This window comes from Eumetopias jubatus, unplaced genomic scaffold (genome assembly GCF_037043125.1).
Source record: "Eumetopias jubatus isolate StellerSeaLion01/CBP00866 unplaced genomic scaffold, mEumJub1_p1.0 scaffold_17, whole genome shotgun sequence".
Lineage (NCBI taxonomy): Eukaryota > Metazoa > Chordata > Mammalia > Carnivora > Otariidae > Eumetopias > Eumetopias jubatus.
The window spans coordinates 69305408-69449586 of NW_028274823.1; the positions used below are offsets into that span (position 1 = coordinate 69305408).

General features: G+C 38.4%; 2 protein-coding genes and 3 pseudogenes across 3 annotated transcripts; 2 read left to right on the forward strand and 3 right to left on the reverse strand.

Moving 5' to 3' along the window:
• Positions 1–10590: 10590 nt before the first annotated feature.
• On the reverse strand, positions 10591–27958 carry CISD1 (CDGSH iron sulfur domain 1). 2 transcript variants are annotated; one of them, XM_028123993.2, is made up of 3 exons: positions 27728–27958; positions 20651–20856; positions 10591–12720 (listed from the first exon to the last, which is right to left on the reverse strand). In XM_028123993.2, exons 1-3 carry the CDS (start codon positions 27750–27752, stop codon positions 12631–12633), a joined length of 321 nt encoding a protein of 106 aa, XP_027979794.1. In that variant the 5' UTR covers positions 27753–27958; the 3' UTR covers positions 10591–12630. The 2 variants fall into 2 exon arrangements, with proteins under 2 accessions (XP_027979794.1, XP_087875992.1); XM_088019866.1 differs by lacking the exon at positions 27728–27958 and adding an exon at positions 21798–21852.
• Positions 27959–29068: 1110 nt separating this feature from the next.
• On the forward strand, positions 29069–79523 carry IPMK (inositol polyphosphate multikinase). Its single transcript, XM_028123995.2, has 6 exons — positions 29069–29594; positions 45910–45995; positions 50441–50537; positions 58953–59125; positions 70177–70258; positions 71972–79523. The coding sequence occupies exons 1-6, from the start codon at positions 29405–29407 to the stop codon at positions 72592–72594; spliced, it is 1251 nt and encodes a 416-aa protein (XP_027979796.1). The 5' UTR covers positions 29069–29404; the 3' UTR covers positions 72595–79523.
• Positions 79524–118708: 39185 nt separating this feature from the next.
• Positions 118709–140611, forward strand: LOC114224761 (dual specificity protein phosphatase 18-like; annotated as a pseudogene).
• Positions 140612–142021: 1410 nt separating this feature from the next.
• LOC114224781 (5S ribosomal RNA) lies at positions 142022–142140 on the reverse strand (annotated as a pseudogene).
• Positions 142141–143676: 1536 nt separating this feature from the next.
• Positions 143677–143795, reverse strand: LOC114224787 (5S ribosomal RNA; annotated as a pseudogene).
• Positions 143796–144179: the final 384 nt, after the last annotated feature.

A 144179-nucleotide genomic window follows, 5' to 3' on the forward strand; every position in this document is an offset into this window, starting at 1 on the left:
TGAGTCCCCTATGTTTACTCTCATGTTCTATAATTCTCTCCTTTGCTCAGGTTCATTATTTTCCATAATTCTATCTTCTATATCATTTATTCGTTCCTCTGCTTCTTCCATGCTTGTGGTCATTGCATCCAGTCTGTTTTGAATCTCAGTTATTACATCTTTCATTTGGGCCTGATTGTTTTTTTAACTCTTTTGTCTCCACAGTAAGGGTCTCCCTGATGTCTTCCATGCTTTTCTTAATCCCAGTGAGTATCCTTACGATGGTTGCTTTAAATTCTCCATCAGGCATAAAATTATATCTGTTTTGATTAGATCTCTGGCTGTGACCTTTTCTTACTCTTTTTGGATGAATTCCTCTGTCTTTGCATTTTGTCTAGATCTCTGTCTTCTTCTGTGTGTTGGAGAAGCTTGTTATGTTTCCTACTCTGGAAAGTAATGGCTTTGTGAAGAAGATGTCATATAATGTCCAGGGCCTGGCGTTTCAGGGAGTGTCTCTGGTGTGTGCTGTGTTTTGGCTGCCAAATCCCTCAGATCAGTCATCTGCAGAGGTTCTCCTTTCCTGCAGAAGGCAGTGTTTGGACCTTGGCTAGAGTGTGGTGAGTTTTAACTAAGTGTGCTCTGTTTGCTTGTTAAATGAAACCTGATGCTACTTCCACTAGAACCGAAGCCTTGCAGAACTCTATGGTTGGTAGACATGATGTATGTAGGGGTTTGTGCTGGTCTCCTGGGGAATGATCCTGCTATGCTGGTCCTTAGACACACTTGCCTGAGAAAAGCAGTATTAGGAGAGCACAGGGGCAGTTGGGACTTGGTGTAAGCAGGTTAGGCAGCCAGTATTGGTGCTGTGCTATTTATTGAATTGGGTTTATGCTGAGTGGCGGGGAAGGAAATGGTACAAGTCAGCTCCTTTGTCCCCAGAAAGGGGACCTCGTGCTTACTGCTTTCAGGGAAGCACTCTCAGAGGAACAAATAATTTCCCCTTGTGTGTCCCAAGTATTTTTTGATCACTGTTTTCATGCTGTCTCTGGGTTGCTTGTCTGCCTGGAGCAGCACAGTGCACTTTGGGGTCCATCCCAGCCAAGCCTGCTGACTTTCATAAACCCAGGCTTTAGGGACGTGGTGTAGTCAAGGTCTTGTGCTGGTCTTCTGGTGGACAGTCTTGCCACACTTGGACTGATGCAGGTTTGACCAAGAAGGGGAGTGGCACCAGGATGTAGGAGTGTGTGATATGGAGCAAAGCAGGCTAAACAACCAGTGGCCAGGTTAGCTGCCCTTAGCAGGTGTTTTTGTGCCCATGCTGAGGGACAAGGGAGGGAAATGGCACCCTCTGGCTCTTTTGTTCCAGGAGAGTGTACTTTGTGACTGGCACATCTCACAGATGGGCTCCAAGAAGAGCTAATAGTCTCTCCCCTCATGTCTTAGGCTATTTTCAGATAGTGCCATCTGCCCCAGGGTTGCTTGTGTGCCTTCTCTCCAGGAGCAGGACAGTATCCTCAGGGCTCTATCCCAGCCAAGCCCTTGACCTCTAAATCTCCAGTCTTTGAGCCGAGGTGGTAGCAAAAATTCACGAAATCAGCCCCTCTTGATTTCCCAGCTAGTGGCGTTGGGGGAGTGTTTTCTTTGTGCATATCCCTGTGCATTCTACTCTCTTACCTTTCTCTGTGACCAGGACCTCCATCCCCTCCACAGCACCCGAGATCCGTTTCTCCCCCAAACCGTGTCTCCGCACTTCCTACCTTCTTTGATGCGGCCTCTTTTCTCCCTCTACTTGTGCAGTTTGTTTTGTCAGTCCTCAGGTCAATTTCTTGGATATTCAGAATGATTTGATAGTTATTCTAGCTGTGTTCGAGAGAGGAGGCAAGTCTAGGGTCCTCCTACTATGCCACCATCTTAGCTACCCCCTGCCAATCACACATTTCTTAACTGAAATAAGTTTATTTAATATAAAAATGTTAAATGAGAGAGTTAATGCCCTACCAAAAAAAAAAAAAAAAAGCAGCTGTTCCTCGCATCTGAAAATGTGGTTCCCTGTTACCAAATTATTCAAATGAAGCAGAAATCCATCTTATTATATAAAATCTTCTGATTTTTCAGTGTTAGCTTGAAGAAACAAACAAAAACTACCTGTTGTTCTTTTGGCTGTGGGTCTACCAGCATTCAGTCTTTGTGTTAGTAGGTACTGGGGACAACCAAGATATTTCCCTTATTGTCTCCTCCCTCCAGCATTAACCAATGGTTCCTACAGTTCAGTTCCCCCTACTCTTCTCCCTTCATCCTTAGCCACTGATAATGCCACTTATGACTTACCTGGACTGTGAACTCCTTAAGAGCATCCCTTCTTATTACATCCCCTCTCCACTTCCCCCGTCTACCAGTTTCTGGTACTTAATGGTGTCATGCATTTATTTGTTGATTCATATACTCAGTCAACAAATATTAGATACCAGAGAAACAGAAAAGACTTTATAGCCTAAATGAAAAGGTTTATAGTAAGTATAATAAGGACTTGGACAAAAAATAAGCATAGTCCTGTGGGCTGCAAAGAAGGGGCATCTAATCCTAAATGAAGGGGTAGAGATTCACACACACCACCCTGCCCGAGGAGGCAATATCTGAAATAATTCTTTGATTCTTGAAGAAACTAGGTTTATCCAGAAAAAAGAAAAAAGGTGTGGGGAGGCATTCCAAGAAGAGAAAGCAGTTTGGTATGGGAGCTGAATGAGACTGGAATAGCTGATTCCAGAGCATTGGTGGGAATGATGAATGATGGTGCGGGAGTGTAGTCCGAGTTGGTCAAGAAGACCTACATTGAATAAGTTCATGTGAGACCAGCACACAATGCAAACTAATGCCTCTATTTTTCCAAACAGATTTTCTCCCCCAGTCTGTAATTTCTCTCTTCTAGTTCTTTGATTGGGAAAATCTCACTTATCCTTCATGTATCAGTTCAAATTTCAGTTTTTCTGGAAAGATGGTCTCGACCTTCCTCTAACCCTCATGAACAGAATTTGAATTGATTGAACCATTGTACTTTGCACAGACTTATATTTTAGCTCTAATTATTTTGTTTTACATTTATTCTTAGTTTTTCAGCTAGGCTGGAATCATTTTATATTTTTAAAGTTACTGTTTTTAAGTTCATCTTGGTATCCAAAGCATCTGTAATATATTTTATATTTGTTCCTTGAATGAATAGATCGTCATCAGCTTCTCAGAGGAAATAGCATTTTAGGTGGATGTTGAGAATAAGTAACATTAGACACACTAAACACACACAAGTGAGGGAGGGCATATCATGCAAATGGAATAGGAGCAAAGACATTTCTTTTTTCTTTTTAAAGATTTTATTTATTTATTTTAGAGAGAGAGAGCATGAGTTGGGGGAAGAGCAGAGGGAGAGGGACAAGCAGACTCTGAGCTGAGCAGTGAGCCTGACCCAGGGCTTGATACCATGATCCTGAAATCATGACCTGAGCTGAAATCAAGAGTTGGATGCTCAACCAACTGAGCCACCCAGGTGCCCCAGGAGCAAAGATATTTCTTATTAAATCATTTGGGTTGAAATGACTGCCCAAGTGATTAGTGAGGATAAATTTTTATGGCATTTGCCTAAAAGGAAGGCTGTCATGAAATTCCATTTCACACTGAATTCTTCCACTGCTTTGACCTATGTTCATATATTTCTGAATAGGTGAATGTATTTATTTATGCTAGTGCAGTTGAACAGACAACTATGACAGGTCTTTCTTTCCTGTGTATATTCTAATACCCAGGTCATGTTTGACTTTCTCCATGTAGCCTTTTCCAATTATTGAAACCCTAGGGGTTCCTTTATCTCTTCCGAATCCCTCTGGACTTTCTGCTGCTACATGTTCCAATACAAATTATAATGCCTGAAGCCATGATTACTTCTTTTGTAATTGCATACTTTATACTTTGATTTATGTCTATAAAATGACTTTCTTTGGCATGTGGTTGATATTGTAAGACATCATATTTACCACATATATGAGTATAGAAAGATATAGTCAGAAAGAAAGAGTCAACTGCAGTAGTTGACTCTTCATTTTACCCTCTCACAGAATTATGAATATACGGAATCCTTACCAAGAAGGGAAAAAAGAATCTCAAACTCTTCAGAAAAATTAGATTGTTAGAGAAATGTTCACTCAAGAAATATATTATAAACGTTTCCTATTGTTTAAAATATATTTGAAGGCAATGGGAGATTATAAATTTTATTTGATATTACACATGAAGTTTCTTAGAGCTTTTTTCTGTGCCTACTAGGATAAAGAACAGTCGCCTGAGATCGCCTGCTTGCTTTGATCTGCTTACTATCTGCAGTTTGATTCTGCCCTCAGGGTTTACATTCTCCTCTTTTTTCTTAGGACACTAATAAAAATTCAGCTGGTTGGAACAGCTTCTTTGAAATCAAATGGTACACTCCCTCTAGTCAACAGTACTGCAGTTTCCCTAATCTTGTTAACGAGAAACTTTTATAATAAAAAAGACTTTTCTCCACCCTATTGTCTTGTGATAGAAAGGCATGCCCAGGGGGTGCCTATGTTGTTAAGCGTCTGCCTTCCGCTCAGGTCATGATCCCAGGGTCCTGGGATCGAGCCCCACATCAGGTTTCCTGCTCAGTGGGAAGCGGGCTTCTCCCTCTCCCACTCCCCCTGCTTTGTGTTCCTGTTCTCATTGTCTTTCGCTGTCAAATAAATAACTAAAATCTTAATAAAAAAAAAGAAAGAAAAAGAAAGAAAAGAAAGAAAGAAAGAAGGAAGGAAGGAGAGAAAGAAAGAAAGAAAGAAAGAAAAAGAGAGAAAGAAAGAAAAAGAAAGAAAGAAAGAAAAAGAAAGAAAGAAGAAAAGAAAGAAAGAAAGAAAGAAAGAAAGAAAAGAAAGAAAGAAAGAAAGAAAGAAAGAAAGAAAGAAAGAAAGAAAGAAAGAAAGAAAAGAAAGAAAGAAAGAAAAAGAAAGAAAGGAAGAAAAGAAAGAAAGAAAAAGAAAGAAAGAAAGAAAGAAAGAAAGAAAGAAAGAAAGAAAGAAAGAAAGAAAGAAAGAAAGAAAAAGAAAGAAAGAAAGAAAGAAAGAAAGAAAAAGAAAGAAAAAGAAAGAAAGAAAGAAAGAACGAAAGAACGAACCTGCCCAGGACTCCCCCTGGTGGTCATAACCAGGGAAGTACATGGGAATCTAGAATTTTGCATTTCTCACTAGGCTTTCATTCTATGGAGTGGATACTAATAGAAGAGGCCAAAGGAAGAAAGGGGAAGGATAATATTTAGGAATGTTTGGATTACTTCTCTCAGTTTAAATTTCCAATCTCATCAATTTTGTGTGGTGTGTGTATCACTTGTTCTTTTTTAGTTTCTTGTTCTTGGTCTTTAGACCGTATCTATCAAAGGGTATATTAATCAAACCAACCTTATACTCAAACTATAGTTTTTGATCAAGAAAAAGGTTTCTTTGAATTAAAATGGTCATGGTAATGTAGTAGTAATGACTCATACAACATCTGATATGCTGTTAAACAGCTGAACAATTGACAGTAGTGAACAATTGAGCATACTTACCAGGTGTTGGGAACTATATAAAATACTTCATATGCATTTTATATGCATTCATCTTCTTGCATTTCATATGCATTAATCTTCATGACAGTGCTGTGATAGTCCTATTATCCCTGTTTTACAGGGTCTCAAATAGGTTAATTGATCAGACTAAAGTCACACAGTGGAAAAGGTAGTCTTTAGCTCTTGGCTTTATTAGGAATCTTGCAGGCTACTCACTGATGGTTAGTGAATACTAAGAATGGTTTTGGTATAAACTCGCACCTAATTTTCCTCTTTAAAATTACATTATGGAATAACAATTTAAAACATCACTATTGGTACTGAGATTATGAAACCTTTCTATTCAGATCAGGAATTTCTTCAATGACAATATAGAACAACATTGATTTAACTTCTTGGTCTCTCTGGTGACATGATCAGTGTTGAATACGTGACCTTTTAAGTTTTAGCTAAAGCAATAAGGGCCAGCCTCTTCTACCTGGGTTTAATGCTTTGTCTGCTTTCGTCTGGTTAGTCAGGGATGACAACTGGATTTTATCTTGCACATTAAAAATTAGGAAAAAAATACCGTTAATATAATCATTCCACAGGAAGTTGCACAGCTGACAGAAGTGGTAGAACCAATCAGGGCCATGTTGGATGAGAGGGTAACATGGTCTCTGGTCTTCCAGACTTGAAACTTGCTTGTCCCTCTTCCCCTTCAAACACTTACTCATTCTTCAGTTCTTACTGCCCTAACCTGGTTCTGTATTTTTGCCCCTTGTACTCCTGCAGTGTTTGTACTTATCTCCTTCACCTCATCTCTCTAATCATATTAATAATGGCCTGTTGTAATACCACCTTTCACCCCTCCTAAGAGTTGGGGGCTGATAAACTGTAAGGGCAGGGATTGTTTGAGTCTTGTTACCTACAGCTGGCAAAAAGTAGGTGCTGAGTAATTATTTGTAGAAATTGCTATAGAAAGACCTTATAATTAACAACAACTGCTTTTTCCCCCTTATGCAGAAAAACCGGGGACCATTTTAGAAAAATGTCCTGGGAATGTTACCAAAAGTATGCCAATATTCAATCATTTCTCGGTATTATTTATGTAGAAACAGCTCTGAATCTTTTTGTACTACTTTTAGCAGGGGACATGATTTTATGGTAAGGAAGCCAATACAGTTTGTATTATGTGATTAGAAGGAATTGGCTCATCAGATTGTGAAGGCTGCTGACAAGTCCCAAGATCTGCACAGTGAGTCAGCAAGCTGGAGACCTAGGAGATCCAATAGTGTAATTTCAGTCCAAAGACTGGCAGGCTTTGGAGACTCAGAAAGAGCAGATGTTTCAGTTCAAAGGCAGTCAGGCAGGAAGAATTCTTCCTCTGGGGAGGGTCAGCTTTTTTGTTCTATTCAAGTCTTCAGCTGGTTGGATGAGGCCCACTCACATTAGGGAGGACAATCTGCTTTAGTTTATCGAATTAAATGTTGATCTTATCCAAAAACACCCTCATGGAAACAATTAGATAACATTTGACCCAGTATGTGGGCAGTCTGTGGTCTGGTCAAGTTGACATATAAAACTAACCATCACAGAGGCCCACAGAAAATTATTTCTTCAAGTGGCAGAGCAGGGATTTAAATATGTCTGATTTAGAGGGCTGTTGCACCAGTGCAAAGAGGTGCTACCTCCAAAGAGGTAATAAATGCAATTAGAAAGCCTTCCAGGTTGACAAACTCCAAAGCTTTTGGTCTTTTTCATAGCAGCTTTCTCAAAAAAGCATATTTCCAAAGCAATGTCCACAGATTTTAAGTATTCCAAGTACCATAATTTTTCCCCAATTATAATGCATCATGTGCATACTGTCCTAAAACAAGCTGATTTGGGTAATAGTATTTGTTGGTTTTTATACTAGAAGTTTAGGCACAGAAGTATTGATTAGACTAAATTATAGCCAATCTTGTCAGGGTAAGATAGCTACTTAGTAAATTTTCCTAACAAGCATGTTCAAAGGTTTATAATACTGGATATAAAGGAGCAAATTTGAAAAAAAGAAAGATAACCAGAACTTGGGGGTAGAACAAGACAGAAATATTGACTTTTGGGGGATTACCATTGTATCCTTTAAAAATTACATTCAAATCTCTTACTAATGAAAACAAGTTTTTATTGAGTACCTGCTATGTGCTTGTAATTGTTTTGGGTACTGGGTATATTGTAATGATAAAATCTGAGAATTTTTCTTTCTCAGGGGTTCAAAAAAAAGTATGTAGCATGACCAAAGACTTTGGGAAACAAGATGCCAAAAGCATAAAGGTGTAACGAAGCCATAAACTGCAAACTGCTACAAGTGACCAGACTTTTGGGGGTACAAAGGTACTAGAGGAACAGGGACTTAACTCAAGTTCATACACTGGATGGCAATGTTAAATTAAATGTAATTTGTGGTTTAATATTTTTACTTCAGAGTCTACACTAGGTAGCATCCAGGGTCAGAATAGAAGCAGTAACCAGCAATGGAAAGCCAATGAATTTAAGCTTCTGTGCTAGAAGCAGCTTCCCAGTGGTTCCTAAAAGAAATAGTATTAAAAGAGAATTGGTTGCTTTAAGTGATGATCAAAATGCTCTCCATTGGAAGGGACGCAGAGGTGAAGAGATCAGGAAAAGGTTCATGTGATGGCCATGGGGCAGACTACAAGTTGGAAAGATGAAGGCTGAAGAATTTTAAAAGAATAAAATAATGGTATTAAAGTGAATACACAGCCTTCTTGTCTAGAATGAAGGAAGCCTATATCAAGAAAGTTTAGGATAAAGAAAAAGGATTTCTGTGCAGATGGAGTACATAAACGGAACTCTACCTTTCATGGTTGGGAGATTTTGAAATATAACAGATTTAGCTAAGTGTGATGGATGATAGGGCTGTAAGAGACATAATCTCTCATGTCTATCTTGAATATGGAGTTAGATCAGCCACTCGTTGCTTAACCCAATAATGAAAATGTTAGTAGGCAGTATTACCAGAAGAAATAATTTATCCCACAGTAATAACCATGTAGGCAGGTGGGCAATATCCACAATTATTTTAAACATAAGGCTGGGAATCTATAAGACTGTGTACTTACAAATGAAAACAACTTTTGAACTAGCACTCGGGAGAACCACGTTTTGTTTTTGTTTTTTTTGTTTGATTCATGTGACAGAGAGAGAGGGAGAGAGAGGGAATATGAGCAGGGGGGAGGCAGAGGGAGAGGGAGAAGCAGACTCCTCACTGAGCCAGGAGCCTGATATGGGGCTCGATCCCAGGACCCTGAGATCATGCCCTGAGCTGAAGGCAGACGCTTAACCATCTGGGCCACCCAGGTGCCCCAGGAGAACCAGGTCTTAACAGAAATTGACTTCCACTGATCTGTAAGAGAAACGCTGAAAGAAATAGAAAGAAATAGTCTATTCTCACAGATAACAGGTGCAACTGAAAGAGAAGAACATCTAGTTTATACAATGTCTAGGTGACATTCTCAGCTTGGCATTCTACCGTTCATGTTTGAGGTTGTACTGCCTTGTTATTCAGATTTTGGGGGTAATACCATATCGATACCCCTACTCGATAATCCTACTTATATTCACCAATTTGATAAAATCTTATTCCCAGTCTTTCCCCTTTGTCCTAATTCCTGGCAACTTTAGTTAACTTATGCAATTCTTTTGTTTATGAAATACTTAAGTCCACAAAAATATAGACTTTTCTCAGGAAAGGCATATACCTAATTAACAATGATCCTTTCTAAATCTGTGTGTTGTGTATTTTATTTAATGCTTTAAATACAGGATTAGGTTGGATAGCCACTACTCTTAGTTTGGATCCATTCCATGACGGTACATATTAACGGAAATAAAGATGATTTCTTATACCTTAATAACTTTGCATGAAACCTCAATACATGGTAATCATATGTGAAAAATTTCATATATACAAACTAAATATCAAAATGAATAAAACTGTATTGTTTTAATATCTTAATAAAATAGTAAGTCCCAGAACTTTACATAGGACCTTGGCTTAGTGGTTCCCAGGCTTTTAGATTTCATGGAGTAGTTAAAAAAAAAAAAGTGGGGACCAATACAGAGCTGTCAACTTTTCATTTTGCCAAGTAAGGATACTTAAAGCAACTAATACTATCAACATTTCATAAAAGGATACTTCAATACCACAAAAGTTGGAATAATCTTATAATAAAAATTAAATTCAAGCTGATTACCTATCAGTCTTTTACTTTTTTCCCTTTTGGGATGCTGAAAATTTAGGGTTGGCCTAGAATTTGCAAATAAATTGCCTAAAATGCCATTTTCTCCAACCATTTTAAATAGAGGCTGAGAGGTGAGTGGCTTTGCCTGAAATCAACTTGTGTTAAACTCAGAAAGAAAGCATAGCTTCTGACAACTAGTAGATAATACACACTCACAGAAACACAATCACTAAATATGTTGCTAATTAGGAACCTTAATCAATGTTTATCTTAAAACCAAACCAAACCCAAATCCTTCATAACTAACGAAAAATCAAATAAATCCACTTACTTTGTTGTATATACAACTGGTACCTACTATAATTTGTTAAGGAAAACAACCCCAAATCATAAATTATCATAATTATGTAACCTACATCATAAATGATATAATCTTATCTGTGAGCTTTTAATTCTCCAAAATATTTCAGTCCCAATTACATGGTCTATGGAAAATGCTTAATAAATGTCTGTTGTACTAACAGAGGAGTGTCACTTTCAATCACTGCAAAACAAGTTTCTTCCTAACATTAGAAACACTCAACCTAGCACAAAATCCTATTTTGGAAATCACTGGAACATTAATGTATAGAGAAAAAAAGATAGTGGTGGTGTGGGGGAACCCAATTTGTCTGATTTCTCAAATGAAAAAGCAATCAGATGTTTTGGGGTGCTTAAATGAGAACGGTATTTGCACACAATGATTTTTGTGTAAAAACATCACATTAATTTAACCACACCCACTTAACCTTTTTAGGTAAGTAACATGAAAGGTTTAATATCCTAAAGGAATTCTAGTTGAAGAGCATGTAACAAAATTTTAACATGACCCCGAGGATACATTTATCTATTTTGACTAACAAAATGCTACAGTAGATCTGCATTTCAATTAGGCAATCACTTCTAATTCCACCATAAACATACACATAATCTTATTCCTTTGAAAAAGTTTTGAGAATTGGCAGTAATTTCTTCCCCCCTTTCCACTAGCTATAAAAATGCATGACCAATAGTCTAATTTCAAATTCAAAATAAGAATACAGTTTAGTCTGTTAAAAGGATGTCCCTTTATCAGAAACTGGGAGTTCATGGATTCATTTTTCCTTAAAACAATTAACCTTTAAAAGCATGATGCTTCTTTTGCAGATCCACCCATACTTACTTAAAACAGAAGGCAGAGGCACAGAAAGAAATTCACCTTAAGAAACTGATAGGTAGAATCAGAGTTTGTAGTATTTTAGATTTTGTATTGAAGATGTGCCTTAAAGACACATCCAAATAAGTCACATAGGCTGCTTAAAACCAGTATACACAATTTTGGTATAAACTTTACCTACTGTAATACACAAAATTGTACATTTAAAAAATATCAGTGATCGTACATAATACAGGAATGCTGATATTTGGTTTGATTCCTGTGACTTCCATGGTTATTCTGGATTTTTGCACATAGAAACTTGTTATTCACTACTACTGAGAATTCAAGTATACTAAAAGAAATGATGTGAATATTTTTGTTACCTTTGTCAAATTGTTTTACAATTGTATATATTCTGTCTTGACTTTTCCTTCTAACCCATAAAGCCCAAAGCTCTAATCTCTCTTTAAAAATTCACATATTAACTACTCCTGTCTACTATTTTTATTGCTCCTAGTTTGTTTTCATTTTTTTAATTTAATTTCATTATGTTACGTTAGTCACCATACAATACGTCATTAGTTTTTGATGTAGTGATCCACGATTCATTACATTTTCTTTTTTTCTGAATCAGGAATGAATGCACTGTTTCTGAGTCTTTGAAGATTATATAAACAAAAATTTGTCTTCAATTTTTTGCTTTTAAGATCATACAATTTAAGAGAATGTAATTATTTTTCTCCCACAAATAGTTTCTTTAATAGAAATAGCCATGTGCCTGATTATCAAGGGTGGGAAATAAAATCTTCCTGTGCCTTTCATCTAGCTTTGTGACTACTATTTCTGTCATGGATGTATGGCTTTCTGTTCAAGAGGCTTGACATCATGTGCTCCAATTCCTTCAATGTTCCCGCTTCAAGTACTTGCCACTTCTTGGAATAGAATTCTGGAACATTACCATTTTAAGACTTTCTTCATGACTACTTTAATATCATTTTGATCCAAATTTCCAGTGTTGGTTCCTTTAATGGGTCAATTAAATACCCATGAAAATGAATAAAGAAGCTACTGTGCCCTTTTATTTTAGACCTGGCCCACTTATAATTAAGCAGAATAACATTCCAAGCTCATTTTGATTGAAAACTATGAAAACATAGAAGCTATATTCTCTCAGCATCATCACCTAGGTCCAGAAGAGAATCAAGGTCATCACAGGTTTTTCCTATATTAAGAGATTAATATAGCTTGATCACACCCAATATACTTTCTAGGTTAACTAATATTAAAAGGTGATAATTTTCTTTGAAACTTATAAGTACAACCTGCATATACAGGATTTTGAGAATAATTTAATGTTAACTTTAATGTACAACTATATCTTAATATAATTATTTTAAACATAAACGGATCCTTACAAGACCAAAATAACCCATAGGCCATGAAGTTGGTTTTTTACTTTTTCTTTTTTTTGTTTAAACAAATGTGCACCACGATGGTTCAACAAGTAAGGCAAATGCCGTGAGTATGAAAGCTGCAGTTTCCAATATACCACATCTAGAACCCAGGGGAGGTGAATTAGACAGAAGTTGTAGTCATTCTAATTAAACAATCAGATAACATCATGACAAGTTGGTTTGCAGTATCAAAACTGACTAAGTTTCCTTTCTCTTAATGATCAGAGGTCCCACGTTGTCTCCAGTCTCTTCATTGTGTTTTGTGTGAGATCCATCACAGAACGGGAACTAGGAAAAGAGAGAATGTCAATGTCTAATTGCAAAATCAGTATTAACCTGGCAGAGTGGGGGTGATGCTTAATTTACATATATAACACACATGATAACTCTTAATAAAAAGATTTTCTTCGACTACCTTATATAGGTGTTCTTAAAGAGCATATCTGAAGTATAAACAGCAAGTAGAAGGAAGAAATCAACTTGTGGATAATACACAATGATTAATTGCATTTCCATTTGTGATATTTGACTGTGGATGCTGAATATCTTTTCCATGTTTATATGCTAGTTACAGTTACATTTCCCTTCTAGTGAACCATGTCCATTTAGAGCCTAAGTCCATTTGTTTAAAATCAATTTGTGTATTATCCCTTTGTTGATCATCTTTGTAGCAATTTTTCCAAAACCTTTTTATTTTGCTAATTTTTTCATATTAGTTTCATACAAGCATGCCAGTATTTCCCTTTTTAACATTCCTCATGGAGACATTTTTCTCCTAGAGATGTGGTAAATATTTATTACTTTCCATGATTTCACATTTTAAATATTAACTGACATTTTGGGTTCAGTGGTAGAAAAAGTGACAGAAGTAAATTTCTAACAGTGCTTGTCACAGTGTGCTCCAAAGAAGTCCTAAAAGATGTTCTGATTTGGTTTCATTATGTTTTAAAAATATATCACATAATTCTCTTGATTTGTAGCATACATTATTATTTAAAAGAAGTCCTGCTATTAAAAAATGCTATTTTAACTCAAAATTTACCAGGCTGACTGAACTGTGACACTTTTCCAAATTGTTATACCTTTATTCCTAATTTTATAAAGTTCTACCTATAAAAATGCCTATTTATAGGTTTTACATTATCATATTCATCAACCTACTCTGCTGAGATAATAACCAGGTTTAAAATATGCTTCAATATTTGGTAGAGCTAGGTTTCCTTCACATTATCCTTGTTAGACTTTTCCTATTTATTCTCTACCTGCCTTTATTAAACTTTACCTATTTATTCTTCAAGATAAAGGAAAATTTTTTAATTTCTCTTGGAATTCTCATCTTCAGGTCTCATGCATACTCTGAAAACATTATTTCTGCCTTATATGTTTTATAGTTATCATAATTAGGTATATTTTCATACCTAACTACTTATGCTATATATTATCAATGGTTTTTGCAAGTATAGCCTTCCTACTGTTAAATGATAAAGATAGGAATTCTATAATGTTTTACTTGTCTCCTCAGGATTTTACATTTAGAAGGTCCAATTACTAGTAAATTATTTTTTTCTTTCTTTCTATAACTTTTATTTCTATTTCACGTCAAATGATGATAGCATCTTCATTTTATTCTTGATGTCTGAAATGTACCTAACACTCTAGAACCTAGAGACACTGTTTGGTATAAGGTACACTATTGCATTGAAGAGGCCTATTTAGAAGAGTAAAGTAACAGGAATCTTAGCCTTAAGATTAAAATTGCTTCATTACTCACAGTGAAGGCAATATAATTTTAGATACCTGAAAATAGACAATAAGGGTATAAATGTTAAACTATGACATTAGGAGTATCTAAGATTAAAATAATACTTGGTTGATGTTAAAGAAACTTAATTTTAATTTTACTATTTGTATATAATTCCAAGATACAGTAAATTAGTTAAAAATTACAGAAAAAGTCAAGGTACCAGCATATCTAATATTTCCAAGTAAAAATTCTACCTTGGGGTAGATGGCAACGTCAATGCAATGTATATAAAGCTTTCTTGCTTTCTTTTTTTTTTCTTTTTTGTCAATAACACAGTATATTCATGTTAAAAACAAGTTCTTACAACAAAAACATCAACCTAAGCTTTCAGTTTTTTCTTGGCATGGGTAAGAAAGAGGCTATAACAATCCACAAAAATCAAACTAAAATGTACCCCATATCAAAGAACAGCATATCAAGGTGACATATGTTTAATAAACAAAGATGATTTTACAGTGAGATTACAAATTTACATTGCAAAAGACTCCATTTTTTTATAAATAGCACACACAAAACATGTTACTGTATAGTTTTAAGATATAGGTTATAAAATGTATTTCTAAAATGTGAAGTAATTATAAATTAAAAAGCTTTAAATAACTTACTGAAATAGCATGTTTAACTTTTCTTCTTAAATCTCATTTTAAAAATACTAGAAAAATACATTTTTAAAAATTATTTCCCTCTATATATAGAATCAAGAGGAGAGAAATCTATAGAGAAATATACAAAGAACATCTTATAAAAGGATTAAGAAAGCCACACATTTAAAATGAGAATATACTTTTTATATGATAATCTAGGTCTGCCTAAAAACAGAAATTTGCTTGTCTCCTGTTTTAAAATAAAAAATATTTCTTTAAAAAGCAGCGAATAGTAGATCCTATTTGTTTAATAAATTTTCATAATATATAAAGCTTTTATGACTTTAAAATGTAAATGAAGCATTAAAAATCATTTTGTTCAGGCACACAGATATCTTTTAATAGTACTTTATTAATCCCAGAAATTACTGACTTAAGGCAGAATCCTCTCCCAAACTTCATGTGAAGATTAGGTATTCTTAATTATATTTATTCATTAGAGTTCTCACTTTAAGTTAATGAAAAAACCCAACTTTATTTTTTCAACAAGGACCAAGATGAGTTATTTCTATTTGGATTGGATTAGCAATTTCTTAAGACTACACTGTACATATTCATGGGATATATTTATTGAAATTAATTCATGATTCTCAATATAATATAAATGAATGAATGTCAATTACTTGGCATTAAAATTCAAAAACATAAACAATATTTGTTTTTCAGGAAGTGTCTTGTTCAATTTTTTAACTTTTCTATGCAAGAGAAAGAAAATGTGTGTATACTTTCAAATGTAATCTAGGAAGTATAGTAGTCTTTGTATTAATAATGCAATTATATGTCGAAAACAAAAATTACCCTCTTTCATTGAAGATTTTGAAATTTGTTAAATTGTCAAAGAGTTGAAATTACAAAAAAACCCATAAAGGGTATATTTAATTTAATTCATGTAGTTATCAATATTTAAAAGTAAAACCTAAAGGATCAAATAACTGATGGAAAGAAGTTTAGCTTATAAGTGACTTTAAAATCTGTTCTAACATGCCAGTGTTTGTTATTAACAAATTCTGGAGAAAAGCCTGCAAATTGAATTGGCTGAAATTTCCTGTATGTCCAGAAAATATCATGTTTGTTAACCCAATTAGTAAACCACAAATCCCACATATTTTTAAAGTTAAATAAATGCTCCTTCTTACCTCTTGTATCTGCAACAATTTAAAAAACACTATCTTCCTTCTCTAAACTTTGTATTTTTAATGAGTTTGTATTCTACTTCCCAAGGAAGTTGCATGGGGCCATTTTGACTCACTATAATAAACTGCTCTGAGAAAGTCTTGCTTTGGTTGAGAAAGAAAAGCAGTAAGATCTGACATTACCTGAGAAGATATGACATCTTATTCCATTCTTAGGTACTTGCTTTAGTAAAATGTAAGATAGAGGGTGCCTGGGTGGCTCAGTCATTGAGCATCTGCCTTCCGCTCAGGTCTTGATCCCGGGGTCCTGGGATCGAGCCCCGCATCGGGCTCCCTGCTCCGCGGGAAGCCTGCTTCTCCCTCTCCCACTCCCCCTACTTGTGTTCCCTCCCTGGCTGTGTCTCTCTTTGTCAAATAAATAAATAAAATCTTTAAAAAAATGTTAAGATAGAAGTAAAATATATTAAGAGAAATTAGGATTTTACAAGACTCTCCTTATGTGGATTGGACAAGCTATGTAAACAACATACAGAATTTTGCTTCTATGAAGAGATGGACTCCATGCACCCACCTCCAAACCATTAATAGGATGGAGACTTCTGTAACACACACACACACACCCTACAACAGAAACAAGCACACCACTAACAAAAAACCCAATTCAGATCCTGGAGTTGTAAATGAAACAAAATGATTCTACATAGTATGTTCAGTTACATTTCAACTTCAGTTGAGCTCCTGACGGTAATTAGCACGCTTTTCCTCTATTCTTATTTCTTAGTGTGTGTGCATCTTTCTACTGTCCTGTTCAAACTCTGTTCAAACTCTCTCCTGCCTCCTAGATGGCCAAAATACAACTCAGGGGAGTGGGGGTAGGGTGGCAATCTGGCAAGAAAGACTATGTTGCATACTCTTTCCTCTGAAATCAAAGTTCTCTCACTTTCTTATTTCGAAAATAAGGCTCTCCCTTCCTTCCTGAGTTTCACATTTGTGCTCCCACTCTCATTTCCTTCCACCTCTTTCAAGACAGCGCTGTCTCAAATAGTATCTTTCCCTGCAGTCACTTCTTTATTGCCTCCTTTCTTTCTCCTGTCACATATGGATAGTCCTTTTGTGAAATACTATGAAATAGGCCTGTTTCTGAAACAGCAGAGGGCATATCAATCCTGGGGGCGGGGGGAGGACGAATGAGGCATATTTGAAAATGTAATTTCTGCACACTGCTGAGAGATGATTCATTAGGCCTGGGAAAACCACTCAAAAATGTTAGACCCACACAATGGGCTACTGTGATTGTAACTTAAGAATGAATTAGAACAGAATTAAACTTTCTATCACATGTAACTTTTTTGAAAATAAGTAGAAAGGTGTTTTCATTTTGTTATATTATAAACACAACTGGTTTATATGAGGAAAAAAATTACTGAATATGAACTCAATACAGCCAAAGGTATTAATTACAAGTCTTCTGTGCACTGGCAGGTAAATGTGTGAGTTGGCACCTCTGTGATAACCTTAGGTACCTCAGGAATGTGGGGAGTTTCCAAAGTTATCTGAAGAATAAGAACATCCATTAACAAGAATAATATTCAAAGTGAACTCTTAATTGATTCATGTGGGAATAAAAAGTTCCCAAGATTCAGTGAAAATTCAGAACTGACAAATCCTAGATGCAAAGAGGATCACTAACAGCATAAAAGATAAGCTTAAAAAAAGAGAAAATGGGAAATAAAATGATTGGTCTGGCATTCCTCTCCTTAAAGTCTACCTATGGGAAATGACCATCTCTAGTTTAACCATCTGGAAACTCTAAACTGTGATGAAAAAATAATCCCAGAATGTTTTGTTGAATTATAAAGTCTAATAAACCGTTTAAACCACTAGCTTGTGTCCATTTATGATTCTTCCTGAAATACTTAAGATCTTAGTCCTTACAAGTTCCTATTTGCTTTATTGACCCTTTCTTTACCCTCTGGGAAAAACCAACCAAAGCAAACACCCTTTACTTGACCCCAAATCTATGCTTTAGAGTTCACTCAAGCAGTTTTCTTTGACTTTCCATTCACTGTCACACTTACTGAAGTTTTGACATATACTAAGACTTCTAGCATTTCTTTAGTAGTAATTCACGCTTTAACCACTTAGACACAGCTTCTCTTCTAATAATTCTGTTGAAATGACACCAAAAGGTTAACTGCCTAATTGTTTAATGCAACTCATAATATTCACCTAGCTGTCTTTGCACAAGGCAATGTTCACAGCCAAATCTTTGAAACTTTCTCCTTTCCACTGTGAAGGCATGATATTCTTAGTTTTCTTCTAACTCTGGCCCATTTCATCTTTTTGGCTCTCATTCTTTTTTCAAAATGCAAAAAATTCCCTAAGATTTCATACTTAGCCCTTGATTTTTATCTGCATCAAGGATCTGTTGTATTCTTATGTTTGAATCATCAGTTTTGCTGATTTCTATCTCCAACCCTGATGTCTCAGCCTTAGACCCACATTTCAGATTATCTGCTGGACATTTCCATTCAAATGTCACCTCAAAATTCACTTTGGAATTGAATTCCTTGTCACAGTTCTAGAAAAATCAGCTTTTCTTCTTGGAAGTCCTATTTCTGTTGGCAGCGCCATCTCTTCTAATACTACAGGTTTAGAGATTTTAATGAGTTTCAGTTTTTCTCCACCAATCTCCCTTACAAATCAGTCAGTGCATTTGGCTTATCCTTCCCTCAAAATGTTTCCTGTATCTGTTCATTTTTCTCCATTCCTAGAGCTATCACTCTGGTATAAGTATCATAACTTTATCTGGAAATTCCTGAGAAGAAGCTCCCCATGTTTGGAGGCACAGACTCCTCAAACAGGTACTGAAGACTCTCCTCAATTTGGACTTATTCCTGGGGGGATGGAAATGCAATGACCAGACTAGATTCTTCATTGATCCCACCACCTTTGCTCACATGAGTTCTTTCCTAAGGATTTTAAGAGTCCCCCAAAATTGCTAGTTTATTCAAATACCACCAAACTTTCCAGGGGCAATTTAACTCCCATGTATATCACTATGCTTTCCTAGAAAATTCTAGCCCACAGTGTAAGCTCTTTCTTTTATTTAAAGCACCTGTACTAAGTCTACTGTACATACCTATGATACCTGCTGTTTTACTATTTAACTTTTTTCATGCATATATAGACATTAAATGATTATTGACTAAAGAACTACTACCCTGACTTAGAAATTCTTGAATTTCTAAAGGTATTGTTTTGTATATTTTGGTGAGCAACAGGAGAATAAAACCTATCATGGGCATAATTTTTAAAAAACAAACCAGGTCTGGCCTACAGAATATTATTTAGGATTATTTTCTAGCAACCTCACTAGTACTTACAAATAATCCCACATATCAAATGAACAGTGTTCTTTTCAAGGTACAACTGACTATTAATTTTTGATTCACATTCATATGTTCATCAAGCAGTTTCAGATATAATGACATTATCTAAGCATTGTATCACTGGATTATATAACATCATTGTATTGGGGAAGAGAGTTAGAATACACTTTCCAGTACCTAGTATGTGACTTCTTCCTTATTTGTGATATATGATTTGTGATAATGGCTTTCCACTGTGGGAAGAGGTGGTGCCTGACATGTGCTTTCAGAAACAGATAAATCATTTTTATTGTCTATGTTCTTATGTGTTATCGCTTCTTGGCCTTTCGGCTAAGATCAAGTGTCTATTTTCTTATGTGTTATAGTGTCATCTTTAGTGAAATCCATCTTATTTAAATGCTAATAGTGGCAGTACACTCACCATATTCCTCACAATACATCATATTCAATGTATGAAGCTTTTCAAGATGACCTTAGGAAAGGATTTACCATCTTTAGGTCACTAGCTCTCATCACTGTCTAAAAGCTGCCTAAAAGCTGCAGGTATCACAGATGAGAGTTCCAAACGGAACTTGATGAAATGTAATTATCACAAAAGAAGATTTAAAAAATCCTGTTAGGTATTTAACTATAGGAGCTATAGCTTAAAGAAAGCTTAGATACAGGGTCAATATATTTACCAGATAAGAAATTTTCAAGGGGAGTTTTCCAAGTTTCTCCTGAATTTTCTAAAACTTGTCCTAGAATCGAGGAGCCTGAAAGCTCAAGAAAAGAATCTACCCTTTCTGTTCCTCTTTGTGTTTTAGGCTGCATACCCTTTCCTGGGATAGGGGAGGCAAAGATCCACTTGGGGAGGAAATCCTAAGTATAAAGGGATTTTTTTCTCTTCTTGGTCAAGAATACAGTTGCATTCACCTGAATTCAATAAGGAAATAATGGAATTTTACTGCATAGTAGCTACACATTTTAGGAAATATAATCCTGGAGAGTACATGGAAAACAGAGAAGAACAGGATGCATTGAAAAAGAAAGAAAAGGGGAGCCTGGCTGGCTCAGTCAGTGGAGCATGTGACTCTTGATCTCAGGGCTGTGAGTTTAAGCCCCATGTTGGACACAGAGATTACTTAAAAAAAAGAAGAAGAAGAGATATCTTAATAATATCTGGTGATACATGTTTGATAGAACAGTTTAAAAAGAACTGTTACATTAAAGATGGCATTAACATAAAAGACTTGTTTTCCTCACCTTTTTGGACCTCCAACAACGGCAGTACACAGCTTTATCTCCCAAATCCTCCATGTCATAAGCATGTACTATCTTGGGGTTGTCTTTCTGGATATGAAGGTTTACCATAGATTTGTTGCGATGATCTTTAACATAAAATCTTTTGTAAGCTAGATAACCAATTGCAGCTGTCCCAGCAGCAATAGTAACTGCTGCGATCCATTCAACTAGAGCAGGGAAGGAAAATAGGAATAATCATCAAAACCAAAATATACACTAATAATGTGTAAATAGTGTGTGTTTTTACTAACATGAATGTTCAGGAAATCCAGTTTTTGAGTTAAGTATTCCAACAGTCAAAAGTTCTTACTGTTAACAAAATAATCACAACACAATGGTGTAACAATTCTTGTTAAGACTTTCCCCAGCATTTACTGAGGCAATTGTGTATTTTCTATTGAATGGTGATAGCTAAATTGAGATAGAGGAAAACTTAAAAATTATTTTATAGATGGAGAAGGAAAAACAATGTTTAATAATTCTTAAAGTGTTCATAAATAGATTTAAAAGAACATGTAAGCCTGCTGATACCTATTGTTTAAAAAAAAAAAATCCGATACATAAAAAAGTTCAGATTATAAAGACTACCCCCACCCAAAAAATCAGGAGGTGATTATGGAAACAAACTGACTCATCACAGTTCATTTAAATAGTAGGTCCTTTAGTGATTTTAAAGTGTATAACCACAAACAGAATTGGTATCCGAAGAAAAAAACAAAAAAAGGACAAATAAAACAAAGCCACCCTTAATACTAAACACTCAAAGAAATATATCCAGCAGGATTCTGGGCTTCAAAGTCATTCAAAAGTTTTTGTTTTTGTTTTTTAAATTTCAAAGTGTTTTCTCATTAGAATAAAAATCAGAATGTGTTAAATCAGAATGTATTAATTTCTTATTTCATAGAAAACATGAATATAATTACAGTTATATTCTCAATAAATTCTAAATTTCCATTATCCACCAGTGGATGATGATTTGAATTCCCTACAAACTTCATTTTAAATTTAATGACATTTTTCTACTCATTTTGCTTGACTAACAGACCATCTATTTATTCTTTTCATGTAGCTTTTCAAGGAGCCCTTAGAAACCCAAGCACTTAACTACCCCAGTTCCACAGAATGTTGGAGAGAAGAAAGTTCTGCATAGTCTGGTTAGCCTCAGCCTCAGAGGAGAGTTGTCTATTCCCAGCATGGAGTGAACTGCAGGAAGAAGTTGAACAGGGGTCAGGATAAACACACTGGACTGCTTCCCAGCACTTCCTGAGTCAAATCTTCACAGTGTTTGAAATAAGTTCCCAGACTATCAAATAAAGCCCTAGAGAGATAAGTACAAAAAATACAGTCCAAGGACAAATAAAAACATATACTGAATAATTAACTGTATGGCTTATTTGCACTATTGAGTCAAATTTCTTTTTTAAGATTTTATTTATTTATTTAGGAGAGAGAGAATGAGAGAGAGAGAGAGCACATGAGAGGGGGTAGGGTCAGAGGGAGAAGCAGACTGACTCCCTGCTGGGCAGGGAGCCTGATACGTGACTTAATCCCAAGACTCCAGGATCATGACCTGAGCCGAAGGCAGCCGCTTAACCAACTGAGCCACCCAGGTGCCCCTTGAGCCAAATTTTATTGCACTAATGTGATTAATCACCCTTCCTAATAGTGCCCTACATTAAATTGGAGCTCATTCTTACAAAATTATAATTGGAAGGAACAACCATTCTCACACTTAGTTCCTTTTATCTTGGGTCTTCTCTTTTAACTCATTCCTTGGATTCTATTTTCAACCACAGTATTTTTCTCTACAAAACAGTTTATTTTCCTTCCCACAATATGTCCATTCCTCCTTGCTAAAATCCTCTAAAATAAACATTAACATTATGTCCTTCCCAGGTGCTGCATGACTGAGACAAGTTAATAAGTTATTTGACAGCTTCAAACCTTTGAACTCATTGAAGAATGTTTTTAACTACACATTTTGTGTAGATTTGTCTTGAATTTTAGTGCAGTTTCATGATATTATCCTGTAGCAATTCCAAGTAGGGCTGAAACTTTGCTCTGATTTCTAGCTTGGTTCATGATATTCCTTTTTGATGTATTATTTACGATGGAACTCCCTTGAGAAAGGACTCTGTGTCAGGAGCTATAGCAATCCACTTCTAAGCTAATGGAAAGCCACTCTGAATAGTTTATGTACCTATCGCAAAATGGGCTAACATATTGCTTTGCATAGTATATGTTCAATTATGTTTGCTAAATATTATCTTTAGTATAAACTTAAAATGAGGAAATATCTCAAAAATAAATTAACACAACAGAAACTTAACGTTAATCTTAGTTACATCCTACTTTTTAGGTGAATTATGAAGTAATCTCTAGCAGATTTGCTTTAATAGTGCCTACTTGTATCAAAAAGGCCCGAAACCCAAATAACTACTAAAATTGGTTAAGATTAATTTGTCTCACAACATAAAAAGGGAATCCTACCTGAAACTCTTGATAGGCCAAAAGAATCTTTCTTAGTCATCAAAAGAGTCTTCTATTCTCTTCTCATATTAGCCACTGAATCCATACTGTGACTTTTTTTTTTTTAAACCTTTACCTCCCTGGAATTTTTGACAGTGGAATAAATGACAGAATAACTGACACACAAAAGAGGCAAAAGTAAATGAAAGAAATGGGAACTGACTCTGGATACTACTGAAAAGTAGCTGCCCCATGGGGAATCAAAACATGCACTGTTACCCTACCCCCTAACAAAGGTCACTTATGACCCTATATAAATGTCATAGGACCATATGTGTGCTGGAAAAATGGCTTCGCATTTGCTCCAGTGGGTTTTTTTTAGAATCACAGAGCTAGACAAATTCTTAAGAATTTCCACTTTCCCCTCTTCCCAAAACCTAATTCCCTAATCTCATTAGACACAAATGTAAAAGTTCCCAGAATAAGAAATATGTTGCTGTTTTATCATTTCATTATTGCAGTCTGAATCAGTTTTTTTTTGGCAAAAAGCTGTGGATGCCATTGGCAACTCTAGGGAAAAGAAGGAAAAGGAAACTGTGTAGAGATAGGCAAGAATGATGATGGATTGAAAAGTCAACAATTAGAATAGAGAAAGAATTGAAAACCCAAGACAATAAACAAAAACAATAAAACCTAAGTAACACTTAGTTCTTGACGTGGATATATTCTATTAAGAATAAACACAATCTCAGAGGCAAAAGGAGACTTTACCAAAACCCAATTTTTAAAGACATTTCAGTTGGCACCTTTCAGACACTCTTTCATAACTGGGGTCCAGAAAAACCCTGAGCACTAGTTCTGACTCTTACGGTTTTATCCTCACTTCCCTTCTCTATAGACATTTCTCAAGGTACAGTATTCCTACAGTTAGATAAAACCCCACCCACCCTGCCCAATCTTGCTTAACAGTGCTTTCTATCTATACAAATACAATGAATAAACCAATATAAAGAAAATACAGAAAAAACATTTCTAAATAATCCTTCCCATTCTTATTCTTTCCTTGGTCTACTATTGTATAATATTGGTTTGTATAACATAATACTGATTTTCTCTCAGAATTATTCAGAGATTGAAAACAATCTCTTGTTTATAACCCATTCCTCATTCCTCAGCTTTTTTCTACTGTGGAAATTATTTTGTTTCAACTTAGACAGAAATCTCACCCTGTTTCTGTTCCGTTAGTCCCTTTTCTGTCTAAAACGGTCCTCTCCTGCCCAGTGTCAACTGCCACAGAATCAGAATGTTCTTTTCTTCTCAGGAGAGGGGGAGGGGAGCTATGTTTAAATCTTTCCCTCCCTTAGGTCTCTCCCCCAGATTGGCAGGTTGTGTCTGGTAATGTTTTTTTCTTAAGGCCTGACATACAGGGGCGCCTGGGTGGCTCAGTCGTTAAGCGTCTGCCTTTGGCTCAGGTCATGATCCCAGGGCCCTGGGATCCAGCCCCACAGTGGGCTCCCTGCTCCATAGGAAGCCTGCTTCTCCCTCTCCCACTCCCCTTGCTTGTGTCCCCTCTCTTGCTGTCTCTCTGTCAAATAAATAAATAAAATCTTAAAAAGAATAATAAAAAAAAAAGGCCTGGCATACAGGTAGTGTTCAATGTCAGCTGAGTATAAAGAAATAACAGATTACTAATTTGAATTTGCAACTCCATCTGTCCATTTTACCATCACATTGCTCTTATACCAAATGACTTATCTTTGGCCTCATCTTAATCTACTGTATCAAGTGTGGGACTTAAAACATTTGTTCAGATTAAAAAAAATTTTTTTAGGAATGCCTGGGTCACTCAGTGAGTTAAGTATCTGCCTTCAGCTCAGGTCCTGCGATGGAGCCCTGCATCAGGTTCCTTGCTCAGTGGGGAGCCTGCTTCTCCCTCTGCCTGCCACTCCCCCTGCTTGTGTGCTCACACTTTCTCTCTCTCTGACAACTAAATAAATAAAATCTTAAAAAAAAAAAAACTTTAGTATGGAACACTTCAGACATATACAGGGATTACTATAATGAACCCCCATTTACCCTCACTCAGCTCCAACAAGGATCAACTCACTGCCAATCCTGTGTTCATCTATAATTCCTAATGCCCCCCAATATTTACTTATTGTTTATAACCTAAAGGAGCAGATTCAATGAGTTTTGGAGGTATCAAGGAGCAAGACCTATAGTAAACTTCCTAAAAGTCATATACTGGGTATGAGGAGGGGTCACTGTAGATGGGGGACTCCATAGTAGTGAAAGATGCTTAATGTTAGAAACTATAATAAACTAGAATTAAATAAAAAATAAGTTCAGCATAAGTATGTTGATTATACCTCAATAAGGGAAAAAAAAAAGATTGGTATCACCCACCCAAAGGGTATCAAGAACCATCTCACTGAATAGGGTCTCTGGATTCCAATCATTTATCCTCATTGCCTCTCCCAGATTCATATCCTGGCCTGATCCCCATTAATTTTATTTATAACCCACAACCCATTATTTTTCTTCTGAATATAAACAAGAATTCTGCATGTATAGACATACCCTTTTATTTTTTATTTAACATATACTTACAAAGTGCATACTATTTTAAGCCCTTTATAATTATTAATCTACTTAGTTGAGAGACATCTCAATTCATCTTCCCCAAATTCAAAACTCAAAAATATAGATTTTTTAGTGTGGTTTAAAAATTGAGAACAATTTGAGGTCTAAACATTATAAGGTGGATTCTCAATACATTATCTGTCCCTTCCCAGCCACACTACAATGTTTGAAGAAGAAAGTAAGAAGGTCCTGGAAGAAGAGATTTACAAGAGTTTTGGACGTTTTCCCATAGTCCTCATAACAACCTTTACACTTTTAGGTGAAATAAAAAAGTAGTTACTTCTCATAACAAAGTTGAGTACTTCAAGTTTAAGCTGATAACCCTCTTCACCAAGCAATTTCCTATCCCTTAGAAAACGGCAAGCTAATGGGGAAGTCACCTTTGGACTCCCCTATGGTTAGATTAAAAACAAAAACAAAAACACACACACACACAAACTTGTCTTGATTGCAAGAAAGATTAGCCAGCAGGTAGTGCGAAGAAGTCCCAGGGTTCACCTACTTCACATTTCAATGGGCATTAAACCCTAGGTTCAAAACACACAAAATGACTCCACATTTTAAAAACACGTGTTAGAATTTTTTAGCCCATATCACAAAAATGCAAATTGTCTTCCTATAAAATTACCAGTGGCTCAAGTCATATGAGTATCTGATTTTACACAACAGTCTTATTCCTGAGAAAATACAGGTTTGGGTTTTTTAAAAAACTAAAACAAAAATTGCTCTGTATTTTAAGTGCCCCAAGGTACCTCTATTTAAAGGACTCTCAAGATGAGCATCCTTTGAAATAAGTTTTATAAATAATCACCTCCTATATATCCTTCATTAGTAACTAAAAAAGTTACCGGTAATCCCCCCAACTCTGCCAGGTAACTTTTGGCAACAGACGTGGAATTCTCCAATTTAAAGAATGGATTACAAAATTAGGTCTCATGTTAACAGGGAGCTTTTACAGAACCTGGCACTCTAGTTGCTCAATATTTACTAAATGAATCAACAGGGCTCTTTTTAATTAACTTCTGGACAATCTCTTTACTTTTACTTAACTACTGTTAACAGGTAACCAAACCAGGAGGTGTGGCGTTTTATACCTGGGCAGAGAGATTGCATGTATCACGTAGCTGGTGCACAGTATTATATTAACAGTTATACCACCACCAAGAATTGTTATAATGTGAAGCTCTACATTAATCGAATTCTAGAAAATCTCTTAATTTTAATTGGACCTGTTTCCAAACGCCAGACTAGCGCAAAGGAAGCAAGGCTGAGAAAGCGGAGAGCTCAAAGAGCTCCGTTTTCAATCCTCTCTCCTGGACCACTGCCACGGATTTCCAGATGCCAGAGGGATTAAAAAAAAAAAAAAGACAACAACAACAACAACAACAACCTGGGAAAACTGAAGATCTTGGATTGGGTTTCGTTCCTTTAAAAAAATGTGCAAAACTGAGATGTGATTAGTCACGCACTGCTTCAGAGTTGCAGGAAATTGATGGTCTGTCTCCACGGTGATTTAAACTTGAGAAGGCGGAGCAGTTCTTTTTTTTAAAACCTTTCCTCTTTTCCAAGCTCTGTGACAACACAGAGGTGTCTCAGGGGAGAACAAGAAAAAAAGCTAGCGGCGGGATCATTAGGTTTTAGGTCATGGCTAGTTAAGTAAAACGTGGTCCAGACTTGGGTAGATGCCTCCATAGCCCCCGTGCTACTTATGCCTGGAGAGATAACCAATCCATACCGACATCGCCCCCTTTACCCGTTTGGCCCAGGGAGCCGGCAGGCCAGCCCTGCGCTTGCCCTTCTACATCTCAAGGTTACAGGACTGGCGGGTTCGCAGGGCAGCGGTAACCAACAGCCCAGAGAGGATCAGAGGAAGCTGCAACCGGTGCGCAGGCCTCCAACCTCACCCGCTCCCAGGCCCCACTTCACCTCGTACGCTGGAAGTCAGACTCATGGCGCCGTCGCTTGCAAGGCGTGTGCACAGGACACTAAGCACAAAGAGGTTCTCGCGAAGGGCCGGAGTCAAGGTGCGAGAAACGTCTACGCGTACCGACTCCAGGCCGCTACGGCGCAGGCGCCGCGGCTGGCCGTAAGCACGTGTGTATTGCCACCCTAGTTGATGCTGAGCATGCGCGGAGCTGCGTCCCAGTCTAAAGTCTTGAGTCGGGATTTTGACAGCCGGAAAAGTGGGGAGGAGGAAGAGACCTAGAAAGGTAGCAACTGAGTGTGCGCAGTCGTAAGGGGCGGAGTCCTGGAGCCTGGGGCAGGGCTTTGAGAATAGATATTTTAGGCCAGATTTAAGTCTTTTCCAGGTGTGCGGGTTTCACAGGGCAAAGGACAGGTGCTGGCATAACACTTGACATAATCAGGTATCTAAGATTTTATCTACAGTTTTCTTGCTCAGTTCGGCACCTGCAAGGCCACGTCCAGTTTTCATATAAAATGCCAGTGGCAGACACACAGGTATCAATTGTGGAGTCCTATTTCAGAACCTCACCTCGCCCTCGGTGTACGTCACTTTCTTCTGCTTTTGAGCCAGTTATCTACTGAGGACCCTGGAACCGGCGCTAAGGGCTGAGTAGGAGAGAGAAACAAATGGCTCATTTCTTCAAAAAAACTGTACTCAAAAAAGATACTAAGATTATTCTCTATCTTCTACAGTCTGAAATTACTATCAGTTACAAAATATTTTATAAAAGCGGTTTAGGGGCCCGAATTTGGGGAGGGGGATTAGAATTAACTCAAAGGGTGTTTTTAAGGTGTATTTTCTAAGAAGCTGCTTGTTTTTACTCTTATTGTTTCTATGCAGGGTGGGAGTTGGAGGGACTTGATTGCAGGGTAGCTTCCCAAGCCATGCTTGGCACTACGGCCTCCCAATTCTCAACACGTGACTGATTGCTCCTCACCACTGGAAGCCCCTGGAGTCTTTGAGCCGCACCCCAGGAAGAGCTGAAACGCCCTCTGAATGAATGAAGCTACAACAGCGCTGCTGGCATTGTAAAGCCAGCTCAGGGGTGGGGGTGAGAAAGACCGCGAGTGCGCTTGCCCCATCCGGTAGCCTTCAGCTCGCGCTGGCTGCGCCAAGCTCCCGCCCCGCTGCAGGGGGTCCCGTCGGGCAGTCTCTGGGCATGCTCAGTAGCGCGGCGGCCGTGGGTCGCGCAGTCGGAAGCTCGCGGCTGCTGCGGCGGTGCAGGCGGCGCTGACGCGCCCGGCAGCTGAGGGGACTGGAGGACGGCGGGAGGGGGCGGGGGCGCAGGAGGTGGGGCCGCCGTCGCCGTCAGGGCCGCGGGGAGCGCGGGGCGCCGCCGCCGCCGCCGCTTCTCGGCTCGGTTCCGTCTCCAGGGGCTGCGCCGGCAACGGTAGCCGCAGCGGCAGAGCAGCGGGAGTCGGGAGCCGCGCTCCGCCGAGAGTTGGGTAGGGGAGCGCCCGCGCCTCAGCGGCGTCATGGGCCCCCTTCCCGGGCCTCAACGGGCACCAGCCGCGGGAACCCCCGGGCCTCCTCGCGGCCGAGCCTGAGCGACCCTCGGGTTCTCCGGCTCCCCCTCCCTCCGCCTTATTTTTTTCCTCTTCTCGCTGCGGCTACAGCTTCAGCTTCAGCTCTCCGTTATGGCAACGGAGCCGCCATCCCCCCTCCGACTCGATGCGCCCGGGCCCCCAGAAATGCGGACCCCACCGGTGAGCGAAGCCCCCGCCCAGGGCACCCCGAAGCCGGCAGGCGGCAGGCTCTGCTTCCTCAACGGCTGCGTGCCCCTTTCGCATCAGGTGGCCGGGCACATGTACGGGAAGGACAAAGTGGGTAAGTGGGGGTGGCGTGGGGCTCACGGCTCCCCTTCCGCCTCTAGGAGCCCCCGGCCGGCCGAGGCAGCTTGGCCCTCACGGGCTGGGCTGGAATCCCCACCGGTCTGCGCACAGCACCCCAGGCCTCTTCCGCTGGCCCCAGAGCCTCGCGACCCATGCAGCAGAGGCTCGAAAGGGGGGAGATTTCTAGGGTTGGGGGCGTCAGGCCAGCAGCAGGGGGTAGCGGGGAGAGGAGTGCCTAGTCTCCCCAGGAGGGTGGTTGTTGATTGGAGACTGCGTTGTTAGTGAAAAATAGGAACTTACTGGACGGGGAAGTAAATTCTCCCTTGAGCACAAGGTCTGTTTATTATAGGCGGGTAGCTATTGCACAAGGAAAGGAATGAAATGCAGATGATGCTAATCTATTGCTTCTCTTCAGTGTGCAGCTGCATAGCTGGAGGGGAAGAAAAGACAGGGCTTATTTCGCTTATTTATTTATTGGGAACGCTTGTCTTGGCTTACCCAGATCTTTCTCCCTATTCCCTTGAGAGGTGTTTTTGGTATCTCCTGGGTTTTTCAGAAGGCGTGGTTCCTGTAGTGCAGAAACTCGAATTCATGGTAGGAAATATACCCTGCTGTTATACTAGGAAGGTACACAGTTAAGACATTGGTTTATTCCTGATTATCTTTTTAAGACTGTGTCATGGCCTGTGTAACAGTTTGTGAGCCTACCACGTTCAAAGCACAATACAGTACCTATCGCAGTTGATTCTCTTGGTCATATAAAAGTTGAGTTTAGGAACCGTAATTCACCTAGTTTACTCACACTGGTTCTCCAGGCCATGATTATTACTTGCGGAACCTGATGTATGAGTATGTGAGTAGTACAGATCTTAGACTTGGAAACCACTAGATACAGTTTGGTTTATGCTAGTAAAATGATTCGGGCTTAGGGTAGTAAGATAATACTGATATTTTTAGAAGAGTAACTGAGGCCAAGTCTGGTTAAAGTGACAAGCCTGAAGTCACACCGCTACTATGTTATAACCAGGAAACCAAGGGTCCTGCCTCAGACCACTGTATTTTTCCACCGTGTATTGTTCTTGCAGATAACTCATCGAGCAAGGATTTTTCAAAATGGATGAGTATTTGTTTGAATCTGTGTATGTATGTTATTTCTCAAAGAGCAACATTTCTCACTGCTTTTATCTTTACCTACCTTTCTTTTCTCATGCTGAAAGTTAGGTGTTAATGATGATGTCATGAAGACTGTGTGCCTTTGTCCCCACTGAACTGTGAGTTCCTTTAAGTTAGAGACCAAATCTGTTTATCCTCATAGCCTTGTACAGGGGTTGGGGCTTAGTTAAATTGGGAAATGTTGAAAGAGTGAAAATTGACAGTTCTTTTAGTACACACAGGCAAGGAAACGTATGGTTCTCAAGGTGCTTAGCCTAGATGTAAGGAACCAACGTTCTTAAGATGCTTAGCATAGACACATTCTTGTGTGTGTCTCTTCTGGTAATGAAAGTTTGAGAGAGGAATGGACTTATTGTTAGTAGATTTATATTGCATACCTATTGATTTATTTTAATGAATTGTAATAATATTCCTAATAATATTTTAGAAGCCTAAATAAAATAGTTTCCCTAAGGGTCCCTAGAGATCGACTCATAAACAAAAAATCCCAGCATAAACACAATCTCAATGGTGATTGTCATTTGAGAGTGTAACCACTGCTTATCAAAGTATGTAATAGCCTATTCACAAATGTACTCTAAATGTGACTTTATACCACATTGCAACAGTGGCTGAAAGAGTTAATTTCTCACCCAAATTACCTAATTGAAGGAGTAGTTGAGATTCTAAACAAAGTCCTTAATTTTATTTATTATTGCATTCAATTTAAAATAAGTTTTTTTTTTTAATTTTGTAAGATACTCTTGACTAGGGATTGTCTTTGTATCACTACAGCACAATGCCTCAAACATATTGTGCTAGCAACCTAATACATATTTTGTTGAATTTAATTCATAGTTATTTACACAACCTAGCATATATTGTTAATGAAAGGACACCTGAATGATGATAATCTTACCTATTCATAAAATGGATAACAAGATGGTTCAGTAATTCAAAGTTCAGAAATTTATTATGTCTATCATAAATCACTAACAGTTGTAAAGTACATTATGTAGAATATACTTTGGTTTGGCTGTCAACTGAAATTCCCAGAATAAATTTTCTTAGAGACGTTGTGTGGATATTTGTTTGCTTTTTGAAATTTTTCTTAATGTCATTAAGTAAGGGTTTTTCATTTCAGATTGATATCTATCATACCTGTTTCCAAAAAGGAGTTGTTGGCTTTGTTAAATTAAAAATTGAAAACATGGAACCAATTGCACAAAGGTGCTTGAACATAAAAATAGATCTTGTTATAGTTGATTAATAAGAATATTCTGCTATGAGTGTTATATTTTGTTTTCTTCACTGGAATATTTCAGTTTTAGTTCTAAGAATACGAAGTTTGGGTTTTTTTAATTGTAAAAGTAATACATAATCTTTTAGGAAAAAAATTCAAATAGTATAATAGTACCCATCCACCTACTCTCCCTCTCCCAAAGGTAGTCACTGGTAACTATTCCTGGTGCATCTTCTCAGGTTTTTCTTTCTGGGCACATATAACAGAACTCTTAATTTTTTCTACAAATAGGTATATCAGCAACTTTTTGTTTTCATTCTATATTATGTAGTATATCCATATTTTTGTATCCATAATACACTTCATTCTTTTAAAAAACTGTTGTATTCCATAGTGTGAATCTGTCACAATTTAACTATTCCTCTAGTGGTAGATTTTTATATTTTCACTATTTTTTTGCTATTATAAATAATGTATTAAACATTTTTTTACATTATAGTATACCTTACACATTGTGCAACATTTTCTATAGGGAGGTTTCACAAAAGTGTGGTTGCTGTCAATTTAAATTCCCAAAGCTCACCAAAGTTAGCATGAAATCCTTTTTTTGTTTTATTATTCAACATGTACCATTAATTTCTTTCAAAATTCCTCAAAGTTTCAAACAAATAGTTGAAATCTGGTATGTGTTTCCTGATCTAACTGAGGATATAGAAATGAGGTCGTCTGGGTAAAAGAAGGATTTAAACTGGTGTTGTCGGGGCGCCTGGGTGGTTCAGTTGTTAAGCGTCTGCCTTTGGCTCAGGTCATGATCCCTTCTGGGATCTAGCCTCTCATCGGGCTCCCTGCTCCACGGGAGGCCTGCTTCTTCCTCTCCCACTCCCCCTGCTTGTGTTCCCTCTCTCGCTGTGTCTCTCTTTGTCAAATAAATAAATAAAATCTTTAAAAAAAAATAAACTGGTGTTGTCTATTTTGGCTTTGGTCTGTTTTATTAAATATGTTCTGAAACTAATTGACTTAAAATAATTTCAGACTTACAAAAAAGTTGCAAGGACAATACAGAGAACTTAACATTTTGTGGAATTTCTTTCTCTATGCATATTATTCATTTTGGGGGAACTATATGAGGATAGTTTGCATATATCTTGTCCCTTCACACAGTAATATGTCAGTGTGTATTTCTGTAACCATGGCACATTTATCAAATATAGGAAATTTAACAGTGATACAATGCTTTTATCTAATCTATAATCCATATTCTAATTTTGTCAGCTATTCCGATAATGGCTTTTGTCATATTTGTTTTTCTCAGTCCAGGATTTAGTTCAGGATCATTTATTGCATTTAGTTGTCATTTCTCTTAGAATCCTTAAATTTGTAACAGCTCCTCAGCCTTTATCTTCTATGACATTGTCATTTTTTAAGAGTACAGGCTATTTTATGAAATATTCTTTAATTTGGATTTCTGATGGGTTATGGTAAGATTCGGGTGATGCATTTCTGACTGGATTATCATACAAGTGTGTTCCCCTCAAGGTATCACATCTGGAGGCCTATAGTGTCCATCTGCCCATTATTAGTGATATTAATTTTGATCATCTGGTCCAGTTGTGGCCTGGCTTCTCCAGTATGTAGTTAATATTTTTCACTTCACAACTAGTAAGCTGTTTGTGGAGAGACACTTTGAGATCATGGATATATCCAGATCCTCATCACACTTCACCCCTAGATTTGGCATGTATTGATAATTTTTGCCTGAAGCAGTCTTTACTCTGAAAGTTGAAAAACTGTAATTTTTCTCCCCAGTTCTATCACTACCTCTATTTAACAGTCAGCATTCTAAGAAATAGCCCTCCCTTTACTCCTATATATTCCCTTTTTTATTAATAGTTTGGACCTGTGGATTCTTATGAAGTGTCATGACCCATTATAGAACATATTTATTTTGGTGTTCAAATTGTCCCAGATTTGGTGAGTAGGAGCACTTCCTTCTTTTCTCTCACAAGTTATTTTAGACTTATACTTTCTCTTCCCAATTCTAGAACCAGCAATTTCTCCCAGAAGCCCTGGTTCATTTTCAGTGGAAAATGGTATTTTGAAACCAAGATCTGGGTGCTAGATGTGCTCATTGCCATTGGAGTGTTATTGCTTCCTAGCCTTTTCAAAGAACATAACTGAGAAGAATGTATAAATATTTAGAAATCATAATTTCATACTGATATTTCCGATTTCATTCCAGCACCACAGAGTTCTTCCTTTCTTTTCCTTTCCTGATTCTAAATTTGTATTTCCCATCTACCTCAGTGAGAACCCTGGCTCCCAACATTGTTAATGGTTTTTTTGTGTGTGGGTTTTTTGGTTTGCTTGTTTGTTTTGCTTGTTCCTGTAATTTTCAGAATTTCTATACCCATGCTACTGCAGAGAACAAACCTAGAATAAAGAATTCAAGAGAGATTCCCTTATACTAAGGGTATGTGGTTGGGAACTCTTCAAAAGCTATTGGATTACGGTTTTTTGGGTTTGGTTTGGTTTGGTTATTTTTACCCCCTCTTCTCTAAGGTAATATTTATTTGAAAAGCAGTTGGATTCATTTGTGTTTAAATTCAGTTCCCTCCCTTCATTTTTATTTAATTATACAGAGGTGTATCAGAAGTCACTCCATTCAGCACTGGGTGTTAGGCACAAAAAATGAATCATGGAACACTACATCCAAAATTGATGTAATGTATGGTGACTAACATAACAATAAAAAATTAAAAAAAAAAGAAGTCACTCCATTCTCTGTCACTTCACCCATTTCTCAACATCCCCTGTAGGTAACCAATTTCATTGTTTTCTGATTTATCCTTGCTAAGTTACTTGTTGCAAAAATAAGCAGATCTAAATAAATTTTCATATTTTTCTTTTCTGACACAAAAAGTAGTATGCTATATATACTGTTTTGCACTTCACATTTTAAACTTATATCTTAGAAATCGATAGCTTCAATTCATAGAGTGCTTCCTTATCCTTTTTAACAGCTCAGTTGTACTCCAATGTGCATATATATACCCCAGTTTTTTCAGTTTCCTGGATTTGCTTTTGGGCTTGTATTTATTTTCATTGATTTGTTTATCATAGCAGTAATATCTCATTGTCTTAATTCAGTGAGGACTTGAATCTTGATGTATGGTAAGATAAGCATCCTGTTTTCTTTTTTGAGATGATTTCTGGTCCTTTGCATTTCCATGTAGATTTTAAATTAACTTGTAATTTTTCCCAAGAAAATTAAGATTTTTGTGTCTGCTTTGAGTCTGTAGGGTGCTTTGGTGAAAATTGATTTCTCTATAATGTGTCTTCCAATACATGAACATAGTAGATCTTTCCATTTATTTAGGCCTTCTTAAATTTCTCTTAGTCATAGTTTTCAGTGTAGAGATCTTACACAGCAATCACTAGATTTTCTCTAAGTATTTGATGCTACTGTAAATTGTACTGCCTTTTTTTAAAGAATTTTTATTTTATTTTGGAAAAATGTCAAACAAAAGTTGCAAGAATGGTATAATCAACTAATGTACACCATTCATCTAGGTTTACCTGTTGTTAATATTTTGCCATATTTGCTTTATCACTCTCTGTACTTGATAATGATTTTGCAGAACCACTTAAGATTAAATTGCAGACGGGCGCCTGGGTGGCTCAGTTGGTTGAGCGACTGCCTTCGGCTCAGGTCATGATCCTGGAGTCCCGGGATCGAGTCCCGCATTGGGCTCCCTGCTCAGCAGGGAGTCTGCTTCTCCCTCTGACCCTCTTCCCTCTCTTGCTCTCTCTCTCTCATTCTCTCTCTCTCAAATAAATAAAATCTTTAAAAAAAAAAGATTAAATTGCAGACATCATGACCCCTTTTCCTCTAAATAATTAACTCCTAAAAAGGAGAACATTTTCTTACCTAACCATGGTAAAATGATCAAATTGAGAATATTTAACATTAGGCTTTTTGTTATTTTTTTCTGTAATATCCTTCATAGCAATATCCCTCTCCCCCATCCAAGACTGCATGCTGCATTTAGTTATTAGGACTCTTTAGTTACCTGTCCTTTGGAGCAGTTTTTCATTTTTTTCTTTATATTTCATAACTATGAAATATTTGAAGAATATAAGCATGGCTTTTTTAGAATATCCTTTATATTTGTCAGATTCCTATGATTAGATTCAGATTAATGCATTTTTGGTCAGAATACTATATGAGTTATATTGTGTTCTTGAAGCATCATATCATTAAGCACAGGATGTCAGTTGCATTACTGGTTACATGACTTTGATCACTGGTTAGGTGATACCTGCCAAGTTTTCCACTGTAAAGTTTTCATTTTTCTTATTATAATTAAGTAATTTGAGAGGGATAAAGAGACTGTTTGAGACTGTTAAAATCCTGTGCCTCATCAAAGTTTTCACCCAGCATTACAAGCATCCATTGACAGTATTTAACCAACCTACTACTATGGTAGTTGCAAAATGGTAGTTCAATTCACTCTATGAATTGAAACTACTGATGTCTAACTGTCATTCCTGTTAAATTTATTAGTTGGCATTCTACCTTAGGGAACTGTAGATTTCCCTTCTCTCTCTTGCTTTCTCTCATTGTAAGGATTTTGAAGACTTCAGTCGATGGATTTTTTTAAATTTTTTATTGTTATGTTAATCACCATACATTACATCATTAGTTTTTAATATAGTGTTCCATGATTCATTGTTTGTGCGTAATACCCAGTGCTCCACACAGAACGTTCCCTCTTTAATACCCATCACCAGGCTAACCCATCCCAAGACTTCAGTCGATGGATCTTACCCATTATTGTTACTGCTTATTTTGATGCTCAGATTGTCCCAAATTTGGGCAGTGGGAGCTTCTTCATACTGGCTCCTTGGTCTTTTCAACATTTCCCATTTTTCTTTTAAAGCATTTTCTCACTTTTAGCATAAAAAGATGTTCTGTGTTTATCTTGTACTTTCTCTGTTCCAGCCCTGGAACAAGCTTATTTTTCTTCAAGAACCTGGTTCCTTTATGGATAAATGGTATTTAAAAACCAAAGTATGGGCACCAGGTTTACTCATTGCTCCTTGAGTATGGTTGCTGTTTGTCCTTTCAGCAGATTGGACTAAGAAATCTGTAATTTCAGGGATACCTGGGTGGCTCGGTTGGTTAAGCATCTGCCTTAGGCTCAGGTCATGATCTCAAGGTCCTGGGATCGAGTCCCACATCAGGCTCCCTGCTCAGCTGGGAGCCTGCTTCTCCCTCTTCCTCTGCCTGCCACTCCCCCTGCTTGTGTTCTCTCTATCTCTCTGACAAATAAATAAATAAAATCTAAAAAAAAAAAAGATACAGAATTTCATATTTTTTAAAAGTTGGGTTCATAGTTATACCTATAATTTAAACCTAATACCACAGGGTTGTTCTTTACCTTCCCCTGTTCTATATTTATATATCCCTTCTTATTGAGAATTCTGTCTTACCCAAAACATCAATATATTTACTCATATTGAAATATTTAAACCAACTTTGCATTCCTGGAATTAGTCCATATGGTCATGATAAATTATCCTGTATATATTGCTGGATTAGGTTTACTGATGTTTCATTAAATATTTTTATGACTATGTTCATTTGAGATAATTGTCTATAATTTTTAAGTCTTTGTTGGGGTTTTAAAAAATATGCTGGTTTCATAAAATTAGTGGGGAAATGTTCCCCACTTTCCTGTTTTCTGAAAAAATTTGGTAAGAGTGCTGTTAATCTTTTTCTGTAAATGTTTGATAGAATTTACTATTGAACCCATTTTGGCCTACAATTATCTCAAGATATTTAAAATTATGAATTTAGTGTTCTTTATAGACATAGGGCAACTCAGATTTTCTACTTCTTGTGTTTTAATAATTCATGTATAAAGGAATTTATTCATTTTATTTAAGTTGGATTTATTGGTATAAAGTTCATAATTGCCTTATGCCTTTAATGCTTATTATAGCATTTATAGTGATATACCATCTTTCATTTATTCTTAATAATGAATTTATGTTTTTTTCTTGATCCATCTAGCTAGAGTTTTATCAGTTTTATTGATCTCAGAATATTTTTCATGGATTTTTTTTTTTCTGGTGTCCATTCTTACTCTTTTTGTTTTTGTTTTTATTCGCTCCTGTCTTCCCACTTATTTTGGGTTAATATATTACTTTTTTCTAGCATCTTAAGTTGGAACCTTTCTTTTTTTCTTTTTTCTAATACAAGCATTTAAAACTACTCATTTTCCTGTAAGTACTAAGCAGTACTTCAGGTGCATTTCACAAATTTTGTTATGTTAGTTTTCATTATCATTTAGTTAAAACTACTTTTTAATTTCCCTTGTGAATTTTGATCCATGGATTAATTACATGTGTGTTTACTTCTCATCTATTTGGTATTTTCCCAAATATCTTGTTATTTCCATTATGGGCAGAGAATATTCAATCCTTTTAAATTTATTCAGTGCATGGTCCATTGGTAAATGTTCCATGGTAAATGTTCCATTTGTACATGAAAATATGTGTATTCTGTTAGATATAGCATTCTGTAAGTGTCAGCGTGGTTAAGTTGTTTGATACTGTTGTTTGGTTTTATGTGTCGCTACTAATGTTTTGTATGCTTGTTTTATCAATTATTGAGAGAGTGCGGGTTTGTCTACTCAGTTCTGTCAGTTTTTATTTCAGGTATTTTGCAGCTCTTATTAGGTACACACATTTAGGATTGCTGTTTCTAATGAATTGACTTATCATTACGAAATGTCCCTTTTTACATAAGATAACATTCCTTTTTCTTGAGTTCTATGTCTAATATTAACATAGTCTGATATATGGTAATATGTTAACTTTCTTATGAATGGTACTTGCTAGTCTAGTCTTTTTTCCCATCCTTTTATTTTTAACTCACCTGTGTCATTTTATATTTAAAATGTCTAGGAGTTGGTATTTTCTATTCTATTTAGAAATCCCTGGCTCTGTGTTTTTAGGTTTTTCATTAGTTTTAGAACATTTTAGACATGTCTTGTCAAGTATTTCCTCATACTCTGTCATTTAAAAATTTTTTCCCTTCATCTTTTTTAATAACTTGTTTAAATAATTGAGATTATATGGAATATGTAATCATTTTAACATATTTGAATTTCTCATATCATATATTTTTCTAATAGTAAAAGCAGTATGTTTATCATAGAAACTTCTGGAAAAAGTTACAAAAGAAGTAAAAATTACCTAGAATGTTCAAACCACAGATAGAAATTTTAACATGCATTTATTTTACATAGTTGTAATCCCACTAACTACATATTTTTTTAAATTTTTATTGTTATGTTAATCACCATATATTACATCATTTGTTTTGGTGTAGTGTTCCATGATTCATTGTTTGTTCATAACATCCAGTGCTCCATGCAGAATGTGCCCTCTTTAATACCCATCACCAGGCTAACCCATCCCCCTACCCTCCTCCCCTCTAGAAACCTCAGTTTGTTTTTCAGAGTCCATCATCTCTCCTGGTTCGTCTCCCCCTCTGACTTACTCCCCTTCATTCTTCGTCTCCTGCTATCTTCTTCTTTTTCTTTTTTCTTAAAATATGTTGCGTTACTTGTTTCAGAAGTACAGATCTGTGATTCAACAGTCTTACACAATTCACAGCGCTCACTGTAGCACATACCCTCCCCAATGTCTATCACCCAGCCACTCCATCCCTCCCACCCACAACCACTCCAGCAACCCTCAGTTTGTTCCTAAGATTAAGAATTCCTCATATCAATGAGGTCATATGATACATGTCTTTCTCTGATTGACTTATTTCGCTCAGCATAACACCCTCCAGTTCCATCCACGTCATTGCACATGGCAAGATCTCATTCCTTTTGATGGCTGCATAATATTCCATTGTGTATATATACCACCTCTTCTTTATCCATTCATCTGTCGATGGACATCTTGGCTCTTTCCACAGTTTGGCTATTGTGGACATTGCTGCTATAAACATTGGGGTGCACATACCCCTTCGGCTCCCTACATTTGTATCTTTGGGGTAAATACCCGGTAGTGCAATTGCTGGATCAAATGGTAGCTCTAATTTCAACTGTTTGAAGAACCTCCATACTGTTTTCCAGAGGGGTTGCACCAGCTTGCATCCCCACCAACAGTGTAGGAGGGTTCCCCTTTCTCCACATCCCCGCCAACATCTGTTGTTCCCTGACTTGTTAATTTTAGCCATTCTGACGGGTGTGAGGTGGTATCTCATTGAGGTTTTGATTTGGATTTCCCTGATGCCGAGCGATGTTGAGCACTTTTTCATGTGCCTGTTGGCCATTTGGATGTCTTCTTTGGAAAAATGTCTGTTCATGTCTTCCGCCCATTTCTTGGTTGGATTATTTGTTCTTTGGGTGTTGAGTTTGATAAGTTCTTTATAGATTTTGGATACTAGCCCTTTATCTGAGATGTCATTTGCAAATATTTTCTCCCATTCTGTCGATTGTCTTTTGGTTTTGTGGACTGTTTCTTTTGCTGTGCAAAAGCTTTTTATCTTGATGAAATCCGAATAGTTCATTTTTGTCCTGGCTTCCCGTGCCTTTGGTGATGTTTCTAGGAAGAAGTTACTGCGGCTGAGGTCGAAGAGGGTGCTACCTGTGTTCTCCTTTAGGATTTTGATGGACTCCTGTCTCACGTTTAGGTCTTTCAACCATTTGGAGTCTATTTTTGTGTGTGGTGTAAGGAAATGGTCCAGTGTCATTCTTCTGCATGTGGCTGTCCAATTTTCCCAACACCATTTGTTGAAGAGACTGTCTTTTTGCCATTGGACGTTCTTTCCTGCTTTGTCAAAGATAAGTTGACCATAGAGTTGAGGGTCCATTTCTGGGCTCTCGATTCTGTTCCATTGATCTATGTGTCTGTTTTTGTGCCAGTACCATACTGTCTTGATGATGACAGCTTTGTAATACAGCTGGCAGTCCGGAATTGTGATGCCGCCAGCTTTGCTTTTGTTTTTCAATATTCCTCTGGCTATTTGGGGTCTCTTCTGCTTCCATACAAATTTTAGGATTATTTGTTCCATTTCTTTGAAAAAAGTGGATGGTATTTTGATGGGGATTGCATTGAATGTGTAGATTGCTCTAGGTAGCATGGACATCTTCACAATGTTGGTTCTCCCAATCCATGAGCATGGAACGGTTTTCCATTTCTTTGTGTCTTCTTCAATTTCTTTCCTGAGTATTTTATAGTTTTCTGAGTACAGATCCTTTGCCTCTTTGGTTAAATTTATTCCTAGGTATCTTATGGTTTTGGGTGCAATTGTAAATGGGATCGACTCCTTGATTTGTCTCTCTTCTGTCTTGTTGTTGGTGTATAGGAATGCCACTGATTTCTGTGCATTGATTTTATAGCCTGCTACTTGACTGAATTCCTGTATGAGTTCTAGCAGTTTTGGGGTGGAGTCTTTTGGGTTTTCCACATACAGTATCATATCATCTGCAAAGAGTGAGAGTTTGACTTCCTCTTTGCCGATTTGGATGCCTTTGATTTCTTTTTGTTGTCTGATTGCTGTGGCTAGGACTTCTAATACTATGTTGAATAGCAGTGGTGAGAGTGGACATCCCTGCCACGTTCCTGACCTTAGGGGAAAAGCTCTCAGCTTTTCCCCATTGAGAATGATATTCACTGTAGGTTTTTCATAGATGGCTTTATGATATTGAGGTATGTACCCTCTATCCCTATACTCTGAAGAGTTTTGATCCAGAAAGGATGCTGTACTTTGTCAAATGCTTTTTCTGCATCTATTGAGAGGATCCTATGATTCTTGTTCTTTCTTTTGTTAATGTATTGTATCACGTTGATTGATTTGCGGATGTTGAACCAGCCTTGCAGCCCAGGGATAAATCCCACTTGGTCGTGGTGAATAATCCTTTTAATGTACTGTTGGATCCTATTGGCTAGTATTTTGGTGAGAATTTTTGCATCCATGTTCATCAAGGATATTGGTCTGTAATTCTCCTTTTTGATGGGATCTTTGTCTGGTTTTGGGATCAAGGTAATGGTGGCCTCATAAAAGGAATTTGGAAGTTTTCCTTCCATTTCTATTTTTTGGAACAGTTTCAGGAGAATAGGTATTAATTCTTGAAATGTCTGATAGAATTCCCCTGGGAAGCCATCTGGCCCTGGGCTTTTGTTTCTTGGGAGATTTTTGATGACTGCTTCAATTTCCTTAGTGGTTATAAGTCTATTCAGGTTTTCTATTTCTTCCTGGTTCAGTTTTGGTAGTTGATACATCTCTAGGAATGCACCCATTTCTTCCAGGTTATCTAATTTGCTGGCATAGAGTTGCTCATAATATGTTCTTATAATTGTTTGTATTTCTTTGGTGTTGGTTGTGATCTCTCCTCTTTCATTCATGATTTTGTTGATTTGGGTCATTTCTCTTTTCTTTTTGATCAGTCTGGCCAGGGGTTTATCAATCTTGTTAATTCTTTCAAAGAACCAGCTCCTAGTTTCGTTGATCTGTTCTACTGTTCTTTTGGTTTCTATTTCATTGATTTCTGCTCTGATCTTTATGATTTCTCTTCTCCTGCTGGGTTTAGGCTTTATTTGCCGTTCTTTCTCCAGCTCCTTTAGGTGTAGGGTTAGGTTGTGTATTTGAGACCTTTCTTGTTTCTTGAGAAAGGCTTGTATTGCTATATACTTTCCTCTCAGGACTGCCTTTGCTGTATCCCAAAGATTTTGAACAGTTGTGTTTTCATTTTCATTGGTTTCCATGAATTTTTTTAATTCTTCTTTAATTTCCTGGTTGACCCATTCATTCTTTAGTAGGATGCTGTTTAGCCTCCATGTATTTGAGTTCTTTCCGACTTTCCTCTTGTGATTGAGTTCTAGTTTCAAAGCATTGTAGTCTGAAAATATGCAGGGAATGATCCCAATCTTTTAGTACTGGTTGAGACCTGATTTGTGACCTAGGATGTGATCAATTCTGGAGAATGTTCCATGGGCACTAGAGAAGAATGTGTATTCTGTTGCTTTGGGATGGAATGTTCTGAATATGTCTGTGAAGTCCATTTGGTCCAGTGTGTCATTTAAAGTCTTTATTTCCTTGTTGATCTTTTGCTTAGATGATTACATAATTTTTTCATTGTGGTAAAACACACAACATTAAATTTACCATAGTAATCATTTTAAGTATACTTTGTAGTGGTGTTAACTATACAAACATTTTTGTGCAACGTATCTCTTAGAACTTTTTAATCTTGCAAAAGTGAAACTCTATATTTCTTGAACAACAAATCTCCCTCTCCCTCCCTATAGGACCTGGAAACCAGCATTGTGATTGCTGTTTCTAAGAGTTTGACTACTTTAGATACCTTATATAAGTGGAATCATGCAGTATTTGTACTTCTGTGACTGTCTCATTTCACGTAACATATGCCCTCAAGGTTCTGAATGAAGAATTTCCTTTTTTAAGGTGAAAAATACTCCATTATATGTATATACTCCATTTTTTTTTAATCTTTCATCTGTTGATGGACATTTAGGTTACTTCCACTTATTGGCTATTGTGAATAATGGCTGCAGTGAACATGAGTGTGCCTTTTATTTTTCTAGGATTCTAATAGTTATCTTAAACTGTTTGGTATTATTCCACAGATCTTAGATGCTCTCTTCTAATTTTTCCACTTTTTTTTTTCCTGTTTGTGTTTCAGTTTGGGTAATTTCTGTTGACGTGTCATCAAATTCCCTGATTCCTTCCTCTTCTATATTTTGTCTACTGATGAGCCCATAGAAAGTATGTTTTTGTCTCTTAACTCTCTTTTTCATTTCTTTTTTTAAAATTTAATTTATTTTTTTATTTATTTGAGAGAGAGAGTGAGCAAGAGAGGAGAGAGCACAAGCCAAGGGAGGGGCAGAGGGAGAGAGAAGAGCAGACTCCCCGCTGAGCAGGGAGCCTGATATGGGACTGGATCCCAGGACCCTGGGATCATGACCTGAGCTGAAGGCAGACACTTAACAGACTAAGCCACCCAGGTGCCACTCCCTTTTTCACTTCTAACATTCCATTTGACCCTTATAATTTCTATGCTAAAATTCCCCATCTTTGCTTGTATGTTATTTACTTTTTCTATTATAATCTTTAACATGTTAATTGTGGTTATTTTAAGTTCCTTTGATAATTCTGACATTTGTGTCATCTCTGAAACTTCTGTATGTTGCATCTTCTTTTGGTAGTTTTTTTTCCCTTGTAATTTTTTATTAAATTCTGGACATCACATGTGAGACTGAAGGCAAACAGTATTTATGACCAAAATGAATGCACCTCTTCTGCTAGGCAGTGAGTGTTGGTGATTGAGCCAGTCTAGTCAGGAATAGAGCCAAGTTTGAATTTTGTTGTTATACTTACTTTCTGTTACGAACTGTATGTTGTGTTGCCCCAAATTCATACACTGAAAGAACAACCTTCACTATGATTGTATTTGGAGAGGGTCTTTATGGAAGTAATTAAGATTAATGAGGGCATAAGGGTGGGCCTGATCCAAAAGAATGAGTGTCCTTATAAAAAGAGACATGAGAGAATATCTTTTCTCTCTCACTGTCTCCACCATGTGAGGACGAAATGAGAAGGCAGCTGTCTACAAGCCCGGAAGAAAACTCGCACCAGGAGCTGAATAGGCTGTCATCTTGATCTGTGACTTCTAGCCTCTAGAATTGTGAGAAAATAAATTTTTGTTGTTTAAGCCACTTGGTCTACAGTATTTTGTTATGGAAGCTAGAGCAGACTAATAACACCTTCAGTGCACCATAGGCTTGAAATTTTCCTTTTGTAATCTTTTGTTTAGAGTGGGGTTGATTTGCCAGAGGATTTTTCTCAACAGTCCTGTTTAACCCTCTGCTTTATGTCTTCCTCATGCACTCATGCTTCAGAGATAGTTTTTCTCCATGTTCATGCCTTTTCTCCAAATGTAGATTACTGTTGCTTATTACTTGGTGATGCAAGGCTGTAGGTGGTGTTTCTTGTTGTCTTGGTCCAGCTTCAATATTAGATAGGCCCTATGACCCTGAGTCTTGGGATGGGGTTTTTAGGTTTCTGTATCTTAGGTGAAAGTAGAAGTCCAGAAATTTTTTCTGACCTATTCTCTTTTCTCCTTATGATACTTATTTGAGTCCTATTGTGTTCTAACACATGATTTTGTGAAATCTCAGTATTTGAAAATTTAAGGTTTTAGCATATAAATTTGGTAATCAGTCTTCATGGTATAGGGACACAGCCAGTGCTAGTACATATGTGATGTCTTTAGGAAAAGGCTCCTTCTTTGAGTGGGCTGATGATGAGAAGTTGCCCCTTCTTGCTTCAGGCTTGGTGTCTGATTTCAGTCCCCACTTTTCCCAGTGGCTATGCATTTGAATCAGTAAAAATTTTTAGTTGCTTTCTTGTAATAAATGAGAGAAACTTACAAAAAAGTTACAAAATAGGAAGTTCATATAGTACCACCTTTAACATGTATTTTTTTTTTTCTGTTTACAAGAGTGGAATCAGTTTACACTACTGCTTTTAACTTCTTGTTTAACTATAAATTACTTTCTCCCAAAAAGACCATTACTGAAGGATTTCTATAAAATTTAGAAATACATTCTAAATTTATTAGAAAGTCTGAGAGGGCTCTAAGGGGAATAGTAGTTAGAGACAATAAAACCACACTTCAGAATTTGTTTTCTGGTGCTTTGCGTATAACAAGCACTGAAATGTAGTGGTTAAATGTTAAAATTTCTGAAATAAAAACAAACCCCTTAATTTTTATGAAAGTGGTTTATCTGTAACTTTAGGAACACGTTTAACCCTGTGATGCAAGGTATACTATTATACATTTGAAAATAGCTCATTTTTGTTCTGCAGGTATCCTGCAACATCCAGATGGCACAGTTTTGAAACAGTTACAGCCACCTCCAAGGGGTCCAAGGGAGCTGGAATTCTATAATATGGTAAGTAAGGTAAGATTTGTTTCATTGTATTCAAAGAGTTTTTCATAGTTTCTGATGAGTAGGTAAGAAATACATTTGACAGCATGTCCTGGCATATTGTTTATGTGACTGAAACAAAAGCTTTATGAAATACAATGCTTATCTTTATTGATACAGTCTAGTATTTTCCCATGTACTTCATTTTTTAAATTTTATTTATTTATTTTAGAAAGCGCGTGCTCATGAGCAGGGGGAGGGGGAAGGGCAGAGGGAGAGGATCTCTAACAGACTTCCGTGCTGAGCGAGGAGCCCAACTTGGGGCTCCATCATGACCCTGAGATCACAACCTGAGCTGAAATCAGGAGTCAGCCACCCAACTGACTGAACCATCCAAGTGCTCCTACTCTACTTCATTTTTGAAAGATCCTTATTCTGAGCTGCTAAATTGATTTCAATTAATGGATTTTGACCTACAGTTTAAAAACCCCTTAACTGAGAGCCCATTTGTATTTCTCAGAAGTGCTGAGTTTAAATAAGTGTTTTTATTTTTACTACAGGATTGTTTTAGAACCTTAAATATGCTAATGTGTACTGTGAATCTCCAAATTTGGGGAGGGGGAAGGGGCATACTTAACATCTAATTAACTCTATGACTAGGAATACTTTTTAGTACATTCACAGTGTTTTCAACCCATCAACTCTGTCTAGTTACAAAACCTTTTCGTCACACAAAAGAAAACCTTGTACCTGTTAAGCCATCCCTGGCAACCATTAATCTGCTTTCTATGGATTTACCTATTAAGGTTATTTTGTATAAATAGAGTTATACAATATGTGCCTAGCTTGTTTTGTTTGGCATAGTGTTCTTTTTTCTTTTAAAGATTTATTTACTTATTTTAGAGAGAGAGAGTATGAGCAGGAGGGGGTGAGGGTGAGGGAGAGAGAATCTCAAGCAAACTGCATGCTGAGTGTGGAGCCCGACTTGTGGCTCCGTCTCATGACCTGAGCTGAAACCAAGTCAGTTGCTTAACCAACTGCATCACCCAGGCACCCCTAGCATAATGTTTTTAAAGTTCGTCTACATTATAGTATGCATCAGTACTTTGTTCCTTTTTATGGCTGAGTAACATTCCATTTTACTTCCATACCCCATTTTGTTTATCCATTCACCTACTGATGGACATTTGGGTTGTTTTCACCTTTTGGCTTTTGTAAATAGTGTTCCTGTGTACATTCATGCATAAGTATTTGTTTGAGTACCCGTTTCCAGTTTTGGAATTGGTGGGTCATATGATAATTCTACATTAAACTTTTTGAGGAACTGACAGTGTGTCCCAGAGTGGCTTTATCATTTTATATTTTCACCAGCAATATGTGAGGTTTCCAATTTCCCCTCATCCTCACCAATACTTGTTAGGGTTTTTGTTTGTTTGTTTCTTTGTTTTTATTTTTTTAATTTTATTGTTATGTTAATCACCATACAATACATCATTAGTTCTTGATATAGTGTTCCATGATTCATTGTTTGTGCATAACACCCAGTGCTCCACGCAATACATGCCCTCCCTAAAGCCATCACCAGGCTAACCCACCCGTTCACCCCCCTCCCCTCTAAAACCCTCAATTTGTTTCTCGGAGTCCATAGTCTCTCATGGTTTGTCTCCCCCTCCGATTCCTCCCCCTTCATTTTTCCCTTCCTTCTCCTAATGTCCTCCATGCTATTCCTTGTTCCACAAATAAGTGAAACCATATAATTGACTTTTCTCTGCTTGACTTATTTCACTTAACATAATCTCTTCCAGTCCCATCCATGTTGATGCAAAAGTTGGTTATTCATCCTTTCTGATGGCTGAGTAATATTCCATTTTATATATGGGCCACATCTTTATCCATTTGTCTGTTGAAGGGCATCTCAGCTCTTTCCACAGTTTGGCTATTGTGGACATTGCTGCTATGAACATTGGGGTGCATATGGCCCTTCTTTTCACTGCATCTGTGTTTTGGGGGTAAATACCCAGTAGTGCAATTGCTGGTTCATAGGGTAGCTGTATTTTTAATTTTTTGAGGAACCTCCACACTGTTTTCCAAAGTGGCTATACCAACTTGCATTCCCACCAACGGTGTAAGAGGGTTCCCCTTTCTCCACAGCCTTGCCAACGTTTGTTGTTTCTTGCCTTGTCAGTTTTTGCCATTCTAACTGGTGGAAGGTGGTATCTCAATGTGGTTTTGATTTGAATTTCCCTGATGGCTAATGATGATGAACATTTTTTCATGTGTCTGTTAGCCATTTGTATGTCTTCTTTTGAGAAGTGTCTGTTCATTTCTTCTGCCCTATCCTTTTTTTTTTTTCATTTCATTCTTTCCTGGAAAAGGATTTTTTTCTTAAGATTTATTTATTTATCTGAGAGAGAGAGACAGTATGAGCAGGAGAAGGGGCAGAGGGAGAGACTATCGAAGCAGAGTCCCGTTGAGCATAGAGCTGGACACAGGGCTTGATCTCATGAGCCATGAGATCAGGACCTGAGCTGAATCTAAGAGTCAGATGCTTAACCTACTGAGCTACCCATGTGCCCTGGGAAGGGATATATTTTTAACCACTGATTCAATTTTTTAATATCTTTTGTCAATGTGATAATAAAATATAGTTGGATTATATATGACTTCTTTTATATTCCTAATATTATTTATTTGTTGCTTCTATCTTTTTCTTGATCAATTTGGCCTCCAGAATTTTTAGAGTGTAATGGTAGGGGAAGGGAGAGAATGACAGGGTTTTTACTTTTCAGTAGTTAGATTTTCATTTACTCTCCCTATTTCAGTATAGTAACTCTGTCTTCATCTATGCTGAGTCCCTAAATTCAGAGATCCTTTGGTTCAGGTCTTCAGAGTGGACCTTTATGAAGCCCAAACTTCACTGCTCAGTTTAATTCTTTTGGTTCCCTCTTTATTTTAGAACCCTGTGAGTTTCCTTTTCTCTTCCTTGGGAGCTCAGCTAAGCATTTAAGAAAATGTTTATTATATTTTATCCTACATTTCTCAAGTTAGAAAGTTTTTTTGATCACCCCCCCAAAATATTTAAAGTAAGGAGAGAAAGTTTACCTCTTATATATACTCTTCCAGTTCTTTTATCTTTTTTACTTACAAATATATCATGGACTTCAAGTACATAGAGATATACTTGGTTCCTCCATCCTGTTGTTATGTCATCATGAACACTCTGCCTTCACTGATGTTATGCCAGGAACAAAGGGATGATAAGGTATACCCTTCTCTTAATTACCTTGGTCTAGAAGTGACTAATAAATATCACTTCTGCTCACATTTCAATAGGGAAAGCTGGGGAATACAGTGTATCACATATTTGGTGAGTCCTGTCACACTTGAGTTTATTCTGTAGAATTCTGTTTTATGTGTAACTACTTGACATGAATATGGCTTGACAAATAGAATTGTAGCACTAAGATTTCATAAGCATTTTACACCAGTGAACTTTAATGATCTTGGATAATTAGGTAGACCATATTGTGAGAATTCATTGGATAACATGCCTTACAAGTTGTTTTTAAACCAAAAATATTTTCTTTCCCTCTTCTAGGAAAAAAACTAAGAATCTAGTTCCAGGATATGTGAACATATCTCGTATTTTCTAGAATTATTACTGGTTATAAATCAAGGAATTAAATGAACAATAATTAGACTTACATTGAGTTAAAGGATAATTTTTTAAAGGTAAAATCCTAACTCCCAAGTGCCTAGGTGGCTCAGTTGGCTAAGCATCTGCCTTCAGCTCAGGTTGTGATCCTAGGGTCCTGAGATCAAGCCCCACATTGGGCTTCCTGCTCAGTGGGGAGCCTGCTTCTCCCTCTCCCTCTGCTACTCCCCCTACTTGTGCTCTCTCTCTCTCTGTCAAATAAATAAAATATTTTAAAAAATCATAACTCCCTTACAGATATAAAATAAGTATGTGTTAAAGATTTTGTTAAACTCATTGTATAAGGAGGGAACCTAGCAGATATTGAAAGTGGTTCAAAAGAGAAGCCAAAGAAGCACAAATTTATAAGGAATAAAGGGAAGTTGAAATATATATGTTCTGCCCTCCCATGAGGGGTGGTGGAAGGTGGAAGGAAGTGAGTTGAACTTCTTCTGGCCAGAATTTATTTACATTTCTATGGACAAGAGTTATTTTGCATTTGCTGAAAGTTTTATCTACAACTTATTTAAAATAGTTCAAGGACAGTGAAAGGCTAGAATTAGATAACCAAGAAAAATGTGCTCTAAACAATACATACTTTTTTGTTGGAGACACACAGTAATCTTTTTTTTTTGCTTCCAAATGTAATTCCAATTGAAACTCATACGAGATAAATTATGATTCAACAGTATTGTTTTATTTGAGAAATGTGTAAGGCAATTGTAAAGCATTATAAGAAACTATCATGCAAATGTTATATTTCTCTTTGTTTCAGGTTTATGCTGCTGACTGTACTGATGGAATTCTTTTAGAGCTACGAAAATATTTGCCAAAATATTATGGCATTTGGTCGCCTCCCACTGCACCAAACGGTAATCTTTTCTTAAAAATTCATCCTTTACTATTAATTTATGAGAGTGGCTTTTTATTTTTATTTTTTTACTTTTTTTAAGACTTTACTTATTTTTCTTGAGAGAGAGAGAGAGACAGTGCACAAGCAGGGGAAGCGGCAGGCAGAGGGAGAAACAGACTCCCCACTGAGCAGGGGAGCCTGACGCGGGACTCAATTCCAGGACCCTGAGATCATGACCTGAGAGTGGCTTTTTAAAAGGCTTTGTATAAAATTAAGCCGAGTTTTATACAGACAGAATATATGTTTTTCTTTCTAGTCTTTTCTCTACTTCATTAAGGAAATCTTCCTAATACTTTTTTTTTAAGATTTTATTTATTTGAGAGAGAGAGAAAGTGAGAGAGCAAGCATGAGCAGTTGGAGGGGGCAGCAGTGGGAGAGGGAGAAGCAGACTCCCCGCTGAGCAGGGAGCCTGATGTGGGGCTTCATCCCAGACACCTGAGATCATGACCTGAGCTGAAGGCAGATGTTTAACTGGCTGAGCCACCCAGGCACCCCTACTTTTGCTTTTCATACCCAGTTTCTTAAATGGTGTATAACATTAATGACCAATGGAGCACCTGGGTGGCTCAGTCAGTTGAGCGTCCAACTTTTGATATGGGCTTAGGTCATGATCTCAGGGTCATGAGATCCGGCCCCCTGTTGGCTCCGTGGTCAGCAGGAAGTCTCCTTCTCTCCCTCTCCCTTCCTCTCCCTCTGCCCTTCCCCCACCATCCTCCACTCACATGTGCACACTCTTTCTCTCTCTCTAAAATAAATGTCTTAAAAAAAAAATTAATGACCAATTTGTTATAATAGAATACAAAAATCTATGTACTTAATACTGTGTTAATTTATAGATGTTCTTTTTTCCTAATTTATTGGGCAATTTCTTTTTCCATTTTGAGTAGGAAAATCAAGAAAAGTATTTTATTTACGTAACTCCCTCTGTATCGCATTCTAGGCTTTAAATTGCAATCATTTAGGGGTGTCTGGGTGGTTCAGTTAGTTAAACATCTGACTCTTGATTTCAGGTCATGATCTCAGGGTTGTGAGATTGAGCTCCATGCTGGGTTTGGAGCCTGCTTAAGATTCTCTCTCCTTCTGCTTCTGCTCCCCTCCCCCTTAAAAAAAATTGCAATCTTTTAAAAAAATACCGCTAAGTTTCACTGTTAGAGGACAAAATGATCTATGTAAGGGCACAGCATCTCTTTCTTAATGAGTACTTCAAGGAGTATTTGCCTTTTCAAAGCCTTTGACAGAGCAGACAGAATTAAGTAAACAAGTAGCATGACTACTTAATGATTGAAGAAGGTTCATGAATGGGTGAAGAGTTTCAAACTTGACTGAGTTTGAGAATAACCCAGAGGCTTGTTAAAATGTAAATTAATAGGCTCAACTCCCAGTTTTTTTATTATGCAGATCAATGTTGGAGTTTAGTGATATGCTTGTTAAAAAAAAAAAAAGCTACACTTTTTTTGATGTAGATAGTACTTGAACTGCATTTTGAGAACAGGGAGGGAAGGGGCTCCAGTTGCGCTTGTTCATCAGTTGTTTTTCTAATACTCATTTACTAGGTGTGGAAGTGTCATTTGTAGGGAATCATGGTATCTCCCTGAGTATCCTCAGTTAGGTAATAGTAAATCTATGATTCCCCGGGTATTTAGGATTCTTCTGTATTTCAGTAATATGAAAAAAAAAAGTGAGCTTAGCTTTTCTCTTTTCTTGCTCCCTCCTTCTTTCTTTCTTTCCTTTCTCTTTCCCTTCCTTCTTTCTTTTCTTTGTCTTTTTCATCCCAAATATACAGTATATCCCTGATTCAGATTAGCACATTACTTAAATTATTTCACAAATCTTTATGATCACCTTTACTTTGTAGAGGTTTCCATTGTAACATAAGATAACTGGATTCCATTAAATTTTGCTACTGGTTGCTGTTTAATTTTGAGCAAATCAATACTTATCAGTAAAGTGACAGTGAAAGATTAACGAAGTTTGCTGAGGATGGTACTAGATTAGACATCTAGATAAGTAAATACTCAGTTTAAAAACATTGTTAGGAAGGGGTAGAATAACTGAGCAAACAGCATCATTTTTTTAAAAATTTTTTTATTAACATATAATGTATTATTTGTTTCAGGGGTACAGGTCTGTTATTAACAGTCTTACACAATTCACAGCACTCACCATAGCACATACCCTCCCCAGTGTCCATCACCCAACCACCCCATCCCTACCACCCCCCTCCACTCGAGTAACCCTCAGTTTGTTTCCTGAGATTAAGAGCCTCTTATGGTTTGTCTTCCTCTCTGGTTTCATCTTGTTTCATTTTTCCCTCCCTTCCCCTATTTTCCTCTGTCTTGTTTCTCAAATTCTTCATATCAGTAAGATCATATGATACTTATCTTTCTCTGATTGACTTATTTCGGTTAGCATATACCCTCTAGTTCCATCTGCGTCATTGCAAATGGCAAGATTTTATTCCATTGTGTATATATACCACATCTTCTTTATCCATTCATCTGTTGATGGACATCTAGGCTCTTTCCATAGTTTGGCTATTGTGGATATTGCTGCTATAAACATTGGGGTGCATGTGCCCCTTCAGATCACTACATTTGTATCTTTGGGGTAAATGTCCAGTAGTGCAATTGCTGGGTTGTAGGGTAGCTCTATTTTCAACTTTTTGAAGAACCTCCATACTCAAACAGCATCATTATTTTGAAAAGTAGAATATACAGAAAGAATCTGGGTGAGAGAAGTATTTCCATTAAAAATAACATTTTATAGTTTGGAATTACTAGCATATGATTTAAAAATCAAGGACTTGCTAGCAATCGACAACCTTTTTGGTTTTCAGTACTAAATAGAGGGACATCTATGCTAAAACAGAAAGAGCAGTAAGTTTGAAGTCAAAAGACTTGCTTTTTTTTTTTTAAAGATTATTTATTTGAGAGAGAGAATGAGAGAAAGAGAGCACATGAGAGGGGGGAAGGTCAGAGAGAGAAGCGGACTCCCCGCTGAGCAGGGAGCCCGATGGGGGACTCGATCCTGGGACTCCAGGATCATGACCTGAGCTGAAGGCAGTCGCCCAACCAACTGAGCCACCCAGGCGCCCAAAAGACTTGCTTTTTACCTTGATTTTTTCCAAATTTTGTGAAGTTGGTTAACTCATTAACCTTCTTGAGCTCTATTTTTTCTTCCAAAAATTGAAAATAATACCATATAGATTTGAGAGGATGCATGTTATGTAAGAAGGCCTTGAAAATTCTAATATTCTTATTTGACTATAAATGGAGAAATTGGTGCTACTGGGATAAGAAGATGAAGTGAGGAAAATGAGAGGAGAGAGGAGAAAATGTAAATAAAAGGGGGAAAAGGACAGGAATAAAAAAGTATATGTGTACAGAATGGTTCAGTAATACCAACAATTGCCTCGGGATTTCCTAATTCCTTTTCAATTTTTTAGCTCTGGAGGAAATTAGACAAAAATTGTTGCACTATGCAGGTGTTTAGCTTTGATTTTACTAGAGAATTCATGGGATCATTTTTCTATTTTTATCCTTTTGATAATGAAATAAATATAAATATATCATGAAACCAAATATTTTCTTAGATTTTAGAACACTGTGATTTGCATTACTGTATTTGACATAGGAATAACTGGCCTTCCCCCCTGCCTGGGGCATCTTTTTTTAGGTGCTCACGGTAGTTTTATAAAGCTTGACATAGTTCTTATAACCCAGAGTAGTAAAATGTAGAAAGTACTGCCAATTTGCTTAGCAAATTATTGTTAACTTCAGTGAAGCATATGAAGAATGTGCTGACCAATAAGGTTTTTTTCTTTTGATTTTTTTATGATAGCTTTATTAAGATATAAATTATGTATCATAAAACCCACTCATTTAAAGTATACAATTCAGTAGTTTTTAGTATAATCAGAGAGTTGTACAATCATCACTATTAACTAATTTTAGAACATGACCAATGGATTTTTTTTAAGTTAAAACATTTGTGAATTATCTTTGAAGACTTTGAGTTAGTTATATATATTAAATCTCATCTGTATCTGTATAAACATAAATGCCTAGTACATGTACCATCAAAAGCCTTTTATTGATAGTTATTTAGGGAGATAGAAAAGTATATCTTCAAGTGGGTTTGAGCAAATTTAAAGTTTTTAAATGTAATCTCTGGCAGCCTGATTAATTGTTAGGTTTCTGGATCTAGCTACTAGTCAAATTTTAGGAAGCGTGCCCTGAAATAAGCTGTCATACATGTCTGTTCTCTCCTTCACACTTATGTCAAATTTGGAGGCTCAAGGTCTCTGCCTATAATTCTTTCTACTTTCAGTTTATCTTGCTTTTAGAAATGACTGATGATTGCAGCGGAGAGCAGAAGCAAGGCCTTGTCTGTTTTTCCATATGGCTTCATAGTTGGAATGGGGCTCTTCTTCTGGCCTTTTCTCCTTTTTGAGAGGTTCAGAAATGAAGATGGTAACCAATACCTAGTAGACTTTATAGAGATGGTGAGGAAGAATTTGATGAAACTTGGAACCCATATCCTCATAATTTATATAATCAGTAATATTCAGTAAGAGCATCTAAATAAGTCTAAGGAACTAATTATCTTTACTGTTTAGTTATATGTCTTTCAGTTTTTCCACAGTATTTCAAATGTTTCTATTTTTTCTCTTTTGATACTGGGAATTTTCTGCCTCTTTCTTAGAGTGTCAGGAATATATTCCAGCACTAGAAAATTTGCTATAGGAATTTTTTGTGCTTAATGTATTACAAAACAATGTAAGTATTATCTTTAATTTATATTAAAGGTAATTATATTTAATCATACATATTTAATTAGAAAATATATTTAAATAGGAAGCGTCCTTCAGCCATAGTAATCTTGGGTAATCTTACACGGTCATCAACAGCATGAAGTATATAAATATTTTGAGCATGCTAACCATGTCATTGGTAAAGCCACTGAGAAATCTTACTTAGTAATCTGCTTATAACAACACGAAGTGGTGTATTTCTGAACACCTGGTAGTTATTTTCATGATCTTTACCTCAAAAAATTAATGAACTATAGAAATTCTGTGTATACTTCTCATAAATTAATAGATAAATAATAGATTTATCTTTTATAGCCATAGCCTCTTAAACTTAACTATATGTCTAGTTATTGTGACCTCTTGTAATGAGCTCCACGTATTTATGAAAAGTAGATGTCCTTTTATTTATTATACAAAAACCAAGAGTAGCCTTTACAGAATATCTCCTTAGATCTGAGTTTCACAAATGCCAGTCCTTTGACCTCTGGCAGACTGGCTTTATCAGAATCTGATGTCCTAAATAGAGCTTTTCAGAATTTAAAAAAGTAAATCTAGTTATTATCCTTTCAATATTTATGATGTATACAACATACAAATATACATATGTATATGCATATATATGTAAAAATCATCTCTCCATTCAAAATCATATCTTGCAAGTTACATCATATTAAATAATCATATCATAATTATTTTCCAAACATCATATTAAAGTAGTTTATTTCCTTGACCTTGGTCAGAAGAGACTTAAAACATTCCAGATAGAACATTTATCTTATTTTTAGTCCATCCGATTTTTTGTTTGAGTTTTAGAACATACTTTCTGTTTACCTGAAAATTAAAAAATACTGCTCCATTCTATACCCAGAGGGGCCTCGCTGAAAAAGTGTCCTTTGTTATCCAGTCTGCGGCATTGCCTCACAAGTGAAACTCCCCTGTAGTAAAATGCCTTTGAGCATTTAAATTACTGAATCTCAAGATTGACCTACTTTGAATTAAGCTCTATGCTAGCGAAATAATTTGCTAATAGCATTTTTCAGAGAGAATTAGTATTCAGACTTATCTCTAGTGATAACAACCTGTAAAAAAAAAAATCAGTAAAGGTCTCAGTGCTCAGATCATGTCCCATTTTCCTATTTACCTGTTTCATTCAAAAGCACTTGTGTAGCAAACTGCTAGATATATGACATTATAGCCTTAAAAATCTGCATCTCTAAAGCAGGTTTTGATGTTTATTTTTACAACTTAGAGGGAAGGATAGAAATTATAGTCTCAAATTCTTAATTTCACTTAAAAAAAATATCAAGGCCAGGGAACTAAAAGAAAAACACTAAGCCAACTCAGTAGGCCTTAATTTAAGGGTTATTTACTTAAAGCTATTAATAATTTAGCAGTTATTTCATAATTCAAGTCATATATCACATATCAAGAACCTGAAAGTAAGGTAAAGTAAAAACACATTTGGCTAGTTGAAATAAATGTCAAATAAAACCCAAGAAGCTCAGGCCTGTTTACTGAAGGAATGACTCAGTTATTATAGTGTTAGTAAGGCCAAACCCAAAGTCCCACTGGGCAGTAGAAATGAGAAAGGCAAACATTCATTCATTCAGCAAATATTTATTGTATTCCTACTGTATATGGGATTTGCATTTGTATTTTCCTCCTTCCCAAGAGGGGAGGAGGAAATAGAGATTTTAATATTAAGATTTGTAATCTACTCTCACTTCTGGCATCTCTACATTATTACCAAAAAACAGTTTATTGTTTGTTTTTAATCACTACCAAATTGGCAAGTAGAAAATAATAACCCTACACGGAGGTAAAGATGCTATGATACTTAGCTAAAAGTTCACTCGCTATCTTTATACTCCCATACATCGCCTCACCTCAGGAAGACTTTTGGGGCCTCTTGAGTTATAGAAATTAATGATACACTTGTGAATGTCAGCGATTTATTGTACTAGGTTCTAATTAGTCTTTTCTGATATTTGAAATATAAACCTTGTTACTGAAATTTTTACACAGCTACAGGAAAAGGATGGATCTCTTTCCTTTACTTTGGCTCAAGGTGGCCGGAGACGGGAGGAGAGAATGTGAAGGGGGCTGCTGTGTGCTGCTCTCTTCCCCATCTTCTCACCCCGTCCTGTGGGTACCTTTTAAAGCACAGAAGCTTGGGTGGGTTCCAATTTCTTGATCAGGATATTCCCACTGTGCCATTACCTTTCACTGTCAACAGTCCTGTGTCTGTGTCCAGACCTTTTGTTTTCTCTTGTTGAACATGTCTGTTTGTGAGAGTCCTTCTTTAAAATGTGTCATACTTCTTCCTGTGTGCCAGGGCTGGTTTCTTAGGGTGTAGTTTTTTGTCATATTTGGGCTTGAGTTCACCTAGTTCTACAAAATCATCTTCCTTTGATTAAGGAATAAAACTTACCTCTTTATTTCTTATCCTTTCAAGGAAAAGATGTATGCCCCTTAAATCTGAGGGGCTTAAAAACTTTCACAAGCTCTACCAGGTTTGTTCTCACTTTTAGTTCAACACAGACTTTCTTGTTGTAATTTAATAACTATGCTTGGTGGGTCAAGGTAAAGGAAAAGAGGGTAAGTCTTCTTTTTTCTCTGGTGGCCTTTTATTTAATTCATAGAAAATACATACCTTCTCTAACTTTGCTACTTTGGTAAAAAGCAGATAAAATCTTTTCTGTTTTTGAGAAAAAGGTTCTGGGAGAAGTGCTTCACATATTCATAACTGAAAGTTGTGATCTCAGTCAGAACTTTGGGAAGATTCCTTCATCAAGTAGAGAGAATTTCCTTCCTTCGTTTCCTTCCTTCCTTCCATCAAGTAAAGAGAGAATTTCCGTCAGTGTACCTAGACTTTACTTTCAAGCTAAGCTGTAATTAGTTCAGCTTCAGTATGTAATAACTGGAACTTTTATAATCTTTTACTTGAATCTCCATTTATAATAGTTTTCTGTGGGAAGATGTATGCAGGATTCCAAAGTAGTTTACAGATGAGCTTTTGATGAATGCATATATTCTAAGCAAGATATTTATTTTTCTTTTGCAACTAGTAAGACTAGAATATATATTTGGCAGTGACCATAATTTAGATTGATTTACATTTCTTAAACTATACTTCTGTTGTGTACTCTGTGGGAAGGATTTATTCCTATTACTAATTTTAAATGAAGATTTTTAAGAATTATTAAAATACTAAGAGATCTGCTAAGGCACAGATAACATAAAATGTATTCAAAAGGGTAATGCATTCTGAAACAGCTTTTGAAATAATCTCATTTTAATGTCCTTAGAAACCTTATATCTATCTCATCCTTTTGCTTATGATTGAATATTATTTAATCACTTCCTGCAAGAGTTTCTCTGTGATATTTATACTTGTTACAAATTTGTTGGTCATTTTTTTTTTCAGAGTAATAATAATTATTGACTCTGGATTTAATTTTTTTCTAAGTTTTAAGATTTCCTCATCTTGTTTTCCCCTGGCAGTTATTTGGGTAGTAATATGTTTGCTTATTACTAATTAAGGTTTTTCTTTAATAACAGATTTATACTTAAAACTGGAAGATGTGACCCATAAATTTAATAAGCCCTGTATAATGGATGTAAAGATAGGGCGAAAGAGTTATGATCCTTTTGCCTCATCTGAGAAGATTAAGCAACAGGTCAGCAAGTACCCATTAATGGAAGAGATTGGGTTCTTGGTGCTTGGCATGAGGGTAAGAGTGATTATTGGTAACATTTCTCTTTACATGTTCCTCCCTTGAAAAATATAGATGTTATTATAATACTTACATATTATTTTGGATTTGGGTTGTCCATATCTCCCCAGTACAGGCAGGGTTTTAGTCTCCTTTGTTCACTAATATGTGGTCAGTGTCTGGAGTTATTCTGACACATAGTATATAATTAATGAATGAATGGCTGAACCACAAGACCCTGACTCTGGTAATTTTGTTTCAAAGAAACTTAAGTTTAGGTGCAAAATAATGTGATAAGTAAATGTGATATTATTTATGATTTTTCCGTGAGAAAAGTAATAAGTTTATATATTCAGTTTTTTCTGTATTTTTAAAATAGAAAAGGGAAATTTAAAATTAGGTTATTTCTTCAGACTGTATTTTAAAACAGTTGTTTTATTTGCTCATGATTCTGTTGGTTGACGGTTTGAGTTGGGCTCAGGTAGACAATTTGCTGATCTCACTTAGGGTCCTTCACACGGCTCTGCTCATTTGATGACCCAGCTATAGGGCTAGATGGTCTACAATGACCTCACTGTCATGTCTGGGAGATTGTAATGTTGCCTGGGCCTTTTTCCCTGTCATCTCTCATGTTCCAGAAAGCTAGCCGGAGCATCTTCATATTCCAAGAAGGCAAGATTGAGAGCTCTAAGGTCTCTTGAAATCTACATTAGGAAGTCGTTTGATGTCACATCTGTAGGACAAAGTATATCACAGGGCCAGCCCATATTGATAGGGAAGAGAAATAGACTCCGTTTCTGTTGGTGGGAATAGAAAAGTCACAATATAAATGGCAGTGCACACAAGGATGGGAAGGATTGTTCAGGCCATCTTTGCAAACAGTATGCCACAGTTAAGTAATGTGGAATAAAATCCTCTGAATAAATGGTATGCCTTCTAGCTGTATGGAGGTAAAATTTGTATATATGATAAATGATTGCTTACCTATATAAGCATAATGGCCAGTTTTGAAATTCATCATGTAAGATGATATATATAGGTGTTCCTTTTGACTTTTAAACTATAATACAAAAGTATTATAGATGAATTGTTAATGTGATGGTAATAACAGCACAGTTGAATTTGGTATTCTGATTATAAATAAAACCAAAGAAGTGTTGTACAGGTATTTCATTTAGAAAACTATAATTAATTGTGGGTATATGGTAAAGAAAAAAAAGGGTTATGGAATAATGTTAAACAAGGAATAAACATCCCACAGTACTATAACTGGGCAACTATTTAAACCTTCACTGTTGTCAGATCTCTCACCCTCCCACTTTCCTTCTCACTCTTAGCAGATGAATTTGCCTTCTGCTTCAGGAAAAATAAAAGCTATCAGACAGGATTTCCTTTAATGTTCTGCTAACAGATGTACATACCTAACCTGCAAGTACTTTCATTCCCTCTTATTTCTTCCTGTCACATTGAAGAATTTTTCATCCTCTAGTCTAAGCATAGCCCTTCCCTGTGTCCTCTGGACCTCAGTCCTACCACCTCTTCAGGAACCTAATACTATTGATTCTCTCTTGTTTTTCTTATATCTTCAACTTCTGTCTCTATCTACTGACTCTTTAACTTTGTTTTGAATATGTTCAAATTACTCAATGTTTCCAGTAACAAAACCTCAAAACCTGCCTTTACTGTGCTCTGCTCTCCAGCAGTGGATTTGACTTGCCTCCCCTTCGCAGCTGAACTAGTTATTTCTATTGTGTTTCCACTCAGTGTTCTTTTATTTTTTTAAAAAAAGATTTTATTTATTTATTTGAAAGAAAGAGCACGCATGTGCATCCTGCAAGTGGGGGGAAGGGCAGAGAGAAGGAGAGAGAGAATCTCAAGCTGACTCTGTGCTGAACTCGGAGCCTGACACAGGGCTCGATCTCATGACCCTGAGATCATGACCTGAGCCAAAATGAAGAGTCGGACGCTTAATGGACTGAGCCACCCAGGCACCCCTCCACTCAATATTCTTAAACTTATTCCGGTCTGGCTTCTGTTTGATCATCCCTCCAGATTTGCTCCTCACTAAGGTCCCTAAAGACCTTAACAATCTTCACTGTTACTAGGTCCAAATGACATTTTTCATTACTCACTTTACTTTGAAAAGCAGCTTTCAAAGCTAACTAAGTCCTCCTTAAAACTTTTCCTCGAGTGTTCATGACACCCTCTCCTGGCTGTTTCCTAAGACCACTTTGCAGTCTTCTTTACCACCTTATTTCTTTCTGTTTATTCTTTAAATGTTGAGGTATTCTGCTCAGTTCCATTTTACTCCTTCTTTTTTCTTTCTGTTTCTTCCTAAGCAGTGTCTTTTATTCTTAATTGGTTCATTTTCACTTACACTGGTAACATGTATATGTGTAATATAATGTAATATAATAATGTATATCTTCTGCCTCTGGTTTTTCTTTGCTCTCCTAATCTGACCTTTACTTGGATAATGTAAAGACATCTAGAATGAATACATTAAAAACTGACACACATCCCTTTTGCAAACTAACAACCACAACAATAGTAACATCTCTGTTATTCCCTATCCCAGTAAATGGCATCACCATACATACAGTTTTACAAAGGCGAAAACTTGGAGTAATATAACATCTCAGAACCATCCATCAGTTCTGTTGATCTTAATTTCCAAACATCTCTTGAGTCCCATTATCCATCTCCAGACTCTATTCTTAATTGATCTCTCAAGTTCAGTTTTGCTCTCTTCCAGTCTGTTCATCAAACATTGCAAAAGGTATATCTAATTAGGACATTACCCTATTTAAAAACTCTTCAGTGGGTTTCCGTTACCTTTAGGGTACATATACAGAGGATAAATAAGACATTGTGTGATTTGGCATTCTTGGGGTATGTGGTTTCCCCAGAGAAGTAGTTCTTCTGTTTGTATTTTTTTAATAACAACTTTATTGAGATATAATTTCCATATCCTTCAACTCACTCATTTAAATATATGGTAAACTGGTTTTAGTATATTTGTGGAGTTGGATGACCATCACCACATTCAACTTCAGAATATTTTTATCACCCTCAAAAGAAATGCCATACCTACTAGCAGTCACCCCTCTTTTTCTTCCAGGCTTTCAACTCCCCCTAGTTCTATGATAATTATCTCTCTGATAATTCTGTTTTCATTTTCTTGAATATATACCCAGAAGTAGAATTGCTGGATCATGTGGTAGTTCTATTTTTAATTTTTTGAGGAACCTCTGTACTGTTTTTCATAAAAGCTCTGATGGCTTGGTGCTGAGATGCTGAGTATAATTCCCAGGGAAGGAGTGTAATTCCCTTTTGATGGTAGCCATTCTAACAGGTGTGAGGTAATGTCATTGTGGTCTTGATTCGTGTTTCCCTGAGATTAGTGATGTTGAGAACGTTTTGATGTTCCTGTTCACTATTTGGATATTTTCCTTGGAAAAAATGTCTATTTAGTTCCTCTGCCCATTTTTTTAACTAGATTTTTTCTATTACATTGTGTGAGTACTTTTATATTTTAGATATTAATCCCTTATCAAATATATGATTTGCAAATATTTTTTTGGAACCACACTATTAATGTAGCCTTGGAGTAAACTTTGAAATCAGAAATTGTGACAGCTCTAATTTTATTCTTCCTTTTTTCAAGATTGTTTTGACTAATTCTGGATCCCCCTTAAATTTACACGTGAATTTTAGGATTAAGTTGTAATTGTCAGTTCCTGCAAAAAAAATGCCAGTTTGGATTTTGGTGGCGATCATACTGGATCAATTTGTGTTCCCGTTATTTTTGTACTCATAACTTCCTTTATACAATAGTTAACATATTGTTCAATTATCTGAGAAAGGATATGATTGAAGTATGAGATAATAAATGAAAATGATGTGAGTATAGATTTACTTATACAATTCTAGGATATTAAAATTAGGAGATAAACCTTGAATTTTAATAGGAATAATGTTAAGGTTAAATTTTTCATAGTTTACTTCTTTGGAAGGTGGTAAATTCATTGAACTCTTTAGTCACAGTGGATTTGTAGACTAATAATAGAGTTGGATAATTTGATCTTATTTTTTTTAAAGATTTTATTTATTTATTTGACAAAGAGAGACACGGAAAGAGGGAATACAAGCAGGGGGAGTGGGAGAGGGAGAAGCAGGCCCCCTGCAGAGCAGGGAGCCCAATGTGGGGCTCGATCCCTGAGCGGAAGGCGGACACTTAATGACTGAGCCACCCAGGTGCCCCAGAGTTGGGTAATTTTAGAATGAACACTCTAAAGTTTAAAATTTTTCCCGCAGGAAAGTCATGCCTCTAAACAAAAAAATCCCTTGATAGCACTGACTAGACTGGTTTATCAAATATATCAAATGTTTAAAATATATTTAAGTATTTTTCTATTGTGTTCAGCCAGTAGTAGAAGAGGTTTTGTGGGTAGAATAACTCGCCAATTTTCTGTGCTGATTTAGGATCTTTCTTTATTTTTTTATATGTATTTATTTATTTATTTATTTTTGAGAGAGAGAGGGTGCGCAAGCAGGGGGAAGGGCAGAGGAAGAGAGAGAGAATCTTAAGCAGGCTCCATGCCCAGCGCAAAGCCTGACACGGGGCTCAGTCTCACGGCCCTGAGATCATGAGCTGAACCAAAATCAAGAGTTGGATGCTTAACCTACTGAGCCACCCAGGTGCCTCTAGGAATTCTTTATATTTAATGACTTTCAGTAATTATACTATATTTCATTGATCCCAAGATGGTGTATATGATTAGACTCCAAGAAAAATGAAATCTTGCCATTTGCAACAACATGGATGGAGCTAGAATGTAGTATGCTAAGTGAAATAAGTCATAGAAAGACAAATACCATATGAGCTCATTCATGTGAAATTTAAGAAAGAAAACAGATGAACATATGGGAAGGGGAAAAAGAAATAAAGGAGAGAGGGAAAGAAGCCACAGAGACTCTTAATGGTAGAGAACAAACAGGGTTGATGGAGGGAGGAGGGTGGGGAATGGGCTAGATGGATATTAAAGAGGGCACTTGATGTGATGAGCACTGGGTATGGTATGTAAGTGATGAATCACTGAATTCTACTCCAGAAACCAATATTGCATTGTATGTTAACTAAAATTTAAATTAAAAAAGAAAAGAAAATCTTTAAAAAAAAAGATTAATTTTTAGGTGCCTGGCTGGCCCAGTTAGTGGAGCATACAACTCTTGGTTTCAGGATTGTGAGTTTGAGCCACATGCTGGGTGTAGAGATGACTTAAAAAATGAAAAAAAATCTTTAAAATATAAAAGACTCATCATTGATTTAATAACAAGATTTATTGAGATATGTGTTATAAAAGACATAGAAACGGAGTAGGGCCTATAAGAGCAAGGGTTATAGAGTGACTTTAGAAAAGATGGTACAGTTTTTCCCTGCTCTCTGAAAGTAGAGTGTTCCCATGAAACTTTTTGTAATCTGAAATGGCATCAAGTGAAAACTCAGTTACCATAATTTTTATGGAAAAATTTTGAGTGTTCCCACACCCAAAAAATAACTCCTCAGGCTTTTCTGATACCTTAGGCTACATCTTGCTAATGGATACACAAAATTCATCAACATAAAGCACAGATACTCACAGACAGTTCAGAGGTATGGCTGCGTGATACTGGAATGCTGAGTGCAGTTCCCTGGGAAGGAGTTTGGTGGTGCTGTTCTTGCTGTTGCCTCTGTAACAGTTACTACAAAACAAAGGCTGAACACTATTTTCACTTTTTGCCTTTCTTTATAAAAGTGAAAATCCTCTTTGGACCTCTTTTGGTTAGCAAAAATGGATACTAATGTAGTTCTTTTGTAAAAGTAAAGTGGCGTCACACAAACTTGAAAAGCAGGTGATACCTGTCTTTTGAACTGGCAACAAGGGAAAGTAACAGGTAGAAAATTGCATATTGTGAGATAGGAGTTTATGTAAGGTAACTGAAACATACTGTATATAGGTAGGTGGGGTATATATTATCTTATAGTATCAGACGAGAGAAGTTAGTATATCAGCAACCTGCTTTAGGACTTACTGGGTTTTGAAATAGTGTCCTTATGGATTGACTATTGTATACATTCTTGTTTAATTTTCCAGTTTTGTATTCTGAAAACAAGAGCTATGTAATTACAGGAATTTATTATATTTATTAGCTAAAAGTAATTAAAATGTAGTTTGTAGAAATTTACCTAAAATTTCTTTAAAACATAATTCGGGGCGCCTGGGTGGCTCAGTCGTTAAGCGTCTGCCTTTGGCTCAGGTCATGATCCTGGTGTCCTGGGATTGAGCCCTGCATCAGGCTCCCTGCTCAGCGGGAAGCCTGCTTCTCCCTCCCCCACTCCCCCTGCTTGTGTTCCCTCTCTTGCGGTGTCTCTGTCAAATAAATAAATAAAATCTTAAAAAAAAAATAAAACATATAATTCAAGACTTTAAATGATTTAATTTTCAGATGTTCCAGTGTATTTTTGGCAACAGCTTAAAGTTTTGACATACTTTTTGGAGAGAAGTACCTTTTCTTAATTACTGGTTCCTAGTTACTTGGGGAAAAGATTCTTCTCTTTTGGTATTTATTGATCACATTGTCTAAAGATCAGACTCTGTATATCTTTTTTTCTTTATAATAATGGATGATAGTAACCTTTCAAATTTGAATTGACTTAATAGGAAGGTGTTTTGCTAAAGATATTTGTATTTGTTTGCCTCAGATGTAAGTTCACATAAAATGTTTATATTTCACTTATGGTGAAATATAATCCAGGAAGTGCTAGAACTTCCTTTTGCTTGTTTTTTGTTGTTGTTTTGTTTTTTGTTTGTTTTTAAGTAGGCTCCACTGACAGAGCCAGCCAGGCTCCCCAGTTTTTGCTCGTTATTCTGCCCTACTCATGTCTCCCAACTTTCCTTTCCATTAAAAAAATTCTTTTTTTTTGCTACATATTTAGATGTTTTCAAGGTTGGTGTGTAACTTTTGATTTACAAATATCTTTGCTGCTGACCAAGACTGGGCAGTCGGTAGAGATAGAGAAATTCTCCTATCTCTTCCCATTCCAGTGTTAACTGTAAAGTTAGAAATAGAGGAAGAGAGAATATCAATAAAGGAGTTCCACTAAAACTATTTAACTTTAGTCTGTATGTGAAATTTAGATTCTCATATGTGAAATATAATTTAGCTCCGATAATTACACCCCTGAATTAGTAAAAAAGGTTTTATTTTGAAAATCATGTTTTTTTTGTACATTTTCTAGTTTATGTTCACATAACTGTGATTTGAAAATTCTTCTCATATTTTGTATTAATTTATTCAGATTATTAATTTTCTCAATTTCATCCTTTTTTCTTGCCATATAATTGACATATAACATTATATAATTTTAAGGTGTACAACATGTTGATTTGATACATTTATATATTACAATATGGTTACCACCTTAGCATTAGGTTAGCTAACACCTCTATCATATTGGAAATTCTCTTTTATTTAATTAATTTGTTTATATTTTTCAAGAATCCTCTTTTAAACCTATTTATGTGTATAGAGAACATGAGTGGTTTTCTTAAAAACACATTTTGGATGTACTTAATTGTTCTTATAAAAATAATTTTCCTGTAGCCAAATGTAATTTTTGATGTTTATAAAGTGCCTTCTTCTATTATTCATAGTAACACTTTGCCCAGTGATAAACTGTATTTCTTCAATAGGCAATATGTATGTGTATGTTTAAGAACATGGTTGTAACTGAACTTTTTCAGTTAAGTATAGCATTTGAAATTAGTAATTAGTATAACAGACTAAAAGGTTTAAAATAACAATTCCTAAATCAATATATTCTTAGTGCTTCTTAAAAATACTTATTTAGGGGCGCCTGGGTGGCTCAGTCGTTGGGCGTCTGCCTTCAGCTCAGGTCATGATCCCAGGGTCCTGGGATCGAGTCCCGCATCGGGCTCCCTGCTCTGCGGGAAGCCTGCTTCTCCCTCTCCCACTCCCCCTGCTTGTGTTCCTGCTCTCGCTGTCTCTCTCTCTGTCAAATAAATAAATAATAAAAAAAATCTTTAAAAAAAAAAAAATATTTAAGGGGTGCCTGGATGGCTCAGCCGGTTAAGCGTGTGACTCTGGTTTTGGCTCAGGTCATAATCTAATGGGTCATGAGAACGAACCCCAAGTGAGGCTCTGCACTCACCGGGGAGTCTGCTTGAGATTCTCTCCCGCTGCCCCTCCACCCACTCGTGCATGTGCTGTCTTGCTCTCTCTCTCAAAAATAATAAATCTTTAAAAAATATATATTTATTAAAATTTGAGAAGGTACATTGTTGTATGCTTCAAACTCCAGAAAGTATAGAAACATACACAGTGAGAATTCACCTTCCACATAGGATGTTATATTTTTTCCTCAGTGTATCCTTCCAGAGATATTTTTTAACATATACAAATACTGCATATATGTGTTATTTTATCATAAAACCTCCTTTGAACACGGTTTTGTATCTTGCTTTTTTTTTCCCATTTAATGTATCATAAAGATCTCTCCACAGTGGCACACTGTTATTATACCACGATTTCACCAGCTCCCTTTGATTGTTTCCAGTCTTTTGCTATTACAAATAATGTTAAAAATGAGTAAACGAGACCTACCTCATTTCACCAGTATGCAAGCGTATTTATGGGACAAGTTCCTAGAGGGGAATTGCTGGGCTTATATGCATTTATAATTTTGGTAGATATTGGCAGTCTGCCTGATACAGAGCAGTGGTTTTGAACCAGGGGCAGTTATGTTCCAGGGTGACATTTGGCAAAGTCCGGGACACTTGATTTTTCACGATTTGGGGGAGGGCCATACTCCTGGTATGTTTGAGAGCTGTTTGATTTATGTGAACTGTTAGATCCTTTATTCATTTTCCAGTAAGAGTAATCATGCCCTTTGTTCATTATATAAATTTTGAATACCTTTTCTCTGTGTCTATTTGTCTTTTGATTTCTGCTTGGCAAAAACACTATGAACATTTTTTTTTTAAAGATTTTATTTATCTGACAGAGACACAGCGAGAGAGGAAACACAAGCAGGGGGAATGGGGGAGGGAGAAGCAGGCTTCCCGCCGAGCAGAGAGCCTGATGCTGGGCTCGATCCCAGGACCCTGGGATCATGACCTGAGCCGAAGGCAGACGCCTAATGACTGAGCCACCCAGGCGCCCACTATGACCATTTTTAAAAACATATTGTATATGAAGGAAATTTCTGAGTTTTGGTTGGAAATGCCTTCCTTAGTATCAGTTATTCAAGGATTCTTCCATCTTTGTGGGAACACTTTTATCATTTCACTTTGTGCTTGATGTTTTTGGAATTTATCCTGGTATAAGGTATAAATACAACTTACTTTTTTCCAGATCACTACCTAAAGACACTATCACTATTTAATAAATTATCTTTTTCTGCTGATTTAAAATACTGTTATCACATACAAACTTCTCATATATTTGATTCTAAAGATACGCTTTAATGAAATCAATGTCTTGGAGATATCTGCACTCCCATGTTTATTGCCGCATTATCAATTATAGCCAAGATATGGAAACAATCTAAGTATCACCTACAGATGAATAGATAAAGATGTGGTTTGTGTCTATACACACACACACAATGGAATATCATTCAGCCACAAGAAAGAAGGAAATTCTGCTGTGCAACAGTATGGATGAACCTGGAGGGTATTTCGCTAAGTGCAATTAACCAAAGAAAGACAAATGATGTGTGATACCACTTATATGTGAACCAAAAAAAAAAAAAAAGAAACCAATTTCATGGAAACAGAATGGTGGCTCCTAGGAGTTTGGGGGAGGGGGAAATGGGGAGATGTAGGTCAAAGGGTACAAACTTTCAGTTACAGGACGAATAAGTTCTGAGGACCTGATGTATACATGGTGACTATAGTTAATAATACAGTACTGTATACTTGAAATTGGCTGAGAGTAGCTCTTAAGCCTTTTCACCACACATGCACACAAAGTGAGTTAACTGTGAGGTAATGCATGTGTTAATTATCTTGATCTTAGGAATCATTATACAGTATGTATAGCAAATAATCATGTACACTATATATAATTGTATTTCTCATACATGCCTCAATAAAGTTGGAAAATATAAATAAAATATGTTTTAATATCTAGTAGCATGGCAAAGCTATTCCCTCATTGTTCTTACTTGGATTTCCTGCCTGTTCTTGTTTTTCTTAACATGAACTTCAGAATTAGCTTGTATGATTAAAAAAAGTTGTTTTATTATAATCTCATTTTAGTTGTTGATTAATTTAAGTAGAATTGATATCTTTTATGATGTTGAGCTTTGAGAACAATGGATGTTCTTAGGAATGTTTAAACGATATCTTTATATAGACTTACACTTACTTAATTTCTATGTTTTATTTTTTTGTTGTTGCACTTGTAAATGGGGTCTTGCATTACATATTCTGATTATTTGTAAATATGAAAGCTTATTTCTGTGTACCAATTTGTACTCGGTCACCATTTCAAGTTCTTATTGTTTGTATTAGTTTTTCAGTTGATTTTCCAACACACAGCCATTATCTAGAAAAAGTCATATTTTTATCTCCTTCATTCTAAGTTATTACACCCTTTCTCTTGTCTATTTATATTTGCTAGAAATTCCAGAACAATATTAGATAGATGATAAAAAAAACATTGTGGTAGAATACTTTTTCTGAAAGCTTCATGTATTTTAGGACAGGATGTTTCCTTATTTCCTTTTCAAACTTGAGGATAACTTCTGGTGGATTGATGTCGCTAATTCTTTCATATTGGAAATATTCATCAGTCTTTTTAAAGAGTTTTCATCAATAGAGGATGTAAATTTTTTAATTGCCTTTTCAGCATCCATTGATATGATACGATTTTTTTCTTCTTAAATCTATTAGAATGAAATATGAGTAGATCTTCCCATCTTTAACTATCCTTGCATTGCTGGGTAAACCCCACATGGTCAAGGACGATTAGTTTTTAATATTCAGTGCTTTTTCTCACAGGTTTACCATGTTCATTCTGACAGCTATGAGACACAAAACCAGCACTATGGAAGAAGCTTAACAAAAGAAACTCTAAAGGATGGTAAGGATTGAAAAACCTATTTCAATACTTTTATTGCTGCACAGTTATCAAAATAATTCTAAAGTAATTTCAATCTTAATTCTTTGGTATACTGATGGTATAATGACTCAATCCATAATAAATAAACATAAATCCTTAAATTTACACAATTGAATTATTCATAATCCCTGGTTTATAATACACCAAAACCAGGGATCCATGAATGCCTTCTTATACATTTTAGCACATTTCTTATTTATTATTATACATAAAAAAATAATGAACATCTGTGAACCAGCCATATAGTTTGAGTCCTGAAACTAGAGGTTGTCTTTCAAATCTTAGTATGTAAATCAGTGTATTAAAACTGCTTTTTACATAAAAAACTTTAAAGTGTGTATTGTTGTATGTAATGTATTTTTATTGAAATCTCCCATGTCTAGTTTCGCTGTATATTATAAGCTTCTAGAACTACATAATAAATAAATGGCATTAGAAGTAGTTTAAAGTCAATTAACATACATGCCTCTAAAATAGTTATAGCCAAGCTATTACAAAAGCAATAAGACCTTAATAGATTTCTGGAAATAATATTCTATTAAGAAGTTTATTCTTAGCTTTGCCTAAGATGGGAAAGAGCTTATGTGTAGTGTAATAGTTTGAAGAAAAATTTTAATTTTTTTTTTAAAGGTTTTATTTATTTATTTGACAGAGAGAGACACAGTGAGAGACAGAACACAAGCAGGGGGGAATGGGAGAGGGAGAAGCAGACTTCCCAGCGAGCAGGGAGCCCGATGCAGGGCTTGATCCCAGGACCCTGAGATCATGACCTGAGCCAAAGGCAGATGCTTAACAATTGAGCCACCTAGGCGCCCCGAAAAATTTTAATTTTATATATAGAAAACAAATATACACAGTGTGATCTTAACAGTATTTGCCTTGGTTTACTTAACCAATAGCAGGTAATACTCAGATTGACTCTTTATTAAAATATTTTGCAGGCTAATGTGAATATACGTCTTTAGCAATTTCTGTCCCAGAGTGGGGGAACAAACTATTTAAGAGCAGAAATGAAATTATATATGCCCATAAATTCTCAAATAGGATAAAATAGGCATAAATAACTTTAAAAGAGGCTTAATAATCTGATAGGTTAAAACATGTAAAAGTCTCAATTTTGAATAACATATTCAACCTGGGGTAGTATTGATCCCCAAAGTGAGCTTAACTTTTGTGAAGACTGATTTAATCAATATTATTAAGAACAGAAAGGATTTATTATAGTTATGACTTGGTATTTTGGTAATGGGCTATTGATGCCATTACAAGTAGTTGTAATTTGACTCTAGGTTTTAGATTAGGTCTTGAATGTGATTCTAACAAGTAATCTTAGTAAAAAATAAATCCCTCACACCAGCAAATGAAGCAAATCTTGGAATCACATTCCTAAAGAGAATATATAGAGAGAGAACTAAACTACCAGTCTTTGTGTAATAATTTTTTTAATCTAAATAGTATATTTCACTTTACATAAGTGTCATTTTCTAGTAAAAGAATCTTCACTAGAAATTAAGTTGTGGTCCAGGTTTCTATGTCTGACTAGAATTTTGCCTATTCGGCTAATTGCAAGGGGTAAAGGGAAGAAATTGACGAATTGTATCTAAGATGAGTTTATTTCCCACATGATAGCTAGTTCGTAATTTCATTATAATCCTAATATTTTCTTGTTTATAGGAGTCTCCAGGTTTTTCCATAATGGATTCTGCTTAAGAAAAGATGCTGTTGCTGCCAGTATTCAGAAGATTGAGAATATTCTGCAGTGGTTCGAAAATCAGAAGCAACTTAACTTTTATGCAAGTTCATTACTGTTTGTTTATGAAGGTTCATCTCGGCCCACTCCTACAAAATCGAATGACAGAACTTTGGTAGAAAAGTTTTTGTCCAAAGGGCAGCTGTCAGACACAGATGTACTGGAGTACAATAATAACTTTCATGTGTTAAATTCCACAGAGAATGGAAAAATAGATGCTTCAGTAGGCAAAAGCTTGTCCAAGATGTATGCTCGTCACAGAAAAATGTGTTCAAAAAAGCATCACAGTCAGACTTCATTGAAAGTTGAAAATATAGAGCAAGACAATGGGTGGAAAAGCATGTCACAGGAACATTTAAATGGAAATGTACTTTCCCAACTGGAAAAAGTTTTTTATCATCTTCCCACTGGTTGCCAAGAGATTTCAGAAGCAGAAGTGCGAATGATAGATTTTGCTCATGTGTTCCCTAGCAACACAATAGATGAGGGATATGTTTATGGGCTGAGGCATTTAATTACCGTACTGCAAAGTATTTTAGACAATTGAATCCTTTGCTGCAGTCTTTTTAAGGGAAGGAGCAATCAAGAACAGCAGTCAATATCTCTGTACTTGTAAAGCTATGTAAAAAAATTTATATTGTGAGTCTACATTTTGTCTTTATACTTTTGGTAGAAGGGTTATCTTTTTATAATCTTACTCAGGAAAACTAATTATTTGTTCATTAGAAAACTATGAAGAATAAAGAAAGAGGAATCTTAAGCAGGGAATGTGGTGGTCATGGCTTAAACATCTGTTTGGCTGAAGCAAAATGCAAACCATTATTCAGCCATTAAGAGTTAATTTAGCTTTCTGTAGCCAATTTGTCATGAAATCTCTGTCCACCCAACCTTGACAATGAGCCATATCTAAACTCATTACATTATTAGAACACTTTTAAAAATCTAGAAAGCACAGGTGGATGTCCTTAGTATTACTATATGTGTATGAAGTTACTAAAACTGGAGAAAATTCTACTTCAGAACAGTTAAGTACTGTTCAGGTTTTATATTAAAAGTTCAGACCAGCATATCAAAAGGTGCTTCTTAGTAAAGCAATTTAGAATTATTGCATTCCAAAAGCAGATTTTCTCTTTAATTTCCATTAATATGCATATTTCAATATATTATACTTCATGAGAAAGATAATTGAACAACAACAACAACAAAAATCTTGAAATTAAGGTCACTAATTATTCTTGCCAGGGTTAGAAGAGAGAAGTTATTTGCAAGGAACAAAATGGTTTTCTTTTAAAATCTTTCATTGATGTGAAATTGGAATTACTACATTGTGAAAAGTGCTATAAACCATATAATACCTTTTCCTCTTAACTGCAACTTCAAAAGGTAGATGATTGAAGCTTTGTCTTATTTCTCTTTTAAATAGCTTTTGAGAATTTTCTCGTTTAAAAATCATGTATTTATATGTCCCCATTTAGTTCAGCAGTAGTATAAATATATGTTGCTAAAAAGTGTTTCTCAGAATTCTAATAAGTAGTGAAGAACACCATCCAGTGTTATGTTATCAAAAGTACTACATGTAAATTAGTGCATCTCTATGAGTTTGGTGCATATCTAAATCCATGCTTCTATTTCACTCTTACTCAAAACAGTTTTATATCCTATTCCAGAGAGAAATTCTGATTTAATTTTGTGATAGCTGGGGGATGCTATTTTTCCTGGAAAAATTAGATTTTTAAGTATTATGTGTTTCACATTGACCACCTTTTAAAAAAAATAACTAGTTATTGAAAACGTTTAAAACTTTGAAATTAAATTTACAAATATGTTAGATCTTTATGAAAGCATTACTTGCACTTTGATTTACTAATAACACATCTAAGTAGTTAACAGTTTTGCCATATTCCTGGAAAATGTTTTAGATTTGTGGGCTCTTGGACTTTTCTCCCCTCTTTTCCCCCTGGAATTACAAATTAAAGTTTTAAATCTAAGCAGTTTTTTTTGGTGAGGAAGAAAGTATCACAATTTTATGTTTATTCACCTTCCCAACATCTCTAAGTGTACTTTGCAAATATCTGAGCACAGACAGAAGTACCAGTGCTCTGGATTCTATGCTTAGTAAATTATTAAACCTGAATTACTTTAAAATTCATATACATTTTGGGGCTCCTGGGTGGCTCAGTCGTTATGCGTCTGCCTTCAGCTCAGGTCACAATCCCAGGGTCCTGGGATTGAGCCCCACATTGGGCTCCCTGCTCAGTGGGGAGTCTGCTTCTTCCTCTCGTCCTCCCCCTGCTTGTGTTCCTGCTCTTGCTATAACTCTCTGTGTCAAATAAATAAATAAAATCTTTTAAAAAAAATTAACATACATTTTGTTATAGCAAAATTTGTTTTTAATTTTACTTAGAGTCAGTATAAGTATTTTTCATAGAGACTTCATATTTTTCTTTACTGCCTAAATGGGTATTGGCTGTAGCTTTTTTTGTGGGGATGGATTTCAAGTCCTAATATAATAGTCATTTTTTAATTTTACTTTTTTTCTCCTACAATATAGACTTTTGTTGTTGTTGTTGTTATTTGGACAGTAGTTCAATAAGTCTTTAAGCTCAGATAATTAACAATTTTGAGTCTTTTAACAAGAGGCTTTTTTGTATGGGATGGTATCAGCCTATGCACAATGAATCTAATAAATTTAAGTATTACCAGACTTTTTGCACATTTTAGCTCAATAAAGTGTGAATCAGCTTTCTAGATTTTCTTTATCCATATTTGGAAATACAGTTTTGTAAAAATCAGTGTCTTACCTTTTTGATACAGTAGATCATCTTTCGTTTTGTTTTAATAAAACAAGCGCTTTTATCTTTTGTTTTTCAGGGAAAGGATTAACATTTAATTGTTGGTTTACATTTTTATCACTGTTATCCAATGCCCATTTTATGTTACTTTATAAGTAAGCTTACATGTCACAGAATAAGTATCTGTTTATGTAATCTACATGTGAATATTTTACTGTCTAGCCCGGTCATTTAACATTATGCTGATATTTACCGCTGTGGGGAAGAATGATCACTATTCACCAAGCATATTTAAACATGTATATGTTTAAGAAATAAGCATAATAAGGATAATAGTTTGGATTAATAGGATTATCATAGGTTTTTCTCCCCTAGGAAACATAAATAATGATTTTAGTGTATTTCTTATGGAATGCATTCATGAAAAGGACTTTAAGAAATTGTGGATAGTGAATAATACATTTCTCTAATAAAAATTTAAATTGTATAATAGTTTTATAATAAAGTACACTAATTGATATTTTAATATGGATGGAAGTTGCGTAGATTCAAATAAATTAAAAATTGATAAATGCTAAATATTTTATCTAGTTTTTCAAGAAACAGTTGTGAAAATGTGTATATTAAGTGGCTCTAACATGGAGCTTGTGGTATTTTCAACTCAGTATTCATTCTTTATTTTATGTGTCTAGAAAGATCGTACTTAGTATGCCTCTTTACACTACAATTTGCTATTGTGGGGCTTTAGATTGGGTTCAACTGAATAAGAACTTTTTTTCTGATTTTGAGTAATTTATTATTTTATGATTTCTAAGATGATGTTCATATTATCTCTATAATGTCTATATATTAAATTGATAATATAACTTAAAAGGATTAATTTTCAGAGATATTTCAGTTGTAATTTTCATATTTCATGCAACTGAAAACATTTGTTTCTAGGATTTGGAATATTGTAGAAAATACAGGTTGAAAGAAAATGGTATGAAACAATTTTATTTCTGAAATTACAGAAATTTTGTCCAGTTTTTAAAACATTGTCATTCATTTTAATACTCTTAGCTGTTAGACATTTGATACTTTAAAACTTGATTTGCTTTTAAAATTGTTTACAATGCTTTGTAATAATCTTCCTTATCCAGTGCCTTTAACCTTGATTTGATATGTTTGTAGCCTCAGTTATCATTCCACTACATCCTATAATATTTTTATAGCCTAGACAGCAGTTTCTTTTAAAAAGACATGTCAATTTGATCATGTAAAGAGATAGCAATTGTCCTTGGGAAGACAAATAGAGTTGCCTATAGACCAGGCTTCTTACTTCATTCAAAAATATTTAGTGGATGTCTACCATGTGCCCAGCATTTTTGGCCCCTGAATATACAGTTCAGACAAAGCCCTAACCATTTTCTCATTCTATCTAGATGGGGTGGGTTTGGGGACCTAATTAAAGGAGACATACAGAAGAATATGCATTTAACAATAATAAAGTTAACTAGCATTTGAGTTTGTGTAAAGATAAGGAAATGATTATTGAGCTGAGATGAAGCAACTGACAATATGTTAGGTTAAAAATAATACTTTGCAGCATTATAACCTCTATTTGACTCTTGAGTTCAGGTAGTAATTATAGATGGGATAAAAAGGCCTTAATTTTTCACTTTTCTTGCCGGTAAAGGTACGTTTATTTTTAGGCTGTCCATTTAGAGTAGTGTTTTAACAGAACATTACTGTGAAAAACATTCCATTACATATTCACAAGCAAATTACTGCACATTTTTAAATTGGGTTTTACAATTTAGTACAAATACTTTAGTCCTCAGTCTCATCTTCAAACCACTGGTATTTTAAGTTTGGCAATGAATATGAAATTTTTGACTTACAGAGTGACTATATTGTTACTTAAAATGCTTGCTAATATTTTGGGACAGTTGGAGTCTCCATTTTTTTGATGTTTTAATTCTTGTTACTTATGTTGATAGTGTCTAATAAGAGGAAATAGCATTCATGTGAGTAAATAAATTAGAGTATACTTTGAAAAATTTTATATTTTAATTGTTAAACTTTGTCATCATGGGATTAAATTTTGGCCTGGTGTTCACTTACAATATATGTTAAGTTTAATTATGAAGTTAAATAGTTTCAAGTATGATGTGTAATGCACCTGCATATAAATGAAATTGGCGTGCACAAAGACACTTTACTATAGGGAGTTGTACTGGAAGATTTATGAAAGCATGTGAAATTGCACCTAAAATTGTATTAGTGACTATGCTAAATTTATTGTACTTGATGAATGAATGTATTTAGTGTAGTCAAAGTTACTTTGGTTTGAAATGTCTATACAATGTCTTTCTTTTTTTTAATGTGTTTGTAATTTGTAGTATTGATGGGGGGTATTCTTGGACTGCAGGGGTTATTGTCAATGTGCGATTTGTGTTTTTATTTTATAGAATCATCTAATGTGATATACTGATTTTTATAAGTGATATTTAGATAATTCTAATAACTGTATATTTGACAACCTATTAAAATGTTTTGCATTGGAGCTTTTCTTCATTAATTGTAATATGCTAACAAACTCATGGTAATTTAAAAATAATTTACTCACTCAACAAATATTTGAGTGCATGTTATGTACCAGAAACTACAGGAATCATAGGGATTCAAGGATGATTAAGACAAGCTGTTAACAGAAAAAAACAAAAACATGCATTGCAAATGAAAAAGTATATAAACTTTTTGCCTGAATCATTTTCTATGAGATATACTAAAATCTTTGGAATCAACCTATAGGAGAAACAAATTGACTTGGCTGTGAAAATATATACTATAATTGTAAAACTTCAGAAGTGGGTAAGATAGTTTTGCCTGTATTTGAAGTTTCATGAATCAGCTACTTAATCAGTGACCTGATTATTTTCATTCATTAATTAAAAAGAGAGGGTACTATCAAACACATACCGTACATTAGGCACCATATTTGGCTTTGGAGATTTTGAAAAGCCACATAAGAGACTCAGTACATGTTCTCAAGATACGTACTCTCTGGTAGAAAGAAAAAAAAAACTGTGTAAATATGGGATAAAATATTATTGGGGCTATGACTGATACTTAACCCATATCCAGCAGGGCTGTGAAAGAGAAGAGGATAAATGCAAGAGAAAGCCTCATTGCAATTGTGAGTCAAGGCTCCAGAAAGCTATACGGCATTCCTCTTTTATGCCTGCTATTGTGAACTGTGGGAAGGAGCAATACTATATGAAGTAGTTTTTTGAGATTGGCTGCCTAACTGCTGAGAATAACGGAATCCCATTGCCATAGTCCCCTAGTTAGCTATAGCTAACTGTAAGAACTAAATAAAAGCTGAAATGAAGTAAGTGAAAATAATCACTTGAGGATTTCATTAAAAATGCAGATTCTGATTCAGCAGGCCTGGATGGGGTCTGTGATGCTCCTGGCCCATGGACCACTTTTTAAGGCAAGATTTTAAAAAAGTTCTTTGGGTATAGAGTGTGCAGTAGAACTCGGATCACTTTGATCCAAGCAACCAGAGCTATTTGAAAGCCGGGGAGAGTGCTGAGAAAGAATGTAAGAAAATACAGCCAGCAATGGCTCAAGTTAATACTGCCCATTCTTGAATGGAAGGAAAGTTCATCAGCTATGTCAGGCCATTAAACTTTCCTCTTACAGGTCTTAAGGGTCCTATAATAATAGACTAATCTTTTTCTACTTGTGCTGTTAGCTTTTCGTGTGTGTAAATGATGTCTACTTTGCCAACTGAAGAAAACAGTCTGCATATGCTTGTTAATTACATTGTACTTGCTTAGGCAGAAATGATGTGGTACAATTGGTTTGGACACTCTGAAATGTTTTGAGTCTATGTGTTCCTTTTTTCTTTTTCTTTTTTTTAAAGATTGTATTTATTTATTTGACAGAGACAGCGAGAGAGGGAACACAGGCAGGGGGAGTGGGAGAGGGAGAAGCAGGCTTCCTGCTGAGCAGAGAGCCTGATGCTGGACTCAATCCCAGGACCCTGGGATCATGACCTGAGCCGAAGGCAGACGCTTAACGACTGAGACACCCAGGTGCCCCAAGTCTATGTGTTTCTAAGAGAAGTTAGAAAGTCTTTTTTTTTTTTTTAGATTTATTTATTTTTAGAGAGAGAGCATGGGGTGCAGGGGCAGAGGGAAAGGGAGAGAGATTTTTTTTTTTTTAAGATTTTATTTGACAGAGAGACAGAGAGAGGAAACACAAGCAAGGGGAATGGGAGAGGGAGAAGCAGGCTTCCCGCTGAGCGGGGGCGCGGGGGCGGGGGGAGCCCGATGCGGGGCTTGATCCCAGGACCCTGGGATCATGACCTGAGCCGAAGGCAGACACTTAACTACTGAGCCACCCAGGCGCCCCAGGGAGAGAGAATCTTAAACAGACTCTGGTGGAGCCCAACGTGGGGCCCGTCTCAAAATCCTGAGATCATGACCTGAGCGGATAACAGATAACAAGTCGGACGCTCAACCGACTGCGCCACCCAGGTGTCCAGGAAGATCTTTAAAATTGTTATTTGTTAAACTAATGTAATTTGACAAAGTGCTTTGGGATGGGCACAAAAAAGATGGTGAATGTGGAAGCATCATGTGGACACGTTATCTATGGAAGAATAAACTATCACCTCAAACATTTTAAAGATTGTGGTAAATAGCCTTAATTTATAGCTTATAGGGCTTTGATCCAGTTAAAAGTATATCTTTGTTTTTGTGGATTTGTAAAGAAACCATAACTTTTAGTTCTCAACAGTCTTAACTTCCATTTGCCACTCCCTATTATGGTCGACTCTAACCCATCCAGGTTATGCCAGAGACAGAGAGACCAATCTCAGTAATGGGCTAGGCTGACCACTCTGTCAGCAATTATTGCTGCATTACATCCTAAAATGTAAGTGGCTTAACAACTACCCTTTATTATTTGTATGGATTTGCAAGTCAGTTGGGTGATTCTGCTGATCTTGGCTAGATTTACTCAAGTTTCTACAGTCAGCTGGCCTGTCAGCTGAGTTGGGGGCTGGGAGCTAGTCTAGGATGGCTGGGATGACATGTCTTACATCCTTTCAGCAGGCTAGCCCCAGCGTTTTCTTGTGGTGGTGGTGGTGGGGGGGGGTCCAAGAGAAGATGATGAAACATGCAAACAGGTTTCAAGCTGATAAAGTTTGCTATTATTGCCAAATGCAGTTAGTGTGGTCAGCTACGGAAGAAGGGCACGATGTAATCAACCACATGCTCCAATCTCAGACCAACTCATATAGGGCACCAAAATATTGAGTCTTGGCTTGTCATGGTCTACATTTTCACCAGGCAACAATGTCAGATCAAGTGTACAATGTGGGCATTAGTTCTGCTGATCAGAACAGAGGCAGCAGGATAAGCAGCATGTGCAAATTTTAAAATCTCATTTGTTTTCCCATTTTTAAAAATTTCACCCAGGTTTCCACCCATACCTCCCCTAGGTAGAACCCTCTAGGTAGTCTCACAGTGTTGCCATCCTCAATTTGTAGTAATATGTTATCTGGGGAATGGTTTGGTATTTTAAGCGATCTTTTATTTTTTTTCCAAGTTTTTACTTAAATTCCAGTTAATTAACATACAGTGTAATATTAGTTTCAGGTGGAGAATTTAGTGATTCATCACTTATATACAATACCCAGTGCTCATCACAAGTGCTCTCCTTAATCCCCATCGCCTGTTTAACCCATTCTCCCAACCATCTCACCTCCAGTAATTATTGGCTTGTTCTCTATAGTTAGGAAAGTGTTCCTTGGTTTGCCTCCTTTTTCCTCCTATGTTCATTTGTTTCTTAAATTCCACCTGTGGAGCTGCCTGGGTGGCTCAATTAGTTAAGTATCTGCCCTTGGCTCAGGTCATGATCCTGGAGCAGGGCATCTGCTTCTCCCTTTCCCTCTACCCCTCCCCCCACTCATGCTCTCTTTCTGCTCTCAAATAAATAAAATCTTAAAAAAAATAAATTCCACTTATGAGTGAAATCATATGATATGGTATTTGTTTTCTCTGACTGACTTATTTCACTTAGCATAATACTCTCTAGCTCTGTCCATGTCATTGCAGATGGCAAGATTTCCTTCTTTTTGATGGCTGAGTAATATTCCATTGTAGATATACACCACATGGTATCCTAAGCAATCTTGTCTTAATGGGCTTCCTTGGCGATGACTTGAATGTCAGTTGATTTTCTTTCAAGTGTATATAAACTTATGTTTCTATGACAAAAATTATGCAAAAGACATGTACTTTCTATTACATATTGTAGATACTGTTCTCCAGTTGATGAAACTATTTTTTTTAATTGAACTAGTACTTTTGGTTCACTTTTTAGGTGCAAGAGCTACTTAATTCTAAAATACTATTTGAACTTGAATGTGCTGTTTTATTGTCAGTTTAGTACCCCCTCTCTCCTTACTGTGCTTTCTACTCACAGCCCTCCAGTGATGTCAAATGCATCACTGTAACCTGGCTTATAGTCATACTCTCTCCGTAGAGTTTTTGAAATGTGATATCCATGAATACGCACTCAAACTTGTGGCTGAAGTCTGAAGTAAGAATGGTCTTATTGGAGACTGTCCTTTAACCTGTGGAGTGTGATGCTAAACTCCGGGTGGTTAGTGTCAGCACTGTACGGGAGTATCTTAATGTGCGTTTCTGTTTAAAGACAACTTAATATATATTTAAAAACATATATAATATATATGTATATATTACATATATATATATTTGATTCATTAACATCAAAATCATGGCCAATAGCACTATAACTCATCCCTGAACAAAGCTTATCTAATACATGTATTTTCTTTGTCAGACACATCACAGCCTTCTTCTCAGGTACACTAGATAGCAGTTCAGCCCTGCTCAAGGGCCATTTAAACAATGATATCACCAGATAAAGGCACAAAAATACAAAAACATAGCACAAAATAAAATACAAAAAGGACATTTATAATATGAGAACTGAAATGAAGGCAAAGCACTGCCTTGTTCAACTTCAGCTGGGAATGTGTGCATCAGGCAACTCAAATTTTTTGCTACTCTGCATGTCCACAAATGATTGCAAAAATGACATGAATATTGATTTAAGGCTACAGTAAATTTTACTGAGTAGGTGAATTTGCAAATATGGAATCCATGAATAGGTACGCTCAACTGTGTGTGTGTGTATATATATATATATATATATATATATACACACACACACCCAGAATGAGAGTGTTTATATCAGCCACTACACTAAGTAATTTACATATTATAACCATTTATAACTCAATTCTTTTAGTTTGGGGTCTAAGCATGATTGGTTTAGAACCATCTATCCCACATCCTATAGGAAGTTCAATATACTTCTCCAGGGCTTGTGCTTAATAGGAACTAGCCCCAAGTGTGTATTTCTCCAAGCATTTCATCTTTTCTCCACAAGTGCTCTTTCTGCTCCATACAAAGCCAGGAGTGGGACCCAGCTCTTTTTTCTTGATTTACTACTCTCAAACTACTCACACAAGGCATTTGTATAGCAGGCTAGGGAAGGCTGGGGAATTGAAAACTTGGTTATGTTGCAGTAACGCAAACAGAATAGAATGTTAAATATCCTTGCCTTAAATTGCCCTTTATTTACTCCACACCATTTCCTGGAATTTATTAAAAATAAATAGTTAGTATAGTCACCAGTCTTTGTTTTTTCCCTCTTTCCTAGCACTATCTGTAAATAGAAGAACATAGATTTAGTTTAAGTCAAATGATTCCATTGTAGATATACACCTTTCCTCTTTTATGTTGCAATGACAAACTCATTTAAACCTCACAAAATCTTTATAAGAAAAATTTTTCTGTCTTAATTTTTTATTATGTTACATTAGTCACCATACAGTACTTCATTAGTTTTTGATGTAGTATTCCATGATTCATTGTTTGCATATAACACCCAAGTGCTCATTGCAATACATGCCCTCAATACCCATCACCAGGCCAACCCATCCCCCGACCCCGCTCCCCTCTGAAGCCCTCAGTCTGTTTCCCAGAGTTCATAGTCTCTCACGGCTTGTCTCCCTCTCTGGTTAACCCCCTTTAGTTTTCCCTTCCTTCCTCTATTGTCCTCCATGCTATTCCTTAAGTTCCACATATGAGTGAAACCATATGATAATTGTCTTTCTCTGCTTGACTTACTTCGCTTAGCATAATCCCCTCCAGTTCCATCCATGTTGCTGCAAATGGTGGGTATTCATCCTTTCTGACGGCTGAGTAATATTCCATTGTATATAGGGTTATCCATTTATCTATTGAAGGACATCTCAGCTCCTTCCACAGTTCAGCTATGTGGACATTGCTGCTATGGACATTGGGTGCATGTGCCCCTTCTTTTCACTACATCTGTATCTTTGGTGTAAATACTAGTAGTGCAATTGCTGGGTCATAGAGTAGCTCTATTTTTAACTTTTTGAGGAACCTCCACACTGTTTTCCAAAGTGGCTGTACAAACTTGCATTCCCACCAATAGTATAAGAGGGTTCCCCTTTCTCCACTTCCTTGCCAACATTTGTTGTTTCCTGCCTTGTTAATTTTTGCCATTCTAACTGGTATAAGGTGGTATCTCAATGTAGTTTTGATTTGAATTTTCCTGATGGCTAGTGATGTTGAACATTTTTTCATGTGTCTGTTAGCCATTTGTATGTCTTCCTTGGAGAAGTGTCAGTTCATGTCTTCTGACCATTTTTTGACTTGATTATTTGTGTTTTGGGTGTTGAGTTTGAGTTCTTTATACATCTTGGATATCAGCCCTTTGTAGTGTCATTTGCAAATATTTTCTCCCATTCGTGGGTTGCCTCTTAGTTTTGTTGACTGTTTCCTTTGCTGTGCAGAACCTTTTTATCTTGATGAAGTCCCCAAAGTTCATTTTTGCTTCTGTTTCCCTTGCCTTTGGAGATGTGTCTTGAAAGAAGTTGCTGTGGCCGACGTCAAAGCGGTTACTGCCTATGTTCTTCTCTAGGATTTTAATGAAATCCTGTCTCACATTGAGATCTTTCATCCATTTTGAGTTTATCTTTGTGTATGGTACAAGAGAATGGTGGAGTTTCATTCTTCTGTATATAGCTGTACAATTTTTCCAGCACCATTTATTGAAGAGACTGTCTTTTTTTCACTGGATATTTTTTCCTGCTTTACCAAAGATTAGTCGACCATACAGTTGAGGGTCCACATCTGGGCTCTTGATCTATGTGTTTTTGCGCCAGTACCACGCTGTCTTGGTGATCACAGCTTTTGATATAGTTAAAATCAGGCAACGTGATGCCCCCAGCTTTGTTTTTCTTTTTCAACATTTCCTTGGTGATTTGGGGTGTTTTCTGGTTCCATACAAATTTTAGGATTGTTTGTTCCAGCTCTTTGAAAAATGCCATTGGTATTTTGATTGGGATGGCATGAAAGTACAGATTGCTCTGGGCAGCATAGACATTTTAGCAATGTTTATTCTTCCAATCCATGAGCATGGAATATTTTTCCATCTTTTTGTGTCTTCTTCAATTTCTTTCATAAGTGTTCTGTAGTTTCCAGAGTATAGATCCTTTATCTCTTTGGTTAGGTTTATTCCTAGCTATCTTATGGTTTTTGGTGCTATTGTAAATGGAATTGATTCCCTAATTTCTCCTTCTACAGTTACATTGTTACTGTATAGAAAAGCAACTGATTTCTGTGCATTGATTTTGTATCCTGCCACATTACTGAATTGCTGTATGAATTCTAGTAATTTAGGGGTGGAGTCTTTTGGGTTTTCCACATAAAGCATCATGTCTTTTGCGAAGAGAGTTTGACTTCTTTGCCAATTTGAATACCTTTTATTACTTTTTGTTGTCTGATTGCTGATGCTAGGACTTCTAGTACTATGTTAACAATAGTGGCTAGAGTGGGCATCCTTGTCGTGTGTCTGATCTTGAGGGAAAGTCTCTCAGCTTTTCCCAGTTGAAAATGATGTTCACTCTGGGCTTTCATTCTTTCATTCATAGATGGTTTTTATTCAACTGAATAATGTTCCCTCTATCCCTATACTCTGAAGAGTTTTAATCAGGAAAGGACGCTGTATTTTGTCAAATGCTTTTTCTGCATCAATTGAGAGGATGATATGGTTCTTGTCTCTTCTCTTATTATTAATGTGTTCTATCACACTGATTGATTTGCGAATGTTGAACCACCCTTGCATCCCAGGAATAAACCCCACCTGGTCATGATGGATAATCCTTTTAATGTACTCTTGGATCCTATTGGCTAGGATCTTGTTGAGAATTTTGGCATCCATATTCATCAGGGGTATTGGTCTGTAAGTCTCCTTTTGGATGGGGTCTTTGCCTGGTTTGGGGATCAAGGTAATGCTGGCCTCATAGAACGAGTTGGGAAGTTTTCCTTCTGTTTCTATGTTTTTGAAACAGCTTCAGAAGAATAGGTATTATTTCTTCTTTAAATGTCTGGAAAAATTCCCCAGGGAATCCATCAGGCCCCGGATTCTTGTTTTTTGGGAGGTTTTTGATCACTGCCTCAATCTCATTACTGGTTATTGGTCTATTCAGATTGTCAATTTCTTGTTTCAGTCTTGGTAGTTCATAGGTTTCCAAGAAGGCATCCATTTCTTTCAGGTTGCTTAATTTACTGGCATATAGTTGTTGATAATAATTTCTGATAATTATTTCTATTTCCTGGTGTTAGTCGTGATCTCTCCCCTTTCATTCATGATTTTATTAATTTGGGTCATTTCTCTTTTCTTTCGTATAAGTCTGGCCAGTGGTTTATCAATCTTATTAACTTTTCCAAAGAACCAACTTCTAGTTTTGCTGATCTGCTCTACTGTATTTCTGGTTTCTAATTCATTGATCTCTGCTCTAATCTTAATTATTTCTCCTCTCCTGCTTGGGTTAGGCTTTATTTGTTGTTCTTTCTCCAGTTCTTTAAGGTGTAAAGTTAGCTTATGTATTCGGGATTTTTCTATTTTTTTAAGTGAGGCTTGGATGGCTATGTATTTCCCTCTAGGACTGCCTTTGCAGTATCCCATAAGTTTTGGACTGATGTGTTTTCATTCTCATTGGTTACCATGAATTGTTTAAGTTCTTTAATTTCCTGATTGACCCAAACATTCTTAAGCAGGATGGTCTTTAGCTTCCAAGTGTTTGAATTCCTTACAACTTTTTTCTTGTGACTGAGTTCCAGTTTCAAAGCATTGTGGTCTGAGAATATGCAGGCGATAATCTCAATCTTTTGGTATCAGTTGAGACCTGATTTGTGACCCAGTATGTGGTCTATTCTGGAGAAAGTTCCATGTGCATTTGAAAAGAATGAGTATTCTATTGTTTTAGGGTGGAATGTTCTGTATATATCTATGAAGTCCATCTGCTCCAGTGTGTCATTCAAAGCTCTTGTTTCTTTGTTGATTTTCTGCTTAGATGATCTGTCTGTTGCTGAGAGTGGAGTGTTGAGGAAATCCTACTGTTAAAGTATGATTATCAATATGTTTCTTTATTTTGGTTAACAGTTGGCTTATATAGTTGGTTGCGTCCATGTTGGGGGCATAGATGTTTACCATTGTTAGATCTTCTTGAATGATATAGTGTCCTTCTGTATCTCTTACTACAGTCTTTAGCTTAAAATCTAATTTGTCTGATACGAGGATTGCTACCCCAGCTTTCTTTTGAGGTCCATTGGCATGAAAAATGGTTTTCCATCCCCTCACTTCCAGTCTGGATGTATCTTTAGGTTCAAAATGAGTCACTTGTAGACAGCATATGGGTGGGTCCTGTCTTTTTACCCAATCTACAAACCTGTGCCATTTCATGGGAGCACTTAGGCCATTCACGTTGAGTGTGATTATTGAAAGATACAATTTTATTGCCATCCTGTTGCCTGTGAAGTCCTCTGTAAATTTCTGGTCTATATTACTCTTGGGGTCTTCCTTCTTTTATAAAACCCCCTTAATATTTCTTGCAGGGACAGCTTGCTGGTCACATAGTCTTTCAGTTTCTGCCAGTCTTGGAAACTCCTTGTTTCTCCATCCATTCTGAATGACAGCCTTGATGGATAAGATATCCTTGGCTGCATGTTCTTCTCATTTAGTACCCTGAATATGTCTTGTCAGCCCTTTCTGGCTTGCCACGTCTCTGTGGATAAGTCTGACATTATCCTTTTTTTTTTTTTTAAGATTTTATTTATTTATTTATTTGTCAGAGAGAGAGAGAGCATGTGAGCGAGCACAAGCAGGGGGAGGGGCAGAGGCAGAGGGAGAAGCAGGCTCACCACTGAGCAGGGAGCCTGATATGGCACTTGATCCCAGGACCCTGGGATCGTGACCTGGCTGAAGGTAGATGCTTAACTGACTGAGCCACCCAGGCGTCCCAGGTCTGACGTTATTCTGATGTTCCTCCCGCTGTACATAAGAAATCTCTTCCCCCTAGCCGCTTTCAAGATTGTTTCCTTGGATCTAAGATTTGCGAATTGTGCAATTATATGTCTGGGCGCCGGTCTGTTCTCCTTGATCTTGGGAGGGGTCCTCTCTGCCTCTTAGACACAAATGCTTGTTTCCTTCACCAGATTAGGGAAGTTCTCAACTACAATTTGCTCAAATATATCTTCTAGACCTCTCTCTCTCTCCACCTCCTCAGGGATCCAGTAATTCTGATATTGGAACGTTTCATTGCATCATTAATCTCTCTCAGTCTGATCCCTTGGGCTTTAATCTGTTTTTCCCAGGCCTCCTCGGTTTCCTTCTTTTCTATCATCTTATCTTCTAGCTCACTAATTCATTCTTCTGCCTCGTTTACCCTGGCAGTCAGAGTATCCAGTTTAGACTGCATTTCATTCATAGCATTTTTAAGTTCTGCCTGATTAGATCTCATTTCTGCCCTTAGAAATTCTACATTGCCTCTAATATTTTTCTCAAGCCTACATATTGTCTTCATAATTGTTACTCTGAAGTCTATTTCTGATATCTTGCTTATATCTATATCCATTAGGTCTGTGGCAGAGGCCACAGTGTCTGATTCTTTTCTTGTTTGGGGTTCCTCCTCTTAGTCATTCTGTTGGGGAGGGTGTTGAGGGAATGTACAGAATTCCAAAGTATTAACCATGACCCAAGCAAGACGCACCCGTTTTATAGGGACCTTAGGTTGTCTTCCTCTTGTTCTTCCAGCCTTTCCTCTGGGGGAGGGGCCTGCCATGCTGTTACTCAGGCAACCCTGTTTGGGCAGAGTTCCCCTGCCCCTGTGGTCGGGGAGGGGGCTCAGTGAAAACCGTTTTTTGGGGGCTTTCGTTCTCTGGCAGCTTTCCCTGGTGGCTTTCTGTGTCTCTTTCGAGAGTCAGAGCAGAAGCGACCTCATCCAAACCTCTGGCTCAGAACAGAGAAATTGCAGTCTACTCTTCACTGAGCTCTCCAGGCCACACTGTCTCCATTTCTGTCTGTGCTGCTAAAAACCACAGCCTCTCCAGTTGTGCACCCCACAGGAACACTCCCAGGGGTGGAACCCAGGGCCCAGCATCTCTGCCCATTGTTCTTCTAAAACTGCAAGCTGCCCCCTGTTCGCTCGCATGCATGAGTGTACCTAGAGCTCCTGGATCCTGTCTGGGGGCTCACTAAAGTCCTTTCCCTGACCCTACCGTTCTGCGAGTCTGTGCCTGGTCCCCAGTGCAGGACGCTCTTTTGCTCCTGTGTTATTTCACCTTCCTGGCACCAGCTTATGGCAGCTCCCTCCCCTTTCTGTTTATCTTCTGATATCTGCATGCAGAATCATGGCTCCTTGCTTCATACCTTGAGACCCCCGGAGATTTTCTGCTTGTAGAGATCCAGATATAAATTCTTAGGTCTTAGGCTGATTTTGTGGGTGTTCAGAATGGTTTGGTAGATATCCAACTAAATTCAGGGGAGCAGTTGATATAGGGTCCCCTACTCCTCCACCATCTTTTCCATTTCCCCCCCAAAAATTTATTTCAAATTTTTGCAACTTGTCAATGTTCAGATTTTATTACAAGCAGTTCAACCTACATCTAGGAGGCCAAGGTGCTTAACTACCACACTAGATTTGCTTACTTCCCAAAACTCTAAGTTCTCTGATAAGGGATGTCTGGGTTAGTAAGAATATGCTATACCATGTACTGACTTGTAGAAAAAAACACCTGCAATCAAATGTTGAAAATATTACCCAAATTAAAAATGTGTGTTCATGAACTTTACTTTTCATGGAGATGTTCTGCATGTTAAAGATGTTAAAAGGCCAGGGGCAACTGGCTGTCTCAGTAAGAGGAGCATGTGACTCTTGATCTCAGGGTCATGAGTTTAAGCCCCAGGTTGGGTATAGAGATTACTAAGAAAAATAATAATAAATACAACTTAAAAGGAAATAGAGGGGAGCACCTAAGTGGCACAGTTGTTTAAGGGATTGACTCTTGGTTTTGGCTCAGGTTGTGAGATTGAGCCCCATGTCAGCTCTGCGCTCAGTATGGAGTCTGCTTAAGACTTTCTCTCCCTCTCCCTCTGCTTCTCCCCACCCAAAGCTCACATGCACACTCTCTCTCTAAAATAAATAAAATAAAATCTAGAAATAAATAAATAAAAAGAAACAAAGAAGTTAAAAGGCCAGAACCAAAAATTGAATAGTCTCTATTTAGTGTACAATATAACACAGGAATGGAGATTTTAAATATGTATTTAATTATACAGGTTAGTTATTTGCAGAATTATGATGGTTTTCTGATGTTGTTAGGCAATTTTGAAAGGAGCAGATTAAAGGAGTTAAAAGTACCATGGTGGGAATATGTTCACATTATATAAATGAATTTAAAATTTTAACTTGCTACTAAGCAGAGAGCTTTCTCATGAATATGTAGACAATGTATATGAATGCTATCAAGATATACCATGTATGGAAAATTTTTTTTATCCTTTTACATTTTATTGAGGTATAATTCAAAACTTGTTAGTAAATTTGAGATTTAAATTTGTGACCCATCACTACCATCCAGTTTTAGAATTTTCCATTACCCCAAACTGTTCCTCAAGCCAATTTGCACTTTTTTCACTGTTTTTAACAGGCCTGAGGTAAGAAAACACACACACACACACACACACACACACACACACACACACACAGACACACACACACACACACACACACACACTATTTGAATTAAAAAGGAAAATCACCTAGTACCACCTAGTGGTGTTTATGTAGATAGCAAGTTGATATTGAAGTTCTGGAAATCCTCAGAGTTGAGATTCCTTCAATGGGGTCACTACATCAGCTACAAATATTTGTGGTTTATAATTGAAACTCAACTCAAAAATATCCATGATCTTATCTAAAATCCTTACTAGATAAAATTTTTGAAGTTTAATTTTAAAAACTAGTGATATCTTTTCTTTGAATGAGAGTTTAGTTGGAGCCCCAGTATGTTTAGTTGATAAATGTTTACCAGTTTTTTTGTTTTTGTTTTTAAAAGATTATATTTATTTATTTGACAGAGAGAGAGACAGCAAGAGAGGGAACACGAGCAGGGGGAGTGGGAGAGGGAGAAGCAGACCTCCTGCCGAGCAGGGAGCCCGATGCAGGACTCTATTCCAGGACCCTGGGATCATGACCTGTGCCGAAGGCAAATGCCTAACAACTGAGCCACCCAGGCACCCCTTACCAGTTTTATTTGAGCAGGATGTCGAGGGCTAGGATCCTAACCCACTGTACCCTGAATTGATAAAATTAACTTTATAAAGAAAAGGCTACAGAGAAATACACAAAAATAGTGTATTATATTTAGGCATTTGAAAATGAGTTAATTTTTCCTTTGATTTTATTTTTCTCTTGAGTATGTATTTATAGTTGAAAAACTAATAAGCCCTTATTTCAAAAGTGAATATCAAATTTCAACATATTGCAAAAATGCCTAACAAAGTCCCTGAAAGACAGTAATTTTCCATGACTATTCCCTTTCTTAATTCCTCCCTATTGGTAGCAGTAACTGCATCACTCACGGGTTAAGACTGAAGGCAGTGGCTAACTAGGGAGCACCTGCTACCGCCTCTCCGTATGACTACTTGCTGGGGACTCCATGGGAGCTCAATGTCCCAAGATTAATTAAATAATGATCAACAGTGTTATTATAGTGAAATGCACATATTTCTGATAGTATTACTAGAAAACAGTGCTTTATTATAAAAAATTATTCAGGATAACAGTAGTTTTGGCAAAGAGTTATATAATTAGAGATGTCAAATTGAATAATAATAAATACCTAATTTAGATGCCAGTTCTGGCTCTGATTTTTACTATCCATGTGACCTTGGTAAAGCCACTTGACATCTTTGTCCTGAATTTCTCAACTATATACTGGGGATAATAAAAATACCTTATAGGTTTGTTATGGGAATTAAATTAAACAATATATGCACACCATATATTAAGCTCTAAATGTAAGGTATTGCTACTATTATTGTACTGGTAGTATTATTAGAGTGGTGTAGCTTGCTATGTGGCTGGGTAAATCTGATCACACCTCTCCTATGGGTGTAGATAGAAAATAGACAGGAAAAGACAGGAAATTAGAAAATAAAATACAGTATAGGAGAGGAGGGGTGCAGGTGCTGTCCTTGGTTCTGAAACCACCATTATGCACCAGGGTAAGATTGGAAAACTCAGGACACTGGTGATTCTTTTATTTATTTACTTTTATTTAAACAAAAATCTTTATTTAAATTCAATTTAGTTAACATATACTGTATTATTAGTTTCCAGGGTAGAATTTAGTGAATCATCAGTTGCATATAACACCCAGTGCTCATTACATCAAATGCCCTCCTTAATGCCCATCACCAAATTACCCCACCCCCCACCCACCTCCCCCCCAGCAACCCTCAGTTTGTTTCCTAGAATTCAGTGTCTCTTACTGTTTGCCTCTATCTCTCTTTTCATCTTATTTTAATTTTCCTTCCCTTGCTCTATGTTCATCTGCCTTGTTTCTTAAATTCCACATATGAATGAAATAATACGTTATTTGTCTTTCTCTGATTTACTTATTTGGCTTAGCATAACACCCTCTAGTACCATCCACGTCACTGCAAATGGCAAGATGTCATTCTTTTTGATGGCTAAGTAATATTCCACTGTGAGAGAGAGAGAGAGAGAGAGAGAGAGAGAGAGTGTATGGATAAAGACATCTCGGCTCTTTCCATATTTTGGCTGTTGTGGACATTACTGCTATAAACATTGGGGTGCATATGCCCCTTCAAATCACTATATTTATATCCTTTAGATAAATACCTGGTAGAGCAATTGTTAGGTCCTAAGATTGCTCTATTTTTCACTTTTTGAGGAAACTCCACACTGTTCTCCTGAGTGGTTGCATCAGTTTGTATTCCTATCAACAGTGTAGGAGGGTTCCCCTTTCTCTGCATCCTCACCAACATTATTGTTTCCTGTATTGTTAATTTTAGCCATTTTGACTGGTGGGAGGTGGTATCTCATTGTTGTTTTGATTTGTATTTCCCTGATGCGGAATGATGTTGAACATTTTTTCATGTGTCTGTTGGCCATTTGTATGTCTTATTTGAGAAATGTCTGTTCACATCTTCTGTGCATTTCTTGACTGGACTTTTTGTTTTTTGGGTGTTGAGTTTGATAAATTCTTTATAGATTTTGGGTACTAGCCCTTTATCTGCTATATCATTTGCAAATATCTTCTCCCATTCTGTAGGTTGTCTTTTAGTTTTGTTGACTATTTCCTTTGCTGTGCAAAAGCTTTTTATCCTGGTGAAGTCTCAATAGTTCATTTTTGCTTTTGTTTCCCTTGCCTTTGGCGACGTGTCTAGCAAGAAGTTACTGTGATCAAGGTCGAAGAAGTTGCTGCCTGTGTTTTCCTCAAGGATTCTGATGGATTCCTGTCTCACATTAAGGTCTTTTATCCATTTTGAGTTTATTTTTGTGTATGGTGTTAGAAAGTGGTCCCATTCGTTCTTCTGCATGTGGCTGTCCAATTTTCCCTATACAATTTATTGAAGACACTGTCTTTTTTCCATTAGACATTTTTCCTGCTTTGTTGAAGGTTACCTGACTATAGAGTTGAGGGTCCATTTCTGGGTTCTCTATTCTATTTCATTGATCTGTCTGTTTTTGTGCCAACACCATACTGTCTTGATGATTACAACTTTGTAATATAGCTTGAAGTAAGGAATTGTGATGTCTCCAGCTTTGGTTTTGTTTTTCAACATTCCTCTGGCTATTCACAGTCTCTTCTGGTTCCATACAAATTTTAGGATTATTTGTTACAGCTCTGTGAAAAATATTGATGGTATTTGGATAGGGATTGTATTGGATGTGTAGATTGCTCTAGGTAGTATAGACATTTTAACAATATTTCTTTTTCTAATCCATGAGCACGAATATTTTTCCAGTTCTTTGTGTCTTCCTTAATTTCTTTCATAAGTGTTTTATAGTTTTCAGAGTACAGATCCTTTACCTCTTTAGTTATGTTTATTCCTTGGTGTTTTATGGTTTTTGGTGCAGTTGTAAATGGTATTGATTCCTTGATTTCTCTTTCTTCTGTCTCATTGTTAGTCTATAGAAATACAACTGATTTCTGTGCATTGATTTTGTATCCTGAAACTTTGCTAAATTCCTGTATCTGTTCTACCAATTTTTGTTTGAAGTCTTTGGGTTTTCTACATAGAGTACCATGTTGTCCACAAAGAGTGAGTTTGATTTCTTCTTTGCCAATTTGGTTGCCTTTTATTTCTTTTTGTTATCTGATTGCTGAGGCTAGGACTTCTAGTATTATGTTGAACAACATATTCTTGACCTTACAGGAAAAGCTCTCAGTTTTTCCCTGTTGAGAATGATATTCACTGTAGGCTTTCAGTATATGGCTTTTATGATATTGAGGTATGTTCCCTCCATCGCTACATGGTGGAGATTTTTTATCAAGAAAGAATGCTATATTTTGTCAAATGCTTTTTCTGCATCTATTGAGAGGATCATATGGTTCTTGTCCTTTCTTTTATTAATGTAGTGTATCACACTGATCAATTTGCAGATGTTGAGCCAGCCTTGCAGCCCAGGAATAAATCCCACTTGGTTGTGGTGAGTAATCCTTTTAATGTTCCTCAGGGATATTGGTCTGTAATTCTCCTTTTTGATGAGGTCTCTGGTTTTAGGATCAAGGTAATGCTGGCCTCATAGAATGAGTTTGGGCGTTTTCCTTCCATGTCTATTTTTTGAAATAGTTTCAGAAGAATAGGTATTAATTCTTTAAATGTTTGGTATAATTCTGCTAGGAGGCCATCTGGCCCTGGACTATTCTTTGTTCAGAGATTTTTGATTACTGCTTCAATTTCCTTGCTGGTTATGGATCTGTTCAGGTTTTCTATTTCTTCTTGTTTCAGTTTTCGTAGCTTATAAATTTCCAGGAATGCATACATTTCTCCCAGATTGCCTAATTTGTTGGCATATAGTCACCCATAATATGTTCTTATAATTGTATTTCTTCAGTGTTGGTTGTGATCTCTCCTCTTTCATTCATGATTTTATTTATTTGGGTCCTTTCTCTTTTCTTTTGGGTAAGGCTGGCTAGAGGTTTTTCTATTTTCATTCTGTCAAAGAACCAGCTCCTACTTTTGTTGATCTGTTCTACTGTTGTTGTTGCTGTTTTATTTCTATAATGTTGAATTTTGCTATTATCTTTATTATTTCTCTTATCCTGCTGGTTCTAGGCTTTATTTGCTGTTCCAGCTCCTTTAAGTGTACAGTTAGCTTGCGTATTTGAGACTTTTTTGTTTCTCGTGAAAGGCTTGTATTGCTATATACTTCCCTTTAGGACTGCCTTTGCTGCATCCCAAAGACAGTTTGGGGAAAACTATCATGTTTCACTTTCATTTGCTTCCATGTATTTTTTTTATTCTTCTTTAATTTCCTGTTCACCCATTCATTCTGTAATAGGATATTCTTTAATGTCCATGGATTTGTGGTCCTTCCAAATTTTTTCTTGTGGTTGACTTCAAGTTTTAAAGCATTGTGGTCTGAAAATATTCATGATATAATCTCCATCTTTTTGTACTATTTAAGACCTGATTTGTGACCCAGTATGTGACCTATTCTGGAGAAAGTTCCATGTTCACTCAAGAAGAATGTATTTTCTGTTGCTTTAGGATGAAATGCTTCGAATGTATCTGTGAAGTCCATCTGGTCCAGTGTGTCATTCAAAGCCCTTGTTTCCTTGTTGATCTTCTGCTTAGATGATCTGTCTATTGCTATTAGTGGGTTGTTAAAGTCCCCTACTATTATTGTATTGTTATGAATGTGTTTCTTTAATTTTGTTATTGATTGGTGTATTTTTTGGCTGCTCCCAATTTAGGGGCATAAATATTTACAATTGTTAGAACTTCTTGTTGGATAGACCTTTTCGTTTTGATATAGTGTCCTTTCCTTCTTCATCTCTTATTACAGTCTTTGGTTTAAAATATAATTTGAGTGGCGCCTGGGTGGCTCAGTCAGTTAAGCAACTGCCTTCAGCTCAGGTCATGATCCCAGGGTTGTGGGATTGAGCCCCACATTGGGCTCCCTACTAAGCAGGGAGCCTGCTTCTCCCTCTCCCTCTCCCTCTACCTGCTGCTCCTCCTGCTTGTACTTTCTCTCTCTCTGCCAAATAAAAAAAATCTTTAAAAAATATATATATATAAGTAAGGAGTGCCACCCCAGCTTTCTTTTGATGTCCATTAGCATGATAAATGGTTTTCTACCCCTTCACTTTCAATCCGGAGGTGTTTTTTGGGTCTAAAATGAATCTCTTGTAAAATAATAATAATAATAATAATAATAATAATAATAATAATAAAATAAAATAAGTCTTTTGTGAGCAGCCTATTGATGGGTCTTGTTTTTTTTATTCATTCTGATACCCTATGTCTTTTGACTGGAGCATTTAGTCCATTTACATTCAGAGTGTTTATTGAAAGATACGAATTTAGTTCCATGTGGTACCTGTAAATTCACTGTTTCTGTAGATTGTATCTGTTCCTTTCTGGTCTTTGTTATTTTGGGGCTCTCTCTCTGCTGAAAGGATCCCCTTTAATATTTCTTACAGGGTTGGTTTAATAGCCACAAATTTGTTTAGTTTTTGTTTGTTTTGAAAACTCTATCTCTCCTTCTATTCTGAATGACAGCCTTGCTGGATAAAGTATTCTTGGCTGCATATTTTTCCCATTTAGCACATTGAATATATCATGCCAGTCCATTCTGGCCTGCCTGGTCTCTGTAACTAGGTCTGCTCCAGCCTTATTTGTTCACCTTTGTAGGTTAAAGACCTCTTGGCCCAAGCTTCTTTCACAATTTTCTCTTTATCTCTGAAATTTGCAGAGGTGTTGACCTATTTTTGTTGATTTTGAGGGGGGTTTTCTGAGCCTCCTGGACTTGAATGCCTGTTTCCTTCCCCAGATTAGGGAAGTTCTCAGCTATAATTTGTTCAAATAAAACTTCTCCCACACCCTGTGCTCTCCATCTTCTGGAACCCCTATTGCTCAGATATTATTTTGCCTTATGGAATTGCTCAGTTCTCTAAGTCTCCCTTCGTGATCCAGTAGTTTTCTTTCTCTCGTCTTCTTTTTTTTTTTTTAACATATAATGTATTATTTGTTTCAGGGGTACAGGTCTGTGATTGATCAGTCCTCCACAATTGACAGCACTCACCAAAGCACATACCCTCCCCAATGTCCATCACTCAGCTACCCTATCCCTCCCACCCCACCCCCTCCACTCCAGCAACCCTCAGTTTGTTTCCTGAGATTAAGAGTCTCTTATGGTTTGTCTCCCTCTCTGGTTTGTTTTGCTTCATTTTTCCCTCACTTCCCCTATGACCCTCTGCCTTGTTTCTCAAATTCCACATATCAGTGAGATCATATGGTAATTGTCTTTCTACTATTGACTTATTTCACTTAGCATAATACCCTCTAGTTCCAACCACATCATTGCAAATGGCAAGATTTCATTTTTTGATGGCTGCATAATATTCCATTGTGTGTGTGTGTGTGTGTGTGTGCTTTATCTGTTCATCTGTTGATGGACATCTAGGCACTTTCCACAGTTTGGCTACTGTGGACATTGCTGCTATAAACATTGGGGTGCATGTGCCCCTTCAGATACTACATTTGTACCTTTGGGGTAAATACCCAGTAGTGCAATTGCTGGGTTGTAGGGTAGCTCTATTTTCAACTTTTTGAGGAACCTCCATACTGTTTTCCAGAGTGGATGCACCAGCTTGCATTCCCACCAACAGTGTAGAAGCGTTCCCCTTTCTCTGCATCCCTGCCAACATCTGTCGTTTCCTGACTTGTTAATTTTAGCCATTCTGACTGGTGTGAGGTGGTATCTCATTGAAGTTTTGAATTGTATTCACCTGATGCCCAATGGTGTTGAGCACTTTTTTTTTAAAGATTTTATTTATTTATTTGACAGAGAGCGACACAGCGAGCGAGAGAGAGAGAGCACAAGTAGGAGGAGTGGGAGAGGGAGAAGTAGCCTCCCCGCTGAGCAGGGAGCCTGATGTGGGGCTCGATCCCAGAACCCTGAACCATGACCTGAGCCAAAGGCAGATGCTTAACGACTGAGCCACGCAGGTGCCCCTTGAGCACTTTTTCATGTGTCTGTTGGCCATTTGGATGTCTTCTTTGCAGAAATGTCTGTTCATGTCTTCTGCCCATTTCTTGATTGGATTATTTGTTCTTTGGGTGTTGAGTTTGATAAGTTCTTTATAGATTTTGGAAACTAGCCCTTTATCTGATATGTCATTTGCAAATATCTTCTCCCATTCTGTCAGTTGTCTTTTGGTTTTGTTGACTGTTTCCTTTGCTGTGCAAAAGCTTTTTATCTGGATGAAGTCCCAATAGTTCATTTTTGCCCTTGCTTCCTTTGCCTTTGGAAATGTGTCTAGGAAGAAGTTGCTGTGGCTCATGTCAAAGAGGTTGTTGCCTGTGTTCTCCTCAAGGATTTTGATGGATTCCTGTCTCACATTTAGGTCTTTCATCCATTTTGAGTCTATTTTTGTGTGTGGTGTAAGGAAATGGTCCAGTTTCATTCTTCTGCATGTGGCTGTCCAATATTCCCAACACCATTTGTCGAAGAGACTGTCTTTTTTCCATTGGACATTCTTTCCTGCTCTGTCGAAGGTCAGTTGACCATAGAGTTGAGGGTCCATTTCTGGGCTCTCTACTGTGTTCCATTGATCTATGTGTCTGTTTTTGTGCCAGTACCATGCTGTCTTCATGATTACAGCTTTGTAATAGAGCTTAAAGTCCGGAATTGTGATGCCACCAGCTTTGCTTTTCTTTTTCAACATTCCTCTGGCTATTTGGGGTCTTTTCTGGTTCCATACAAATTTTAGGATTATTTGTTCTATTTCTTTGAAAAAAGTTGACAGTATTTTGATAGGGATTGCTTTAAATGTGTAAATTGCTCTAGGTAGCATAGACATTTTCACAATATTTGTTCTTCCAATCCATGAGCATGGAATGTTTTTCCATTTCTTTGTGTCTTCCTCGATTTCTTTCATGAGTATTCTATAGTTTTCTGAGTACAGATTCTCTACTTCCTTGGTTAGATTTATTCCTAGGTATCTTATGGTTTTGGGTGCAATTGTACATGGGATCGACTCCTTAATTTCTCTTTCTTCTGTCTTGTTGTTGGTATATAGAAATGCCACTGATTACTTTGCATTGATTTTATATCCTGCCACTTTACTGAATTCCTGTATGAGTTCTAGCAGTTTTGGGGTGGAGTCTTTTGGGTTTTCCACATAAAGTATCATTTCATCTGCAAAGAGTAAGGGTTTGACTTCTTCTTTGCTGATTTGGATGCCTTTGATTTCTTTTTGTTGTCTGATTGCTGAGGCTAGGACTTCTACTACTATGTTGAATAGCAGTGGTGACAGTGGACATCCCTGCCCTCTTCCTGACCTTAAGGGGAAAACTCTCAGTTTTTCCCTGTTGAGAATGATATTTGCTGTGAGTTTTTCTTAGATGGCTTTTATGATATGGAGATATGTTCCCTCTATCCCTACACTGTGAAGAGTTTTAATCAAGAAAGGATGCTGTACTTTGTCAAACGCTTTTTTTCTGCATCTATTGAGAGTATCATATTGTTCTTGTTCTTTCTTTTATTAATGTATTGTATCACATTGATTGATTTGTGCATGTTGAACCACGAGTGCAGCCCAGGAATAAATCCCACTTGGTCGTGGTGAATAATCCTTTTAATGTACTGTTGGATCTTATTGGCTAGTATTTTGGTGAGAAATTTTGCATCCATGTTCATCAGGGATATTGGCCCATAATTCTCCTTTTTGATGGAGTCTTTGTCTGGTTTTGGGATCAAGGTAATGCTTGCCTCAAAAAATGAGTTTGGAAGTTTTCCTTCTATTCTGTTTTTTGGAATGGTTTCAGAAAAATAGGTATTAAATCTTCTTTAAATGTTTGGTAGAATTTTCCTGGGAGGCCATCTGGCCCTGGACTCTTGTTTGTTGGGAGATTTTAGATTACTGCTTCGATTTCCTTTCTAGTTATGGGTCTGTTCAAGTTTTCTATTTCTTCCTGGTTCAGTTTTGGTAGTTTATACGTCTCTAGGAATGCATCCATTTCTTCCACATTGTCTAATTTGTTGGCATATAGTTGTTCATAATATGTTCTTATAATTTGTATTTCTTTGCTGTTGGTTGTGGTCTCTCCTCTTTCATTCATGATTTTATTTATTTGGGTCGTTTCTCTTTTCTTTTTGATAAGTCTGACCAGGGGTTTATTTATCTTATTAATTCTTTCAAAGAACCATCTCCTAGTTTCGTTGATCTGTTCTACTATTCTTTTCATTGATTTCTGCTCTGATCTTTATTATTTCTCTTCTCCTGCTGGGTTTAGGCTTTATTTGCTGTTCTTTCTCCAGCTCCTTTAGGTGTAGGGTTAGGTTGTGTATTTGAGACCTTTCTTGTTTCTTGAGAAAGGCTTGTATTGCTATATACTTTCCTCTTAGGACCGCCTTTTCTGTATCCCAAAGATTTTGAACAGCTGTGTTTTCATTTTCATTGGTTTCCATGAATTTTTTCAATTCTTCAATTTCCTGGCTTACCCATTCATTCTTTAGTAGGATGCTCTTTAGCCTCCATGTATTTGAGTTCTTTCCGACTTTCCTCTTGTGATTGAGTTCTAGTCTCAAAGCATTGTGGTCCGAAAATATGCAGGGAATGATCCCAGTCTTTTGGTACCAGTTGAGACCTGATTTGTGACCTAGGATGTGATCTATTCTGGAGAATGTTCCATGTGCACTAGAGAAGAATGTGTATTCCGTTGCTTTGGGATGGAATGTTCTGAATATATCTGTGAAGTCCATCTGGTCCAGTGTGTCATTTAAAGCCTTTATTTCCTTGTTGATCTTTTGCTTAGATGATCTGTCCATTTCAGTGAGGGGGGTGTTAAAATCCCCTACTATTATTTATTTATTGTCTATGTGTTTCTTTGCTTTTGTTATTAATTGCCTTATATAATTGGCTGCTCCCATGTTAGGGGCATAATATTTAAAACTGTAAGATCTTGTTGGATAGACCCTTTAAGTATGATATAGTGTCCTTCCTCATCTCTTATTACAGTCTTTGGTTTAAAATCTAATTTGTCTGATATAAGGATTGCCACCCCAACTTTCTTTTGATGTCCAATAGCATGGTAAATGGTTTTCCACCACCTCACTTTCAATCTAGAGGTGTCTTTGGGTCTAAAATGAGTCTCTTGCAGACAGCATATTGATGGCTCTTGTTTTTTAATCCAATCTGATAGCCTGTGTCTTTTGATTGGGGCATTTAGCCCATTTACATTCAGGGTAACTATTGAAAGATATGAATTTAGTGCCATTGTATTGCCTGTAAGGTGCCTGTTACTGTATATTGTTTCTGTTCCTTTCTGGTCTATGTTACTTTTAGGCTCTCTCTTTGCTTAGCGGACCCCTTTCAATATTTCTTATGGGGCTGGTTTGGTGATCACAAATTCTTTTAGTTTTTGTTTGTCCTGGAAGCTTTTTATCTCTCCTTTTATTTTCAATGCCAGCCTAGCTGGATATAGTATTCTTGACTGAATATTTTTCTTGTTTAGGGTCCTGAATGTATCATGCCAGTCCTTTCTGGTCTGCCAGGGCTCTGTGGATAGATCTGTTGCCATTCTAATGTTTCTACCAATGTAGGTTACAGACCTCTTGTCCTGAGCTGCTTTCAGGATTTTCTCTTTGTCTCTGAGATTTGTAAGATGTTGGGGTATTGACCTATTTTTATTGATTTTGAGGGGAGTTCTCTGAGCCTCCTGTATTTTGATGCCTCTTTCCTTCCCCAAATTAGGGAAGTTCTCTGTTATTTGTTCCAACATGCCTTCTGCCCCTTTCTTTTTCTTCTGGGATTCTGATTTTTCTAATGTTGTTTCACTTTATGGTATCACTTCTCTCTCGAATTCTCCCCTCATGATCCAGTAGTTGTTTATCTCTTTTCCTCAGGTTCTTTATTCTCCATCATTTGGTCTTCTATATCACTAATTCTCTCTTCTGCCTCATTTATTCTAGCAGTTAGAGCCTCCATTTTTTAGTGCACCTCATTAATTAATTAATTAATTAATTTTTGTTTTCGACTTGGTTAGATTTTATTTCTCCAGAAAGGGATTCTCTAATATCTTCTATGCTTTTTTTCAAGCCCAGCTATTATCTTTATCATTGTCATTCTGAACTCTAGTTGTGACATCTTACTAATGTCTGTATTGATTAGGTCCCTGGCAGTCAGTACTGCCTCTTGTTCTTTTTTTTTTTTTTGAGGTGAGTTTTTCCATTTTGTCATTTTGTCCAGAGAAGAATAGATGAATGAGAGAACCAAATGCTAAAATGATACCAATGACCCCAGAAAAATATACACTAAACAAATCAGAAGAGACCTGAAACCAGGGGAAAAGAAAAAAGAAGTAAAAAAAAGAATATGATCAGGCTGGTGAATAGAACAGAACCACACACTAGATTTTGGGTGTATTTTGGTCTGTTAGAAGAAACTGCCTCCCAAAATTTTAAAGAAAAACTTATATATACACAAAAATAAGGGTAAATACAATGAAGGGATGGAATATGACTGTAAAAATGAAAATTAAAAAAGATTTTACAAAAGGAATTGATAAGAAATTGGTCAAAAAAGAAAGAAGAAAAACAAAAGGAGAGAATGTGATCAGGTGGGAGACTAGAACAAAGCCATACACTAGATTTAGTGTATATTTTGGTCTGTTAGAAGAAACTGCATCCCAAAATTTTAAAGAAAGAAAAACATATATATACAAAAAAATAAGGTTAAATATAATGAAGGGATAGAATATGACTGTAAAAATGAAAATTAAAAAGATTTTTAAAAAGGAATTGATAAGATGTTGGTTGAAAAGGAAAGAATCACTGCATCAAAAATTGGTGATACATGGTGACTAACATAACATAATAAAATAAAATTTTTTAAAAAAGGAAAGAAGAAAAATTCAACAAAAAAAAGAAAAAGAAAAAATAAAGAAAATTATAAAAATGAACTTTGAAAGACTAAAGATTCGGGGGGGGGGGAAAGCCATGAATTCTATGTGCAGTATTCCCCTAGTGCTGGCATTCTGCCATTCTCATTGATCAGTAAACTTGGTCTTGGTTGGCCGTTCTTGCTGATCTTCTGGGGGAGGGGCCTGTTGCCATGGTTCCCAAATGTCTTTGTCGGAGGCCGAATTGCCCTGCCCTTGCTGGTCCGGTCTAAGTAATCTGCTCGGGTTTGCTCTTAGGAGCTTTTGTTCCCTGCAAGCTTTTGGTACAGCTTTGGAGGATAAGAGTGAAAATAGTAGCCTCCCAATCTCCACCCCGGAGGAGCTAAGAACTCAGGGCCCCGCTCCTCAGTGCACCCCCAGAGAAAAGCAATCAATCACTCCCATCTCCCCAGTCTCCGACCGCACTCTGTGCTCACCCGGCCTTTGACCGAGCGTTTCTCTCTGGCACCCAATTCAGTGTCGAGTCTCCAAACCCAGCAGATCTCTGCGGTGCACTCCCACGCCACTCCTCCCAGGGGAGGAAGGGGAGTCTCCCCAGATCTGCCACTTGTTGGGTCCCTGCTGGAGGAACAGTGGCCCGACTGTGCAGCGGATCACAGTTTATGGCAACCCTGAGCTGAAAGCCCTTGCCTTGGCTCCGTCTCTGCAGCCGGCTTCCCCGCTCCAAACCCTGGGAGATCTGCCGCACTCAGGCACCCCCGGTCTTTCTGTGACCCCGAGGGTCCTGAGACCACACTGTCCTGAGAGGGTTCCACCCCCGCTTAGCCACTGGAGTGACGTCCCTCATTGAAGCTGACTTCTAAAAGTTCCAATGTTGTGCTCCGCTGCTCTATCACTTGGCAGAAACGGCAGGCGGAGGCCCCCTCCCCCACCATCTATCCTCCCGAATATCGCCTTGGATTCACTTCTCCGCATGTCCTACGTTCCAGAAAGTGGTCGCTTTTCTGTTCAGAGAGTTGTTGCTATTCTTTTCTTCGATCTCCTGTTGAGTTTGTAGGAGTTCAGAATGGTTTGATCCCTATCCAGCTGAATTCCTGAGACCAGATGAAATCCAGTTCTCCTACTCCTCTGCCATCTTGCTCCGCCCCCCAATCCTCAGAGGTTTTTAACCCTCAAGCTAGTCCACACTCAGCCTCCAGTGATTTGTCAACTACTGTTTAAGAGTTCCTACTAGGTGTAACTTCAGTGGATTCTGCTCCTGATAGGCTGTGATCCTCTGTGTTCACATGTCTCTCTAGTTTTCAGGGCAGTGATCTGCCTTGTGACTTCAATTCCCTGATTAATCTAAGCATAGTGTTTATTTTAATTTTGTTCAGCTTTTTTCTTTTAGGAGAACAGGAGAGATGACTTCTATGCCCTTCATATGTTAGAGCTGAATCCAGAAGTCTAGTACATTGATTTTTGAATGTCAAATCAATTTTGAAACCCTGGGAAAGATATCACTTGGTCATGATTTATTAGTATTAGTAGGATTAGTATTAGTATTATTTCTGGACTCAATCTGCTAGCATTTTGTTCAGAACTTTTGTGTTCATAATGAATATTCGTCTGGAGCTTTCTTCTAACTATTCTTTTCAGGTTTTTTTTAAATCAAGGTGGGGTGCATTCCTTCCTGCTCTGTTTTCTGAAAGTGTTTATGTAAGATTAGTATTATTTCACTTTAAATATTTAGTTCAATTCACATATGAAGTTCATTATTCTTCTGTTATTCCTTTCTTACCTTCCTTGGGTGAGTTCACATTTTATTATTAAATTTTATTTCATGTTTTGGCCTTTTAGCTATATATTTTTCAATACTTTTAAGGAGTGCTCTATCCCAGAGATTACAATGTGATCTAAGTTATTGTTGTCTGTCTTCAAATAATATCATACTACCTGACAAATAGTATAAGAATTCCAAGTCTTTTTCCACCCCCCTATTTTATTCTTGTTGTCTTATATTTTACTTCTAGATATGTGATAATTCCCATAATGCTTGGTTGATATTTTTAAAAGCAATTTATCCTTTAAAAATTAAAAATATACACATATACACACTCACTTCACTGTGGTCTGTGTTTTTTCTACAGATTTAGTATTATATCTTGTATCATTTCTCTTCAGCTTGAAGAACTTTCAGTATTTCTTATAGTACAATTCTGCTGAAGATTAATTCTGCTTTTTTCACTCTGACAATGTCTTTTTTTCACTTTCTTTTTCAAAGGATTTTGTCTCTTGATAGAGAATTCTAGGCTGAGTGTTTCTGTTTTTCATTTATCACTTTAAAGGTGTTGCATTGTCCTAAGTCTTTCATTGTTCCAGGTAACATATTGACTATTATTTATATGGATTTACACTGTACATAATGTGTCTTCTTTTTCATCTCACTCTGCCTAAAAGCTGAAAAATCTACTTTTAAAATTTACTACTTAGCTTTGTTTTTTTCAACAATCTGAATTTTGTGTTTGAATAGGTGTGATGTTTGTGGGGGTCATGGAGCTTAAAAGGTCTGTGGATTGTTGGGGATCATGGAGCTTAAAAGGTCTGTGGATTGCTACCTTTCATCAATTTTGTAAAGTTTTAACTATCTTTTTGAATACACTTTCAAATAGTTGTTCTGTCATATATATTAAGCCATTAAATTTTTGGATGGTTTGTTATACAACCAAAGGAACTGAGAGAGAAATTGGTACCCAGAAATGGGATGTCATTTCAATAAATGGCTGAAATGTGTAGCATTATTTTTAGAGCTGGTTGGTGGTGGGAGGTTGGGAAAATGTTGAGAGAACTACTACAAAGACTGAAAAAGTGGCAACCCATTTGGTGGCATTTGGAACGTACTTAAACAAATTTTGGATTTGGGTAAGGAAATCTCCCAGTGAAAATTTAAAAACACCAGCTGCCTCTATTTAGCTGCACATAAGATAATATAAAAAGGAAGAACTCAAAAGAATTGGCCAGTTTGCAATTTGAATCATATGGGATTCAAAGCTAATATTGTGTTTGATAAAACTTTTGAGGGTCCTGCGATGGGATGAGCATATGCTTCAAATGGAAGAAGCATGAATAATTCTTGTCTCTTGTGGATTTGTGGTAGATTATTTTACTGACTCCAATCTTCACTCCTTCCTCTAACTATGCTCTTTGTCATGCAAATTTCAGTACTTTCCCACTCTGACTCTGGGCTTGGTCATGTGACTTTCTTTGACACTATATGGTTGAAATGCCAGCACGCCAGTTCTAGCTTAGCCTTCTAAAGATTTTGTTTAATGCACTTGCACTCCTTCAACTTTGCCATCACCACAGGAAAGTCATGCCCAGGTTAGTTCACTGGCCCCCTGAGAAGGATAAAGTCACATAGTTTAGAGCCAACATAAAAACACATAAATGAATTAGATAAACTACATGAGTGAGTGAGAAGGCCAGCCAAGATCATCCACATTTAGCCTAGATCAACAGAACACCTCAGAAGTATGAAAAATATGTTTGTTAAATATCATTGAGACTTCACGGTTGACTAATAGATAGCCATTTTGTAGCAATAGCTAACTGATAAAAGGAGTATCCTGAGAGTTTAGAGAAACCTTTTGTAAATTCTGACAAACTAACCAATTGTAATGCTCCAGGCATGAGCAGTGCACAACTACCAAGTTTGTGCATTGGAAAGCAACTCCCCTTCCCTAATTTTTGACTGTTGATTTGCTGATGTGCTTGAAATTTTACCATTTAGGCTAAGGCACTGCCTTCTTATAGTCTGCTATTAAAATAAAAATACCCCATGAAAATTGTAACATATTAAGCCATTATTGACAAGTATTACACATCCATTTATCAGATAACACAGTTGGAGGAAGGATTATACAGAGTTTGGTCATGGGCAAATGGGTATGCCAGGAAGAGTTGGGCAGGAGTGGAGAGGTGGGCAGAAGCTAAAAATAAATACTGCTTTTCACAGTTTTGTCTTAAGAACTACCTGTCTTAGGGGGTTAATTTAATGAATCAAATAGTATTAAATATAATTATGTTTACATAATATAATTGAAAGCATTGTTATATATATTTCATTTTATAGACTATGAAACTGAGTTCTAGCGATCTATAAAGACTGGTAAGGAACAATCAAATTACTGATGCACTTGAAAGTATGATGAGGCATTGGCTTGGAAACTGATGAATTATTGAAATCTACATCTGAAACTAATGATGTATTATATGTTGGCTAATTCAATTTAAATTTTTTTTAAAAGGAATTGGCTTGGATTTGAACACAGGAACTTTGTCCCTCGTTCTCCAGGATATGACTGCAACATAGATTTGTAGTATTTATTTTATTTTATTGCTTACTAAATTTTACTCTTCTCTTATTTTGGGGGGCACTGCCAGTGTTTTGTTTTTCTTAACTGTTCAACAATCTATTATCTGGGTGTCTGCTTACTAGCTCAGATCAGAAATGATGTTGTACTCAGTTTGCTCATGGTATGAGACATGAGGTGCTCTGACTGGCCCTGCCTTACTTGATCATTCAAATAAGATGTCATGAGAACTGTTGCCCTTCTGGTATGTCCACTGTCCAGGACTCCTGCTATCTTAAGCCAAAGATCAGGTTAAGGTGTTCCTTGTGGTTTTCTACACCTTTATGAGGTTATCCTTCAACATCTCTGAGCAGAGGTGAATGACTGAGCTGTGTGTAAGATAAGAATCACTGGGGCATCTGGGTGGCTCAGTTGTTAAGCGTCTGCCTTCAGCTCAGGTCATGATTCGAGGGTCCTGGGATCAATCCCTGCATCAGGCTCCCTACTCAGAGGGAAGCCTGCTTCTCCCTTTCCTTCTGCCCTTCCCCTGCTTGTGCTCTCTGTCTCTCTGTCAAATAAATAAATAAAATCTTTAAATAAAGTAAAATAAAATAAGAATCATAAACATTGACAAAATAGACAGTGTTTCTTCCCCCAGCAAATTCTGTTTTCTTTTCCTTGTAGGATAATATTAAAAAATACTTGAATTTTACCCACACTGTTTTTTCAGTCATCCACTGGTAAAGTCCCTTTCCTTGAATAATTTATACATCAGCAATAAGGACTACATCCATGGTTTGCTCATGGTTAAGCTCCATGAATATGACCTTAGATAATATTCAGAATATTCTTCATTTTGAGTGTGAAGGGACAGAAATAAAAGAAGATATTATATCAGTGGAATTTGAGATCATTATAAGCAATTGTTATCTGTGGATGAAGCTAGTTACAGTCTTCCCAAGGGGAATAGTTAAGCTTGTCCCATTTACAACAATGAATTTATCATATTTTATATGGTTTTACATGCAGATATGCATATGCACATGCAGTTTATTCAAGAGTACAGTTTTGATAATTTGTCCTTAGCATCCTCCCTTTTCCCAGAATTTTCTTTCTCTAGAAGACAGTTCTGCCAACCCAGAGGCCAGCTGATAGTAGTAGGAATGTATTTGGGGAATAACTGATTGTGATGTCCTAGCCAAGTTTGTTTTGGGTACAAAGGCATTTAACAAAATGATACAGAATTCATTGAAACAAACTATCTATAGATATTTCACACAAATTGTGACTGAAAAAGTGAGGGGATAGAGAAACATCTATCATACAAGTGGATATCAAAAGAATGCCAGAGTAGCAATACTGATTTTGGATAAATTTAGCTTTGAAACAAAGACTGTAACAAGAAACAAAGAAAAACACTGTATAATAATAAAGAGGATAATCCAAAAAGAAGATATAACAATTGTATTTGTGCACCCAACATAGGAGTACCCAAATACATAAAACAGTTAATAACAAGCACAAAGGAAACTTACATCAATGGACAGATTATCTAAACAGAAAATCAACAAGGAAAAATTGCTTTGAATGACACACTGGAAGAGATGGATTTTACAGATATATTCAGAACATTCCATCTTAAAAACAGCAGAATACACATTCTTTTCAAGTGCACACAGAACATTCTCCAGAATAGATCACAAATTAGCCCACAAAACCAGGCTCAACAAATTCAAGATCAAAGTCAACCTATGGATCTTTGCTGATTGCACAACACTATGAAACTAGAAGTCAACCACAAGAAAAATTCTGGAAAGACAAATACATGGAGGCTAAACAATATGCTATTAAAAATGAATGGCTCAGGGGCGCCTGGGTGGCTTAGTCATTGGGCGTCTGCCTTCAGCTCAGGTCATCATCCTAGGGTCCTCGGATCTAGCCCTGTGTCGGGCTCCCTGCTCTGCCAGGAGCCTGCTTCTTCCTCTCCCACTCCCCCTGCTTGTGTTCCCTCTCTCGCTTTGTCTCTCTCTGTCAAATAAATAAAATCTAAAAAAAAAAAAAATGAATGACTCAACCAGGAAATCAAACAAGGAAATAAAAAAATACATGGAGAGGAGGGAGTAAAGATGGTGGAGAAGTAAGGGGACCCAAAGTTCGGTCCCTGGAACTCAGCTAGATAGTTATCAAATCATCCTGAACACCTGAGAAATCAATTGGAGATCTGAGAAAAGAAATGCTGCAATTCTACAAACAGAAAAGCGACCACTTTTTGGAAGGTAGCAAGTGCGGAGATTTAAATCCAGGGTGATATAGCAGAGGATATGGCAGAGGGAAGGGAGCCTGCTTAAGGAGGCTACTGCAAAGTATTATAAGCAGGAGAGGACAAAATCAGAACTTTTAGAAGTCTGCTATAGTGGGGGACATCCCTGGCTTAAAGGTGCTCAGGTAGTGAGCTGGGTGGAATCCCATGTGGGACAGCATGGTCTCAGGATCCCCTGGGTCATCAGAAGAATAGGGGTGCCTGAGTGTGACAAAGTTCCCAGACATAGGAGCAGGGAAGCCAGCTGAAAACAGAGAGTCTAGGTTCCAGCTTTCTGCTTGGTGTTGCCATAAACTGTGAACAGCTACAAAGTCATGCAACCGCTTTCCTGGCAAGGGTCCAATAAAAGGCAGAAGCAAATTGAGGTCCCCCTCCCTCCCTCTGGAACAACAGTGCAGGTTAGAGCCACAGGAGTCCATAAAATTTGGGAGTTTTAAAACTCATGTGCCTGCGATTAAAAACACTCAGTCACAGGCCAGGTGAATACAGAGTTCCGGAGGAAACCAGGGAGATGAGTGATGGACTGCTTTTCTCTAAGGGATCACTGAAGAGTTGGGGGGCACCAACGTTCAGCTCCTAGGCTAGAGAGTAGAGTGTTGCCATTTTAATCCCACCCATCCATGCTGAGAACCTACAGAGAGCAAAACACCACCACCACATAGTGGAATCCAGAGCTGCTTACACTGAACCCAGCCCCCTGGCAAGGGAGGTGCATTTCCACTTAGAGCAAAGGCACCTGAGAATCAGCACAACAGACCCCACCCCCAGAAGACCAGCAGGAACAACTGACTCTCACCAAGTTTACTGATCACAGAGGGCTACAAAGTTTCAACAGCTGGGGAAAATAGTATATAGCATTCTTTGTTTTTTATTCTTTAGTCTTTTGGTATTATTTTTTCAGTTATTTTCTTACTTCTTCAGTTCTTTTTTTACTCTTTTTAAATTTTTATTTATATATACGTTATATTTTTTTTTTTACATTTTGCTTCCTTTCACTGTATTTTATTTTGTTTTATTTTTGTGTATATATATGTATGTATACGTATATACATGTTTCTTCCTTTTTAGAATCTAGTTTTTTTTAACAAGCAGACCAAAACACACCCATGATATAGTTTTTTGTTTTGTTTTTTCATGTTTTGCATTTGTTTTGTTTTGTTTTCTGGTTTGTTCTCTTTTTGTTCTGTTTTTTGTTGCCATTGTTGTTTTTACTCCTTTCCTATGTTCTTTTCTCTACAAAATGACAAAAAGAAGAAATTCACCCCAAAACAAAGAACAGGAGTTAGTACTCACTGACAGGTATTTCTTTTTTTTTTAAATAAAGATTTTATTTATTTATTTGAGAGAGAGAGAGAACACACAAGCAGGGAGGAGGGGCAGAGGGAGAGGGAGTAGACCCCCTGCCAAAGAGGGAACCCAATGCAGGGCTCAATCTCAGGACCCTGGGATCATGACCTGAGCCAAAGGCAGATGCCCAACAGACTGGGCCACCCAGGCACCCCCACTGACAGAGATTTAATCAACACAAACATAAGTAAGATGTTTGAACTAGAATTTAAAACAATGATTATAAGGATACTAGCTGGGCTTGAAAAAAGCATAGAAGACACTAGTGAATCCCTTATTGTAGAAATAAGGGAAATAAAATATAGTCAGGTCAAAATTAAAAATGCTATTACCAAGATGCAGTCCCAAATGGAGGCTATAAAAACAAGAATAAGTGAGGCAGAAGAGCCAGTGATATAGAAGATAAAATGATGAAAAACAAGGAAGCTGAAAAGAAGAGAGGAAGAAGGAGGAGGGTTCTGAGGGTTCTAGAGGGGAGAGGGTGGGGGATGGGTTAGGACTATTCAAAACTTATGGAACACTACAAAGGCGGTCCTAAGAGGGAAGTACATAGCAATCCAAGGCACTCTCAAAAAACTGGAAAAATCCCAAATACAAAAGCTAACCTTACACCTAAAGGACCTGGAGAAAAAAACAGCATATAACCAAGCAGGAGAAGAGAAATAAAAAGATTAGAGCAGAGATGAATGATTTAGAAACCAGAAATACAGTAGAGCAGATCAACGAAACTGGAAGCTTGTTCCTTGAAAGAATTAATAAGAAAGATAAACCTCTGGCCAGATTTATCCAAAAGAAAAGAAAAAGGACCCAAATTAATTAAATCATGAATGAAAGGGGAGAGATCACAACTAATGCCAAGTAAAAACAGGTAATTATTAGAACTTATTATGAACAACTACATGCCAACAAATTAGGCAATCTGGAGGAAATGGGTGCATTCCTTGATACTTATAAACTACCAAGACTGATACAGGAAGAGGTGGAACATCTGAACCGACCAATAACCAGCAAGGAAATTGAAGCAGTAATCAAAAACCTGCCAAAAAACTGGAATCCAGGGCCAGATGGCTTCCCAGGGGAATACTACCAAACATTTAAGAAGAAATAATACCTATTCTTAGTGAATCTATTTCAAATAACAGAAATGCAAGAAAAAATTCCATACTCGTTCCATGAGGTCAACATTACCCTGATCCCAAAAACAGACAAAGACCATATCAAAAAGGATAATTACAGACCAATATTCCTAATGAACATGGATGCCAAAATACACACCAAGATCCTAGCCAATAGGATCCAACAGTACATTAAAAGGATTATTCACCACACCAGGTGGGATTTATTCCTGTGATGCAAGGGTGGTTCAACATTCACAAATCAATCAACATGATAGAGCACATTAATAAAAGAAAGACAAGAAACATATGATCCTCTCAATTGATGTAGAAAAAGCTTTTGACAAAATACAGCATTCTTTCCTGATTAAAACTCTTCAGAGTGTAGGGATAGAGGGAACATTCCTCAGTATCACAAAAACCATCTATGAAAAGCCCACAGTGTGGATAACTACATCAAAAACTAATGATGTAATATATGGTGACTAACATAACATAATAAAATTAAATTTAAAAAAAGAAAAGAAAAGCCCACAGTGAACATCATTCTCAATGGGAAAAAGCTGGGAGCTTTTCCTTAAGGTCAGGAACATGATAGGGATGCCCACTCTCACCACTTTTGTTCAACATAATACTAGAAGTCCTAGCCTCAGCAATCAGACAACAAAAAGAAATAATAGACGGGTGCCTGGGTGGCTCAGTCATTAAGCATCTGCCTTCAGCTCAGGTCATGATCCCAGGGTCCTGGGATCAAGTCCCACATCAGGCTCCCTGCTCAGCGGGAGGCCTGCTCCTCCGTCTCCCACTCCCGCTGCTTGTGTTCCTGCTCTATCTCTGTCTCTGTCCAATAAATAAATAAAATCTTTTAAAAAAAGAAATAAAAGGCATTCAAATCAGCAAAGAAGAAGTCAAACTCTCTCTCTTTGCAGATGACATAATACTTTATGTTGGAAAACCTAAAAGACTCCACCCCTAAGCTATTAGAACAGAACTCATACAGCAATTCAGCAATGTGGCAGGATACAAAATCAATGCACAGAAATCAGTTGCTTTTCTATACACTAACAATGTGTCTGAACAAAGAGAAATTAAGGAATCGATTCCATTTACAACAGCTCCAAAAACCATAAGATACAGAAGAATAAACCTAACCAAAGAGGTAAAAGATCTGTACTATAGAAACTACAGAATACTTATGAAAGAAATCGAGGAAGACACAAAGAAATGGAAAAATGTTCCATGCCCATGGATTGGAAGAACAAATATTGTTGAAATGTCTATGCTACCCAAAGCAATCTACACAATCATTTCAATCCCTATCAAAATATCATCAGCAGTTTTCACAGAGCTGGAAAAAACAATCCTAAAATTTGTACAGACACAGAAAAGACCCTGAATCACCAAGGAAATGTTGAAAAAGACAAACAAACCTGGGGGCATCATGTTTCCTGACTTCAAGCTATATTACAAAACTGTGATCACCAAGAGAGCATGGTACTGGCACAAAGACACATAGATCAATGGAACAGAATAGTCTCCAGAAATAGACCCTCAATTCTATGGTCAACTAATCTTTGACAAATCAAGAAAATATATCCAATGGAAAAAAGACAGTCTCTTCAATAAATGGTGCTGGGAAAATTGGACAGCCACATGCAGAAGAAGGAAACTGGACCATTCTCTTATACCATACACAAAGATAACTCAAAATGGATGAAAGATCTCAATGTGAGACAGGAATTCATCAAAATCCTAGGGGAGAACATAGGCAAGAACCTCTTTGACATCAGCCACAGCAAACTCTTTCAAGATACATTCTCCAAAGGCAAGGGGAAAAAAAAGCAAACATGAACTTTGGGGACTTCATCAAGACAAAAAGATTCTGCACAGCAAAGGAAACAGTCAACAAAACTAAGAGGCAACCCACGAATGGGAGAAGATATTTGCAAATGACACTACAGATAAAGGGCTGATATCCAAGATCTATAAAGAACTTCTCAAACTCAACACCCATAAAACAAATAATCAAGTCAAAAAATGGTCAGAAGACATGAACTGACACTTCTCCAAAGAAGACATACAAATGGCTAACAGACACATGAAAAAATGTTTATCATCGTTAGCCATCAGGGAAATACAAATCCAAACCACACTGAGATACCACCTTACATCAGTTAGAATGGCAAAAATTAATAAGGCAAGAAACAACAAATGTTGGCGAGGATGTGGAGAAAGGGGATCCCTCTTACATTATTGGTGGGAATGCAGGTTGGTACAGCCACTTTGGAAAACAGTGTGGAGGTTCCTCAAAAAGTTAGAAATAGAGCTACCCTATGACCCAGCAATTGCACTACTAGTATTTACACCAAAGATACAGATATAGTGAAAAAAGGGGCACATGCACCCAATGTCCATAGCAGCAATGTCCACATAGCTGAACTGTGGAAAGAGCTGAGATGTCCTTCAACAGATGAATGGATAAAAAAGATGTGGTCCCTATATACAATGGAATATTACTCAGCCATCAGAAAGGATGAATACTCACCATTTGCAGCAACATGGGTGGAACTGGAGGGGATTATGCTAAGTGAAGTAAGTCAAGCAGAGAAAGACAATTATCATATGGTTTCACTCATATGTGGAACATAAGGAATAGCATGGAGGACAATAGAGGAGGGAAGGGAAAACTAAAGGGGGTTAACCAGAGAGGGAGACAAGCCGTGAGAGACTATGGACTCCAGGAAACAAACTGAGGGTTTCAGAGGGGAAGGGGGAGGAAGGAGGGGGTAGCTGGGTGATGGGTATTAAGGAGGGCACATGTTGTGATGAGCACTGGGTGTTATACGCAACTAATGAATCACTGAACACTATATCAAAAACTAATGATGTACTATATTGTGGTTAACTGAACATAAAAAGAATGAAACTGGACCATCTTCTTATATCATAGACAAACATAAACCCCAAATGGATGAAAGACCTAAATGTGAGACAGGAATTCATCAGAATCCTAGAGGAGAACACAGGCAGCAACCTCTTCGACCTCTGCCACAGCAACTTCTCACTAGACACATCTCCAAAGGCAAGGAAAACAAAAGCAAAAATGAACTATTGGGACTTCATCAGAATAAAAAGCTTCTGCACAGCAAAAGAAACAGTCAAAACTAAAAGGCATCCTACAGAATGGGAGAAGATATTTGCAAATGACATATCAGATAAAGGGCTAGTATCCAAGATCTATAAAGAATTTATCAAACTCAACACCCAAAAAACAAATAATCCAGTCAAGAAATGGGCAGAAGACATGAACAGACTTTTCTACTTTTTTTCCCAAAGATTTTATTTATTTATTTGACAGAGAGAGAGAGACACAGTGAGAGAGGAAACACAAGTAGGGGAGTGGAAGAGGGAGAAGCAGGCTTCCCGCTGAGCAGGTAGCCTGATGTGGGGATCGATCCCAGGACCCTGGGATCATGACCTGAGCTGGAGGCAGACGCTTAATGACTGAGCCACCCAGGCACCCCAGACTTTTCTACTTTTCTCCAAAGAAGACATACAAATGGCTAACAGACACATGAAAAAATGCTCCACATCACTTGGCATCAGGGAAATACAAATCAAAACCACAATGAAATTCCACCTCACAGTATCAGAATTACTAAAATTGATGTCAGGAATCAACAGATGTTTGCAAGAATGTGGAGAAAGGGGAACCCTCTTACATTGTTGGTGGGAATGCAAGGTAGTACAGCAACTCTGGAAAACAGTATGGAGGTTCCTCAAGAAGTTAAAAATAGAGCTACCCTGAGACCTAGCAATTGCACTACTAGATATTTTCCCAAAGGATGCAAACATAATGATCTGAAGGGGCACTTGTACCCCAATGTTTATGACAGCAATGTCCACAATAGCTAAACTATGGAAAGAGCTCAGATGTCCACTGATAGATGAATGGATATATATATATATATTACTCAGCCATCAAAAAGAATGAAACCTTGTCATTTGCAACAACGTGTTGAAACTAGAGGGTACTATGCTAAGTTAAATAAATCAGTCAGAGAAACACAAATATCATATGATTTCACTCATATGTGGAATTTAAGAAACAAAAAAGATGAACTTAGGGGAAGGGAAGGAAAAATAAGATAAAAACAGAGAGGGAGACAAACCATAAGAGACTCTTAACTATAGGGAACAAACTGAGGGTTGCTGGAAGGGAGGTGGGGGGGATAGGGTAACTGGGTGATGGGAATTAGTGGGGGCATGTGATGTAATGAGCACTGGGTGTTATATGTGACTGATGAATAACTGAACTCTACCTCTGAAATTAATGATACAGTATATGTTAATTAATTGAATTTAAATAAAGTTTAAAAATAATTACGCTTAATGTAAATGGACTAAATGCTCCTATCAAAAGACATACAGTGATAGAATAGAGAAATATTATGCCATCAGTTACCAAGACAGGTACTCTTCCCATTTTTCCCTTTCACGATTTCTTAAATCACAGGCTCTCAAGTGTTTGCCTCTTTCTTATGTTGATCCATTCTTTTTTTCTGCAGGTTAGTGTCCACTATTTACACATCTGTCTGTACCAAAACAATGAGCTCAAAGTCGCATGGCTCTTTAGTTGAATTAATGTTCTATTCACTGAGTACAGTTGGGATATCTATTAATCGAAATTCTTGAGCAAGTATTTTGATTAGCTGCTGGCTAGACAATGGATTGCCAGGTCTTGGTCCTTTTGTCTCCTACTGATTTGGTAAATTACAGCAATTCTATAATGGATAACATAACCTTTACACTGTTTCAGAGTTGAGGACAAGGAAGGTATATTTACAGACTAGAATAAGTCACAGTAATGTGACCAGCTAAGGAGGTAAGTGGTTTGAGAAGACTAACTTTTTTATAGACCAAATCACCCTTCTTGTTTAATATAGAAATAAAGTCAGCTGTGTGCATTAAGAAAAACACTTCCTCATATCTTTAGTCCACTTTGACTCACTGACATTTTAGGACCTTTCAGTTTTATTAAATTGCCTAGAATCTCCTTGTTTCTTAGTTTTATTCTTGGCTTTCTTTCTGCTTGGTTCCTAGCCCTCACTTTTTCTCTCATATAAGATACCACTGCAACCCATTTGGCTAGAAGGCAGATCTGTTGGCTTTTCTGGACCCTTGACATCTTTCAGCATTGCCCCCTGACTCTTTGTCCATGGAGTGCCTCATGGGTGTTATCACACTTTAACTCAAGTTTTAGACCCAAACTCCCGTATTAGATTATTTGATGACTTTTGGACTCCCCTTTGAGGTGTTATTTGAATGTTTAGTTTACCTATGTGATTCTTCAATTTCTTCTAAGAAACAGTAGATGGGAACTTTTTACTGGCAGAGCAGTTAGTTTCTTATAACTGTTATGTCTCAAAAGTAAGAGATATATTATTTTGTGAAACATCAATAAGAACTAAATTAGCACTTATATATCAGCAGGAAGCAAATAGGACTATTACAGTGAGAATTCTAGTTCAACAAAGTCGTCTTTTTGGGCAAGCACCCTAACAGAAAGGACATCTTTTGAAGCTAAAAATATTAGTAAACTGCACTTATAAGTCCCTTTTTTTTATTTTTGACATTTTGTTTTGGTAACCTTTTGAGGCCTATATTAGATTCTTATTTGAGGTGCAAAGACATCACTCACTTCAAAATTATATAACAGGCTTATTGATAAACTCACCCTTGGTCTTTCTATTCAAGGAGGGTTTAATAATAATTGAGTCTTTCAGTAGCAATATCAAAGTGGTGATGCTCTTCCTCTCTTGCCCAAGGTCTATGCCTTGACACAAGATATTGTATCACATCTTAATCCTCAACACACTGAGCAGGTATTCAGTTTCTACAGCAGCCTGAATAAATCACTTTATCAGCCTTCAGAGTCACAGTTGAGAGCACAATTGCTTATGGAAGTCTCAGTGTTCACATATCCTGCACAAAATGATTTAAACTGGAGTCAGAGGGTGAAATTTGGAGACTGATGTGAGCAATGGTGAGGTATCTTCTACATTCCTTAGGTGGTCTTTTTCTACCTGTGCTCAAGGAACTTGGCTAGAACATAGTGGGCCAGGCATGGTAAGAAACATAGTTAAATTGCAATGTCACCTTTGGTTAGCCACTTGGCCTCTTTGGCGCTCCATTTCCTCAGTAGAATGAATGTGTTGGGTTAACAGTTCCTAGCTCAGGCAGTAAATTGTTCCGGGGTATTGTAATTGGTTGCAAAGTGTGTCACAGTAATTTGTTACAGATTACACTTAAAATAGTGATGTTTGGGAAATAATGTTGGTTTCAAAGAGTGAATTCGAAGCTTTTCCTACTACTGTCCCTCTCATTTGCTTGGAGTGAGGTATGCTTTCATGAGTGAAAGACTGGAAGGTGTATGAGTTCCCTATGACTGTTGTACCAAAGTATCACACACAAACTGGATGGCTTAAAACAACAGAAATTTATTCTCTCACAGTTCTGGAGGCTAGAAGTCCAAAATCAAGGTGTTGGCAGGGTCATGTTCCCTCAGAAGCCTCTAGGCTGCAGTCTGGTGAATCATGAACCCTGAATGACATCAGTAACACCAACAGGCAGTGGTGAACTATCCAGGCACTTGAGAACAATGAGCTAATGTAGGTATTTGCTTTTATGGAGACACAAATATCTCTTTAAAAGTAGTAAAACATTCTATGTAGTTGAGGATATTTTCTCTGACTTCTGGGTTGCTTTTTGGGAGTCTTTCATTTGGCTTTTGGAGCCCAACTCTCATAGAGCTGTTTAGATAGAACTTACTGAAATCCCATCTTAAATTTCAGAGAGATTTCTCTTTAAGATCCACTACGAAGTGAAACACTCTTACTTGCGATAGTTTTTGTTCCGAATTTAATGTCTAATACCATAGACTAAATGAGTTTTCCTCTGTGCTTAGAGGAAACAGCAAACTGCATTTCAACTGTTTAAGAAAGTTGGAGGATTACTTAATTTTATTTAAAAGGCCCGACAAAATTCAGTCTCGATTTCCATCAGTGCTGCAGTGGGGTTGCGGGATCGTGGGCGGGTAACCTGGTGAGCCAGGGAGGGTGGTGCAGGCCAGGGAGCAGAGACCGGGGTTTCAATCTACACCAGGTACAGCCTATCTGTGCCTACCATGGAAACCAGAGCTCTGCCGGTAGGAACTGTGGCTGCAAGGTCATGACCTGTCTTCTCTCCCCCGGACCCTTTCCTGAGAACTGATGACACGACTACGCCTTGAATCAGCCCCCCGCTGACTGTTGAGAGTTTTCAGAGGACTCAGCCCTACAGAAAGATGCAGCTCTCGCTCTTTGCTGGCCGCTGTCCCTCCACCCTGGTGACCGCAGTCTGGGTGCCCTCCCAGTTCGGTTCCGGCAGCCTGGGCTAACGGCTTCTCACAGATCACCAGCAGCCTATACATCAGCAATGGTGTGGCCGTCAGCAACAAGCTCAAGCTGTCCAGCAGCCAGATCACCACAGTCGTCAACGTCTCGGTGGAGGCGGACAGAGAGCACCTTATACGAGGACATCCAGTACGTGCAGGTGCCTGTGACCGACGCACCCATCTCATGCCCCTGCCACTTCGAGGGCCCCGTTGCTGAGTGCTCCCATCATGTGGAGGTGAAACAGGGTCACCATCTCCGCTCTGCTCCTTTGCTGCCCTCCACCCGGCACCTCTGGAAGCCTACCAGCCACAGTCCTGCTGACTCCCACGCCTGGACCAGGTGGTGCTGCTGTCCAGCTTCCTGCCCAGCAACGGCTTTCAGGAACAGCTGAGCCACTAACAGCTACAGACAGTTCCAGCTGTTTGGCAGGAACACTGCGCACATGGTCAGCTCCTCTATGGGCATGATCACTGGCGCCTATGAGAAGGAGGTCGGTTTGATAGCAGCCAAAAGGTGAGCCATCCTGGCTAGCCCCTGCCCCCGGGGTCAGAGGTGTGGATCTGCCATTGATCCTACACCAAGATCTGAACTTGAACATTCTACTTTTGTTGATACAGAAAGTCAGATGATGGCTTTTATAAGGGCAAGAAAAAAAGGAAGGGATACTGCAGTTTTAACCTTAAATCCATTTCTTTGAAGAATAAAACTCACTAAACCTAAGATGGTGAAAATGTTTCCTACCAGTGAGTGCCAGGGCATGACTGCTGGGGCCTAGCCACAGAGGAGGTGTTGTCCACTCAAAGTCCAATGCATGTGGCAGGCCTGGAATTCCACAGCCCTCCCCCAGGCTGACCATGCAGGAGCAAGTCAGCAAGAATCCCATCTCATTCTTTGGAACCTAAAACCAGAGCCTTAGGTGTCATGGCACCTTCTGTATGTCTCACAGCTTACTTCATTCACCAATTTATTTCGTAAGTGACCTTCAAATGGTACTCCAGGAGCCCTTGGAGCCTCAGGCCACCCTTGCCCTCAACCTCAACCATAGTGACTTAACTCTGGGTTTATAGAATGGACTTAAGCAAAAAATAGTTTTTAAAGAAAGTATTTCCTTATATGAAAAAAAAAGTTTTGAGTGCTATTCCAGATGGCAAAATCTCAGGGTGACTTGGGTGACCTCCCACCAGCCTTTGATGAAAGTTGTGTTAGTCCCTTTCACTGGGGCATGTGCGGAGAGGGCAGGCTTGATGTCAGGCCTCAAGGTTTCCTTGCACAGGCCTTGGATCAGAAGGTTGGAGCTGTGGGCCCAGCTCTGTCATCTTTGTCATCTCCTCTTCATGTGATCTGGAGCTTTTTGGAGCTAGAGTTTTCTTAGCAATCAAAGCAATGACAACCCTTCCCTCACAGGGTTGTTGTGAGGATTAGCAATCATTAGCAGCATGGCAGGCACAAGGCACTAGCTTAAAGTAACGTATGACTCTTGCAATTAATGATGTTCTCAGGCCCTTCTGGTCTGTGGTCAACATACTCATCCACATAACAGTGTTTCCCCCATCTGTGCATGGTCCTTTATTGTTTACAAAGTACTCTTCTAGAAAATCATCATATGGGAGGTAAAAATTTTAACGTCATTTCAGACCCTATAGCAGGGGAAGCCTAGACTCTGCAGCCTTTTCAGAGCTCCCATTGTGTTTAATCCATGTGTATCCAAAGGTTGTGGGTAAGAAGCATGATTCCAGCTCCCCCTCAAATGTCTTGTTTAGAATCACCGACCACCAGAATTAGTGCACCAGTCTGGCTAACCAAGATCCATGGAGGCATGTGCCTAAGGGATGAACCAGTTGGTCCCACCAACTAGGGCCTGGAATCTGGGATTGTTCACACTCCCAGGTACTTGGAGATGTGGCTTGGGATCAGCTGTTCTAATCAAGAGGTCTGTAGACGAACAATATACGAGACAAAGAAAAGTACAACTACTCCAACTGATGCAGTGCTGTGGGCCCAGAGCCCAGTGGAGGCTGAATATGCTTTCCCTCCAAACATACCTCTGCCCCACTTCTACAAAGGGAGTGCATAGGGATGCAACTGGGGAGAAAAATGAATGAAAAAAATCACTGCTCTGGACTGATCTTCTCATTTTATAGATGGGAAAACAGGACCACAGAATATCAGAGTTGATAAGGCAGAGCCCCCAACACTGCCTTTCTGGCAGAAACACAGATGGAAATGTCTTTTATTTTATTTTATTATTATTTTTAATGTTTGTTTATTTATTTATTTTTATTATGTTATGTTAGTCACCATACAGTGCTTCATTAGTTTTTGATGTAATGGTCTATGATTCACTGTATATAACACCCAGTGCTCCATGAAATACGTGCCCTCATTAATACCTATCACTGGGCTAACCCATCCCCCCCACCCCTCTCCCCTCTGAAACCCCGTTTGTTTCCTGGAGTCCATAGTCTCTCATGGTTCATCTCCCCTTCTGATCCGCCCCCCTTCATTTTCCCCTTCCTTCCCCTAATGTCCTCCATGCTATTCCTTATGTTCCACAAATAAGTGAAACCATATGATAATTGACTTTCTCTGCTTGACTTATTTCACTTAGCATAATCCCCTCCAGTTCCATCCATGTCGATGCAAATGGTGGGTATTCATCCTTTCTGATGGCTGAGTAATATTCCATGGCTTTTAAAATACTTTTTAAGGGTGCCTGGGTGGCACAGTTGGTTAAGTGCCCAACTTTTGGTTTCGGCTGAGGTTGTGATCTCGGCATTGTGAGATTGAGCCCCACGTTGGGCTCTGCACTCAATGCGGAGTCTACTTACAATTCCCTCTCCCTCTCCTTCTGCCCCTCCCCCAAATAAATAAATAATACTCATCATTCTCATAATGTCCTCCATGCTATTCCTTATGTTCCATAAATAAGTGAAACCATATGATAATTGACTTTCTCTGCTTGATTTATTTCATTTAGCATAATCTCCTCTAGTCCCATCCATGTTAATACAGAAATTGGGTATTCATCCCTTCTGATGGCTGAGTAATATTCCATTGTGTATATGGACCACATCTTCTTTAGTGTATTCATCTATTGAAGGGCGTCTCAGCTCTTTCCACAGTTTGGCTATTGCGGACATTGCTGCTATGAACATTGGGGTGCATATGGCCCTTCTTTTCTTCTTTTTTAAAATTTTTTATTGTTATGTTAATCACCATACATTACATCATTAGTTTTTGATGTAGTGTTCCATGATTCATTGTTTGTGCATAACACCCAGTGCTCCACACAGAATGTGCCCTCTTTAATACCCATCACCAGACTAACCCATCCCCCCAACACCCTCCCCACTAGAACCCTCAGTTTGTTTTTCAGAGTCCATCGTCTCTCATGGTTCGTCTCCCCCTCCAATTTCGCCCCCTTCATTCTTCCCCTCCTGCTATCTTCTTTTTTTTTCCTTAACATATATTGCATTATTTGTTTCAGAAGTACAGATCTGTGATTCAACAGTCTTGCACAATTCACAGTGCTCACAATAGCACATACCCTCCCCGATGTCTATCCCCCAGCCACCCGATCCCTCTCACCCCGCACCACTCCAGCAACACTCAGTTTGTTTCCTGAGATTAAGAATTCCTCATATCAGTGAGGTCATATGATATGTGTCTTTCTCTGATTGACTTATTTCGCTCAGCATAACACCCTCCAGTTCCATCCATGTCGTTGCAAATGGCAAGATCTCATTCCTTTTGATGGCTGCATAATATTCCATTGTGTATATATACCACCTCTTCTTTATCCATTCATCTGTTGATGGACATCTTGGCTCTTTCCACAGTTTGGCTATTGTGGACATTGCTGCTATAAACATTGGGGTGCACGTACCCCTTTGGATCCCTACAATTGTATCTTTGGAGTAAATACCCAGTAGTGCAATTGCTGGATCGTAGGGTAGCTTTATTTTCAACTGTTTGAGGAACCTCCACACTGTTTTCCAGAGTGGTTGCACCACCTTGCATCCCCACCAACAGTGTAGGAGGGTTCCCCTTTCTCCACATCCCAGCCAACATCTGTTGTTTCCTGACTTGTTAATTCTAGCCATTCTGACTGGTGTGAGGTGGTATTTCACTGAGGTTTTTATTTGGATTTCCCTGATGCCGAGCGATGTTGAGCACTTTTTCATGTGTCTGTTGGCCATTGGGATGTCTTCTTTGGAAAAACGTCTGTTGATGTTTTCTGCCCATTTCTTGATTGGATTATACTTTGGGTGTTCAGTTTGATAAGTTCTTTATAGATTTTGGATACTAGCCCTTTATCTGATATGTCATTTGTAAATATCTTCTCCCATTCTGTTGGTTGTCTTTTGTTTTGTGGACTGTTTATTTTGCTGTGCAAAAGCTTTTCATCTTGATGAAATCCCAAGAGTTCATTTTTGCCCTTGCTTCCCTTGCCGTTGGTGATGTTTCTAGGAAGAAGTTGCTACAGCTGAGGTCGAAGAGGTTGCTACCTGTGTTATCCTTTAGGATTTTGATGGACTCCTGTCTCACGTTTAGGTCTTAAACAATTTGGAGTCTATTTTTCTGTGTGGAGTAAGGAAATGGTCCAGTTTCATTCTTCTGCATGTGGCTGTCCAATTTTCCCAACACCATTTGTTGAAGGGACTGCTTTATTCCCATTGGACATTCTTTCCTGCTTTGTCAAAGATGAGTTGACCATAGAGTTCAGGGTCCACTTCGGGGCTCTCTATTCTGTTCCATTGATCGATGTGTCTGTTTTTGTGCCAGTACCATACTGTCTTGATGATGACAGCTTTGTAATAGAGCTGACAGTCCAGAATTGTGATGCCGCCAGCTTTTCTTTTCTTTTTCAATATTCCTCTGGCTATTCGGGGTTTCTTCTGGTTGCATACAAATTTTAGGAGTATTTGTTCCATTTCTTTGAAAAAAGTGCATGGTATTTTGATGGGGATTGCATTGAATGTGTAGATTGCTCTAGGTACCATTGACATCTTCACAATGATTGTTCTTCCAATCCATGAGCATGGGACGTTTTTCCATTTCTTTGTGTCTTCTTCAATTTCTTTCATCAGTATTTTATAGTTTTCTGAGTACAGATCCTTTGCCTCTTTGGTTAAATTTATTCCTAGGGTTGCCTGGGTGGCTCAGATGTTTAAGCGTCTGCCTTCAGCTCAGGTAATGATCCCAGAGTCCTGGGATCGAGTCCTGCATCGGTCTCCCTGCTACTTGGGAGCCTGCTTCTCTCTCTGCCTCTCACTCTCATGAATAAATAAATAAAAATTAAAAAAAAATTTATTCCTAGGTATCTTATGTTTTTTGGTGCAGTTGTAAATGGGATCGACTCCTTGATTTGTCTCTCTTCTGTCTTGTTGTTGCTGTATAGGAATGCCACTGATTTCTGTGCATTGATTTTTTATCCTGCTACTTTACTGAATTCCTGTATGAGTTCTAGCAGTTTTGGAGTGGAGTCTTTTGGGTTTTCCACATACAGTATCATATCATCTATAAAGAGTGAAAGTTTGACTTCCTCTTTGCCGATTTGGATGCCTTTGATTTCTTTTTGTTGTCTGATTGCTGTGGCTAGGACTTCTACTACTATGTTGAATAGCAGTGGTGCTAGTGGACAGCCCTGCCGCGTTCCTGACCTTAGGGGAAAAGCTCTCAGCTTTTCCCCTTTGAGAATGATACTCGCTGTAGGTTTTTCATAGATGGCTTTTATGATATTGAGGTATGTATACCCTCGATCCCTATACTCTGAAGAGTTTGATCAAGAAAGGATGCAGTACTTTGTCAAATGCTTTTTCTGCATCTATTGAGAGGATCCTATGATTCTTGTTCTTTCTTTTGTTAAGGTATTGTATCACGTTGATTGATTTGCAGATGTTGAACCAGCCTTGCAGCCCAGGGATAAATCCCACTTGGTCATGGTGAATAAGCCTTTGAATGTACTGTTGGATCCTATTGGCTAGTATTTTGGTGAGAATCTTCGCATCCATGTTCATCAAGGATATTGGTCTGTAATTCTACTTTTTGATGGGGTCTTTGGTTTTGGGATCAAGGTAATGGTGGCCTCATCATATGAGTTTGGAAGTTTTCCTTCCATTTCTATCTTTTGGAACAGTTTGAGGAGAATAGGTATTCCTTCTTCTTTAAATGTCTCATAGAATTCCCCTGGGAAGCCGTCTGGCCCTGGGCTCCTGTTTGTTGGGAGATTTTTGATGACTGCTTCAATTTCCTTCGTGGTTATAGGTCTGTTCAGGTTTTCTATTTCTTCCTGGTTCAGTTTTGGGAGTTGATACATCTCTAGGAATGCACCCATTTCTTCCAGGTTATCTAATTTGCTGGCATAGAGTTGCTCATAATATGTTCTTATCATTATTTGTATTTCTTTGGTGTTGGTTGTGATCTCTCCTCTTTCATTCCTGATTTTGTGGATTTGGGTCATTTTTCTTTTCTTTTGGATAAGTCTGGCCCGGGGTTTATCAATCTTGTTAATTCTTTCGAAGAACGAGCTCCTAGTTTTGTGGATCTGTTCTACTGTTCTTTTGGGTCCATTTCATTGATTTCTGCTCTGATCTTTATTATTTCTCTTTTTCTGCTGGGTTTAGGCTTTATTTGCTGTTTTTTCTCCAGCTTCTTTAGGAGTAGGGTTAGGTTGTGTATTTGACGCCTTCTTGTTTATTGAGAAAGCCTTGTATTGCTATACACTTTCCTCTTAGGACTGCCTTTGCTGCATCCCAAAGATTTTGAGCACTCCTGTTTTCATTTTCATTGGTTTCCACGAATTTTTTTAATTCTTCTTTAATTTCCTGGTTGACCTATTCATTCTTTAGTAGGATGCTCTTTAGCCTCCATGTATTTGAGTTCTTTCCGACTTTCCTCTTGTGATCAAGTTCTAGTTTCAAAGCACTGTGGTCTGAAACTATGCAGGGAATAATCCCAATCTTTTGGTATCGGTTGAGACCTGATTTGTGACCTAGGATGTGATCAATTCTGGAGAATGTTCCATGGGCACTAGAGAAGAATGTGTATTCCATTGCTTTGGGATGGAATGTTCTCAATATGTCTGTGAAGTCCATTTGGTCCAGTGTGTCATTTAAAGTCTTTATTTCCTTGTTGATTATTGCTTAAATGACCTGTCCATTTCAGTCAGGGGGGTGTTAATGTCCCCCACTATTATTGTATTGTTGTCAATGTGTTTCTTTGCTTTTGTTATTAATTGCCTTATATAATTGGCTACTCCCATGTTAAGGGCATAGATATTTACAATTGTTAGATCTTCTTGTTGGATACACCCTTTAAGTAGGATATAGTTTTCCCCCTCATCTCTTCTTACAGTCTTGGTTTTAAAATCTAATTGTCTGATATAAGAATTGCCACCCGAGCTTTCTTTTGGTGTCCATTAGCATGGTAAATGGTTTTCCACCCCCTCATTTTCAAAATGGGGGTATTTTTTGGTCTAAAATGAGTCTCTTGCAGACAGCATATTGATTGGTCTTGATTTTTAATCCAATCTGATAGCCTGTGTCTTTGATTGGGGCATTTAACCCATTTACATTCAGGGTAACTATTGAAAGATAGGAATTTAGTGCCATTGTATTGCCTGTAAGGTGACTGTGACTGTATATTGTCTGTGTTCCTTTCTGATCTATGCTGCTTTTAGGCTCTCTCTTTGCTTAGAGGACCCCTTTCAATATTTCTTGGAGGGCTGGTTTTGTGTTTGCAAATTCCTTTAGTTTTTTTGTCCTGGAAGCTTTTAACCTCTCCTTCTATTTTCAATGACAAGCTAGCTGGATATAGTATTCTTGTCTGCCTATTTTTTCTCGTTTAGTGCTCTGAAGATATCATGCCAGTCCTTTCTGACCTGCCAGGTCTGTGGATAGGTCTGTTGCCAATCTAATGTTTCTACCATTGTAGCGTACATATCTCTTCTCCCGAGCTACTTTCAGGGTTTTCTCTTTGTCTCTGAGACTCGTATTACTATTCGATGTCGGGGTTTTGACCTATTTTTATTGATTTTGAGAGGGGTTTCTCTGTGCCTCCTGGATTTTGATGCCTGTTTCCTTCCCCCACATTAGGGAAGTTCTCTGCTATAATTTGCTCCAATATATCTTCTGCCCCTCTCTCTTTCTTCTTCTTCTGGGATCCCATTTATTCTAATGTTGTTTTGTCTTATCCTATCGCTTATCTCTCGAATTCTGCCCTCGTGATCCTGTCGTTTATCTCTCTTTTTCTCAGCCTCTTTATTTTCCATCCTTTGGTGTTCTATATCGGTGATTCTCTCTTCTGCCTCATTTATCCTAACAGTTAGTGCCCCCACTTTTGATTGTACCTCATTAATCGCCTTTTTGATTTCGACTTGGTTAGATTTTAGTTCTTTTATTTTTCCAGGAAGGGTTTCTCTAATAACTTCCACGCTTTTTTCAAGCCCAGCTAGTATCTTTAAAGTCATGATTCTGAACTCTAGATCCGACATCATACTAATGTCCGTACTGAGTAGGTCCCTTGCAGATGGTACTACCTCTTGTTCTTTTGGCTGAGGTAATTTTTTTCGTCTCATCATTTTGTCCAGAGGAGAATAGATGAATGAGAGAACAAAATGCTAACAGGTTAACAACGTCCCCAGCGAATATACTCTATACAAATCAGAAAAGACCTGAAACCAGGGGAAAAGAAAGGGAAAGAAAGAAAAAAGGAAGAGAAAAGAAAAAGATAAAAACAAACAAATACAGAACCAAACAAAGATAACAGAATATGATCAAATATAATCAGACTAGTGTATAGATCAGTGCCACAGACTAGATTTTAGGCATATTTAGGTCTGTTAGAAGAAAGTGCCTCGTAAAATTTTAAAGGAAGAAAGACTTATATATGTACAAAATAAGGGTTGATACAATGAAGGAATGGAAGATGACTTAAAGATGAAAAGTATAAAAGATTTTATAAAAGGAATTGATAAGAAGTTGTTTGAAAAAAGAAAGAAGAAGATTAAAAAAAAGAAGAAATAAAAAGAAAAATATAGGGAGAGAATATGATCAGGCAGGAGACTAGAACAAAGCCATACCCTAGTGATTTAGGGTATGTTTTGATCTGTTAGAAGAAACTGTATCTCAAAATTTTAAAAAGAGAACTACTTATATATTTATGTCAAAGATAAGGGTTACTACTATGAAGGGATAAAATATGACTAAAAATGAAAAATAAATTTTTTTTAAAAAACGGATTGATAAGATGTTGGTTGTAAAAGGGAAAAAGAAAAATTCAAAAAAAGAAAAAAACAGTTAAAAAAATTAACTTTGAAAAACTAAAGAATCATGGTAAAAAAGCCATGAATTCTATGTGCAGTATTCCCCTAGCGGTGTTCTCCCGTTCTCCTTGATCGGTAAACTTGGTCTTGGCTTGCTGGCTGTTCGTGCTGATCTTCTGGGGGAGGGGCCTGTTGCCATGGTTCCCAAATGTCTTTGCCGGAGGCGGAATTGCCCCGCCCTTGTCGGTCCAGGCTAAGCAATCTGCTCGGGTTTGCTCTCAGGTGCTTTTGTTCCCTGCAAACTCTCGGTTCAGCTTTGGAGGACCAGAGTGAAAATGGTGGCCTCCCAATCTCCGCCCGGAGGAGCTGAGAACTCAGGGCCCCGCTCTTCAGTGCACCCCCAGAGAAAAGCAGTCACTCCCGTGTCCCCGGTCTCCGGCCGCACTCCGTGCTCACCCGGCCTGTGACCGAGTGTTTCTATCTCTGGCACCCGACCCCATGTGGAGTCTCCAAACCCAGCAGATCCCTGTGGTGCACTCCCGCGCCACTCCTCCCGGGGGAGGAAGGAGAGTGTCCCCGGCTCTGCCATTTTTGCATCCCTGCTGGAGAAGCAGTGATCTGACTGGGCCGCGGATCACAGTTCATGGCAACCTCGGGCTGAGAGCCCGCGCCTCGGCTCCATCTCTGCAGCCAGCTTCCCCGCTCCGATACCTGGGAGCTCTGCTGCACTCAGGCACCCCCAGTCTTCCTGTGACCCCGAGGGTCCTGAGACCACACTGTCCCGCGAGGGTTCCATCCCCCGCTTAGCCACTGGAGCGACGTCCCTCAGTGGAGCCGACTTCTAAAAGTTCTGATTTTGTGCTCCGCGGCTCTATCACTTGCCAGAAGCGGCCAACAGAGGCCCCCTCCCCCGCCGTCTATCCTCCCGAATATCTCCTCAATTCACTTCTCCACACATCCTACCTTCCAGTAAGTCGTCGCTTCTCTGTTCAGAGAGTTGTTGCTATTCTTCTCTTCGATCTCCTGTTGAGTTCGTAGGTGTTCAGAATGGTTTGATCCCTATTCAGCTGAATTCCTGAGACCAGATGAAACCCAGGTCTCCTACTCCTCCGCCATCTTGCTCCACCCCTTCTTTTCACTACATATGTGTTTTGGGGGTAAATACCCAGTAGGGCAATTTCTGGGCCATAGGATAGCTCTATTTTTAATTTTTTGAGGAGCCTCCACACTGTTTTCCAAAGTGTCTCTACCAACTTACATTCCTAGCAACAGTGTAAGAGGGTTCCCTTTTCTCCACAACCTCTCCAACATTTGTTGTTTTTTCCCTGTCCATTTTTGCCATTCTAACTGGTGTAAGGTGATATCTCAAAGTGGTTTTGATTTCAATTTCCCTGATGGCTGATGATGATGAACATTTTTTCATGTGTCTGTTAGCCATTTGTATGTCTTCTTCAGAGAAGTGTCTGTTCATGTCTTCTGCCCATTTTTTGACTTGAGTATTTGTGTTTTGGGTGTTGAGTCTGAGAAATTCTTTATAGATCTTGGATACCAGCCCTTTATCTGTAGTGTCCTTTGCAAATATCTTCTCCCATTCTGTGGGCTGCTTCTTTGTTTTGTTGACTGTTTCCTTTGCTGTGCAGAAGCTTTTTATCCTGATGAGGTCCCAAAGGTTCATTTTTGCTTTTGTTTCACTAGCTTTTGGAGATGTATCTTGAAAGAAGTTGCTGTGGCCGATGTAAAAGAGGTTACTGCCTATGTTCTCCTCTAGGATTTTGATGGATTCCTGTCTTACAATGAGGTCTTTCATCCATTTTGAGTTTATCTTTGTGTATGGTGTTAGACTAGAGATTGGTTGAGTTTCATTCTTCTGCATGTGGCTGTCCAATTTTCCCAGCACCATTTATTGAAGAGACTGTCTTTCTTCCATTGCATATTTTTTCCTGCTTTGTCGAAGATTATTTGACCATAGAGCTGAGGGTCCATATCTGGGTTCTCTATTCTGTTCCATTGGTCTATATGTCTGTTTTTGTGCCAGTACCATCCTGTCTTGGTATTAAGGAGGGCAAGTACTGCATGAAGCACTTGGTGTTATACAAAAACAATGGATCCTGGATCACCACATCAAAAACTAATGATGTTGTAAAGTGACTAACATAACATAATACAATTTAAAAAATTTAAAAATAAATAAATAAATCTTTTTTAAAAAAAGTACTTTTTAAGAGTAATTTATTTGGAAATATATATTTTTTCACTAAAAAATTCCTAAATTAACATACTATGAAATTAGCACACTACAAAATTAATAGTTCTAAAGGTTTTTATTTTTTTAAAGATTTTATTCATTTATTTGTCAGAGAGGGAGAGAGAGCGCACAAGCAGGGGGAGTGGCAGGCAGAGGGAGAAGCAGACTCCCCACTGAGCAGGGAGCCCGACACGGGACTTGATCCCAGGATCCTGGGATCATGACCTGAGCAGAAGACAAATGCATAACTGACTGAACAACCAAGGTGCCCCTATTCTAAGTGTTTTGAAACATGTATGGTTTTATGTAACCAGCTCCACAATCAGAACACAAAGCAGTTCCATACTCTGAAATATTCTCTCATGCCTGCCCTTTGTAGTCAAGTCCTTGGCCCATCCAAGCCTCTGCCAATAGGAATCTGTTCTTCCCTGTGTACTTGCCTTTTCTAAGGTGTCACATAAATGCAATCATGCATGATGTGACTGCTAGAGGCTGGTTTCTTTGAGATTATTTGGGCATAATGTCTTTCTTTGAGATTCATCCATGTTGTTCCTTTTTGATGTTCCCCAATATGGATATACCAATTTGTTTTACATTCACCCAGTGAAAGATCCTTCGGTTGTTTCCATTTTTTTGGTGATTATGAATAAAGCTTCTATAAACATTTATGTAAAAATTATCAATGCATATTACATTCATTTGCAACAAATATATGGTAAGTCATTTCTAAATGGAAATAAACAAAACATTTTTTGAGAGTAGTGTATTAGGAATAAGAATCAAAATTTTTAATCTATAGTAAGTAGACTTGATGTTCCATTAATAGGGCTGGATTTGTGGGCATGTGACCTCTGCACCGGCCCAAGACCCTCTGCTCAAAAGGGTGTCTGCTTGCTGTAATACTCTGCTATAATTGTCTTCATATTTTGCACCGAGCCCCACAAATTATGTAGTCAGATTAATAATCATAATCAACAGTAAAATTTCAAATCTTCTACTCTTTCCCCAGTTTCTGGGAAAACTACAAGGCACCCTACTGAATGGAAGAATATATTTGCAAATGACATATCTGATAAAGGGTTTGTATCCAAAATATATAAAGAACTTATAAAACTGAATACCTCAAAAAAGAATAATCCAATTAAAACATGGGCAGAAGACATGAATAAACATATCTCCAAAGAAGACATCCAGATGGCCAGCAGACACATAAAAAGATGCTCAACATCATTCATCATTAGGGAATTCCAAATCAGAACTGCAATAAGATATTGCATCACATCTATCAGGATGGTTAAAATTAACAACACAAGAAACAACAGGTGTTGGCGAGGATGTGGAGAAAGGGGATCCCTCTTGCACTGTTGGAAAGAAGGAAAACTGGTACAGCCACTCTGGCAAACAGTATGAAAGTTCCTAAAAAAGTTAACAATAAAATTACCTTTGATCCAGTAATTGCACTACTAGGTATTTACCCCGAGAATACAAAGATACTAATTCAAAAGGATACATGTACCCTGATGTTTATAGCAGCATTTTCTACAATGCCCAAATTATGGAAACAGTCGAAGTATTCATCAACTGATGAATGGATAAAGATGTGGTATATCAACCAGAGGTGATAGAAACAGGAGGGCAGGAGGAGAAGGAAAGAAGCAATGTGCCTTGGAGCTGGACATCTGAGCACACAGGTGCTTTTTTTTAAAATTTTTATTGTTATGTTAATCACCATGCATCATTAGTTTTTGATGTAGTGTTCCATGATTCATTGTTTGTGCATAACACCCAGTGCTCCATGCAGAACGTGCCCTCTTTAATACCCATCACCATGGGTGCCTGGGTGGCTCAGTTGGTTAAGCGACTGCCTTCGGCTTAGGTCATGATCCTGGAGTCCTGGGATCGAGTCCCGCATCGGGCTCCCTGCTCAGCAGGGAGTCTGCTTCTCCCTCTGACCCTCTTCCCTCTCGTGCTATCTCTCATTCTCTCTCTCTCAAATAAAAATAAATAAAATCTTAAAAAAAAATACCCATCACCAGGCTAACCCATCCCCCCAACCCCCTCCCCTCTAGAAACCTCAGTTTGTTTTTCAGAGTCCATCGTCTCTCATGGTTCGTCTCCTGCTCCGACTTACTCCCCTTCATTCTTCCCCTCCTGCTATCTTCTTCTTCTTTTTTTTTCTTAACATATATTGCATTATTTGTTTCAGAGGTACAGATCTGTGATTCAACAGTCTTGCACAATTCACAGTGCTCACCATAGCACATACCCTCCCCAATGTCTGTCACCCAGCCACCCCATCCCTCTCACCCCCCCACCACTCCAGGAACCCTCAGTTTGTTTCCTGAGATTAAGAATTCCTCATATCAATGAGGTCATATGATACATGTCTTTCTCTGATTGACTTATTTCGCTCAGCATAACACCCTCCAGTTCCATCCATGTCGTTGCAAATGGCAAGATCTCATTCCTTTTTATGGCTGCATAATATTCCATTGTGTATATATACCACCTCTTTATCCATTCATCAGTTGATGGACATCTTGGCTCTTTCCACAGTTTGGCTATTGTGGACATTGCTGCTATAAACATTGGGGTGCACGTACCCCTTCAGATCCCTACATTTGTATCTTTGCGGTAAATACCCAGTAGTGAGCACACAGGTGCTTTTGATATTTCAGGATGGTCTCTTTGAAACTCGCCACCTGCTGAAATAAGCCACCTCCTCACTTTGCCAGATCTCACATGATCTTAGAACAACTCTCATGTGATCTCAGTCCAACTCTCCTGAGATCTCACCCAAATCTCATGAGATCTCAGCAGGATTTTGAAGATGGTGGAGGAGTGGGGGACTCTGTTTCAACCAGTCCCCTGAATTTAGCTGGCTATCTACCAAACCACTCTGAACACCCATGAAATCAGCCTGAAATGTAAGATTATACGTCTGGATGTCTACAGAGGCAGAGGATCATCAGTCGAGAGGTATGAAGGACGAGAGTCGTGATTGTTTGGACAGATGTCCGAGGATAAACAGAAGGGGGAGGGAACCACCAGAAGCTAGACTTTGGAAAGTAATACGTCAGTGCGAAAGCGTCCTGTTCCTGGGGACCCGTGATAGCTTGGAGAGCGGTGGTCGAGGGTCAGGAAGGGACTGATGACAGCGCTCAAACAGAACACAGGGGCTTAAGGGGCAAATGCTGGGACCGGACGACCACAGCGCCCTGGCTGCCGCCACTGCCTGGGCCTGCACCCTCGCTAGAGAGGACCCAGCGTGGACTCGGGCCTGCAGACCCAGGGCCGGCCACGACCTGCTGCCAGGCTGGGCCGCCTAGACCAGATCACTTGTGGTTTGGGTAGCATAGGGGGCAGAGACAAGCAGGCCAGGGTCCACCGCTGAGAGGATCACTGGGGACGCAGCCTGTAGGAGGCTGTGGTTTTCAGCTGCACTTACAGAGGGAGCGATTGTGTATTCTGGAGGGTCCAGAGAGGAGCAGACTGTGGCTTCTCTCCTCTGGGGTGAATGTCTGGGTGCGGACATTTTCTTTTGCTCTGACCCCCCTAAAAGTCAGGAAAAGCCACCAGAGAACAAAAGCCAAAAAAAAAAAAAAAAAAAAGAGTTTCCACGGAGCCCAGCCCCTTGATAAGGGACAGGGCAAATCTGCCCAAGGAAGAATGACTGAAAAACAATGGGGCAGGCCCCTCCCCCAGAAGACAAGCTGGAAGAACAAGAGGACAACAATCCCAGAGTCCCCATAAAGCTGTAAAACCCCAACACCAGGGGAAAATTAGTATATTAAGCTCCTGGTGTTGCCTCACAACCTGCGTATTTCTTAGATACAACTTTTCTCTCTCTCTCTTTTTTAATTCTTTCTCATGTTTCTTCTATTGTTGTTTTTTTTTACCTACTTATCATTTCAACCAGATGTTTAATACAACATATTCCATAGTAACTTTTAACTTGAACTTTTTCACACATATACTTTTCTCTTTTTCTTTTTTAATATATACAGATATAAGTTTCAATGTAGTCCTTTTTTCCCTACTCAATACTACCTTTAAATATATACACCAGTTTTAATTTCCCTGTATCTCTGGGAAGTAGTGTTCTCTAACAAAGTGAACAAAATACACCCAGGAAGAGCTGAAACACTCTACCTTGCCCACATAGAGGGATTATATCCACCTTCCCTTCAACCCCCCTTTTTGTTGTTTTTTGGGGGTGTGTACATTTTGTTTGTTTGGTTTTTGTACTTTATAGATCTTATTCTTGGGTTTCATTTTGGCTGGGTTTTTTTTGGTGGTGGTTTCCGATTGTGCTGAACTTTCCCAGGGTGCCCTGCCTGGATTGTGGTTGATATTTTCAACTGTACATCCCCTCAACCACAACTCAACAAAATGACTAGGAGGAGGAACTCCCAACAAAGAAAATACCCAGAGACAATAGCCTCTCCCGCAAACCTAATGGATAGGGATATAACTAAGATATCAGAAATAGACTTCAGGGCAACAGTTATAAAGACAAGAGCTAGACTGGAGAAAACCATTAACAGCAACATAGATTCCCTAAGGGCAGAAATGAGAGCTAATCAAGCAGAACTTAAAAATGCTATAAATGAGATGCAGTGTAAACTAGATTATCTAGTATCTAGGGTAAATGAGGCAGAAGAATGAATTAGTGATCTAGAAGACAAACTGGTAGACAGGAAGGAACAGGAGGAGGCCTGGAATAAACACCTTAAAATCTTTGAAAACATAATTAGAGAAATAGATGATGCCAAGAAACATTCCAATGTCAGAATTATTGGGATCCCTGAGGGGGTAGAGAAGAGAGAGAGTACTAAAAGATATATTTGAGCAAATCATAGCTGAGAACTTACCCAATCTGGAGAATGAAACAAGCATTTGTGGGTGCCTGGGTGGCTCAGTTGGTTAAGTGAATGCCTTCGGCTCAGGTCATGATCCTGGAGTCCTGGGATCGAGTCCCACACCAGGCTCCCTGCTCAGCGGGGCGTCTGCTTCTCCCTCTGACCCTCTTCCTTCTCGTGCTGTTTCTCATTCTCTCTCTCTCAAATAAATAAATAAAATCTTTAAAAAAAAAAGAAAGAAAGAAAGAAAAAAAGAAAGAAAGAAAGAAAGAAAGAAAGAAGCGTTCATGTCCAAGAGGCAGAAAGGATCCCTCCCAAGATCAAGGAGAACAGACCAATGCCCCAGCATGTAATAGTAAAACTTGCAAATCTCAGAACCAAGGAAACCATCCTAAGGGCAGTTAGGGGGAAGAGATTCCTTACATACAGAGGGAGAAACATCACAATAACATCAGACCTGTCCACAGAGACCTGGCAAGCCAGAAAGGGAAGACATATCCAAGGTACTAAATAAGAAGACCATGCAACCAAAAAAACTTTATCCAGCAAGGATGTTATTCAGAATGGATGGAGAGATAAAGAGCTTTCATGGCCAGCAGAAACTGAAAGAATATGTGACCACTAAGTCGGTCCTGTGGCTTATAATAAGAAATATTAAGGGGGGATTCTATAAAAGAAGAAAGATTCCCAGAGTGATATAGAACAGAAATTTACAGAGACAATTGATAGAAATAGAGACTTCACAGGCAACATGATGACAATAAAATCATATCTTTCAATAATCACTCTCAACATGAATGGTCTAAATGCTCCCATGAAATGGCACAGGGTTGCAGATTGGATAAAAAGACAAGACCCATCCATATGCTGTCTACAAGAGACTCATTTTGAACCTAAAGATACATCCAGACTGAAAGTGAGGGGAACCATTTTTCATGCCAACAGATCTCAAAAGAAAGTTGGGGTAACAATTCTTGGATCAGACAAATTAGATTTTAAGCTAAAGTCTGTAGTAAGAGATACAGAAGGACATTATGTCATTCTTAAAGGGTCTTTCCAATAAGAGGATCTAACAATTGTAAAAATCTATGCCAGCATGGGAGCAACCAACTATGTAAGCCAACTGTTAACCAAAATAAAGAAACATATTGATAATAATACTTTAACAGTAGGAGACCTCAATACTCCACTCTCAGCAATAGACAGATCATCTAAGCAGAAAATCAACAAAGAAACAAGAGCTATGAATGCCACACGGGACCAGATGGACCTCATAGACATATACAGAACATTCCAACCTAAAACAACAGAATACTCATTTGCTTGAGCACACGTTGAACTTTCTCCAGAATAGACCACATACTGGGTCACAAATCAGGTCTCAACCAATACCAAAAGACTGAGATTATCGCCTGCATATTCTCAGACCACAGTTCTTTGAAACTGGAACTCAATTACAAGAAAAAAATTGTAAGGAATTCAAACACTTGGAAGCTAAAGACCATCCTGCTTAAGAATCAACAAGGAAATCAAAGAAGAACTTAATTCATGGAAACCAATGAGAACAAAAACACCTCAGTCCAAAACCTATGGGATACTGCAAAGGCAGTCCTAAGGGGGAAACACATAGCCATCAAAGCCTCACTCAAAAAAAAAAAAAATCCCAAATTCACCGAATAAGTTTACACCTTAAAGAACTGGAGAAAGAACAACAAATAAAGCCTAAGCCAAGCAGGAGAAGAGAAATAATTAAGATTAGAGCAGAGATCAATGAATTAGAAACCAGAAATACAGTAGAGCAGATCAATGAAACTAGAAGCTGGTTCTTTGAAAGAATTAATAAGATTGATAAATCACTGGTCAGACTTATCCAAAAGAAAAGAGAAAGGACCCAAATTAATAAAATCATGAATGAAAGGGGAGAGATCACAACTAACACCAAGGAAATAGAAATAATTATCAGAAATTATTATCAACAACTATATGCCAATAAATTAAGCAACCTGGAGGAAATGGATGCCTTCCAAAAATCTATAAACTACCAAGACTGAAACAGGAAGAAATTGACAACCTGAATAAACCAATAACCAATAATGAGATTGAAGCAGTGATCAAAAACCTCCCAAAAAACAAGAGTCCAAGGCCTGATGAATTCCCTGGGGAATTCTTCCAAACATTCAATGAAGAAATAATACCTACTTTCCTGAAGCTGTTTCAAAAAATAGAAACAGAAGGAAAACTTCCAAACTCATTCTATGAGGCCAGCATTACCTTGATCCCCAAACCAGGCAAAGACCCCATCCAAAAGGAGACTTACAGACCAATACCCCGATGAATATGGATGCCAAAATTCTCAACAAGATCCTAGCCAATACAATCCAAGAGTACATTAAAAGGATTATCCATCACAGCCAGGTGGGATTTATTCCTGGGATGGAAGGGAGGTTCAACATTTTCAATTCAATCAATGTGCTAGAACACATTAATAAGAGAAGAGACAAGAACCATATCATCCTCTCAATTGATGCAGAAAAAGCATTTGACAAAATACAGCATCCTTTCCTGATTAAAACTCTTTAGAGTGTAGGGATAGAGGGAACATTACTAAATTGAATAAAAACCATCTATGAATGAAAGCCCAGAGCGAACATCATTCTCAATGGGAAAAAGCTGAGAGCCTTTCCCTTAAGATCAGGAACATGACAAGGATGCCCACTCTCACCACTATTATTCAACATAGTACGAGAAGTCCTAGCATCAGCAGACAACAAAAAAATAAAAGGTATTCAAACTGGCAAAGAAGTAGTCAAACTCTCTCTCTTCGCAGATGACATAATACTTAATGTGGAAAACCCAAAGGATTCCACCCCCAAATTACTAGAACTCATACAGCAATTCAGTAATGTGGCAGGATACAAAATCAATGCACAGAAATCAGTTGCTTTTCTATACAGTAACAATGTAACTGTAGATAGAGAAATTAAGGAATCGATTCCATTTACAATAGCACCCAAAACGATAATATACCTCAGAATAAACCTAACCAAAGAGGTAAAGAATCTAACTCTGGAAACTACAGAACACTTATGAAAGAAATTGAAGAAGACACAAAAAGATGGAAAAACATTCCATGCTCATGGATTGGAAGAATAAACATTGCTAAAATGTCTGTGCTGCCCAGAGCAATCTATACTTTCAATGACATCCCAATCAAATATCAATGACATTTTTCAAGGAGCTGGAACAAACAATCCTAAAATTTGTATGGAACCAGAAAACACCCCAAATCGCCAAGGAAATGTTGAAAAAGACAAACAAACCTGGGAGCATTACATTGCCTAATTTCAAGCTATATTATAAAACTGTGATCACCAAGAAAGCATGGTTCTGGCACAAAAACAGACACATAGATCAATGGAACAGAATAGAGAGCCGAGATATGGACCCTCATAGTTGACTATGGTCAACTAATCTTTGACAAAGCAGGAAAAAATATCCACTGGAAGACAGTCTATTCAGTAAATGGTGCTGGGAAATTTGGATAGCTATATAGAGAAAAATGAAACTCCACCATTCTCTTACACCATACACAAAGATAAACTCTAAATGGATGAAAGACCTCAATGTGAGACAGGAATCCATCAAAATCCTAGAGGAGAACATATGCAATAACCACTTTGACATCGGCAACAGCAACTTCTTTCAAGATACATTTCCAAAGGCAAGGGAAACAAAAGCAAACATGAAATTTGGGGACTTCATCAAGATAAAAAGGTTCTGCACAGCAAAGGAAACAGTCAACAAAACTAAGAGGCAACCCACAGAATGGGAGAAGATATTTGCAAAGGACACTACAGAAAAAGGGCTGGTATCCAAGATCTATAAAGAACTTTTCAAACTCAACACCCCCCCCCAAAAAAGTCAAAAAATGGGCAGAAGATATGAACTGACACTTCTCCAAAGAAGACATACAAATGGTAACAGACATGAAAAAATGTTCATCATCATCGTTAGCCATTAGGGAAATACAAATCCAAACCACACTGAGATACCATCTTACATTAGTTAGAATGGCAAAAATTAACAAGGCAGGAAACAACAAATGTTGGCGAGGATGTAGAGAAAGGGGGACCCTCTTACACTATTGGTGGGAATGCAGGTTGGTACAGCCACTTTGGAAAACAGTATGGAGGTTCCTCAAAAGGTTAAAAATAGAGCTACCCTATGGCCCAGCAATTGCCCTACTGGGTATTTACCCCAAAAACACATATGTAGTGAAAAGAAGGGCCAAGTGCACCCTAATGTTCATAGCAGCAATGTGCACAATAGCCAAACTGTGGAAAGAGACAAGATGCCCTTCAGCAGACAATTGGTTAAAGAAGATGTGGTCCTTATATACAGGGAATATTACTCAGCTGTCAGAAAGGATGAATAACCAACTTTTGTATCGACATGGATGGGACTGGAGATTATGCTAAGTGAAATAAGTGAAGCAGAGAAAGAGAATTACCATATGATTTCACTTATTTGTGGAAAATAAGGAAAGCATGGAGGATATTAGGAGAAGGAAGGGAAAAAAGAAGGGGGGAATCAGAGGGTAGACGAACCATGAGAGACTATGGAGTCCGGGGAACAGACTGAGGGTTTCAGAGGGGAGTGAGGTGGGGGATGGGTTAACCCAGTAATGGGTATTAAGGAGGGCATGTATTGCATGAGGCGCTGACTGTTACACCCAAAAATGAATCATGGAACACTACATGAAAAACTAATGATGTACTGTATGGTGACTAACATGACATTAAAAAAAGAAAATCTCATGTGATCTCTGGCCCAGCCAGCAAGATCGAGGGCCAAAACTTGTGAGATATCTGGCCAAAATGCTGGACACTGCTTAGCTTCTGGACCCTCCGTAGCTTAGGAAAACAGACTATATGGGGAAAGTTCAGGATGGGATGGCCATAGACCTGGGCGGCTGCCACCGGGCACGCGAAGATCCTGCTCTGCACCTCCCAGCCCCAGCCGGGGGTCCTCACTAACCACTCGCCCCCGCCTCCGTGTGCCTTGGACCTGCCCGTCTCCCAGTCCGCCCAGGGGACATGGCGCCTCCGGCAACCCGCAGTCGCGGAAGTCCGGGCGCTCTCCTGGCCAGGGACTCTCCAGTCCCGGGAGCCGGGAGCCGCCGAAGCCTGGCAACCGACAAGGCAAAGGGGAACGTCGGGGCTCGGGGGGCGTGGCCTGCGCGGTGTTCTCCGCGCCCCCCGCTCCCCACCCGCCGCCCTAAGGCAAGCGAGTCCCGCCACTAGGCCTTTGCGCCTCTCCACCCCGCCTTGCTCAAAGCCACCCCGGAGCCACCGGCGCACCCAGGGACTCTCCTCATCAGCCCAACCCTGTCGCCCTTCCTCCGCCACCCTTCCCCTGCCCACCCACCGACACCAGGACCCGGCTGAGAGACACGAGAGGCCGGCGGGCATGGACAGACGCACAGACACACGGGCGACGACAGAGACACAGACGGCGGGAGATGTAGACAGAAAGGAAGAGAGAATTAAGAGGGAGACACAGAGAGAGAGACAGAGCAACCAACACACACACACACCAGCTCTGCGCCCAGGACAGACACACGCAGACCCTGACGTGCATGCGGACAGGGACAGAGACACAGGTGCACACGACGTAAACAGACATACACCACACACACCCAGAGGAGACTGTGTTGGCGAGGAAGCTAGCCCTCGGGAGGGAGGTCGTGGTTGGGCGGGGTTTGGGCGCCCAGGAGACCCTGGGAGCTCGAGGACGTGCAGCCAAGGAGTCAGGAAACCCGCTCTGCTCCCATTCCTGCCCAGGACCCACTGTGGGCCTGGGGGCCGTGCGGACGCTTCTTCCTCTGCTCTCGTCCTTTATTTGGGGGTCCACTTTTGGGCGTGGTGCCGGGCGCCCCCCTCGCCCGGTGTCGCTGAGCGAGCGAGCCTCGCTGTTCGCTTCGCTGTTGCGGGGAGACTGAACGCGGACTCGGGTGCCAACGGGTGGTGCGGCGGGCCAACAGCTGAGGCCCCGAGCGGTCGGCCACCTTGTGTCCCGCGCACACGGAGCGGAGACCCCGGGCCGGGAGGTAAAGGTACGGTGTTCGGCGGGAAGGAAGGATTGCCCGCCCGGAATGGAGCGCAGCCCAGGCCTGGTGGGGAGAAGGAGGCGGCGGTCCCAGGGATAAGGTGGGGCCGATTGTCCGGTGAGCATGGGCAGTCGGAGGGGCCCAAAAGAAAGGCTAAGGGCTCCGGGGATGAGGGCCCGAGGCGCCGAACAAGGGAAGGGCAAGCCTGCCGAGACAGGGTGGTGTCCCGCCCGCGCTCCCCCTGCCCCAACCGGGCCGTGGTCCTCGCCGCCCTCGCCCTTTCCCTCCCTCCGATCCCGCCTCCTCTGCCCACCCAGCTCGCCCCCACCGCCGCCCAGCCCGCCCCTCTGGATCGGGTGTGCCTGGGCGTGGTGGCTTGGAGGTGGAAGGGCTGGATTGCAGCTGCTTGCCCCTGGAGCGGGCTTCCGCCGCGGGACTGGGACCCGCCGGTTGGTGTGCGAGTGGCAAGGGGCCAGGGGGCATGGGGGTGTTTGGAGGAAGCCTGCTGGGCAAGGGGGTTGGGCTCTGGCGGCAAAGGGAGAGGGAGCCCGAAGGGGAAAGAAAAGGAAAGGAAAAGAGAAAAGCCTACAGCACCCGGTATTCCCAGGCGGTCTCCCATCCAAGTACTAACCAGGCCCAACCCCGCTTAGTTCCCGAGATCAGACGAGATCCGGCGCGTTCAGGGTTGGATGGCCTTAGTAGACGTGTTCCGCTGCCGCTGGGCGCCCTAAGAGCTTGCTCGGCGCCTCCCGGCCTCAGCCGTGCAGCTCCTCACCCCTCAACCGCCCCTGCCTGCCCTGTGCCTTGCACCTGCCCGCCTGCCAGCCCGCCCAGGGGACGTGGCGCCTCCGGCACCCCGCAGTCGCTGAAGTCCGGGCGCTCGCCTCTCCAGCCCGGGCAGCCGCCGCCGCGTGGCTCAGGCCAAGGCAAAGGGGAGCTTCGGGGCTCGGGGGGCGTGGCCCGCGCGTTGTTCTCCGCGCCCCCCTGCGCCACACCCGCCGCCCTACCGCAACCGAGGCCCGGCACCAGGCCTTTGCGCCTCTCCACCCCGCCTTGCTCAAAGCTAACCGGCAGCCACCGGCGCCCCCAGGGACCTTCCTCATCAGCCCAACCCCGTCGCCCTTCCTCCGCCACCCTTCCCCTGCCCACCCACCGACACCAACCCGACTGAGAGACACGAGAGGCCGGCTGGCATAGACAGACGCACAGACACACGGGGAACGACAGAGACACAGAGGGAGAGAGATGCGCCTAACAGACACGTGAGCTGCACGCCCACGTCCTTGGGCGTGGTTTGGGCGCCCAGGAGCCCTCGGAACGCGAGGACATGCAGCCAAGGAGTCAGGAAACCCGCTCTGCTCCCATTCCTGCCCAGGACCCACTGTGGGCCTTGGGGCGTGCGGGCGATTCTTCCTCTGCTCTCGTCCTTTATCTGGGGGTCCACTTTTGGGCGTGGTGCCGGGCGCCCCCCTCGCCCGGTGTCGCTGAGCGAGCGAGCCTCGCTGTTCGCTTCGCTGTTGCTGGGGGACTGAGTGCGAACTCGGGTGCCAGCGGGTGGTGCGGCGGGCCAACAGCTGAGGCCCCGAGCGGTCGGCCACCTTGTGTCCTGCGCACACGGAGCGGAGACCCCGGGCCGGGAAGTAAAGGTACGCTGTTCGGCGGGAAGGAAGGGTTGCCCTCCTGGGTGGGAGCGCAGCCCAGGCCTGGTGGGGAGAAGGTGGTGGCGGTCCCAGGCATAAGGTGGGGCCGGTTGTCCAGTGTCCTTGGGCAGTCGGGGGGGGGTGCCCAAGGGAATGGGTAAGGGCTCCAGGGTTGAGGGCCCGAGGCGCAGAACAAGGGAAGGGCACGCCTACCGAGTCGGGGTACAGTCCCGCCCGCGCTCCCCCCGCCCCAACCCCGCTGCTGTCCTCGCCGCCCTCCCCCTTTCCGTCCCCCCGAACCCGCAGCCTCCGCCCACCGAGCCCGCCGCCACCGTCCCCAGTCCGCCCCTCTGGATCGGGTGTGCCTGGGCGTCTTGTCTTGGAGGTGGAAGGGCTGGATTGCGGCCGTCTGCCCCTACAGCGGGCTCCCGCAGCGGGCCTGGGACCCGCGGTGCGATGCGCGGGTAGCGAGGGGCCGGGGGTGGGGCAGGGGGGTGTTTGAAGGAAGGCTGCTGGTCAAGGGGGGGGGTGGGCTGTGGCGGCAAAGGGAGAGGGAGGCCGAAGGGCAAGAAAAGAAAAGAGAAAAGCCAAGAAAAAAGCCTACAGCACCCGGTATTACCCGGAGGTCTCCCATCCAAGTACTAACCAGGCCCAACCCTGCTTAGCTTCCCAGATCAGAAAAGACCGAGCGCGTTCAGCGTGGGATGGCCATAGACGTGTGCTGTCCCCGCTGGGCGCCCTAAGACCCTGCTCTGCGCCTCCGGGCATCAGCCAATTCGCTCCTCGCCCCTCAACCGCCCCCGCCTGCCCTGTGCCTTGCACCTGCCCGACTTCCAGACCGCCCAGGGGACGTGGCGCCTCCGGCACCCCGCAGTCGCGGAAGTCCTGGCCAGGGACTCTCCAGTCCTCGGAGCTGGGAGCCACCGACTCCTGGCAAGTGACAAGGCAAAGGCGAGCGTCCGGGCTCGGGGGACGTGACCCGCGCGGTGTTCTCTGCGCCCCCCGTGCCCCACCCGCCGCCGTAAGGCAAGCGAGTCCCGCCACCAGGACTTTGCGCCTCTCCACCCCGCCTTGCTCAAAGCCAACCCGGAACCACCGGC

Coding starts and splice junctions, on each gene's coding strand:
- CISD1 (XM_088019866.1), bottom strand. CDS start 21,837: ATGCAGAACTTTCTTCTCTCCAACATTCTGTGGAACTGGG. Junction 20,857..21,797: donor CAACATTCTGTGGAACTGGG/GTAGTTAAGTGC, acceptor TCCCTGCTCTAG/TTGAATGGATCGCAGCAGTT. Junction 12,721..20,650: donor GTTGTTGGAGGTCCAAAAAG/GTGAGGAAAACA, acceptor CTCTTTTCCTAG/TTCCCGTTCTGTGATGGATC.
- IPMK (XM_028123995.2), top strand. CDS start 29,405: ATGGCAACGGAGCCGCCATCCCCCCTCCGACTCGATGCGCCCGGGCCC. Junction 29,595..45,909: donor GTACGGGAAGGACAAAGTGG/GTAAGTGGGGGT, acceptor TTTGTTCTGCAG/GTATCCTGCAACATCCAGAT. Junction 45,996..50,440: donor AGCTGGAATTCTATAATATG/GTAAGTAAGGTA, acceptor TCTTTGTTTCAG/GTTTATGCTGCTGACTGTAC.